At 40.6% G+C, this 114,449-nt stretch overlaps 2 protein-coding genes and 1 long non-coding RNA gene across 6 annotated transcripts; 2 read left to right on the top strand and 1 right to left on the bottom strand.

The window, feature by feature from the left end:
• The first annotated feature begins 16,390 nt into the window (after window positions 1-16,390).
• LOC133623273 (uncharacterized) lies at window positions 16,391-47,557 on the top strand. 3 transcript variants are annotated; one of them, XR_009817868.1, is made up of 12 exons: window positions 16,391-16,566; window positions 25,005-25,116; window positions 25,295-25,388; window positions 30,205-30,259; window positions 34,985-35,125; window positions 36,162-36,322; window positions 36,407-36,505; window positions 40,998-41,143; window positions 41,231-41,402; window positions 45,513-45,625; window positions 45,721-45,834; window positions 47,263-47,557. XR_009817868.1 is itself a non-coding variant. In XM_061986424.2 (12 exons), exons 1-12 carry the CDS (start codon window positions 16,455-16,457, stop codon window positions 47,314-47,316), a joined length of 1,347 nt encoding a protein of 448 aa, XP_061842408.1. In that variant the 5' UTR covers window positions 16,392-16,454; the 3' UTR covers window positions 47,317-47,557. The 3 variants fall into 3 exon arrangements, 2 of the variants coding, with proteins under 2 accessions (XP_061842408.1, XP_061842409.1); XM_061986424.2 differs by having other exon boundaries at window positions 16,392-16,566; window positions 45,747-45,834; XM_061986425.1 differs by lacking the exons at window positions 16,391-16,566; window positions 25,005-25,116 and adding an exon at window positions 28,203-28,262 and having other exon boundaries at window positions 45,747-45,834.
• A 1,077-nt stretch (window positions 47,558-48,634) lies between these two features.
• aifm3 (AIF family member 3) lies at window positions 48,635-107,587 on the bottom strand. Of its 2 annotated transcripts, none has more exons than XM_061986422.1 (20): window positions 107,445-107,587; window positions 83,067-83,229; window positions 69,920-70,133; window positions 69,243-69,352; window positions 69,050-69,159; window positions 68,938-68,982; window positions 68,774-68,870; window positions 65,241-65,353; window positions 64,963-65,049; window positions 63,260-63,351; window positions 63,061-63,191; window positions 62,861-62,976; window positions 62,707-62,778; window positions 57,105-57,168; window positions 56,949-57,025; window positions 55,218-55,335; window positions 55,027-55,125; window positions 54,862-54,937; window positions 54,616-54,720; window positions 48,635-51,053 (listed from the first exon to the last, which is right to left on the bottom strand). In XM_061986422.1, the coding sequence occupies exons 2-20, from the start codon at window positions 83,095-83,097 to the stop codon at window positions 51,011-51,013; spliced, it is 1,800 nt and encodes a 599-aa protein (XP_061842406.1). In that variant the 5' UTR covers window positions 83,098-83,229; window positions 107,445-107,587; the 3' UTR covers window positions 48,635-51,010. The 2 variants fall into 2 exon arrangements, with proteins under 2 accessions (XP_061842406.1, XP_061842407.1); XM_061986423.1 differs by having other exon boundaries at window positions 55,218-55,326.
• LOC133623274 (uncharacterized) lies at window positions 61,639-71,551 on the top strand. The gene is made up of 5 exons (XR_009817869.2): window positions 61,639-62,506; window positions 62,894-63,014; window positions 65,250-65,377; window positions 69,934-70,073; window positions 70,226-71,551. It is a non-coding gene; the product is annotated as an uncharacterized lncRNA (long non-coding RNA).
• Window positions 107,588-114,449: the final 6,862 nt, after the last annotated feature.

Raw genomic sequence — 114,449 nt, 5'->3', positions numbered from 1 at the left:
ACTGTAAAATATGCAATTGTTTTTTTCATAGTGCATTACTGTGACTAGAAGAAAAAAAAATATTTTACAGTAAAATTCTGGCGACTGAGCTGCCAGTTGTTGTTTTTTACCATAAAATATACAGTTATTTTAACAGTTGTGTGCTACAGTGCTCCTGTGAAAAAAAACAGTACCACTGTTATTTTTAATGCAAAATTCTGGCGACTGCGCTCACATTTTTTTACAGTGCGTTACTGTGACTCTAAAAACGATACCATTGTTATTTTTACAGTAAAATTCCGGTGTTTTTTTTTTTTTTTACCATAAAATCTCCAGTTGTTTTTATAGTGCGTTATCGCAAATTTAAAAATGGTGCCACTAACATTTTGATGGTAAAATTCTGGTGACTAAGCTGGCATTTTTTAAAGGCAAAATCTACACTCGTTTTTACGGTGCGTTACCGTGTATGAAGAAACGGTACGACTGTTATTTTTTCCTGAAAAATGTTGGCGAATGAGCTGACAGTTTTTATAGGAAAATCTATTGTCTTTTTTTTACAGTGTCTTAGATTAAATAGAAAAATGGTACAGTAAATAGAAAAATGGTACCAGTTTCATTGTTACATCCAGCTTGGCTTAGTTGGTAGAGCGGTCGTGCCAGCAACTTGAGGGTTCCTGGTTTGATACCCACCTTCTGCCATTATAGTCACGTCCGTTGTGTCCTTGAGCAAGACACTTCACCCTTGCTCCTGATGACCTGTGGTTAGGGACTTGCATGGCAGCTCCCACCATCAGTGTGTGAATGCGTGTGTGAATGTGGAAATAGTGTCAAAGCGCTTTGAGTTCCTTGAAGGTAGAAAAGGGCTCTGCAAGTATGTTTGTTTACCATTTAAAATTCTGGTGACTGAGCTGCCAGTTGTTGTTTTTTTTTTTACCGTAAAACCTACAGACGGTCATTTTTACAGTGTCACTGTAAATGGAAAAACAGTACCACTTCTATTTTTAAGGTAAATTCTGGTGACTGAGCTGGTAGTTTTTTTTTTACTGTAAAATTTACGGTCGTTTTTACAGTGCGTTACTGTCAATGTAAAAACAGTACCACTGTTATTTTTACAGTAAAATTCTGGCAAAGAGCTGCCAGTTTTCTGCCTTAAAATCTGTGGTTGTTGTTTTCAAAGTCCATTATTCTACATGTTAAAAAACTACTGATACTTTTACGTTAAAATTATGGCGAAAGAGTTTCCTTTTTTTAACCGTATAATCTATGCTTGTTGTTTTCACAGTGCATTACTGTAAACTAAGAAAAGGCGCGTACATACCACTGTTATTTTTTACAGTAAAATTCTGGCGACTGAGCGGACAGTATTTTACCATCAAATCTGTTTACTTTTTTTTTTTTTTTTTTTTTTTTTTTTTTACAGTGTATGAGGTTTGATCGTTTTGATTCAAATCCAAACTAAAATCATCATTACCCATGTTGTTATTTTCAGTGTTGTTGGCAAAGCATTTTGTTTGTTTTAGATTTACTTCCGTCACAGTTAGAAATGTGATGAATGAGGATTTTGTCTGCAGATAGAACCTGCCTGCAGCCGGTCAGCAGACTATAAGCAAATGAAAGAAACACTCATGGGGAAGAAAAACATAAAAAGAAGGCCTGTAGTTGTCAAATGTAAAAAGGGTATCTGCGAATGTCTCACGTTGAACTTTATAACTCCGAGAATAAAGCATCACAAGACACTGGTGGCTCAAAAGGAATTTGTGTTCCTTTGTGTATGTTTGTTTTCTCCTCAGGCTGGTACTTGCTACTATTGGATCAAGTGTCCTTAACATTATCAATAGTAGCCTCTCTTGTGGAATAGTTCCAGTAGAGTTTAAACATGCAGTGGTACGACCTCTACTTAAAAAACCAAGCCTCGACCCCTCTCTCCTCTCTAACCTCAGACCTATCTCTAATCTTCCATACATTTCCAAAATATTAGAGAAGGTTGTCTACAGTCAGTTGTTGCCCTTCTTAGAGGATAATGGTATCACTCAGCTGTTCCAGTCCGGTTTTAAAGCCCTCCACAGCACAGAGTCAGCGCTTCTAAAAGTTTTTAACGATATCATCCTGTCAACTGATTCTGGTAAATATGTTGTCCTGGTGCTTTTAGATCTGTCTGCTGCGTTCGACACCGTCGACCACGCCACCTTAATCACTCGTCTTGAGAACTGTGTGGGCATTAAGGGCGCTGCCCTCAACTGGTTCCGGTCGTACCTAACCGACAGGAGTTTTTGTGTAAAAGTAGACAGTTTTATGTCTTCCACAGCTCCTTTACCACATGGGGTCCCCCAGGGCTCAATCCTTTCCCCAATCTTATTTGCGCTTTACCTTCTCCCCCTTGGTTCTATTTTTAGGAAGTACAGTATTGCATTTCATTTTTATGCCGATGATTGCCAGATTTATTTTCCCATGGCACAAAATAACACGGTTCAACATCTTATTGACTGCCTGCACGACATCAAAGTCTGGATTTCAGCTAACTTCCTGAGCCTAAATGAAGACAAAACAGAAGTTATGTTGTTCGGTCCAAGTCGCTCTCCCTCCCCCAACGTTGACCTCGGCACTCTGACCCCGTATCTCAGCGACTGTGTCACAAACCTGGGGGTAAAGCTCGACTCAGATTTTAAATTTGAAAAACAAATCAGCAGCGTCGTTCAAAAAAGCTTTTATCAATTACGCCAAATAGCGAAAGTGAAACCGCTTCTATCAGGACATGATCTCGAGAAATCAATCCACGCCTTTATCTCGACTCGTCTTGACTACTGCAATGCCCTGTATGTAGGCATTAGCCAGGCCTCTCTCACCCGCCTGCAGCTCGTGCAGAACTCTGCTGCTCGTCTGCTAACACAGACCCGCAGACGTGAGCACATCACCCCTATATTAGCGTCCCTTCACTGGCTCCCTGTGCATTATCGAATCAATTTTAAACTCCTTTTATTTGTTTTTAAATGTCTAAACAACCTCGCGCCAACCTATCTCTCCGACCTCCTTCAGCCTTACTGCCCCACCCGATCCTTAAGATCAGCCGATCAGCTGCTACTGACGGTCCCTGACACAAGGCTGAAGCTTAGAGGTGACAGAGCTTTCGCCGTTGCTGCTCCCAAAATCTGGAACGACCTACCTCTGAGTGTTAGACACGCCTCCTCTCTTCCTGTGTTTAAATCTCTCTTAAAAACATACTTTTATTCCATGGCTTTTAACACTGAGTGATATCCATCCTGCAATGGCGCCCCATAATACACCTGCTGTGAACCTGTTTTTATGTTTTTATGTTTTTATTTATTGTATTTTATTTATTTATTTTTTATCGTGTTCTGTTTGTGTTGTGTTGTGTTTGCTCGGTACTCGTATTATCTTTTAACCTGCCCATTGTACAGCACTTTGGCTACCCCTGTGGTAAATTTTAAATGTGCTTTATAAATAAAGTTGATTTGATTTGCTTATTTTGTTTTGTTCAACACAATTCAGTTAATTTTGGTTACTATTTATTTTATTCCTAATCAGTTATACAAGGATATTACTGAATTATTAGGATTTATAAATACAATTACATTTAAAACAAACTATGAAAAATTAGGATTGCGACTCCCCACATCCAATACAATACAAGAAATGCAGCAAATATGGTATTGATCAGTATTTTCTACTGGGGCAATAAAGTTCTAGCACTATTATTATTATTTTTTTTTTTTTGTTCGACTCAGTTATACTTAGATCTTTCCTATATTGTCTTTTTTTTACTCCTTTTTTCTGTATGTAAGTATATATATATATACGGTATATATACGGTATGTGTATATGTGTGCACACAGATGTTTTTTGGATATTTAGAAAATGTTTTTAAAGCATATTCTACCATTTTCTTGTCCTAAATTGAGCATTTTCTTGCATAAAAATGGCTAAATAAACCAAAAGATATCCATACTACTGTAGTGTTGGCCACGAGATGAGGCCAAACCAATTTCGAGCTCGCTGTTCAGTATCGTGGCCACTGATTGGCCCAGCCTCATTTAGCATTGCTATATCAGTTAAGAGTGTAAAGTTGACTAAATTGTGTTATTTCATTTCGAGAGGGCTTTCATATAGTTGAAAAACATTTAAAAGGCAGTAAACTGTTTTTTATGCTCTGGCTATGAAAATATTGTATTTATTTGTTTTTAAAAAAAAAATTTTTATTGGGTTTTTACAGACATATAGTTGACAAAAGTAAACACAAATGCCCCAAATGCTGTTTTCCCCCACCACACCATTTGTTTACTTTTGTCAACTATATGTCTGTAACCCCCCCCCCCCAAAAAAAATAAATAAAAATAAAATATATATATATATATATATGAATGGAGCCTTCTGCTCCATTCAGTTTCTCAGCTGTCCACCAAGATCAGACTCTCTACCGACAAAACAGCGGGAAAAATCAGGATATTGTTTAGTATATATATATATATATTAGAGATGCGCGGATAGGCAATTATTTCATCCGCAACCGCGTCAGAAAGTCGTCAACCATCCGCCATCCACCCGATGTAACGTTTGATCTGAACTGCACCCGCCCACCATCCGCCCGTTGTTATATATCTAATATTAATAAAAATTTTTTAAAAAAGGGTGAAAACTACGCGAATTGCACCTTGTGCAGACAAGATTTTTCGATCGGACACGGAGGAATTAGCGATGTAAAAGACCACGTTGGGACAAAAAAACACAAGTCTAATGCCGTTGCTAGCGATACAAGTGGAAAACTTTCAACGTTTTTCGTCGCCCAAACAGATTCTTTGGATGTGATAAATGCCGAAGTTTTATTTATGGAGGCAATAATTGAGCATGGACTTCCAATCGCACTGGCTGATCACATGGGACAGTTAATAATGTAATGCAACCTTTAAAAATCATTACGCGGTGATCGCGATCCCAAAAATAAACTTTTCTTGCATGATAATGTCCAGAAAAATTCGCTTTATATTACTATAGAGTCCTTTTAACGAATGAGTTTGATGGTTTATCACAAACCTTAAATGAAAGAAGTCCTTTGTTCTCCTGCACCATGCATGCGCAATCCTGTCGGCTGTATTTCACAGCACGACATACTGTAAAAAGTGTTTATACTATTTATACTTTCAATTAACAAATTGAAGTCTTGTGAAAGGTTGACAGGATAACTGGCATTAACTGTCAAAATAATTTCAAACTATTGAAGTTAGCTTACAGAATAAACATGTCAATCAACCCATATGATTTTTGCTGTAATATTTTTATTTTGAAAAGTCACTGTGACTGATAGAAAAGTGATGGTTTTAGCAACATTTTAACCTGGCTGAATGCTAATAGTCATTTTGCGTCGGGGGGCGAAGCCCTGAACCCTCCACCAGGACTTTGTCCTGGACCTACCGGGGCCTGCGGCCCTTGGACCCTGGCTACTAGGTTTTTCTGATTTAAAAGTTGGCAGGTATGGTGAGGTTATAAAGCTTTTGCCTGTTAAAGAAAGGAGACTGATCCAATGCACAGACATTCGCGTGCCACGCTGTCACGACCCAGACGCACACCTGTGCGCAATCATATGGGAGCCGCGCTGAGCGCACCTCCAAGCGCGTCTCGCTGCCGGCGACGGCCAGATATGGGCCCACGCTCCAGCGCCATCCATTTTCAGGGCTAGTTGATTCGGCAGGTGGGTTGTTACACACTCCTTAGCGGGTTCCAACTTCCATGGCCACCGTCCTGCTCTCTATATCAACCAGGGTGAGCCCCACCCCTTTCGTGAGCGCACTACGCGCGGAGTGACCCCTGTTACGCGCCCCCGGCAACAGGGGTGGCGGGCAGGTAAGCTGCGCGGGCGGAGCGCGCGGAGTGACCCATGTTACGCGCCCCCGGCCACGGGGGTGGCGGGCAGGTAAGCTGCTTACCTGCTGCGCGTGACGCCGGCCGCGGCAAAAGCGGACGAGGCGGGGTGTCGGTGCGGTGGGCGCGGTAGTGACCCTGGACGTGCGTCGGGCCCTTCTCGCGGATCGCCTCAGCTACGGCTCCCGGTGGGGCCCTCTCGGGGGAAGGGGCCTCGGTCCCGGACCCCGGCGAGGCGTCCCTTCTCCGCTCCGTAAAAGTGTCCATCTCTTTTCTTTTCTTTTTCTTCTGTTGTGGCATATGCAGCAGGTGCCTGCTCGTTTTTCGTATGTGGGTAACAACATTTAACTATGTATATATATTTCCGAATTGGTTTAACTGCCACCCGCAAAAAAAAAAAAAAAAAAAAAAAAAAATTAATCCGCCCGACCCGACCCGCGAGCGGATAAAATCTTAGTTTTTTTAATTTCATCCGCCCGATCCGCGGATAATCCGCGGACTCCGCGGTTGTGTCCGCAAACCGCGCATCTCTAATATATATATATATATATATATATATATACTAGAGATGCGCGGATAGGCAATTATTTCATCCGCAACCGCATCAGAAAGTCGTCAACCATCCGCCATCCACCCGATGTAACATTTGATCAGAACCGCACCCGCCCGCCATCCCGCACCCGCCCGTTGTTATATATCTAATATAGACGATGCAAGGCATTAGTGAGGTTATAAAGCTTTTGCCTGTTAAAGAAAGGAGACTGATCCAATGCAGCACAGACATTCGCGTGCCACGCTGTCACGACCCAGACGCACACCAGTGCGCAATCATATGGGAGCCGCGCTGAGCGCACCTCCAAGCGCATCTCGCTGCCGGCGACGGCCGGGTATGGGCCCAACGCTCCAGCGCCATCCATTTTCAGGGCTAGTTGATTCGGCAGGTGGGTTGTTACACACTCCTTAGCGGGTTCCGACTTCCATGGCCACCGTCCTAGCTGCTGTCTGTATCAACCAGGGTGAGCCCCACCCCTTTCGTGAGCGCACTGCGCGCGGAGTGACCCCTGTTACGCGCCCCCGGCAACAGGGGTGGCGGGCAGGTAAGCTGCGCGGGCGGAGCGCGCGGAGTGACCCCTGTTACGAGCCCCCGGCCACGGGGGTGGCGGGCAGGTAAGCTGCTTACCTGCTGCGCGTGACGCCGGCCGCGGCGAATGCGGACGAGGCGGGGTGTCGGTGCGGTGGGCGCGGTGGTGACCCTGGACGTGCGTCGGGCCCTTCTCGCAGATCGCCTCAGCTACGGCTCCTGGTGGGGCCCTCTCGGGGGAAGGGGTCTCGGTCCCGGACCCCGGCGAGGCGTCGGGGGCCTTCTCCGCTCCGTAAAAGTGTCCATCTCTCTTTTTTTTTTTCTTCTGTTGTGGCATATGTAGCAGGTGCCTGCTCGTTTTTCGTATGTGGGTAACAACATTTAACTATGTATATATATTTCCGAATTGGTTTAACTGCCCCCCGCCTGAATCTATTTAAAATCTAATTTTTTTTTTATTTCAACCGCCCGACCCGACCCGACCCGACCCGACCCGACCCGCGGATAAAATCTAATTTTTAAAAATTTAATCCGCCCGATCCGCGGATAATCCGCGGACTCCGCGGTTGTGCCCGCAAACCGCGCATCTCTAATATATACACACTATATATAGTGTATATATATAGTGTGTGTGTGTGCTTTTCTTATATATATATATATATATATATATATATATATGTATATATATATATATTGTATGTGTGTGTGTGTGTGTGTGTGTGTGCTTTTCTTATTTTATTTTACTTGTGGTGGGGGAAAACAGCATTTGATGCATTTGTGTTTACTTTTGTCAACTATATGTCTGTAAAAACCCAATAAAAACAAATAAATAAAATAGTTTCATAGCCAGAGCATAAAAAAACAGTTTACTGCCTTTTAAATATGTTTTTCAACTATATGAAAGCCCTCTCGAAATGAAATAACACAATTTAGTCGACTTTACACTCTTAATTGATATAGAAATGCTAAATGAGGCTGGGCCAATCAGTGGCCACGATACTGAACAGTGCACTCTAAATTGGTTTGGTCTCATCTCGTGGCCAACACTACAGTAGTATCGATATTTTTTGGTTTATTTAGCCATTTTTATGCTAGAAAATGCTCAATTTAGGACAAAAAAATGGTAGAATATGCTTTAAAAACATTTTCTAAATATCCAAAAAACATCTGTGTGTGCACACATATACACATACCGTATACATACCGTGTGTATATATATATATATATATATATATATATATATATATATATATATATATGTCTTAATAAGGTTATCCAAAAAATAGTGCTCGATACCGTAGTAGAGCGCAATATATGTATGTGTGGGGAAAAAATCACAAGACTATTTCATTTCTACAGGCCTGTTTCATGAGGGGGGGTACCCTCAATCGTCAGGAGATTTTAATGGGAGCATTCGCATACCATGGTTTATATAGGGCACAGAGTGGGTGGGTACAGGCTGGCCTAGGGGCGTGGTGGTTGGCTCATGTGTTACCTAGGAGGTGTTTCCGTCTATGGCGGCATGTTGTTACAATTTCGCTGCGCTTGTTGAGGGATGACAGGTCTGGACGGTAAATAATAAACAGTTTCTCTTTCAAGCATAGGTTGCATCTTTTATTACCACTATTGTAAGGTGTGCTGGATGCAATAATTTGCCATGTTATTGAATATTCAACATTATTGTCTTTGAGGTCCCAAATGTGTTTGCTGAGTTCTGTGGTATTTCGCAGGTTTTTGTTCCTGAAAGAAGCCTTGTGATTGTTCCATCTGGTTTTGAATTCTCCCTCGGTTAATCCTACATATGTGTCGGATGTGTTAATGTCCTTGCGTATTACCTTAGATTGGTAGACAACTGATGTTTGTAAGCACCCCCCGTTGAGAGGGCAATCAGGTTTCTTTCGACAATTACATCCTTTGTTGGTTTTGGAGTCGCTCTGTCTGAGGGCCGACGGCTCATTTGCAATTGTTTTGTTGTGGTTTGAGATGATTCCATCACGCAAGACCTACTGACTCAAGCACTAGACTTCGCCTCAGACTACGACTCAATCACAGGCAACGAAAGAAACATCATCATCCACGCAAAAAACTCCATTCTCATCCACAACAGTACACCATGGCAAAAAAAGAACAATGCAACATTTGACGTCACTATGGGAAGTTTTGACGGAGCAGAAACGTGTGAACTCGTTGGGAGTTTCCTCCTCTCCCAGCTCGCTAGCCTCAATCTGAACCTTGGTATTTACCGTGATGACAGACTGGCAGTTTGTCGCGCCTCGCCAAGGAGCAGCGAGAATACCAAGAAGCGCATATGCCAAATTTTCAAAGAGAACGGCCTACGGATCACGATTGAAGCCAACAAGCAAACCGTCAACTTCCTTGACGTCACTTTCAACCTGAGAAATAACAGCTACCAACCATTCACGAAACCCAACACAACACTCCAATACGTGCACCATGACAGCAACCACCCACCCACCACCACGAAAAGAATACCTACCGGAATCAATAAAAGGCTATCGATGCTGTCATCTAGCAAAGCTGAATTTGACCAAGCAACCCCCCCGTACCAAAAAGCCCTTGATGAAAGCGGATACAATTTCACCCTCACCTATGAACCCACGCCAGGAAACCAGCCAAAAAAGAACAGAAAACGGAACGACATCATCTGGTACAACCCCCCATACAGCAAAAACGTCTCAACGAACATTGGACACAAATTCCTCAATCTGATTGACAAACACTTTCCCAAAGACAACATCTTAAGAAAAGTATTCAACAAGAACAACATTAAATTGAGCTACAGCTGCATGAACAATATACGACAAATCATCTCAAACCACAACAAAACAATTGCAAATGAGCCGTCGGCCCTCAGACAGAGCGACTCCAAAACCAACAAAGGATGTAATTGTCGAAAGAAACCTGATTGCCCTCTCAACGGGGGGTGCTTACAAACATCAGTTGTCTACCAATCTAAGGTAATACGCAGGGACATTAACACATCCGACACATATGTAGGATTAACCGAGGGAGAATTCAAAACCAGATGGAACAATCACAAGGCTTCTTTCAGGAACCAAAACCTGCGAAATACCACAGAACTCAGCAAACACATTTGGGACCTCAAAGACAATAATGTTGAATATTCAATAACATGGCAAATTCTTGCATCCAGCACACCTTACAATAGTGGTAATAAAAGATGCAACCTATGCTTGAAAGAGAAACTGTTTATTATTTACCGTCCAGACCTGTCATCCCTCAACAAGCGCAGCGAAATTGTAACAACATGCCGCCATAGACGGAAACACCTCCTAGGTAACACATGAGCCAATCACCACGCCCCTAGGCCAGCCTGTACCCACCCACTCTGTGCCCTATATAAACCATGGTATGCGAATGCTCCCATTAAAATCTCCTGACGATTGAGGGTACCCCCCCTCATGAAACAGGCCTGTAGAGATGAAATAGTCTTGTGATTTTTTTCCCACACATACATATATATATATATATATATATATATATATATATATATATATATGAGCTGCCACCTTAACGTGGTAGAGGAGTTTGCGTGTCCCAATGATCCTAGGAGCTATGTTGTCCGGGGGCTTCTATGCCCCCTGGTAGGGTCTCCCAAGGCAAACTGGTCCTAGGTGAGGGATCAGACAAAGAGCAGCTCGAAGATCTCTATGAATAACACTGACAAGGAACCCAGATTTCCCTCGCCCGGACGCGGGTCACCGGGGCCCCCCTCTGGAGCCAGGCCTGGAAGTGGGGCACGATGGCGAGCGCCTGGTGGCCGGGCCTGTCCCCATGGGGCCCGGCCGGGCACAGCCCGAAGAGGCAACGTGGGTCCCCCCTCCAATGGGCTCACCACCCATAGCAGGGGTCATAGAGGTCGGGTGCGATGTGAGCTGGGCGGAAGCCGAAGGCAGGGCACTTGGCGGTCCGATCCTCGGCTACAGAAGCTAGCTCTTGGGACGTGGAACGTCACCTCGCTGGGGGGGGAAGGAGCCTGAGCTAGTGCGCGAGGTGGAGAAGTTCCGGCTAGATATAGTCGGACTCACTTCGACGCACAGCAAGGGCTCTGGAACCAGTTCTCTCGAGAGGGGCTGGACTCTCTTCCACTCTGGCGTTGCCGGCAGTGAGAGGCGACGGGCTGGGGTGGCAATTCTTGTTTCCCCCCGGCTCAGAGCCTGTACGTTGGAGTTCAACCCGGTGGGCGAGATGGTAGCTTCCCTCCGCCTTCGGGTGGGGGAACGGGTCCTGACTGTGGTTTGCGCTTACGCGCCAAGCCGCAGCTCAGAGTACCCACCCTTTTTGGATTCACTCGAGGGAGTACTTGAGAGTGCTCCCCCGGGTGATTCCCTCGTTCTACTGGGGGACTTCAATGCTCATGTTGGCAGCGACAGTGAAACCTGGAGAGGCGTGATTGGGAAGAATGGCTGCCCGGATCTGAACCCGAGCGGTGTTTTGTTATTGGACTTTTGTGCCCGTCACAGATTGTCCATAACGAACACCATGTTCAAACATAAGGGTGTCCATATGTGCATTTGGCACCAGGACACCCTAGGCCGCAGTTCCATGATCGACTTTGTAGTTGTGTCATCGGATTTGCGGCCTCATGTTTTGGACACTCGGGTGAAGAGAGGGGCGGTGCTTTCTACCGATCACCAGCTGGTGGTGAGTTGGCTGCGATGGTGGGGGAGGATGCCGGACAGACCTGGCAGGCCCAAACGCATTGTGAGGGTTTGCTGGGAACGTCTAGCAGAGTCTCCTGTCAGAGAGAGTTTCAATTCCCACCTCCGGAAGAACTTTGAACATGTCACGAGGGAGGTGCTGGACATTGAGTCCGAATGGACCATGTTCCGCGCCTCTATTGTCGAGGCGGCTGATTGGAGCTGTGGCCGCAAGGTAGTTGGTGCTTGTCGTGGCGGAAATCCTAGAACCCGTTGGTGGACACCGGCGGTGAGGGATGCCGTCAAGCTGAAGAAGGAGTCCTATCGGGTTCTTTTGGCTCATAGGACTCCTGAGGCAGTGGACAAGTACCGACAGGCCAAGCGGTGTGCGGCTTCAGCGGTCGCAGAGGCAAAAACTCGGACATGGGAGGAGTTCGGTGAGGCCATGGAAAACGACTTCCGGACGGCTTCGAAGCAATTCTGGACCACCATCCGCCGCCTCAGGAAGGGGAAGCAGTGCACTATCAACACCGTGTATGGCAAGGATGGTGTTCTGCTGACCTCGACTGCGGATGTTGTGGATCGGTGGAGGGAATACTTCGAAGACCTCCTCAATCCCACCAACACGTCTTCCTATGAGGAAGCAGTGCCTGGGGAGTCTGTGGTGGGCTCTCCTATTTCTGGGGCTGAGGTTGCTGAGGTAGTTAAAAAGCTCCTCGGTGGCAAGGCCCCGGGGGTGGATGAGATCCGCCCGGAGTTCCTTAAGGCTCTGGATGCTGTGGGGCTGTCTTGGTTGACAAGACTCTGCAGCATCGCGTGGACATCGGGGTCGGTACCACTGGATTGGCAGACCGGGGTGGTGGTTCCTCTCTTTAAGAAGGGGAACCGGAGGGTGTGTTCTAACTATCGTGGGATCACACTCCTCAGCCTTCCCGGTAAGGTCTATTCAGGTGTACTGGAGAGGAGGCTACGCCGGATAGTCGAACCTCGGATTCAGGAGGAACAGTGTGGTTTTCGTCCTGGTCGTGGAACTGTGGACCAGCTCTATACTCTCGGCAGGGTCCTTGAGGGTGCATGGGAGTTTGCCCAACCAGTCTACATGTGTTTTGTGGACTTGGAGAAGGCATTCGACCGTGTCCCTCGGGAAGTCCTGTGGGGAGTGCTCTGGGAGTATGGGGTATCGGACTGTCTGATTGTGGCAGTCCGCTCCCTGTATGCTCAGTGCCAGAGCTTGGTCCGCATTGCCGGTAGTAAGTCGGACACGTTTCCAGTGAGGGTTGGACTCCGCCAAGGCTGCCCTTTGTCACCGATTCTGTTCATAACTTTTATGGACAGAATTTCTAGGTGCAGTCAAGGCGTTGAGGGGATCTGGTTTGCTGGCTGCAGGATTAGGTCTCTGCTTTTTGCAGATGATGTGGTCCTGATGGCTTCATCTGGCCAGGATCTTCAGCTCTCGCTGGATCGGTTCGCAGCCGAGTGTGAAGCGACTGGGATGAGAATCAGCACCTCCAAGTCCGAGTCCATGGTTCTTGCCCGGAAAAGGGTGGAGTGCCATCTGCGGGTTGGGGAGGAGATCTTGCCCCACATGGAGGAGTTCAAGTACCTCGGAGTCTTGTTCACGAGTGAGGGAAGAGTGGATCGTGAGATCGACAGGCGGATCGGTGCGGCGTCTTCAGTAATGCGGACGCTGTATCGATCCGTTGTGGTGAAGAAGGAGCTGAGCCGGAAGGCAAAGCTCTCAATTTACCGGTCGATCTACGTTCCCATCCTCACCTATGGTCATGAGCTTTGGGTTATGACCGAAAGGACAAGATCACGGGTACAAGCGGCCGAAATGAGTTTCCTCCGCCGGGTGGCGGGGCTCTCCCTTAGAGATGGGGTGAGAAGCTCTGCCATCCGGGAGGAGCTCAAAGTAAAGCCGATGCTCCTCCACATCGAGAGGAGCCAGATGAGGTGGTTCGGGCATCTGGTCAGGATGCCACCCGAACGCCTCCCTAGGGAGGTGTTTAGGGCACGACCGACCGGTAGGAGGCCACGGGGAAGACCCAGGACACGTTGGGAAGACTATGTCTCCCGGCTGGCCTGGGAACGCCTCGGGGTCCCACAGGAAGAGCTGGACGAAGTGGCTGGGGAGAGGGAAGTCTGGGCTTCCCTGCTTAGGCTGCTGCCCCCGCGACCCGACCTCGGATAAGTGGAAGAAGATGGATATATATATATATATATATATATATATATATATATATATATATATATATATATATATATATATATATATATATATATATATATATATATATATATATATATATATATATATATATATATATATATATATATATATATATAGGCAGCACGGTGGAAGAGGGGTTAGTGCGTCTGCCTCACAATACGAAGGTCCTGAGTAGTCCTGGGTTCAATACCGGGCTCGGGATCTTTCTGTGTGGGTAGCGGGGGTGTATTTTGTAGCGTCCCGGAAGAGTTAGTGGTGCAAAGGGTTCTGGGTATTTGTTCTGTTGTTTTTATGTTGTATTACGGTGCGGATGTTCTCCCAAAATGTGTTTGTCATTCTTGTTTGGTGTGTATTCACACAGTGTGGCGTATATTTCCAACAGTGTAAAAGTTGTTTATACGGGCACCCTCAGTGTAACCTGTATTGCTGTTGATTAAGTATGCCTTGCGTTCACATGTTTGTGCATACAGACGCCGCACATATTTTGTGATCGGGCAGGCACGTTGTTAGAATGGACGAAAAGCAGACGTGACGACAGCTCATAGTCGACGTTAAAGGCAGTGCCTTTAAGGCACGCCCCCAAGACTGTGGTCCGGGCGGACTACGAGATATAATGACTGATGAACATCTTCGTTCGATAATGAAGGTTGCCTCAGCTCAAAGCCTGAGCCCCGACATTAATGAACTAGCATCCAAGAAAAGATGGCAGGTATCTTGCTTGGGCACATCAGATTAGTCCTGAATTCATTGTTATTTTATTTAAAAATGTATTAGCCTGTGGAAAAAGTTAATGTTGATATTTACCTCAGAAAGCTGCAAATAGAAAAGAGGCATTCAATTTTTATTTAAATTGTATTTGATATGCCATTGATATTTTTGTATTATTATTATTATTATTTGAAACTTGATTTTGCATGTCACTATAAAGTCATATAAGCCTTGCTTGTTCAATATTCAATGCAAAACTTGTTTGGGTCCATATCAAAAAGGTTAATTTGATCAACCTTGGCCCGCGGCTTTGTTCAGTTTTACATTTTGGCCCACTCTGTATTTGAGTTTGACACCCCTGATGTAAAGGATTTGGTTCAATCATGTCACCTCTGACCACAGACAGAGTGTTAATAATTTCCGTCCAATAGCTGTTCAGGGACGGGCACAGCCTAAACATACAGTCGTGGTCAAAAGTTTACATACACTTATAAAGAACATAATGTCATGGTTGTCTTGAGTTTCCAATCATTTCTACAACTCTTGTTTTGGTGTTCCTGGGATTAAAGGCCTCAGACCTTTAATCCAAGGAACAGCAATCCTACCGTCAAGCGTGGTGGTGGTATATGCTCTGGGCCTGTTTTGCTGCCAATGGAACTGGTGCTTTACAGAGAGTAAATGGGACAATTAAAAAAGGAGGATTACCTCCAAATTCTTCAGGACAACCTAAAATTATCAGCCCGGAGGTTGGGTCTTGTGCGCAGTTGGATGTTCCAACAGGACAATGACCCCAAACACACACGTCAAAAGTGGTAAAGGAATGGCTAAATCAGGCTAGAATTAAGGTTTCAGAATGGCCTTCCCAAAGTCCTGACTTAAACGTGTGGACAATGCTGAAAAAACAAGTCCATGTCAGAAAACCAACTGAACTGCAGCAATTTTGTCAAGAGGAGTGGTCAAAAATTCAACCAGAAGCTTGCCAGAAGCTTGTGGATGGTTATCGAAAGCGCCTTATTGCAGTGAAACTTGCCAAGGGACATGTAACCAAATATTAACATTGCTGTATGTATACTTTTGACCCAGCAGATTTGGTCACATTTTCAGTAGACCCATAATAAATTCATAAAAGAACCAAACTTCATGAATGTTTTTTGTGACCAACAAGTATGTGCTCCAATCACTCTATCACAAAAAAACAAGAGTTGTAGAAATTATTGGAAACTCAAGACAGCCATGACATTATGTTCTTTATAAGTGTATGTAAACTTTTGACCACGACTGTATGTATTAAATTAGCTGGAGACAAAATATTTGATTTATAAGGAATAGTTCCTACTTTGCAATAATTAATCTATCGCGGTCATGCCCAGAACCAAAAAACAACGATGAACAAGGGACGACTGTATACACTGTATATGTGTGTATGTATGTAAGTGAATGTGCCCTTTCTCCATTTCTCTTTACTATAGAAAAACTACAAAAAAATCATTATGAATATTACAACTAATCACTATTCTGTATATTTTCTTCTTTTTTAATATATTTTGTTGTTCAGTCTACGCCCAACTTTTCATTTAGTGGTACATCTGACAATGCATGCACAATCCTACTATTGCGCACCATTGTTTCTTGTCTGTGTGCTTTGTATTTTAGGATCCTCCCCACTTTTGTAAACATGCACGTCATTGAAATAAAGTTAAACATTTTTTTTAAAACTTTACAAGCAATCATTTGAAAAAACAAAGAAACAACTTGGTGTCGAAGCCAGGATGTAATAAGTATAAGCGACTGAAGAGGGCGAACTATCCCGCCTGAAAACGTCTCTGTGTAACACTGAAAGTCTTCCCCGGATAAACTGGAAACAGTAACACGCAACAGGTGTTTCCGGTGAGCGGGTTTGGTCATGTCTGCCAGAAAGCCTCGCTCGGTGGCGAACCCTTTGGAGTCTGCCATCACTTCACCGAGTGAGAGGATACTAAAAGAATGTCACAGTTTGTATGTCGACAGCGAAAACGGTAAATAATAACGACAAAAACTAAGTCGCCTAGTGTGAGTTTTGCCATACAAGGAACTAACGGTGGTAGAGAGGACCTATAATAACTTTAGGCTCGGTTACAAATATGCCCCGCGGGTGCTTAAATGTGCTGTGTATAATCAAAATGTCTCTTAAATGTTCGTGAAAATCTGTAGTGATATGTCACTGCAGCTGTCTGTCAGTATATATGGTATTTGACATTGGACACTCACTGCTCCTCTTCAGTGACTGTCACAAGTTGTACTTAGGTGGGAATCCTAAATTGTATCACACACTTGTGTTAGTCAGGATGGAAAACGTGTCACTTTTCTGCATTAAGCAATGAAACATTATATTTTTAAGTACCAATGATTGTCACACACACACACTAAGTGTGGTGAAATTATCCTCTGCATTTGACCCATCACCCTTGATCACCCCCTGGGAGGTGAGAGGAGCAGTGAGCAGCAGCGGCGGCTGCGCTCGGGAATCATTTCGGTGATTTAACCCCCAATTCCAACCCTTGATGCTGAATGTCAAGCAGGGAGGTAATGGGTCCCATTTTTATAGTCTTTGGTATGACTTGTCCGGGGTTTGAACTCATGACCTACCGATCTCAGGGCGGACATGTGTTCTTCCCTCCAGCAACTACCCTTTGACTACATTGGGGACATTTTTGTCCTTTTTTGTTTTGGCCATCATTCTGGTTCTGTTACTCCAGTGGTGTCAAACGTAGGGCCCGAGGGCTGGATCAGGCCCGCGAACAGGTTTTATCCGGCCCGCGGGATGAGTTTGCTAAGTATAAAAATGACCCTGAAATTGTTGAATGAAAGAAACAGCTGTTATAAATGTGTCCACTGGATGTCACAATAGCAATTATTTGTATTTTTGTAGATGGAGCTACATATGTACAAAATAAACCCCATGATGTTAGTACATCAGTCGAGGAAAATGATCAAACTACATAAACCACATACTGTAATTTGATTTTGATATCATTTTTGTAATATCTTGATAGATTGAAAATTAACACTAATGAGTTGACTGATGTACATTATCACATAATTTATTCTGAAAATATAAATAACGACAAATAAAGATAGAATACTATTAACCGCAAAATGTAGGTGTAAAAAAACCCAACAACATCATGATTTGTACATTTTCAGATTGTGCTTGTTCTATTTTTAAACAAATACAATAGAATGCCTTTTATTGTCACTATACACAGGTACAATGAGATTAAAAGCAACTCCAGTATCAGTGCGACAGTCTGCAAATATGCAAAACATAGGAAGAAAAAGAAAAGTTGTGCAAAAGGAGGTGAGGTGCACAGTCCAGTCCTAAGAAAGAAAGTTCAGAATGTGTTGTTTACAGGAATAAATATTATACTATATACATTGTGGTTGGAAAGTAAAAATTGCACACAGAGAGGTGCTAAACCATAAAATCAGTGCCTATGAGAGTTCACCGTGGTTATGGCTTTAGGGAAATCCACAATCTGAATGCTCCTGTAAATGTATATAGTATAATACTTATTCCTGTAAACAACACATTCTGAACATTCGTTCTCAGGACTGGACTGTGCACCTTACCTCCTTTTGCACTATTTTTCTTTCTTTTCAGAATCAAAATAGTTTTTATTGCCATTGTTTGAGAACGGTTTCACAAACTAGGAATTTTTCTTGGTGCAATCGTGCAACATAAAACACATATAACACAGATTTGGTAATAAAAAGAGCTGTAACTGAGCTATCAGATCTTGTTATTGTTCATGTGCCTGATGGCCTGAGGGGGAAAAACTGTTCAGGTGGCGAGAGGTGTGGGTCTGGATGGACCGTAGTCTCCTGCCTAAGGGGAGAGGGGAGAATAGTTTGTGTCCAGGGTGAGAAGAGTCAGCTGTGATCCGACCCACACGCCTCCTGGTCCTGGAAGAGAACAGGTCCTGGAGGGATGGGAGCTTGCAGCCAACTACCTTCTCAGCAGCACGTACGATGCGCTGCAGTCGATGCTTATCCTGGACTGTGGCGCCGGGGAACCACACGGTGATGGAGGAGGTGAGGATGGACTCGATGCTGGCTGAGTAAAACTGCACCAGCATCTCGGTCGGCACCTTAAGTTTCCTCAGCTGCCGCAGGAAGTACATCCTCTGTTGGGCCTTCTTGATGAGGGAGCTGATGGTCGGCTCCCACTTGAGGTCCTGGGTGATGGTGGTGCCCAAGAAACAGAAGGAGTCCACAATGGAGACGGGGGTGGGAGAGTCAATCAGGGTGAGGGGGGGATGGTGGGGCTGTGATTTTCCTGAAGTCCATGATCATCTCCACGGTTTTCTGGGCGTTCAGCTCCAGGTTGTTGAGGCTGCACCAGGACGCCAGCCGGTCCACCTCTCTCCTGTAGGCGGACTCATCGCCCCCAGAGATGAGCCCGATGAGGGTAGTGTCATCCGCAAACTTGAGCAGCTTTACAGACTGGTGACTGGAGGTGCAGCAGTTTGTATACAGGGAGAAGAACCAGGGGGAAAGTACACAGCCCTGAGGAGTACTAGTGTTTGTGGTTCGACTGTCCGAGACAATCTTCCCCAGCCGCACGTGCTGTCTTCGGTCTGTAAGGAAGTCATTGATCCAACTGCAGAGGGAGTCGGGCACGCTGAGCTGGTAGAGCTTGTCTCGTAGCAGTCCAGGGAGGATGGTGTTGAAGGCAGAGCTGAAGTCCACAAACAGGATCCTAGCGTAGGTTCCTGGGGAGTCCAGATGCTCCAGGATGAAGTGGAGGGCCAGGTTCACTGCATCATCCACAGACCTGTTGGCTCTGTAGGCGAACTGCAGTGGGTCCAGGAGGGGGGCAGTGATGTCCTTGAGGTGGGACAGGACCAAGCGCTCAAAGGACTTCATGACCACAGACGTCAGCGCAACCGGCCTGTAGTCATTAAGTCCTGGGATCTGTGCTTTCTTGGGGACAGGGACAATGGTGGAGGTCTTAAAGCAGGACGGCACGCGGCATAGCTCCAGAGAGGTGTTAAATATGTCAGTGAAGACAGAAGCCAGCTGGTCCGCACTGTGTCTGAGAGGAAAGGGGGAGACACCATCCGGCCCGGGGGCCTTCCGCGTATTCAGCTTCAAGAACTGCCGGCGTACATCCTCCGCTTGGATGGAGAGGGCCTTTACAGTCTTGTGATGTTCTTGGAGTCCTGTGATGTCCTTGGAGTCCTTTAACTTCTTTAATGAAGTGCTGGCGTTGGTGGGGAGGGTGATTGTGGGGGGAGCAGAGCTTTGATGAGCTGGAGTCCGTTCATGACGACAGTAATGTGTGTTGAGGCCCTGAGCGAGAGTCCGGTCATTTAGGGCCTGGGGGGTTTTAGGCTTATAGTTCGTAAGGGTCCTTAGCCCTCTCCAAACGGCCGCAGAATCATTGGAGCGAAACTGTTCCTGTAGACGGTTAGAGTACACAGATTTAGCTTTCTCCACTTCCCTGTTGAAGTGGTAGTTCGCGTCTCTGTAGGTACTTCGGTCCCCGCTTCTCCACGCAGCCTCCTTTTTCTTGCGCAGCTGTCGGAGCTTGGGTGTGAACCAGCGCTTGTCGTTGTTATAACAAGCCCTAGTGCGCGTTGGAATGATGCGCGCCTCATCGAACTGAATGTCTGAGGTCACAGTGTCCGTACACTCGTCCAGATTGTTCGTGGCCGCTCCAATTGCCTCCCAGTTTGTCGTCTCCCAACATGCACGCAGCTCTTCCACTGACTCGGCGGTGAAACACTTAATGGTCTCATAACAGGTTTAGCCAGTTTCAGTCTCTGTCTGTATGAAGGGATTAAGTGCACCATCACGTGATCTGATAGTCCAAGAGCAGCGCGCGGGACTGCATGAAAAGCCTTGCTTATTGTAGTGTAGCAGTGATCCAAAGTGTTCTCCTCTCTGGTCGGGCATTTAATAAACTGCCTATACTTGGGTAATTCCTGGCTCAAATTTCCCTTGTTAAAGTCACCAAGCACGATAACAAGAGAGTCCGGAAAAGACCGTTCCACATGTAAGATCTGGTCTGCAAGCGTGCGCTGAGCGTCACGCACGTCCGCGCCGGGCGGTATGTAAACAGCCACCAGAATGAATGAAATGATCTCACGCGGTGAGTAAAAGGGCTTACAGTGAATGAAAATATATTCCAGAGAAGGAGAGCAGTGTTTGGATATCACTGTCACGTCTGTACACCAGCTGTTGTTGATAAAGAAGCAGACTCCACCGCCTCTTTTTTTGCTGGAGAGCGCCGCGTTTGGTCCGCGCGGAGAAGATGAAAGCCCTCCAGTTGAACCGAACTGTCCGGGACACTCGCGCTCAGCCATGTCTCCGTGAAGCACAACACACAAGATGAGGAAAAGTCCTTGTTTCTTCTCATCAGCAATGCTAGCTCGTCCATCTTGTTGGCAAGTGAGCGGACGTTGGAAAAAAAGATGCCTAGTAGAGGCAAGCGTAATCCCCGTCCGCGAAGACGGACAAGAGCGCCCGCTCGCTTCCCTCTTCGGTGCGGTCTCCCTCTTTTGATCACAGAATGGACCAAATCCGCAGCTGACGCTAAGCTGACCGGTAATAAGTCCATAGGGATGATGGATCTGATGTTCAGTAGCTCTTCGCGGGTGTAAGAGCACCCGGACACACAATTTACGCACAAAAACAAACAAAACAGAGCGCACAAGAGCACCGAGGCAGCCTTCATCGGCGCCATGATGATGCGTAACTTAACTGCCAGTTTTTCTACCGTGAAAACAAATGTATCGTTTTTCCATTTACAGTATTACACCGTTAAAAACAAGATTTTACAGTAAAAATATGGCAGCTCAGTCAACAGAATTTTAACACAAAAAAATAGTAGTTTTTTTCAATGAATTAATATGCTGTAAAGAACACCGTAAAATATATTGTCATTTTTATTAATTTGATGGGTAGTTTGCTGTAAAATCATAAGTCAAGCAGATATTTAAGTATTTATTTTTATTTAGACCAAAAATGTTTGGAAAGTATTATAATATACTGTAATATTTGTTGCAACAATGGATACTATTAAAGTTTAAAAGGCATGCTATTTCAAGCAGTACATATATTTTTTCTATCAAAATGAAAAAAATCCATTACATTTAGTGAAAAAATATTAAGTACTTTGTTGACACATCATTTCCAGGTGTTTGCGGACCAGATAAAATGATGTCGCGGGCCAGATCTGGCCCTCGGCCCTTGAGTTTGACACCTGTGGACTATAGTATATGTGCAGTACTGCATTTTTTTCCAAAAATGAATACCTGAAATTAATAAAATGCATGTTTATATTGTGTAATGGCAGCGCGATTAAAAAATGTGTATAATGGGAGTGAATGGCAACATTTATGTCAAAGAGAGCATCGGAGACACTGCAAAAAAATTGAACAGTGTATCAAAAATATACATATTTTTGTTAATCTGATGTATATTTATGCCTGATCTTTTAAAACAGCCAACCAACATTTATTATATAAAAAAAAAAAAAAAAAAATTATATATATATATATATATATATATATATATATATATATATATATATATATATATATATATATATACAGGTATATATATATATATATTTTTTAAATTACATTTACAGGGTATCCATCCATCCATCTTCTTCCGCTTATCCGAGGTCGGGTCGCGGGGGCAGCAGCCTAAGCAGGGAAGCCCAGACTTCCCTCTCCCCAGCCACTTCGTCCAGCTCTTCCCGGGGGATCCCGAGGCGTTCCCAGGCCAGCCTGGAGACATAGTCTTCCCAGCATGTCCTGGGTCTTCCCCGTGGCCTCCTACCGGTCGGACGTGCCCTAAACACCTCCCGAGGGAGGCGATCGGGTGGCATCCTGACCAGATGCCCAAACCACCTCATCTGGCTCCTCTCGATGTGGAGGAGCAGCGGCTTTACTTTGAGCTCCCCCCGGATGACAGAGCTTCTCACCCTATCTCTAAGGGAGAGCCCTGCCACCCGGCGGAGGAAACTCATTTCGGCCGCTTGTACCCGTGATCTTGTCCTTTCAGTCATAACCCAAAGCTCATGACCATAGGTGAGGATGGGAACGTAGATCGACCGGTAAATTGAGAGCTTTGCCTTCCGGCTCAGCTCCTTCTTCACCACAACGGATCGATACAGCGTCCGCATTACTGAAGATGCCGCACCGATCCGCCTGTCGATCTCACGATCCACTCTTCCCTCACTCGTGAACAAGACTCCGAGGTACTTGAACTCCTCCACTTGGGTCAGGGTCTCCGCCCCAACCCGAAGATGGCATTCCACCCTTTTCCGGGCGAGAACCATGGACTCGGACTTGGAGGTGCTGATTCTCATCCCAGTCGCTTCACACTCGGCTGCGAACCGATCCAGCGAGAGCTGAAGATCCTGGCCAGATGAAGCCATCAGGACCACATCATCTGCAAAAAGCAGAGACCTAATCCTGCAGCCACCAAACCAGATCCCCTCAACGCCTTGACTGCGCCTAGAAATTCTGTCCATAAAAGTTATGAACAGAATCGGTGACAAAGGGCAGCCTTGGCGGAGTCCAACCCTCACTGGAAACGTGTCCGACTTACTGCCGGCAATGCGGACCAAACTCTGACACTGATCATACAGGGAGCGGACCGCCAAAATCAGACAGTCCGATACCCCATACTCTCTGAGCACTCCCCACAGGAATTCCCGAGGGACACGGTCGAATGCCTTCTCCAAGTCCACAAAACACATGTAGACTGGTTGGGCAAACTCCCATGCACCCTCAAGGACCCTGCCGAGAGTATAGAGCTGGTCCACAGTTCCACGACCAGGACGAAAACCACACTGTTCCTCCTGAATCCGAGGTTCGACTATCCGGCGTAGCCTCCTCTCCAGTACACCTGAATAGACCTTACCGGGAAGGCTGAGGAGTGTGATCCCACGATAGTTAGAACACACCCTCCGGTTCCCCTTCTTAAAGAGAGGAACCACCACCCCGGTCTGCCAATCCAGAAGTACCGCCCCTGATGTCCACGCGATGCTGCAGAGTCTTGTCAACCAAGACAGCCCCACAGCATCCAGAGCCTTAAGGAACTCCGGGCGGATCTCATCCACCCCCGGGGCCTTGCCACCGAGGAGCTTTTTAACTACCTCAGCAACCTCAGCCCCAGAAATAGAAGAGCCCACCACAGATTCCCCAGGCACTGCTTCCTCATAGGAAGACGTGTTGGTGGGATTGAGGAGGTCTTCGAAGTATTCCCTCCACCGATCCACAACATCCGCAGTCGAGGTCAGCAGAACACCATCCTCACCATACACGGTGTTGATAGTGCACTGCTTCCCCTTCCTGAGGCGGCGGATGGTGGTCCAGAATCGCTTCGAAGCCGTCCGGAAGTCGTTTTCCATGGCCTAAACAATGGGTAAAACAATGAAAATGCAATATTTTTTTAATCTGGACTCAAGTTGAATAAATTTAATACATTTTTAAAATGTGTTAAATCTGCATCAAAACCTAAGTTTGTTGTTACTTGAGGTGGGAAATTTTGGGCATCTCACAATTTAATTACGAGTACGATTCAGTAGCTACAATTTTATTATAAATACAATATTCAGGAATGTTTAATATATTGCATATTAATATTATATTGTATATTTTTATTAAGTTATAAAGGTGTTATATTTAATTGTTAACTATATATATAAAGGACTCCTCCTTTGGCTACAGAATCATTCCCAGTTTTTGGATGTTAGTGCAAATAGACTAAACTTCTGAGAACTGTGGACGTCTGCTAAGTGATAAAATAAATAAACGTTCCTTCTTGGCAAGCAGATTTAATTTGATTTAATTAGATTTAATTTTCTTTGCCTTCTAAAACCACAGAATATTCCGACACGTTGCCCGTAATCGCTATAAACCTGCGGCTCAAAGACGTGTGTCATCTATCTACTCAATTATACTGTATCTATGGCTGAAAGTGTTGCTGGCCCGCTACTTCACATTCAAAATAGCTTAGCGCGCCTTGGTTAGCATGTTCTCCTCTTCTCCTGCCTCCTCTGTGTGTCCGTACTGAATCTGCATTTTAGAACCGTCTGTATTACTTTACTTAACATTTGTAAATAATCGATATTTGGACATTTGTCCATCAATTCAGCATGTCCATAGTCTAATCGTGATGCATCAGAGAATCGATCATTTGCCCCCCTAGGGTTGTTACATTATCAGAAGCAGCAAGAAATTAATTCATGTCATCATTCAAGTTTAGGGTGAATCATTGCATATACAGTACAGGGCTTAATCATATCCCAGCTCACGACTGTGAAAGTTTTTGTATATGTTAATAACATGTTCAAGATGTTCTCTCATTACCTGTTTTATCAATCAGCTTGCATTCAAAACCCCTAAGTTTTACATGACCTGTTTACTACATGTGTATGATGTGTATTATCTAGGCCTGGTAAAGATTGCCAGCAGCCTAGGAGTACGCCTTCTTCCTCCCAGAAAGAAGATTATTGTGATGATCATGGGGAACCATTCTGCAGGAAAAAGCTCCTTCATCAACTGGTACGATAATCCAGTCAAAATGTTTACATGCCGTATATTAATCTGATTTCTCCAATACAATACTTTTTTTCTTCTGTTTTTCATGAATAACATTCAATAGACTGTATAAAACATTGTGTATCTTCAAAAAATGCTACACTATCATTGAGAATATCGGATGCATTCACTCTCATTTTAGGTATGTTGAGGAGCATATCCAAAAAACTGGTGTTGCCATTGAAACGCAGGGCTTCACATTCATCACAAGTGGGCGTAAAAGAGAATCATTGACGGTAAGAAGAAGTGTATGCTACTTTCAAGTAGGAAGGAATGCTACCATGCAGTTTGGTGTTTGTGTGAAATTCGGATGTCCCTTGTGAAGGTTGATCTATTCATTATTGGCTTGTTTGCAAGCACATCTCCTTTGGCATGTTAGGGCCAACCAGTGGCCACATACAGACAGACATACACGCACACAAAATACAAGGAGTAACTAAAACAAAAAAACACAGTGAACCTTTGTTGAAACAATCTACATTTCAATTTTAAATTGTTTTTTTTCCCATAGTAAATAATAACAATAGCTCGAATTTGTTCCACTGTCAAACCATTGCCACCATAAGATGTTGATTAACTGACTGGTTAAAGTAAATTTTTAATATTCTTACCTGTACATGTGTAATAGTACATTAAACTGTCATTGGTTTCACCCTATCATGACATTTTCTTTAGTTTCTACATTATGTCATTGTTTCCTGCATTTTCCTTGTATTTTGTGTTGATTTCCGATCAAGAGCTATATTCCCTTCTGTTTTTCCTACTCTACTCTACTCTACTCTACTCTACTCCAGAGCAGGAACTCTAAACTTTTTCTATCATGGTCTACATACAGAAACATGAAAGAATACGGTCTATTAAACAAAATTGTTATCTTAGCCTTTGTGTTATAGGTAAGTAACTACGTATAATATAGTTGTTAGCGTTGTTGGTAGGGTTTGGCATCGTTTTTATTCAAACAATTCCAATACCGATTTCTCGTTCGGGTTCTTAACCATTCTCGATTCTGATGGGAACTGTACTTTTTTGGGAATTTTGCCTATCAATCACAGTCCTTATGAGAGACAAGAACACGTCTTTTTTAATGCATTCTAACTTATGAATAAATTTCCGCTAACAATGGAGTCAAAGGAAGCTCCACTATTGACCTATAGATCTGAATATTAACCAAGTATTAGCGATATTGTTTTTATAAGGGCTAACATGAAGGATCTATTTTTTAGCAGTACATTGATCACAGAGCGATAACTAGCTTATGCTGTTCTATTGACATTGTCAGCCGGTGTGCTGATACATCGCCTGTTAGCTGGTTAAAGTTAATTTTAGATTGTAAATATTGTAAATAATGCCTCTCGCTTGGATAGCAGAAAGCTGTAGCCATAAACTGAGAAGTTGGTAAACATTGACAGCATCGGAGTTGGCGAAAAAGACACGAAAAGATGATCAATTTACAACCACTTTTTTTTTTAAACCCTTCACGGGGCCTATAATTAATTCTTCATCTAAACGGGAAGATATAAACATCCCATCAGTCAGCATCCCAGTGAGAAAATATATTGTACAGTAAGTAAGTTTTATTATAGTTGTTTTCTCATGAAGTCTGCATGACTAGTAGTCAGTGTTGTTGTTGAAGGAAAAAGCAAATGTTATGCGTCTTCGAAATGAATGCGCCACCGTATACTTAAATTGACTAAAATACGTAAATATTGCGTCATTATGAATGTGCCTGTTACTACATTACATATATACTCACAGCGTGTATAGAAAATCTTAATGGAGGTGTTTGGATGTTTTTTAGAGCGCTTTATAGGCGTAATAGAGCGACTCCCATTTGTTCCATTGTTAGCTGACCTTTGCCAACGTTTATTTACGACGTAGAATGCAACCCCCCCCCCAAAAAACCTGTGTTCTTGTCTTACATAAGGATTGTGAATGATAGGCAAAATTCCAACTATTGTGCATTTCTCCTTTAAAGTACAGTGCTAACCACTGTTCTTTTTGGATGAAATGGCCTCTATATTAACTACTGTAGACAAAAATGTCCCCTTGTAAAATAATAAACTAAATAATAATATAGAAATTCATTACCTGCTAACCTAGGTAGGAAAAATATTCACATCGACTGGTCTGATTGATGGAAATAGCTCAAACTATAATTCAAAAGAGACTATAGAACAATGTTATCAAATTTATTTATATACTTACTTACTTTTTCTTTTCTTGGGGCGTTTTGGTGTTTATGTTATTGCAATATTGTGTTGAGTGTTTATTTTTTATCATTTGTTTGCTGCCTCAAATTCCTCAATGTTAGCATATTTAATAGAATGTTGTTTTACTTAACCTGATTCTGACTGGTTGGACAAGAACAAGGTCGGTGCCGTGCGTCAAAGACGAATGGGGCACTAGGTGCAGGTACTCGCTGTTCCTCTTGCCTAAACGCCGAACTAAGTTGCAGAACAGGGAGATGATCAGGGGCACCAAAACAAGCTTGCTTGTTGCGTCATCGAGCTAGCTTACTTATCGCCACCGGTGTTCGCTCTCTGAGCCACAACGGTGACGGCTTTCTACTTTGCTCCTAATCATTTTTGGATGATTACAATCCGAACACTGTTAGTTCCGAACCAGTTGTAGTTCTAGGTTATTTATTAGTTGCCAGCGAGAAGGTATACTTTTGACGTGACGGGTGTAAACAGAGATCACAACATCGAAAGTATATTACCCGAGGGGGCGTGGCTACAGAATAGAGTCTTTGCATGCATGTTATAGAATTTTACATGACATGTTCAATGATAATAATGTTAGAAAATTGTCTATTTAAAAAAAATTATTCTGCACTAAATTACATGGGACAACCAAGTGTCAAAAAGAGCCAAAAGAGGTTGGTAGATGAGAATGAATCTAAAGGTCAAATACAGTGTAGAAATGCACCCTGTTGCAGGAAATGCTGTCTTGATTTTCAAAATGTTCTTTCGGGACATGCGTGGCAGCGCTTTGTGCCGATAGAAATATTCTTATTTCTTTGTCATTTTTCCTCTTTTTTTTCCTCAAAGGGTGCTTAAATGCCTGTAGTTGGCGGCTACTTCTTTGAAGGTGGCTGCTACTTCTTTTTCGTAAGTTCTTCTTTGTTGGTGCGGGTTATTTCTTCTTTGTTGGTGATGGCTATTTAATATTTGTTGGTGGTGCTTTTTCTGCTTTGTTGGCGAAAGCTATTTTTTGTAGGTGGCAGTTATTTCTTCTTCATTGGCCGCAGCTATTTGTTCTTCGTAGTTGGTGGCTATTTTTTTCTTCGTTGGTGGCGCTTTTTGTTCTTTGTTGGCGTTTGCTATTTTTTTTGTTCACGGCGGCTATTTCTTCTTTGTTGGTGGCGGCTATATCTTCTTTGTAGGTGGCAGCTGTTTCTTTTTCGTTAGTGGCGACTAGTTCTTCTTTGTTGGTGCCAGCCATTTCTTCTTCATTGGTGGCGGTTATTTCTTCTTTGTTAGCAGCAGCTATTTCTTCTTCGTTAGTGACGGCTATTTCTTGTTTGTTGGCGGTGGTTATTTCTGCTTTGTTGGTGACGGCTATTTCTTCTTTGTTTATTGAGGCTATTTCTTCTTCGTTGGTAGTGGCTATTTGTTTAAGTAGGGCATCGAAACTCGGAATCTAAATGAAAAAAATGTTAACAGTTCAATGAGAATTGGAATGTTAGTCCTGGTTCCTATCGGTGTTCGATGCCCAAGCATAGTTATATATAATAGATCTCATTCATAATGAATTCATTTACATTTCAGAACATGTCAAGGGCCCATAAAAATAGTTGTTGGCCAAGAAAGGCCCCAGGCCTCACTTTGAACACCCCTGGCTTCGGGCGCTACTCTCCACACCTGTCTCTTAGGCAATCAGGCTCCAGATTAATGAGTTTGGTTTATAGCACCCAGACACTGGTTCATTATCTTCCGTACGTCACTGTGCAGTTAGGTTGTGTCCCTTACGTTTTTGGATTTTCTCATTCCGAGCTGGAAGTTTTATTAATCACCTGTGGTTCAAGCTGGTGCTACTGCAGTTATCACTAATAAGAGGACCTTTTACCAGCTCTTCACCTGCCGTTTCTGCATCCTGAGGTCATTTCATAAACGACAAGCCTTAACAGCTGCATTTAATGACATGCTCCTCACATTTCTTTTTTAAATTTTTACATTTGACCAGACTTTTACGTCTTCAATATAAATCCATGTATCAATCTGCCATTGCCATGGGTATCCGAGAGACACTATTGTCCAGTCTACTTTTCATCTTAAGTGAGACTTCTTTAAACTTACTTATTGCTTCTCTCCGTGATGTTCTACATCATAGGAAATTTTGGCCATAAAAGGAGACAGACGCCACAATGTTACTAGTTTAAACAGTTTGCTATCCCCATTGAGAAATACCTAATTCACACAAACAGTCTCTTTACATGGAATAGGGATGTTCTGATTAGGGTTTTATGCTGCCGATTCCAAAACTGATCATCAATGAGTGAGATGGCCGATACCGATACCAATAACATGTATTAACTGTAAATTTTTCAATGTATTTTTTGTTGAGAAGTATTGACAGTTAAACTATCAACACAATGTTTAAACTAGTTCCTTATTCTCTTCCTCTGTACGTAACATGTTCAGCCTCGTCCTCCAGTGTTAATGGTACTTGATAATGATACTTAAGATACAAAGAAATGCAGTAACACAGGTGATTATTAATAGCTTAGAGGAGCAGCTTCACACTGTGTGCGGAGATACCTAATTGCTAGCTACTTTGTCAGCCGGCGGACCAAAAATAAATAGTGTCAGCCAGAGGAGATCGGCAGTTGTGCTGGGCAATAAAATGCATTAATCGGCAACGGCGATCACATAGTTTTTCTGTAAAATCTCACAGACTAAGCAGGAACCTACATTCTCTGCAGATATTCTCCTGCTCTGATTTCAGAGAGAAAGACGAGTACATTATATTGCAAGCACTCTAAAGAGAGCAGACTTGCTGCTGAGGAAACTACTAAGTATCAATTCTCTCCTCCTCTTCCTTTTTTCACAGGGGAATGCAACACTACATCTCTACCCCCATTTTAGACCACTCCTTGAGTTCAAAGGTAAGCCTTTTACCATAAAGATAACCGCTCATTTTGGATCCCCACATTAGCACCATGCTCTGACGTGGTCCATTGTTAAAGATAATATATGTGATTACTTATTGTCACAGACACAAAAAGACAATTAATTTTACTGTGCAAAGTAAAGACTTTTATCACATTAGTTCATCAGTGCGTATGTCTTTTGTCACACAATGCTTCCTCGTAAATCGTGTATAAACCGCAATCATGCCTGAGTCATCCAATGACATCAAATGCACATCAGTACTATTTGTCCCTGACATGATTATGACGGAATCGCTCTGATTAGCATCAGTCTTCTAAGACAATTGTTATTCCTGCATCGGCAGTGGTCTTGAGGCTGGGGATGACAAGCTGCTCGTGTCTGGGTGTGTCTGCCGTGGGGAGGCAGTGGCAGGGATGCAGAGATGTCCGGGGGGTGGGGTGCGGTAGGGGGAGTCTGTGCATTGATGTATGCCTGTGCAGTGGGAATGAAGGTTCACTGGGTGCTGGCAGTATGGTGTGAGTCACAGCAGGGCGGTGGAGGCAGGAGGAGCTGCCGAGAAATGTCCGAGCCATTAGAGACAGCACAGCTCTGCTTCTGTGGACCCGGAACCTCGCCGGATCGGCTCTGGAATACAAGGATGCTTTTTTTGTGTTTTTTTTTTTACTTTAAACGTGGTGCCGCCGCTTGGAAACGCTCTATAAGAGGCATTTGTCCGCCTTGCAGAAAAACTGAAGATGACTCATCAGAAATGCTGTATAGCTCCTTACATAAAAGGCAGCTTATTATTCAGTTGTGGGATATCCTTTAAAGTCTTATCACTAGTCGTCATCTCAGGAGTTTTAATAGCAGATTTTTAAGGTTTTCTCTAAATTCTAAGAAGTGATCTTCCCTTCGTCATTACAGGATCATACGCAGGATCTACTTCGGGAAACTTAGCACCAATTGTCGAGATTCTGCTCTCTAAGGTGTTGCTGTGGGAATCAATTCAATATTTTATATTAGTGTCAACCATATTTTAGGCTTCTGGACTTACCTTGACACGAGTGTCTTATATGTCAAAGGAACAGCTTCGTGCAGAATGTAGGGAGGCAACGATTAACCAGTTTTGCTATTAACAGTTAATATAAAAGTCAGTTATTTAATCGCAAAAGCCCCACTACACTGTGTGTTTCAGTCCTCTTCACTATAAGCGGAAATTATGTTATGTTATTTTCGACACATGTACCAAACTAGACAAAGTTACACCAGCGGTGCACACGCTTATTTGCACTTATCAAGAGAGACGCTAGTATGCTACATTAGCTAAAGTCAGCAGTGTGATAACATTTCGGGTACTTAAAAAATTACAATTGAGGACAGTGGCTCACTCATTTGCAAAACATGCCGAAATAAATTACCGGCTAAAGTGTCTAATACATCCAATATGGTGCAGCATTTGTGGCATCACCACCCAGCTTTACCCGGCATAGCAAAGGTAAGACATAATAACTGAGTTAAATTATGTTAGTGGCAAGTTACTTATTGAAGAATTGATTTGGTAAAGAGTTAAATATAGAAGTGTCACTCACAACAGGTACCTCAGTGAGGTACCTCAGTGTTGAGTCAGTTCAGTGTAAACAAACAGCAACAGGTTCTCCTGTCAGTGGCTTCATCCAGTGACATTTAACGTTAGATGAATTTGTGTTGAATAAACGATAGGCATTGTAAATTAATATAGCAAGTGTAAAACACTAACACAACATAAATAGCTTGTAGGATAACCACACTATGCAATTGCATTGAATTATGTGCATTCCAGTTATTATTAACACAGTATTACATAGATTATTAAAAATGACAAAAAGGCATTAATGACAGTTGATGACAATAACACTTGAGTTTATGAGTAAACATTTTTCCACGGGATCAATAAAGTTAATCTTAGTCTTATAGCTAATACAATAATAATACTTGTTTATATTTATTATTTTGTACTGTTATTATAATGTTATTAATAGATTACTGTTGTTTCTGACAGTAATAAATAACATCAAAATGGCTAGTGTCTGGGATTTTATAATTTTTTTGTTGTGAAATTAATCTATACCTAAAATGTGTAGCTGTGGTTATTACTCCGACTATAATTGTACAGTAAAAAAATCTATAATTGTTGCATCCCTAGCAGAATACACCTCTTGGCTATGTGCTGTCTGATAGCTGCATTGATGTTGGCCTTGTTGATGTGAGAGCAACATAAGGGAATGCTAATTTTCCTTCCACATTGAGCATCTCCACTGTGTGCAGCACAAGGATGTGATTTGTGTTGCCTTCTGACACCTGCTACGCTCTGTAAAATACCCCTCAGTGTCATCATGTGTGTACGTGTGTGTGTGCGTGCGTGTGTGTGTGTCTGTGTTTGAAGAAAGAGAGTGGGTTTGTCAGTAGTGGCGTGCGGGAATGCGGCGGGTAGGTCTCAATAGTTGTCCTGTTCTGGTGGAAGTGTTGAAATCTCAAAGTGCGTTGCCTCACAGTCGTTCTTCACTGGCTAGCTTTATGTCCTAAGCTAAAGCTGCCAGTTGAAGAGCTGTTGTGTGTAACCATGACAACAGACCTCTCCACACCAGGGGATGGGGAAGGGGGGGAACTGTGACTTGGCAAATTCGTGTACAGTATGTGTTAAAATTATCACCCATGTTTCTCTATGAATTCATTACTAGAGTAGTTGTTTTGTTTTGCTTTGTCCGATTTTGTCCATACTTGTTTTTAACTAGATGGCATGCATTTAAAAATACAAAGAAGTTGTCTTATTTTTTTATGTACACTACTTTAGTTTTTCCTATCTGGCTTGTGCAAAATGTATTTCAATAATTTGATTTGAATGGAATTCTCTCCATTGCAGAGGATTTTCAACTGTAACTGGAGGAAGTGGAATGAAAGTCATTGCCATTTAGAGTAATTCCCTTTATCCAAGTACTAGAAATAATTTGTCATGTGTCAGGAAGATTTTGGCTTAATTACTTAAATTAGTTTACAAACACTAAAGTTAACCTCATGTTCCCTCCATTTTGAGTACCCATTTGTAATATTCTTTTCACTTCAAAATGAACAAGAAATGAGACAAAATGTTGGTCAATGCAATAATTCATTTAATCAAATTTATCAATTGAGAGGCTTTCAAACAAATGTCCTGAAAGGGTTTGGCAACCATTTTGAGTTCTTGGATGAAGTAAAACATTGTAGCAAATAAGTATTTTTCTACTATTTTCCACAATTTCAAAGTTATAATTCATAAAAGTAAATGATCTGATTTATAGAACATATCTTTTTTCTTCATTTGCTGTAATTAAAATGTAATGTGTACAAGTATTAATATTTCTATAAGTTAAAGTTAAAGTACCAATGATTGTCACACACACACTCGGTGTGGCGAAATTATTCTCTGCATTTGACCCATCACCCTTGATCACCCCCTGAGAGGTAAAATATATGTACCAGTCATGTATGGAATATCGGATCCGTTTCCAGTGGGGGTTGGTCTCCGCCAGGGCTGCGCTCTGTCACCTATCCTGTTTGTGATTTTCATGGACAGGATTTCTAGGCAGAGTCGTGGCCATGGCGGAGAGGGTATACGTCTCGGGGGGCTAAAGGTTGCGTCACTGCTGTTTGCAGATGATGTGGTCCTGATGGCACCTTCGTTTCGTGACCTTCAGCTCTCACTGGATCGGTTCGCAGCCGAGTGTTCAGTGGCTGGAATGAGGATCAGCATCTCCAAATCTGAGGCCATGGTTCTCAGCAGGAAACAGATGGATTGTACAGTCCAGGTAGAGGACGAGACTCTGTCCCAGGTGGAGGAGTTTAAGTATCTTGGGGTCTTGTTCACGAGTGAGGGAAAGATGGAGAAGAAAATCAGCTTTAGAATCGGAGCAGCTGGGGCAGTATTGCAGTCTCTCTGCCACACTGTTGTGACGAAACGATAGCTGAGCCAGAAGGCAAAGTTCTCGGTCTACCGAGCTATCTACATTCCTACTCTCACCTATGGTCATGAAGTGTGGGTCATGACCGAAAGAATAAGATCGCGGATACAAGCGGCCGAAATGAGTTTCCTCAGAAGGGTGGCTGGCATCTCCCTTAGAGATAGGGTGAGAAGTTCAGTCACTCGAGAGAGACTCGGAGTAGAGCCGCTGCTCCTTCGCTTGGAAAGGAGCCAGTTCGGGCATCTCGTGTGGATGCCTCACGAGCGTCTCCCTAGGTAGGTCCTCGTTGCACGTCCCACTGGGAGGAGACCCCGCGGCAGGCCAAGGACCAGATGGGGGGATTACATCTCCTCTCTGGCCTGGGAACGCTTCGGGATTCCCCAGGAGGAAGTCGCTAATGTTGCTCTGGAGAGGGAAGTCTGGGGGTCTCTGCTGGAGCTGTTGTGCCCGTGACCCGATTCCAGATAAGCGGTTGAAGATGGATGGATGTATGGAATATACTATTCTGGAATACACCAACAATATTAATTGGGACTTCCTTGAATTTTGATTTTGAATTCGAATTGCAATTCTACTTTCTGTTTGCCACCTCTATTCAAATTCATAGAATAGATTGGAATTCGAGTGACATTCTCAATTTAATTCAGAACTTGGCACACACCTGTCTCTTGTTGTTTATCTCTGAAGAATACTTCTGTTGCACGTAATTTATGTGATATTTTCCTACTTCTGCATGCCTCACAAATTGTGTATTTTATATTACAGGTGTTATGGACTATCTATCTGCTGAGATATCCACCTCCAAGCAGAAGAAGTTCAGCCTTGTGACCTTCGTGGACACACCGGGCTTAGTGGATGGGGACATGATCTACCCTTTTAATGTTAACAGCGCCATCACATGGTTCGGTAAGTCCTCTGTATAGCGGCACACAGGCACTATATACTAGGGCTGCGAATCTTTGGGTGTCCCACGATTCGATTCAATATCGATTCTTGGGTCACGATTCGATTATAAATCGATTTTTTCGATTCAACGCGATTCTCGATTCAAAAACGATATTTTTCCGATTCAAAACAATTCTCTATTCATTCAATACATAGGATTTCAGCAGAATCTACCCCAGTCTGCTGACATGCAAGCAGAGTAGTAGATTTTTGTAAAAAGCTTTTATAATTATAAAGGACAATGTTTTATCAACTAATTGCAATAATGTAAATTTGTTTTAACTATTAAATGAACCAAAAATATGACTTATTTTATCTTTGTGAAAATATTAGACACAATGTGTTGTCAAGTTTATGAGATGCGATGAATGAACAATAGTGTCACAGCCACTGTGACACTATTGTTCTTTTTTTTTTTTTTTTTTTTTTTTTTTTTTTTATAAATGTCTAATGATAATGTCAATGAGGGATTTTTAATCACTGCTATGTTGAAATTGTTACTAATATTGATACTGTTGTTGATAATATTCATTTTTGTTTCACTACTTTTGGATTGTTCTGTGTCGTGTTTGTGTTTCCTCGCAATTGCTCTGTTTATTGCTTTTCTGAGCGTTGCTGGGTCGGTTTTGGTTTTGGAATTGGATTGCATTGTTATGTACCCCGCCTTCCGCCCGATTGTAGCTGAGATAGGCTCCAGCTCCCCCCGCGACCCCAAAGGGAATAAGCGGTAGAAAATGGATGGATGTTATGTACCCCGCCTTCCGCCCGATTGTAGCTGAGATAGGCTCCAGCGCCCCCCGCGACCCCAAAGGGAATAAGCGGTAGAAAATGGATGGATGGTATTGCTCTCTATTATTTTGTTGGATTGATTAAAAAAATAAAATAAAAATAAATAAATAGGTTTTTGAAAAATGGTTAATTCAAATCGATTTTTTCCCACACCCCTACTATATACTGTATATATTTTGTAAGGTTACACTGTTTCTTTGTTGTGCAGGAGAGCAGTCAGACCTGATATTTGTGTTCTTTGACCCAATGGGTCAGGCGCTGTGCAAGCGCACGCTGAACATTGTGGAGAAGCTGAGTGAGAAGTGTGGGGACAAGCTGTTGTTCTACCTCAGCAAAGCTGACGAAGCTGGAAAGGAAACCGATCGACAAGTGCGTAAGCTGATAGCGTGTTTTAACTTTGGTCATTTAAAAAAAAAGTCAACTAATCGATCCCAAAACAATTTTTATGTGCAGAGAGTGATGATGCAGATTGTCCAGGAATTGTGCCGCCGCCCAGGTCTCAACAAATGTGGTTTTGAAATGCCAACAATATATATCCCTAACCCGCAGAAGGTAAATATTCGCTCACATTCTTTACAATGCATGTACCCAAACCAGCTACAACATTTTGACTACTTTTACAATCTAATTATCAAATACAACAGGGGTGTATTTGTTTTTTATTGGCCCTCGACATGTTCTGAAAAATATAATAATTCATTAAAGTCATATTTTATATATAACACTACCAACTATTTGCTTAGTCACATACTGTATAACACAGAAGCGTACATAAATAATGTAGATTAATTTTAGATAAAATCTACAAAATTTATTGAAATGGCCCCACACATTCTTTTATTTTTCAGTATGTGGCCCTTGGTAAAAAAAAAAAAATATTGGACAATCCTGAAATACAAGAACTCTATCGTAAATGTTACTTTGACAAATATGTTGCTCATTTAAAGGCTTAATTTAATAAAATGTAACTTGCAATTGTGTACAATTGCACTGTATCACACTGGGCGCTTTTTCTAATATTTGGTCTTTTTTTAATGTACAGTAATCGCTCCTTTATCGCTGTTAATTGGTTACACACATGACTGCGATAAATGAATTTGAAGCAAAGTAGGAATCATCAATTATAAATAAAGTATTTTCATAGCTCTAGCAACAAAAAAAAACTGTTTGCAACCTTCTAAATAAATACTCCTCCCTGAGTGCTACCTTACCGTAGTGGAGGAGTTTGCGTGTCCCACTGATCCTATGTTGTCTGGGGATTCTATGCCCCTGGGAGGGTCTTCCATGACAAACAGGTCCTAGGTGAGGTACCAGACAAAGAGCAGCTCAAAGACTTCTATGAATACAAAAAAATCGAGGACCAAGGTTTGCCTCACCCGGATGCGGGTCACTGGGGCCCCGCTCTGGCGCCAGGCCTGGAGGTGGGACTCGATGGCGAGCGCCAGGTGGCCTGGCCTGCTGCCATGAGGCCCGGCTGGGCACAGTCCGAAGAGGCAACATGGGTCCTCCCTCCAATGGGCTCACCACCCATAGGAGAGGGCATAGAAGTCGGGTGCATTGTGAGCTGAGCGGCAGTCGAAGGCAGGGCCCTTGGTGGTCCGATCCTCGGCTACAGGAGCTAGCTCTTGGGACGTCGAACGTCACCTCGTTAGGGGGGAAGGAGCCTGAGCTGGTGAGCGAGGTAGAGAAGTTCCGGCTGGATCTAGTCGGTCTCACTTCGGCGCACAGCAAGGGCTCTGGAACCAGTCCTCTCGATAGGGGCTGGACTGTCTTCCACTCTGGCGTTGCCAGCAGTGTGAGTCGATGGGCAGGGGTGGAAATGCTTGTTGCCCTGTGGCTCAGAGCCTGCACGTTTGAGTTTAACCCAGTGGACGAAAGGGTAGCTTCTCTCCGCCTCCGGGTGCGGGGACAGGTCCTTACCGTTGTTTGTGCTTACGCACCAAACAGCAGTTCAGAGTACCCGCCCTTTTGGGAGTCCTTAGAGGGAGTACTGGAGAGTGCTCCCTCTGGTGATTCCCTTGTTCTACTGGGGGACTTCAACGCTCACGTTGGCAGCGACAGGGAGACCTGGAGAGGCATGATTGGGGGAAACGGCCGCCCTGATCTGAACCAGAGTAGTGTTTTGTTATTGAACTTCCGTGCTCGTCTTGATTGTCCGTAACAAACACCATGTTCAAACATAAGTATGTCCATATTTGCACTTGGCACCAGGACACCCTAGACCGCAGTTCGATGATGCCATCAGATTTGTGGTCACTCGGGTAAAGAGAGGGGTCGAGCTTTCAACCAATCACCACCTGATGGTGAGTCGGCTTCGATGGTGTGGGAAGATGCCGGACAGACCTGGCAGGCCCAAACATATAGTGAGTGTCTGCTGGGAACGTATGGCAGAGTCTCCAGTCAGAGAGAGTTTCAATTCCCACCTCCGGGAGAACTTTGAACATGTTATGAAGGGGGCGCTGGATTTTGAGTCCGAGTGGACCATGTTCTGTGTCTCTATTGTCGAGACAGCTGATCGGAGCTGTGGCTGCAAGGTGGTAGGTGCCTGCCATGGCGGTAATCCCAGAACCCGCTGGTGGACAGAAATAGTGAAGAATGCTATTAAGCCAAAGGAGTCCTATCTGGTCCTTTTTGCTCATGGGACTCCGGAGGCAGCGGATAGGTACCGACAGGCCAAGCGGTGTTCGGCTTCAGCGGTCGCGGAGGCGAAAACTCTGACATGGGAGGAGTTCGGAGAAGCCATGGAGAACGACTTCCGAATGGTTTCGAAGCGATTCTGGACCCCCATCCGCCGCCTCAGGAGGGGGAAGCAGTGCACTGTCAACACCGGGTATGGTGTAGACGATTTGCTGCTGACGTCGACTGTGGATGTTGTGGATCGATGGAAGGAATACTTCGAAGACCTCCTCAATCCACTTGCACATCTTCCAATGAGGAAGCAGTGCCTGGGGAGTCCGCGGTGGGCCTATTTCCTATTTCTGGAGCTGAGGTTGCCGAGATAGTTAAGAAGCTCTTCGGTGGATGAGATCCGCCCGGAGTTCCTTAAGGCTCTGGATGCTGTGGGGCTGTCGTGATTGACAAGATTCTGCAGCATTGTGTGGACATCGTGGGGGCGCTGCCTCTGGATTGACAGAATGAGGTAATGGTTCCTCTATTTAAAGGGGAACCGGAGTTGTGTGGTCCAATTATCGTGAGATCACACTCCTCAGACTTCCTGGTAAGGTCTATTCAGGTGTACTGGAGAGGAGGATATGTCGGATAGTCGAACCTCAGATTCAGGAGGAGCAGTGTGGTTTTTGTTTTGGTCGTGGAACTACTCTCTGCAGGATCCGTGAGGGTGCATGGGAGTTTTCCCAACCAGTCGACAACGTGTTTAGTGGTCAAAGTTCTTCTATACAACAGGAGCACTCTAGTGTTTTTAGAAATTTGCTGCAAAAATGTTTGTTCCCAAGTTTTGAATTGAACTCGGGGGCCGGTATGGTATCATTCCTGGGCAGGATTTGGCCCATGGGCCCCCAGTTGAATAGTCCTGAATTACACCCTTTAGTCACCCTTACTCTCTTTTAATCCAATATTGTAATGCTGCCTGAGGCTTGATCTGGTTTGGTCTCATCAAGTGGCCCATACTACTTTAATATTGATATTTATAGTCCATTTAGCCACTTTTTTGCCAGTTTTTGCTTGAAAATGCTGAATTTAGGGCAAAAAGGTTGTAGGATATCCTTAAAAAAAGATAAAAATATGCGATTTGGTGAAGCCGCAATATTTCAAGCTTAGTGTGGCGAAATGTGAAACCAAAATATTAGGAACGGTCACAACAACCACTACACGGAAGATGTTATTCAATAATACTGTGATTCAATCAAAATTAAGCATGAATATATTTTTAACCCTTAGGGAAATGTTTTGTTCTTTTAGGTACATTTTTGCTCTATTTTTGGCCATAAGTTTAGTTGTGTTAGTCTGTTTAGGATTTTATTTTTTCTTAATAAGGTTTTTCATGCACAATTTTAATATTTATTTACAATTCTTTAAAATATCAACGATACACTGGGAACATTTTTTTGTCCGGTTAAGTCCTGCCAGGACGAAAAAGTTCCCAAGGAGTTAAACGTGTATAACAAACTTTTTTGATTCATATTTGTTTTGTTTTTCTGCTCAATTATTTTTTATAAACTTTAGTCCTAAATACAAATGGCAAACATCTGAGTGCAGCAAAGCCAACCCCGCATCGAAGCCGTGCACACATACAAAAGCATTCTGAGAGAAGTAATGAACAATTTTCAGTCATGTTGTTGTTATGATAGAATATACATTCAATGAAAGCCAATGCTTATCGTCCAAATTGCTACTCTTAGCTAACAACACCCAAAGCTAATGTGCGTGCATGTGTTACGCACGTATGTAGTTTCGTCATATGAATATAACGCTGAAAAAACATCGGAAAGTTAGCGGCCTTTAGGCATCTGTGTAAAAGTTGCCAAAAGCCTCTTTAACTGCTATTCAATTATGTATGCCCCTGAGGGTAAAATGCAAAATGTTTGATACAGCTCTTGTAATGGTCATCTGTGTGTATAAAATCAAATAATGAAACAATAATACAGCCGTCTTGAAAATCACATTAGTTCAATTTTTAGGACTGTGTGCACCATGTTTTTTCCAGTACTGTTGTTGTTTTTTATTAAATACCATATCCTGTTCTAGCTAGAGGTCGGAATTTAAGCATTAGATGTCCTTGAGGTCAAACATCCATTGATTAGGAATGCAATCTATTTCCTGTGTGCTGCTGATGGCCAGAAGAAGAACATTCATTTTAATGCAATAAGATGAGAGCACAGGCGGTAGTAAACCAGGTCGTTGATCATCCACTTTTGACAGTGGCCCTGAATCATACCATGCTGATTTAAAGCTGCAAAGACCCAATCGGCATCCTCTATTTGTGGTTCCATCTTGTGTCCAGACCACCTGAACTAAGTTCAGCTTCTGCCACACTAAAGTGCATGTGCCACCCACACCGAAACTGAAACTTATTTGTCTCGCTCAGCCAAGCCGCTGTGTGAACCAAATTGACGGAGTTTGTCAGACCATCGAAAAGACCATCAACCAGGCTGTGCAGAGAACTTTGGACCAGTTAGAAAAAGACTGTGATCTAATTTGCTTTACCATCAGCAGCAGACTACAACAGGACAGGTGAGGCGCCTCAACTACAACATAACACAAAGCAGGTTATATGTGAGAGTATGATATTGTATTTATTCCCTCTTGTGTAACCTGCAGGACTGATGCCTCATACAACAAAAGCGTTCGACTGCACTCGTTCGTGTGTGGTGCTATGGGAGTTGTCCTTCCTCTGCTCTTCGTTCTCAGTTTCCTTCTGAGCACCTTCCCGAAGGAGCAGCTGAGTGATCTGATGGGAGAGGGGCTGGCACACACCCTCTCTGTCTGTACAGTGAGTCTCTTAGCTCATAATCATTAGGGTCTCTTATAATTAAATAAAGCTGCAATCATTTGTATCTCCCAATATGATGCAGTCTTAAACATTTTGGGCCCAATCTACTAAAGGTTTGCGTGTACAAAAACATGTGAAAACTTAATTGCCGCAAAGCTAATCTACTAAGCTTGTGTACAGAGGGTTGTGTTTCTTAAATGAGCAAAATAGCAAACGCAATCCATTTACCGTGTCTGCCCTCATATATATGCAGAATATATGCTGATTACCTACTCAGTGGCCTTGTCGTTAGAGTATCCGCCCTGAGATCGGTAGGTTGTGAGTTCAAACCCCGGCCGAGTCATACCAAAGACTATAAAAATGGGACCCATTGCCTCCCTGCTTGGCACTCAGCATCAAGGGTTGGAATTGGGGGTTAAATCACCAAAAATGATTCCCGGGCGCGGCATCGCTGCTGCCCACTGCTCCCCTCACCTCCCAGGGGGTGAACAAGGGGATGGGTCAAATGCAGAGGACAAATTTCACCACACCTAGTGTGTGTGTGTGACTATCATTGGTACTTTAACTTAACTTTAACTTTATTATCAGAACGCCCACAATACTAGGAGACGATGCAAATATTATCATTTAGCCTTCTCAATGTGATTTATCAAGACTAAAACTGTTCTTTTGCTGTTTTGCATCTATATTTAGTACACCTCTGCAAACTGGCACAATTACACACACATGGCTGTGAGAAGTAGGAGATCAGGCTATGAAGACAGATGATTGAGACATAGAGAGAAAATCACATCTTTGTGGGTGTCTACATATTTAGACTGGTCAGAAATAAAAATACTAGACACGAGAGATAGAGAGAAAATCACATCTTTGTGGGTGTCTACATATTTGGACTGTCAGAAATAAAAATACTAGACATATCTATTCAGCAATATAATTGTATAATTTCATATCTGCTGGATAACTTAAAAGCGAACTGCACTTTTTTTTTAAATGTTGTCTATCGTTCACAATCATGGAAGACAGAATGTATTAAAAAAATACATTCGTCAACCTAACTATACTGAACAAAAATATAAACGCAAAACTTTTGTTTTTGCTCCCATTTTTCATGAGTTGAACTTTTACTACATACACAAAAGACCTATTCCTCTCAAATATTGTTCATAAATCTGTCTAAATTTGTGTTAGTGAGTATTTTTTCTTTGTCAAGATAATCCATCCCACCTCACAGGTGTGGCATATCAATATGCTGATTAAACAGCATGGTTATTGCACAGGTGTGCCTTAGGCTGCCCACAATAAAAGGCCCCTCTGAAATGTGCCGTTTTGCTTTCTTGGGGGTCAGAAAAGCAGTCAATATCTGGTGTAACCACTTTTTGCGTCACGCAGTGCAACACATCTCCTTTGCATATAGTTGTTGATTGTGGCCTGTGGAATGTTGGTTCACTCTTCAATGGCTGTGCGAAGTTGTTGGATATTTGCAGGAACTGGAACACACTGTCGTATACGCCGATCCACAGTATCCCAAATATGCTCAATGGGTGACATGTCCGGTGAGTATGCTGACCATGCTAGAACTGGGATGTTTTCAGCTTCCAGGAATTGTGTACAGATCATTGCAACATGGGGACGTGCATTGTCATGCTGCAACATGAGGTGATGATTTGGGTGAATGGCACAACAATGGGCCTGAGGATTTTGTCACAGTATCTCTGTGTATTCAAAATGCCATAAATAAAATGCACTTGCGTTCGTTGTCCATGACATACGCCTGACCATACCGTAACCCTACCCCCACCATGGGCCACTCGAATCACAACATTGACATCAGACAACCGCTCTCCCACTCGACGCCACACACGCGTTCTGTCATTTGCTCTGAACAGTGAAAGCTGGGATTCATCTGTGAAGAGAACACCTCTCCAACGCGCCAGACGTCATAAGCATTTGCCTACTCAAGTCGGTTAAGATGTCAAACAGATAGGTCGAGACCCCGATGGGGACGACGAGCATGCAGATGAGCTTCCCTGAGACGGTTCCTCACAGTTTGTGCAGAAATTATTTGGTTATGCAAACCAATCGTTGTAGCAGCTGTCCGCGTGGCTGGTCTCAGACAATTATGGAGGTGCACATGCTGGATGTGGAGCTCCTGGGCTGGTGTGGTTACACTTGGTCTGCAGTTGTGAGGCCGGTTGGATGAACTGCCAAATTGTCTGAAACACTTTTGGAGACGGTTTATGGTAGAGAAATGAACATTCAATTCACGGTCAACAGCTCTGGTGGACATTACTGCAGTCAGCCAACTGAACACTCCCTCAAAACTTGCAACATCTGTGGCATTGTGCTGTGTGATAAAACACAGTGGCCTTTTATTGTGGGCAGCCTAAGGCATGCCTGTGCAATAAACATGCTGTTTAATCAGCATCTTTTTATGCCATACCAGTGAGGTAGGATGGAGTATCTTGGCAAAGAAGAAATGCTCACTAAAACAGATTTGTGAACAATATTTGAGAGGAATAGGTATTTTGTGTATATAGTTAAAATTTTAGATCTTTGAGTTCAAGTCATGAAAAATGGAAGCAAAAACAAAAGTGTTGCGTCTACTTTTTTGTTCAGTGTAAGTAAACGTAAATAAAAGTCCACTTACAGCAGAGCCAATGGGAGGGCCTCCACTCCGCCCATAGAACCCAATAAATAACCATCCAGAAACCGCCAACAATACTCCCTTTACATTTTGTGTCTTAAATATTAACCAACTAGCGATGATGTTAATATTATCGCTAACGCAGACAAACCATAACGGCTCCGAGTGGTAAGCTGCTTCCTTGCTCGTGAAAGATTATTCTAGAACATAAATCATTCCTCTCACCTGGATAGTAGAAGGATGAGGACGTATTCCGACAAGTTGGTACACTTTGACAGCCAATTTAGACCAGGCAATGGCAAGAACAACAAGGAAAGAAGCTTGTTTCACCCCCCTTTTTTTGCGGAATTATGAGTCATTCTTAAACCGGAATATAACAAGATTCTATCAATCGACATCCTAATGACAGCAGACATCGTACAGTAAGTGATGTTTATTATGTTTGTTGGCTCTCATAAAGTCTGCATTGAGTGGTAATCAGTGATGTTGGGGAAAAAAAGCAAACGTGATGTGTTTTTTAAATTAATGCGCCTGGTATTCTTAAAATGATCAAAATATGTAAATATTAAATGTTATTATAAATGTGCCCGTTACTACATTGCATATATACTTACAGCATGTATATAAAACTTTAATATAGGTGTTTGGATGTTTTTTAGGGCTTTATCACATTTACAATTTAGAATGCATAAAACAAATAGTACAAATATGTCTTATTCTTTTACATAAAGACTGTGAGAGATAGGCAAAACATTTTTAAAGTGCAATTCCCTTTTAAAGGGCTGATTAAAACAAAGTTGATTCGTTTTGGTGTCTGCTGTCTAATTTTTTTTAAATGGTGTTTGTTTTTTCACAAAGGAAATATATTACATACCCTATATTTAACAAAAACCCTGGCAATATGTAATAGATGTAATATAAAGTCTGCATCATTCCAGATGCACCATTACAACACCCAGAGAGCACTTTCAGCTTACTGAAAAATAGGTTCTGTTGTCTAGAATCGCTGGTACATTATAGTTATGTGCTGAATGTTCAACAACACAACGAAAAAGCTTCAGGTTGGACCATATGACGCCATAAATGTGAATGGAAATGAGTGTCTCCATGGTGACAGCCGCCATACACACAAACATCTCATTTAGATAGCGAAGTCTGCACCACTTTTGCACTTATCAATTGTACACACAGTTTTAGTAGATCACCTGCAACACACCCACTAAGAGTACGCGCAATTTTATAGTTTGCACACGCTATTAAGCATGTGTTATTTGGATCTTCGATCAGGCCTTTTATTTATTTTTGCGTCAAACCTGAGCATTGTTTTTTTTTGTTTTTTTAATGAAGAATGTCTCTCACATTTTAATTATTGGCTCGTGCTGATGTATTCCATGTTGTGACTTACAGTATGTGCGCGTATAGTTGCATTAGGAACACCTTTTTCTTCTTTATCCACTTAATAGGGAATTGTGATGTACTTATGGGAGTGGATTCCAGAAGATGGGCAAGTTGTCTTTGTGATCCTTTTTGGAGCCTTTTGTTACCTCCTACTTTTCCTCTCTAAATACTTCTCTGGGTAAGTAACACAAACTATTTTATAAATACCATTCATCTAGTAATCAGAAACTGAAGGACAATGGTTTGATTATACGTACAATGCTTAATTCTAAGTGAATGCCATGATGTTCCACTTCTAGTCAAGGAAACAAGACTCTAACAAAGAAGGAGAAGAGAGTGATGACAGAGTACAGTGATTATATCCAGGATATCGTCAAAGCCAAAAAGGTTAGACAGACTCATTAACATTCTGTATATGTCCGCTTCGTAACATAGCATCTTCGATAACCACAGAAATATGATTTTTTTGTTGTTGTAATATTTACGACACTTACATCATCCAAAACTACTTAACTGGCCGTAGTCTGTGGGTTCAAATGTAGTCCTGCTCTGGCATGCAGGATTGTACAAGGAATAGTGCATGCAGGATGTGTGGCGTCAAAACCGGGACACGGTAGAAAGTCTAGGGCAGGGCACCATAACGGCTCCCAGGTTCAGTACAAAACTTGTGAAACAAACATTTTTACAGCAAATTCCTAAAAATATTAGAGTGCTCCTGTTGTGTAGAGGAACTTGGACCATTGTAACACTTTGGCAGATCCTTGCATTAACATTTAACATTGCCTAGCAAACATAAAACACTGGGGTCCAAACTTGTCATTTACTTAACTGAGGCATTCCTCAAAGCACCCCTCTAAGTCCTTTTTGGGGGCACTTTTTTGTTATGTGATATATGTAACTAAGGTGTTGCTGTAGCTTTTTTTTACTTAAGATGCAGTCAGTAGTCATTTGTGTATTTTCTTTAGTTATACTAGTGGTGTTCTTCAAGGTTCCATTTTAGGTCCTCTACTTTTCGTCAGTTGGGCTATTCAACTGGTAGCTTGAGCGTTCAGTTAAAAAACAACTTGTGAGGGACTCAGTTTGCTACCATGCCCACCGCCCCCCAACTAAGTCCTTCTTTAAAATGCTTTTGTTTTTTTCCCAAATTATATTTGAGGCAAATGTCTTTAAAAACTTAATTGCTTCTACATGCTGCAAAGTATTACCTCGGTTTTTGTACGCCCCACCTTTTATAATTATTTGGTTTTTGATGTAAATTTTCACCATAAGGTTGCCCCGGTTTTTGTATACTGCCTGGGCTATTGTATGGCCAAACATCGCAAGTAAGAAAGTAGTTTGCTTACCCACGTATCATTCGCGGAATCGAATGCCAAAACAAAGAATCATGTGCAGTCAGTTTGGTTTTTGAGTACTTAGTATGACTTCAAAATAACCCATAATGGGGCTAAAGACAGTTGCAAGTGTCAGCACTTTGATAAAGAAGGTGAGAAACATATTTGAAATCAAGAGTCTTCAATAAAAGAACATATTTATTTAGCCATTTCATTAGTCATTTGTCATTTTGCATTGTTTCCTGCGTATACATCTTTGTTTTTCATAAAATGTGTTTTAATATTTGTGGGTGTAGGAAATGGATAAGTGGATTCACATGATTTCTTATGGGAACAATTGATTGTTTTCCTACGATTCGGTTTTCGTCTGACCCTTTTGAAACGGAATGATTTTTTTTTTTTTTTAAACTAGGTACCACTGTACATATTTATCTCAAAGTGTAATTCTTGTGAATGTACCTCTCATAATTCATTTTTTCCACAGGGTAAATTGTATGAGTGGTACCTCCAGCAATGTGCTGCAGAATATGACCTTTGACCCCGGGTAAGCGTCACGCATGTATGTTAACAACGCTGGAAAAAGTGGCTGTGTAGTGTTTGGTGAAACACTGGGAAGTTTATACTTATACTGACAATCATCTACCAAATATTGCGGCCAAAGGCACTATTACCAGTTTTACTAATTAGAAAGTGCCTTTGATTTTCAATATTCTCAAGAGACTGATTATGGATTTTATAATGTGAATTTGTTGTTAAAATATTTTGTAGGCCGCTTTACTAAATTTTCACATTTTTCGATGATGTCTTTGTTATAGCATCCCCTCAAACGTCATTGCACTGATTCTCTGTGTCTTTGGAGACACAAGAATGTGATATTTTAATGGGCAAAGCTGCAATAGTAACTGGGCATTCTAGTTTTTTATTGTCATACCAGTAACACTTCTGTCCTTTTACACTGCCTTGCCACAGCATTAGGTACACGTGCTTAATTTAATGAGATCCAAAATTAAACCTACAACAAAAATTATGCCTTTACAAAGATAATGATTATAGCTTGAAATTGCACTGCATCCTGCTGAGGGCTGTATTTTGGTTATCTAATTAAATTGTGGGACTGGGAAAGAATATTACAAACATCTCTCAGTAGGCTGCATTGCAGTTATATACAACTGGAATAATACACATCATTTTAAATATATATATATACAAGGTAAATAGTCATGAAAATAAAGAAAACGCATTGAAATGAGAAGGTGTGTCCAGACTTTTGGCCTGTACTGTGTGTGTGTGTGTGTGTGTATATATATATATATATATATATATATATATATATATATATGTAGATAGATAGAAAGATAGTACTTTATTGATTCCTTCAGGAGAGTTCGCTCAGGAAAATAAAATTCTAGCAGCAGTGTACAGAATTGAGATCGAATTTAAAAGTAAAAAGTAAATAATGGGGGAATAAATGGAAACAAAATAGAAAAATATTACAATAACAATAAAAATAAAAAGCAACAATGAGAATAAAAATATAACAGTAAAATAAGAATATAACAAGAGAAACTAAGCAGTAGTGACCATGTTATGAAAAAGTATTGCACTGTTATTGTTTTGCATCCCCTGTCATCCTAGTACCTCCCTTCCCCCCAGAGAGGAGTTGTACAGTCTAATGGCGTGTGGGACAAAGGAGTTTTTTTAGTCTATTAGTCCTGCACTTGGTATGAAGCAGCATATATATGTATATGTATATGTATGTTCATACATACATATATATACTGTATATACACACACACATATATATATATATATATATATGTATATAAATATATATATATATATGTGTGTGTGTGTGTGTGTGTGTGTGTGTGTGTGTGTGTGTGTGTGTGCGTGTGCGTGTGTGTGTGTGTATATATATATATATTTCTCAATTTAATTGACTGTGGATTCATGTGCTGGGTCTCATTACATTGTGCGGATGTATCTTATTTTGTCCCCAGTGGTTAGTTTTTATCATGTAGTAGTGAAACAGCCCCGTAGTTAACGATGCAGTTTTGTTGTGAAAATCAGCAATATTGTTTTATCTTATGAGCTTATTCTATGGTAAGGTATTTATTACTGGAAAAATAAACTTTTGCTCCAAACGGACACCATTTTTTTAACTGGAACATGAGATGCGAGTCAAAAGCTGTGGCTATTTCAGTGTTTGGAAACTAGGAAAAAAATCTAAAAATAAATAAAAGAGGTACAAATATTTGAGTGGCACAGATAACACTGGTTTTAAAAAAATGATACATTAAACAATATTTTTTTACATTAAATAATATATAATAATCATTTGTATTGTGTGTGGTCTTAGTTGGGTTGGGCTGAGTTATGAAAATATTTGTAACAATATTTTTATTTTATGAAACTCATATGTATAGGAATATTTTACTGCCTCAAAATGAAAAATGTCAAACATGAACTTTGTTACGTCTGTGAAATTCATTAAATATTTTCTACCAACCTTTTCTTTCCTGTGTTTTGCTTATCAGTGATCATTAGTACAGAATAATGAAGTGTTTGGTGAAGCAGAATAATTTTATTTCAAAGTTGTAGTTAAAAAAGCCCTCCGGCTTTGTAGAAAGAACACTTGAGTATCGTTCATCACCAATGCCTCTAGTTTATACAGACAGAACCCAAGAAGTAGTAATTTGATAAAAATATATATTAAAGCAAGACATTCCTTTCTTTTTGAGAAGTACAGGGTAACCATGCAGGCTACGAACCTCAGTTCCCTGAGTTAGTAACAAAAACATCCCCATGGAGGAGACAGCTATCAGCAATTGGCATCATTAATTATGTCATCATTTTGTGTTGATGTTGAAGGCAAGCATTAATATGGAATCAAAGGAATCAAACTTGATTTGTGCAAACTACTAGCAAGACGGCCAATAAAAAGAGGTATATTTAAATGTTTAAAGGTTATTTAGTACACTTTAAAGCTGCATGTGTGTGTGTGTTTGACATACACTCATAAGCCACAACATTAGGTACACCTGCATAGAGATTCACTGCTATTTTTGCCATCTTTTATTGGACGCATGTGTACTTAATAAAGTGTCTTGTGAGCATTTCTAGGCAAAAACAAAGATGTGTCATGCAAATATAAGGCCTTTATACAAAAATATGGAGGTTAATTTGTGTCTTTATTACCAACGCTTTTTTTGACACTGAATGAACTGTATGTAACTGAATTTTATGCATCGAATTTTGTGAACTGATTTTTTTTTTTACATCCTTCTCTTCAAATATTGCATTGAGTATTCAATTGAATAAAAAATGTGAGTGTTTAAAAATAAATTTTGTAGAAATACAGTGTTTATAAAATTTCAGTGCAGAAATATTCAAAATTCATGACCCACTTCCAATAAATAAAAATTGAAGCAATCGGTCGTGTATTAGAACCAGCCAATGAGGTGTCAAATTTGCAGTCATGTGACACGGGTCTTGCGAAGGCAAAGAAGTTTATGCAGCTCTACACACTATGTGAACAACTACCTGGGCACCTCATTGGCTGGTTCTGATACGACATCGATTGCTTCAGTCTTAATTTACCGGAAGTGAGTCTTGAATTTTGAAGCAACAAATATTCCTGTACTGAATCTTTTTGCACTAAATTTTAAATTTATATAGACTGAATTTTTAAATGCTGTATTTTAACACACTGAATTTTTAAATACACATTTTGCTCACACATTTTTATTCAATGAAATTGTCAGCATAATTAGATGCACAAAAAAATGAAGTTCACACAAACGCAAAAAATTCGGTGACATAAATTCATTGTCAAAAAAAGCTTTGGTAATAAAGAGACAAATTAACCCCCATACAAGAACGCCATCATTCCACTATATAAAAAAGGATCTTCTCAAATAATATGTTTCTATTAAGTTACAGTGCATTCAGGATTAAAGCTATATACAGTATTATTAATAAAAAAGAATCAAGGCCCATCCGTGGCAACATGTAAATGGGATCTTGAAGCTGAATCCTCTATTGTCTTGAAACATGACAACCTGGGTCAAAAACATCCTGCTGACTAAGCTCTCTCACGTCAGAGAGTCAGTCAGCGACATGTTTTAGTGTCTTGAACAGTCAAAGTCCACGGACCGGGATAGCTGCCCTGTGTGTCAGCACCATTTAGTGTCCAAACGTCGAGTGCACGTCTGGTCTCTGCACATGTGAAGTCATTGGGAGCCCTTGTCAATCAACCAGGAAATGTCACCAGTCCTGCAAGAGAGACACACATTATTACCCAGGTTGTGAGACATTACTATGAACAACTATTTTAATTGTTCCCACTTGCCAAGAAGGCCCACCAATTTTTGTGAATTGGTTCCGCACATGGATTAACAAAATTCTGAGTCGAAATCCCTACTTTTAAATCGAGTAAAAAAACTTTTTAGGACCTTCTAGATATGTTTTTTTCAACATTATGAGAGCCCTCTTGACATTAAGTAACACATTTAGGTCATCTTTACACACTTTCCATTCAATATAGTAATGCTGCCTCAAGCTGAGCCAATCAGTGACCACTATACTGAACAGCGCGCTTTGACTGGTTTGGTCTTCTCTAATGGCCAATACTACTGTAGTATTGATATTCTTAGTTCATTTAGCCATGTTCATGTTTGAACATGCTTAATTTAGGACCGAAATGTTGTAGAATAGGCTTTGAAAAAAAACTGCGATTTGAAGCGCATTGTGTCGAAGGACAATCATTACAAATACAAAACATGATACAGTAGATACTGTTAATTTGGAAATATCAATTAACAGACCAAAAAAAAAAAAAAACTCAAAAGCTGAAAGATAAACTCCACGACTGTGGATTGTTTGTTCTATGTTTTTTTTTTTTTAGCCATAAACAGTAATAGCAAAACAGAAATGTGATAATGACACCTTAAGAAATCAATGTACACACCTGTCTTGGCTGCTCAGTAAGATATGGCTAAAGCTACATTAATAATGAAAGAAAAAAAGCTTATAATATACTGCAAAGCCAGCTGACGTCTTTATGTGGAGAGACACACGTCAAGTATTCCTCGCTCGGCATGATCATCACAACTTTATGGTAAATATACTGTACAGCTCATTGGTTTAAGTTTTACTATCCAGCTTTTTAACTTCTTTTTACACTTGTATGACAGTTAAGAATGCTAAAAATCACAATACATGAAGTCGACTGCGTCCAGCAAGCCTCCCTCTCTACTTCCGTACACTCTTTCATGTCCAAAGGGTAAGTCATTTTATACTTTATGGTTGTGGTTTTAATTGTTTTCCATCATGCATACAGTTACAATAGGGCACATCACATCATTCCAGTTTCTCATTACAACATGTCTGAAAATGAGTAGTAAGAAGCAGAGTTTATTTAATCCTACCAATTTCTAACACATTAGTTTGTTTTCTTCCTGTGCTCAATTTGTAACACAAACCAAAAAGTACCGCTAATAACGTTCTCATAAATAAATTGATGTTTTTTGATTCACATAATGAGATAAATAAAGTTATCTCTATTATATTTTATTTATATCTAGCTATTATAATTTTTTGAAAAAAGTAGTCAAATATGTTTATCGGGATTCTTCTTCTTCCTTGTACTTTGTAAATACTTAAAAATAGTTTCAACAGTTTCTTAAACTGTATCATATCAGTACATTGTTAAAATAATCCACCCCCCCACCCCCCAAGTTTATATTTCTAATATTTTTAAAGAAAAATTATTGTACATTCTTGATTAGCAGAAATATAATTTTAGCTGTTTGCAAATGCATCAAATCATTAAATTTCTATATTTTTGATTGAAGGGTTTGAATGCTGTCTATAACCGACATTAATACAGTGGTTATAAAGTGAACCTAAAATTGCTATTGTGCATCATAGCATAAATGTAATGTAAAGTATTGGTTGATTATTACAGTCATTTCTTCTACTTTAGGTTATCTAAATGAACCGTTATGTTTAATGTTTTCAAGTCACAATTCAAATATGATAATCAGTATATAGTTACATACAGTTCTTTTCACACCAAGCAAACTATAACCTGCTACCCAAGAATGTACAACAATTCTTCTCAACAAAAGAGGAGACATAACTATATAGGAAAATCTAATTTAAAACATTTAGCATAGCAGTATGTGGAATTAAATTATGGCATGGATTCATCAAGGAAGTCAAACAAAGTAATAATGTGATTCAGTTCAAGAAACTGTTCAAACTTCAAATGTTCACAAAATACAAAGAAGAAGAATTATGATAAACATCTTGAACATTTTTAGAAAATTCATCTCCCAGGTGAACCATAAATTACGTAACTATTTATTTATGAGAACTTGAATTACTGTGTATATATGTCTATAATTTATTTATGCATTTAATAATTTTTGTTCTTATTATATATTCATTCGTTTAGTCATGTATTTATTCACCGTTGTGTTACAAATAGAGAACAAACAAATGGGATAAAACTTATACGATACGAAAAAGGGTAGGATTAAATAAGCTCTGCTTCTTCCTACTCCTTTTTGGACATGCCGTAATGAAACAACTATAGAAATATGTGATGCATTACATTGTAATTGTAACTGCATTTTTATGAACTGAATTTTAAAACACTGTATCATTTGTCAAGTAACAAAATATTAGATGCTGAAGTGTAAAATTAGCAAAAAATCTAGCATGCTAATATTGGAATGCTAACGATTGTGCCGCAAGCCATTAAACATTTTGCTATGGACCACCAATAGCCCCTGGGCCGCACTTTGGACACCCCTGCTCCAAAATTTAAAAAATGAAATAACTGGAAATATGTGACGCATTACATTGTAATTGTTTTGTATGCATGTTCGAAATGAACTGAAACTGACAGACACTTGTGAAGCAAGTAACATAGTGTAAATCCTCTAAAACAGGGGTGCCCAAACAGTTCTACTAAGAGCCACAGACTGACTGCGAGGGCCATTTCGGTAGTTTTCACTTTCAAAACCAGTAAAATATATAGATTTAAAAAAAATAACTAGAAAATGTATATTCAGTAAAAATGTTGTGTTAATGCTGACGAGCCAAAGCCGAACTGATATGCTAACAGCACTGTGGCCAGATAGGTATCAAAAGTATATGAGCTAAAAAAAAAAAAAAGCTACCATGCTAACAGTATTATGCTAATATGCTAACAATAGCATGCTTACAGTGAGAATTAGTGAAATACCAAAATACATGACACTGAGGTGTATACCTGTTAAATTGCCTAAAAAAGCTAGCATGCTAAAATGCTAACTGTAACAGTGTTACAGTTAAAATGTATTACTCGGTGTGTACCTAAAAAATCGGTTTAAAATGCTAGCCTGCTAACGTTAGCATGCATCAAGTACCAAAATATGACTGAGGTGTATACCCACAAAATTACCTAAAAAATATTTGTTTTCTGCACTGCATTTTTATGAACTGAATTTTAAAACACTGTATCATTTGTCAAGTAACACAATATTAGATGCTGAAGTGTAATATTGGCAAAAAATCTAGCATCCTAATATTAGAATGCTAACGATAGTGCTGTAGGCCATTAAAAAATTAGCTATGGGCCACCAATAGCCCCTGGGCCGCACTTTGGACACCCCTGCTCTAAAATGTTAAAATAAGGCTCAAATAAGGCAACTTCACTACCTTAGCTGGCATTTAACTTGTCATGTGATTCAAGTCACATGCTGCAGTATTCCCCCTCCAATTGTCAAAAAAAGTACAGGACTTAATTGTAATCATGACCAGGTTTAAGTCTTGGATGGAGACTTACTCCACATCTCGTTTCTTAATCGTCTTTCCGGATCCTAAGACCTCCACCACTCGGGACACAATGGGATCATAGTTCATGCTGGCGACCGCAACCACCTCCTCTCCCCTGTAGAAGAGCCGGTCAAAGAAACAGCAATCACATGAAAATAGCCTGACATCGATTCATAAAAATACTTAATAATATATACACATGGGAACATTGCATTATTCATAACAGAGAGGCAGCATTGGCTGAAATTATACCAACCTGGTGTAAAATGCGACAAATCTCAGTTCATCCAGGTCGCCTTGGATGATGACATCATCAAATCCCTCACCATAACCTTAAAAAAAGTAATGTAACGGTGAGTTCTTTAACGTACTGTAGTAGTACATGACTTTACAGCTAGAGGGCAGTGTGCCTCCTCCATACCAGCATATCGTATGGTCTTTCCAAACATGGCCGACCAGAAGTAAGGCACCGTTTTCATCTCAGTGACTCTGCCCATCATGCTGAGAGCTGCTACTCTTCCTGCCAATAAGGTGAATGTATAAAAAAAAAAAAAAAATCAATATCACAATCGGTCCCAACAATAAATAATGAGTTATATTGAACACGCCCACCGTGCACATGGGCCATTTGCCAGTGAGGGATGTTGACCTTCTTGTTGTTGCGCGGTGGAAAAGGAAAGGTCACCACATCTCCCCCAGCAAAGATACTGTCCACATTTGTCTGCATCATCTCAGAGACAGGTGAAAGCAACAATATGGATTATATAGACCTTAATATAAGCCTTCAAAGTGGTGGTAATATGGGTGACACATCAAGCTAGCATCAATGCTAATGTTACCCTTGCTAGTTGTGTACAGTACTTTTAGAAGATTTAACATACTAAACTATTGACAATGTTTATTACTATTACAAAAACATGTTTTGTTAGTGTTTAGCTTCAACAGTAACATTTTATCAGATACAATGATGGGGTGCTAACCACTGCAGGGTAAATGCTAAAGTACCTATGACAAAACTTCACAAAGGGATATTTTTTTGCTCACTAGATGCAGCAAAATTGGTCATTGTTTTTTATAGGTTGTAATTCAAATTCCATTTGAGAGATTATGAGGGAAAAAAACAACAAAAATAATAAACGTCGCCTGTTTTGAAAAAGTGTTACATAATGTCAGTGCTATTTACTTGGCAACTGCCCCACATGAGAAACCAAGGACAGGAACAGTCGGTAGGAAGACAGGGAAACAGGCACACACTAAACAGATTACGCAATACAATGCCCTATAAAGTATATACACAGGTACCTCAATTTACGAGCTTAATTGGTTCTGCAACACAGCACTTATCTCAAAACACTTGTATTTAAATCATCGTCTCCAATTGAAATGAATTGAAATCAATTTAAATGTATGTCATGTACTGTATGTTTTTATAGATGAAAGCAGAAACATTTTATTGGTTATTTACATTTTTGTTAAATGAAATGAAAATAATTTTATTTCAAATATACCGGTAGTTATTGCTCTTCAACACTGAAGAAGAAAATCACTTTATTTTTTTATTTTAACTTATACCTTTTAGAAATAAAAACACACTTTTAGATAAACATTATATAAAAAACAATACAATAGAATGTACTACTAAAAACTACAGTAGTTTTATGAAGTAATGTAAATACAGCAGAGAGGATCAGCAGCTTCTCCATATTTTCATGGATAAATATTTGCGGCGTTACACTCATCCTGCTTCAGTATGGTGCAGACTAGCAGTGATATGCTCAAATTGCCTTCCACATTTATGTCCATGTCTAGCTATAAGAAAATGCTAGCGGGTAAGACCAGATGTTTTGGTCAGACTTCACAGTGTTCACTGTGACATTTGTGATGTTAAGAAATTGTGGGGATGCTTGCGATTCAAATTTTTGCTTGCAACTCAAAGCATAACTATTAGCCAAGCGACAGCTAGCTCTTATTTCAAAACACTCCCATGTTGGGGCACTCTTAAGTTGAGGTACCATTGTACAGTATGTAACTGATACCAGCTAGCTTAACTGTGCTATAGTACGTTGAGTAAACTTCAGTACCGAACACCTTAAGAACTGCGGTGAACAGTAGATTTGACAGCCTAATTATTAGCGCTGCTCAACTCTTAGTCACTGAGGAAGTGTGGCGATTAAATCAGTAGGTCACAATGAACTGTTCTTGTCAAATAGCTGTACATATATCACTTAGCATGCCAGCAATTTACTGCTGTTGGTTTGTATTGTCTTCAAAGTACATTGTATTGTACACCTGTAGCTAGAGGATGAGCAGGAACCCATAAAGCAGGCTTGTGTAGAAAAATACCTTGTTTACAGTGATGAAGCCCTTTGAGTCCATGTGAACGCCGCTCTGTTTCAAGAAACTTGTTGCAGGAACACATCCTGCAGGACAGATTGCGGCCGTTTTCTTCAAATACCGCACTTGAAAGAATGTGCTTTGTGTTTTAATGTTGGACATCACCTGCTCCAACTACGCACACATCTGCTCGCAGGACTTTGCCACTCTTCAGTACCACCTCCTTTAGCTGTTGGAACACCACATACACAACATTTACAGTCGTGCTCATAAGTTTACATACCCTGGGAGAATGTATGATTTCTTGGCAATTCTTCAGAGAATATGAATGATAACACAAAAACCTTTCTTCCAGTCATGCTTAATGATTGTGTGACCATTGCATCTTTCATCCAGTACTGCACAGATGTTTCTGGATTCTGAGTCATGGGGAAGGCAAAAGAATTGCCAAAGGATCTGCGAGAAAAGGTAATTGAACTGCCTAAAACAGGAAAGGGGTATAAAAAGATATCCAAGGAATTGAGAATGCCAATCACCAGTGATCAAACGCTGATTAAGAAGTGGAAAATGAGGGATTCAGGTCGACCAGCAAAGATTTCAGCCACAACTGCCAGGAAATTTGTTCGAGATGCAAAGAAAAATCCACAAATAACTTTGGCTGAAATACAGGACTCTCTGAAAAATTGTGGTGTGGCTGTTTCAAGATGCACAATAAGGAGGCACTTGAAGAAAAATGGGCTGCATGATCGAGTCGCCAGAAGAAAGGCATTTCTGCACAAATGTTACAAAGTATCCCTCTTACATTACGGCAAACAGCACAGAGACAAGCCTCAAAACTTTTGGAACAAAGTAATTTGGAGTGATGGCTTTCTTCAGGCGACTCGAACATGCAGCCCATTTTTCTTCAAGTGCCTCCTTATTGTGCATCTTGAAACAGCCACACCACAATTTTTCAGAGAGTCCTGTATTTCAGCCGAAGTTATTTGTGGATTTTTCTTTGCATCTCGAACAAATTTCCTGGCAGTTGTGGCTGAAATCTTTGCTGGTCTACCTGAATCCCTCATTTTACACTTCTTAATCAGCGTTTGAACACTGCTGATTGGCATTCTCAATTCCTTGGATATCTTTTTATACCCCTTTCCTGTTTTATGCAGTTCAATTACCTTTTCTCGCAGATCCTTTGACAATTCTTTTGCCTTCCCCATGACTCAGAATCCAGAAACATCTGTGCAGCACTGGATGAAAGATGCAATGGTCTGTCAGAAGCCCAGAAACTCACTGACCTTTTATACACACACATTAATTACAAACAAACATATTACAGTTGAGGATTGTAATCTTGATTAGCCATTCAAACCTGTTTGTGTCAACATTTGTGCACATTATCAGATCAAAGTCACTGGGGTATGTAAACTTTTGATCAGGGTCATTTGAGTACTTTTTTTTGTCATTTTGATTTAAAAAGACTAAACAGTTGTTCGCCAATAAATAGCTTCACACAACCATTAAGCATGAGTGGAAGAAAGGTTTTTGTGTTATCATTCATATTCTCTGAAGAATGGCCAAGAAATCATACATTCTCCCAGGGTATGTAAACTTATGAGCACAACTGTAAGTTTAGATTCTCATTGAAAAATATGAAAACATATTCAGCCCCCATTTGTTAACAAAAAGAAAACCTTCCTAAAAATTGCTTTAAGTCACAGCAATGGCACAACACTTAAAACCTTCATCATATTAGTCTTGCCTTAAGGCACAGCAATGGCACAGGACTTAAAGTTAAAGTCCCAACAATAGTCACACACACACTAGGTGTGGTGAAATTATCCTCTGCATTTGACCCATCCCCATGTTCACCCCCTGGGAGGTGAGGGGAGCAGTGAGCAGCAGCGGTGGCCGCGCTCGGGAATCATTTTGGTGATTTAACCCCCAATTCCAACCCTTGATGGTGAGTGCCAAGCAGGGAGGCTATGGGCCCCATTTTTATAGTCTTTGGTATGACTAAAACCTTCATCATATTAGTCTGTGGAATAAAATGATGAAATGGATTCAGCAAAGAGGTCAAACAATGTACTAGGGCTGTATAGTGCCACGAATGAATTAAAAAAGATACTATACTGCCTTTGAAAAATACCGATATTTATTTTTTTGGTGACATTGTATGAGCCGAGGCGCATGTCGCGAGTCAACACACGCACACGGCACTTACAAGCGTAAACGGTGTGGAGACAGAAGAGGGGTGTATTTTAGCTTAAAAACTAACAATAAGGGTGGCGCTATAAACACTGAAGCGCCTCTGCTTTAAAACATAGCTAGCTAGCGGCTAACATCCGTCAACAGTGTTTTAGCAACTTCTAAAACATTAATCTTCGCCTCTGTGGTGACAAATAAACTACAGTTCTTACAAGTATCATCCCTGCAGGGTAAGAAATAGCTAAACATGCTTCACTACACACCATAGGAGGGTACAATGGTAAACCGCTAACAGCAAGCTAGCTAGCGCTCCTGAATGTAAACAAACGGGATGATATATACAGATATCGACTGTAACGCTACCAAGTACAAGAGCTGTATATAGTTGATACTACAATGGTTACATGGATGTGTTTTACTATCACAAAATCTTTTGTCTTTTTTATTGTTTATAAACTCAAGAAATACATCCCTGGACACAGGAGAATTTTAATTATGACCAATGTATGACCCTGTAACTACTTGGTATTGGATCGACACCCAAATTTGTAGTATCACCTAAAAATCTATGTAAAGTATCCAAACAACAGGGGAATAAGTGCTCATTACATTTTAACAGTAAATAGAACATGTTAAAACAAAAAGTAACCAGATATTAACAGTAAATGAACAAGTAGATTAGTAATCCTTCCATCCGTCCATTTTATACCCTCATAATTTTGACAAAATAATACTGAAATAATACTAATAATAATCGGAAATGACACAATATAATACTGCAGACTTCAGCAGTCAAATTATCAATCAATCAGTCGATCAACGTTTCCTTATATGCCCTGTTTGCGTACTACTACTACTTATACTAAAAGAAAACATTTCTACTATGTTCACTATGTTATTTAATGCCAAAATAGTTATTTGATTACAATAAGAAACGTACGTTTAATGTATCATAAGATTTTCTGTTAAAATAAAGCCAGTTATGACATTTTTTGTGATCCCCATTATTATTTTTTTAAATGTATCAAAGTATCAAAATACATTTTGGTACAGGTGCCAAAATATTGGTATTGGGACAACACTAGTGGAACAAGCGGTAGAAAATGGATGGATGGATGGATGGATGGATAGCCCCAAGTCATATTTGTCAGGCTGGCCAACAGGTAAAATTGTCTACATTCTGTTTTTAAAGTTGTAAGTTATTTTTAGTTATTACTTTTAAATCTGAAATCTGTAACTGCAAATTATATAACCATAATACATTATTAGTTATGTAATTGTGTTGAAATATCATACAATTGTCACTTAATTTGGTTATTATCACATACCATCGTTTACCAACAAACTGATGGAAAAACTGTTTTGGAATCACAAGTCAAGGTGACAGGCAGATATTTCCAATTTCAATATGAGAAAACATCTGTTTTTCCAATTTTTTTTGTTTGTTTCTGCTGACTTGTGATTTTAATTTTAGTTATATGAAATGAAAATAAAATCAAACCGATTTTTTAGATCTAGTTATTGCTCTTCAACACTTAATTTTTTGTGTTTTAAAATGGAATTCAAATAAACCAGGGATATTCAACTAATTTGTTTTGGGGGCCACATTTCCATAAAGCTAAGGACCGGAGGTTGAACTGAACTCAGGGACCACCAGTTGACTATCCCAAATGATGAAAAAGAGAGGACCTAAAAGGGAACCTTGAGGAACACCACTAGTAAAGAAGTTAAATAAATGACTACTGAGTGCATCTGAAGTAAAAAAGCTAGAGCAAAACCTCTGTTACATAAAACACATTGCGAAAAAAATGTGTACCTGCCAAAAACGAGAGGGTTTAAAGAACATGTATGTTTTCTTTCTTTTTTTTTTGCATTCGAATAGTAAATAAATGCAAGTAAAAATCTGCTTACAATGGAGCCTATGGTAGTCGCTCTATTTTGCCTTTAAAGCGATTAAAAAAAACATCCAAACATCTCCATCAATGTTTTATATATATGTCTTAACAGGCATATTCATGATAACGTGTAATATTTACGTACTTTGCTCATTTTAGGCATACGGCGGCACATTAATTTAAAAAAAACGGATCACGACTTTCGCCTTGTCCTTGGACAACATCACTGAATATTACTCACTGCAGATTTCATGGGAGCCAACCAACATATTAAAACATCACTTACTCTGTACAAAGTCTGCTGTCACTACGATGCCAACTGTTAGGATGCTAATATAGTCCCGTTTAGATTAATAATGATTTATAATCCTTGCGAAGAAAAAAGGGGGCTGGAACCAAGTGTTTCTTTAGGTCTTTTTCGCCATTCCAGGGTTTAAATTGGATGTCAAATTTGACCAACTTCTGGGATTATGACCTCATCCTTCTACTTAACAGGTGAGAAGCATTATTTTTGACCTAGAATAAACTTTCACAAGCTCCGAGTCAAGGAAACAGCTCACCAGCTGGTGATGTCAATATAGCAGCAAAATAGTTTGTTGGCATTAGCGCTTATAATAACAATATTGCTAATAATTGGTTAATATTCAGGTCACGGAATGTAAATGGAGTATTCCTGGCATTATTTTGGATGGTTATTTATTGGGTTTTATGAGCGTAATAAAGCGGTAGAAAATGGATGGATGGATGAGCGGAATACAGAACTTCTTATTGACTCCATTGTAAGCGGATTTTTAGTTATGTTTATTTACGAGTTTGAATGCATCAAAATAAGAAAACCGTGTTCTTGTGTCTCATAAAGATTGTGAATTATAGGCAAAATTCCCCCAAAAATCCAGTTCCCCTTTACAGAGGTGCCTTGAGGAACACCTCAGTTATGTACGTCACAAGTTTGGACCTCAGTGTTCTATATCAGTTAGCAAGGTTAAAATGTCAATGCATGGATCTGCCAATGTGTTAACAGTGGTCCAAGTTCCTCTATACAACAAGAGCACTCTCGTATTTTTCGCAATTTGCTGCAAAAATGTTTGTTTCACAAGTTTTGAACTGAACCTGGGACTGGAATGATGTCATTTCTGGGCTGGATTTGGCCCCCGGGCCGCCAGTTGAATAGCCCTGAAATAAACCATGTTTTTCAATTCCCCAACAAAAATATCAATTACCAAAACATACGTTCACCCTACTTTCTGTACTTGTACTACTTGAAGGGTTAATTTGTTTGCGAGATTGTACAAAAAATATGCAACAGATTTTTTTGTACACATGTAATGTGATTAACATATTTTCTTATCATTCTTCTGTTACAGTCCACTTGCATTGGAGCCAAATGGTGCAGTACTTGGCCAGATCCAGCAGATAGAGCGGCACCTGCATTGGTGGAATATCCCGTTACATTATGTAATTTTTTTAATCATCGAACAGGTAACCAGATATGTTTAGGATTTGGTAGAGATTTGCCTTCAGCTCAGTGTTGTTCTAATCATAATCATGAAATGAAAATATTTTGTGCGATCTTTCTACCAAACAAACTGTCATGTATGATGGAGATAAAAAAAAACTGTATGAGAGTCTGGTTGCTGACTAAGCGTCATGTGATGCTGGGTCTCTCACTTTGTGAATACCTGTCCATGATGGCCAATCATCTCTGACACCTCATTCAGCATGTAGAACTTCACTCTGTTAACTTCAAAGAGCTGCAGAATTGATATAGACAACACAAAGAATATGATTGCCTCGTTTGCATTTCAACAAGCAGGGTATTTACAGCATCCATACCTTCATTATGGCTTTCCCTACTTTCTCCCCTAGAGCTTTTTTAAACGGGACTGTCTCGACCCCAATGATGGAGACGGAGTGGGCCTTGTCCGTCAGAGCTGCAGCCACCTCCATACCTGCCAACAGTCTCAATCAACACTTAAAATGTTCAGACGTAAGTTTGAAAATGACAAGTTGCTTTGACTAATCTGTTTTCTTACCAACAAAAGAAGTTCCTACAATCACAGCGTTTTTGTTGTTGGCCAGCCTGGCTATGCTGTTAGCGTCCTCAGGTGTCCGAACATGAAACACATTCCTGACATCTTTGCCATTGTAGTTCAGAGCTTTGGGCCTTTTAAACAAAGACTTTAAGTTATTTTGCAAGCAGAAACAAAGTTTGAAGTAGTAATTTCGACTGACTTGTTTCCTGTGGCGATGAAGAGTTTTCTGTATTCCATCCTCAGTCCGTCCTCAAAGGTCACACAGCGCATCTTCACATCTAATGCCACCACCTAGGACGATATTATATATTAGTCAGTTTTAATGATAACAAATTTTTTAAATCGCTAACATTTTGGTTTATTTGCTGTTTCTACAAAGTTACTTGCACTTTTGACTTGTACAATCAGAGTTGCTGCCCCCCCATTGATGTAAAGCACATAAGTCATTTTGCACTTAAAATTTATGGAAATTATACCATTGGAGATTAAACATTTTGGATTTCAGTAAGTAATTGATAGGTTCCAGCCCCCCGCGATCCCGAAAGGGACAAGTGGTAGAAAATGCATGGATGTAATTTCTTTATCATCATCATATTCATGATTATTTGTTGTAATAGTTATTATTTAATTTATGCCACTAAGTTTGTTATGGGCATTTTCCTTAACTGGCTGACTGGAAGAAATCACATAGTACTAGTGCCTCATAATTAGCTTGTTGCTGTCCATGTAGACCTACAGTAGGTTTACGTTATACCAAATACTAGAGATGTATGATATTGGCTTTCTTTACTTACCGATATCAAATATGCCGATACTGGTTACAGTAGCACTACATTTACGATACCGATATATGGAGCAATGGTCACATGTCATATAATGAATGGACACATTATACCTCCTTTACCGCATTTCTCAAATGAACACTGCAAGATCAAATACAAAAATAAAAAAGTAACATATTTATTTTCAACATTTTATCAAAACAAAAAAGGTTTTGAAAGAGATCCTTGCCAATTGTCAACTTAAATAACATACATATATTCCTGCTACCAACAAGTAAGACAGTTTTGTCTTTAGAGTAAATTCACAAATAAAAATCTATGAAAAAAGGCTGTATAACTACAGTAAAACATTTGGAGAACTGCACATTTCTATGTGGCACAAACCTCAAAGTATGAAACTCTGGACTAATGCAATCAATGAAACTATAAACTGGGTTTAGCTCTGTATTTTGTGTTTCAGTACCACTTATTATTTTGCTGCATAAACACTGCGTGTGACTCGAAGTGATGCATTTGAAAATACAGCTTCACCACTTTAGTCATAATTTTTGCACTTCAGAAACTTCCCAATGACTTTAGCTCAAGACTTATTTTTGATATTGTCATTACTGCCACAAGTGGTGAAAAAGTGCATTACAACTCAATACAGGCCACAGCTGAGAAACCAATAGTTTTTGGTAGTTCCCTAGGGGGCGCTCACAGCCCAACAATAGGCCCTAAGGTTAAAAAACACTGCCTTATTGCACGATGTTATCAAAAATACCTAAAAATCTGCTCGTCACCTTGACTTATGATTTCAAAGCCAGGTATCCATCATTTTGTAATTAAAAGTATAACAATTAAATTCATTTAAATAATTGTATGAATATATCATAAGACGATTATACATTTATATTCATATATATTCACGGTTACAAGCGGCCCTCTGAGGGGCAGCCATAACTGCAATGTGGCACTCAATGAAAATGAGTTTGACACCTCTACCTTATCAGATATCACTACTGACAGAGAAAACGATATCAATATGATCCAGTATCACCATTTTATACCAATTCCCCAGGGGCGTTTATGTTGGACATTCCTATCATATATGGTTCTTTGTGAGGTCACTACCTCTTACCTCCTTTTCTGTGAGCAGTTCTATGTCATGGTCCTGCAGAAAGTCCATGGAACGTAACCTCAGCTGTTCCGCTGTGCTATCTAGGGACTGAGGGGTAGTACATTAGTGCTGAATGCATCCATAAAATGAAACAAGATTGTCATCACTCCCACAGGTTTGAGGACCAACATAAAAACCACCTGGGACGTTATTACGGCCTACGTGTTTAGAGTATATTGTGTGATGGTGTAAGTTTTTACCATCTCATATACCACTCTGATTGGGCTCTGTGTACAAACCTTACTCAGTTTAGGCCTGTCATAAGGAGGATGTCTGTCCATGGTGCACATGACGATGCGGTCCGTGAAGCCCTCTTGCCTCAGCGTCTCCGCACACACCAGACCTGCTGGACCTGCACACATCAACCATCACTCAGGTACATTCTTTTCAACCATGATTCTTCTTGACAGAATGAACGAGTAGGTGAGCGGCACAAAACTAGCAAGATGTCGTCATATTTCGTGAAAATTCAGTTCAGGATTAACTTTTTTTTTCTTTTTCTTTGGCTTTCTGTGGCCAGAGAAGTAAAGAGTATACTCTGTATCTGGAAGTAAAGAGACAAACACCGGAAGAGAAGATTTATATTACCATTATTTTTAAAGGGAAATTTTGTTTTTAAAAACGAAAAAATGACGGGTTGATAATAGTGTCCCCGAACTGTATTTCAGAACTGATATGTGTGTGTATTTTGTTTTGTGATTGATTTATGATAATACAAAGTAAAAATCCAGCACATCATAATGCAGTCTCTCATCAGTCAATTGGTTGGAAATTTAATTTCAGTCGTCCTTCGCCACATCGCGCTTCAACGCTTCAAATATTGCGGCTTCACCAAATTGCGGATTTTTTATCTGTTTTAACGCATGTTTTACATGATGTTGGCCTACATTAAGCATTTTCATGCATAAATGTGGCTAAATGGACTAAAAATATCTATACTACAGTAGTATTAGCCACTAGAAGAGACCAAACCAACCTTTTGGCAGGCAGCATTACTGTATTGGATTAAAATGTGTTATTTCTACTATACGGGACTCTAAGAACGTTGAAAAATATATTTATAAATGTTGAAAATAGATAGATAAACTAGAATAAAATAGATAAACTTTATAAATATATTTTGCTGCTCTAGTTATGAAAATATTACATTTATGATTAATTATTCTTACTTCGCGGAAATTAATTTGTCCCGGTCAATTCTGGAACCAGTAAATGGTAAATGGGTTGTACTTGTATAGCACTTTTCTAACTTTTTTTTTTTAAGGAACACAAAGCGCTTTGACACTATTTCCACATTCACCCATTCACACACACACATTCACACATTAACACACCAGTAAATAGCCATAAACGAGGGACGACTATGCATTGGAGACTCCATTTACGAACCACAGACTGAATAAAAATATGCTTTGGTGTATGAACCTTGTCTCTGTGTACAAAAATGTTATCCACCTATCCACAGCCATTGTGGGGGGGCTGATTGATCTCAGGTTCCTATTCAGTCAGTGCTGCTGTTAGCTACTGTGATAATTTGTGTGTCTTATAAATGTTTTTTAGCCTTTTTAGCCATTTGTCTAGTTTTGTTCGTTTAATATGAGTCCAAAGAAAGCAATGGACAAACTAAAGTACATTTGAAAAATATTCGCAGCGCTTCACTTTTTTCACATTTTGTTATGTTACAGTCTTATTCCCAAATGGAATACATGTATTTTTGTCCTCAAAATTCTACATACAACACCCCATAATGACAATTGCTAATTTATTATAAAATTTAAATCAAATACAAATCACATGTCCACATGTATTCACAGCCTTTGCTCAATACTTTTTTGATGCACCTTTGGCAGCAATTACAGTTTCAAGTCTTTTTGAATACAATGCCACAAGTTTGGCACACCTATCTTTGGGCAGTTTCTCCCATTCCTCTTTGCCCATTCCTCTTTGCAGCACCTCTCAAGCTCCATCAGGTTGGATGGGAAGCTTTGGTTTTCATTCAGGATGTTTCTGAACATTGCTGCATTCATCTTAGTCTAGCCAGGGAGGTGACCAAGAACCAGATGGTCACTTTGTCACAGCTACAGCATTCCTTTGAGGAGAGAGGAGAACCTTACAGAAGGACAACCATCTCTGCAGTAATCCAACAATCAGGCCTGTATGGTATAGTGGCCAGACAAAAGCAATTTCCTCGTTAAAGGTTTGCCAAAATGCACCTGAATTACTCTCAGACCATGAGAAACAAAATTGTCTGGTCTGATGAGACAAAAATTTTAAAAGTTGCTGGAACGGCCACTCTACCAAACGAGCCACGCTGATTGGTAGAGTATATAGACAGGTGTGCCAAGCTTGTGGCCAATGTTCCCTCTTATTTTTAATGTTTGTGAGCAAACGCACAAACTCCCTGAGCATTCAGTGGAGCACATGTGAGCAACATCAGACGTGCACACTGTGGCCACACCAGTGTCACATCTGTCACCTGTCCCAAACCTGACTAAATAACAATTTAAATGTTTTATTAAAATAATTTTCTGACATTTGTGATTTTGCCCTCTTACAATGATAATGACAAAAAAACATGTTTTTCAGGACCTATGTGCTAGTATTGTATGTCTGGCTGCGGGTCCTGCCTTTAAAAGAAATGTTACCCCTTTCAGAGATTACATTTAGTTCCTGTAACTTTCTGTCTGTAAAATACATTTTTTATTAGCATTTATGAAATTTAGTGACAATATTTCATGAATAATATCCTCAGATTAACATTCTTAATAAATGGCAGTAAAATAAGCACACATCTGATTGAGGAATCAGAGTGTTACAACCTGGCATTTACACATTTTGTGGCGTTGGGGTTGTTCGACTTTTTGTGTGGCCATAAACGCAGCACTGGCTAAGTGCCATGAGTGCGTGTGTTGGTGCAGGTGAGAGAGCGAGGCTTCTGTTGAAATGACGGATGGTAACGTTGGTTTAAGCCTGGTTTGTATGGCAGAAAATTACCAGTTTTTATAGATAAAAGTTTTTTTTACTCATGTTTTTGGTGTGGTTACAAACAGTTTTGCTCAATAAAGTGATTGATGGAATTCCTGTCCGTAAAGTGTTTCGACAGACGATAATTGATTGTTTTATTCATTGGGGCCACTCTTGTTGTCACCTGTCACTCACAGAGTTTCATTGCAAAATCATGCATAATAAACTGTAATGTGTTTATTTTGTTTAAAGTTCAGATGGGATTTTTGATTTTCTGCGCGGCATTAATTTGCTGTGCGCAGAGGACGTGTGAGCAGTGCGCAATTGCGCAGGCGCGCACCTTAGAGGGAACGTTGCTTGTGGCATTGTATTCAAAAAGACTTGAGGCTGTAATTGCTGCCAAAGGTGAATCAAAAAAAGTACTGAGCAAAGGCTGTGAATTCTTATGTACATGTGATTTTTTTTTATTTTATTTTTTTTATTAAATTTGCTAAGTAAAAATTTAGCAAAAAACATTTTCACATTGTCATCATGGGGTGTGGTTATTCCATTTTGGAATAAGGCTGTAACCTAAAGTGAAGTGCTGTGAATACATTACGGGTGCACTCCATGTGTGGTTTGAAACATTCAGGAAGTATCCACAGCGTTGTCTACACTGCGTTACCTGCCCTCTGCCTCCATTCAGCAGAATGCAAACAAGATTAACTGAAATGGTAAAGAGGATTTATTTTTTATTCTTAATAATTGTGTGACCTGGCTGTTAAAGTTAAGGAGTTTTTTTTTATGTGTGTAGCCACAAGATACTGACCTGATCCAATAATTAGAACATGAGTGAAGCATGTGTTCGAGTTAATGACTGCTGAACATCGGGCCATGGCCTTTGACCTTTTCTGTGACTGAAGAGCCTGTAAAAGATATAAAGCTTGTGTTTATTTACCTGCAATATTTCTTGCTCTTAAAAAAAAGTGTCACCTGCTTGTTTGCCCGGATGATGACCTTGTCCTTTTCAACTCTGACCTGGAGCAAACAGACATGAGCTTTGCGTACACAACTGTTCAGTTAAATGTGTTAAGAGACAGATCACCTGGAAGGTGGGCAGGCAGTCCAGACCGGGGAAGTCCTCTATATCGCCTGTTGCAATGTTAAAACATGCGCCGTGCCAGGGACAACGCACGTGTCCCTTTGACAGCACACCTTTCACGACAAAACACCTCCTTTACATTTTCAATGACAATTATTTTAAAAAAGGAATGTACAATTTGCTTTTATATACTTACCTTTGACCAGAGGTGCGCCGTAGTGTGGACACTTGTGGCCCAATGCTGAAAACTCGCCGTGTTCTTTAATCAACAAGGCTCTGCCGCTTCCCAAGTCAACTTCTCGCATCCTTGAAAAGATTAATTTAATTCAGTTCCATTTTAGTGCACTGCCGTTATCACTTCTGATGTATTTTCACATAGTCTGGTTCTGTTCAAGGCTCAAGATGTTGTTGTATACTGATTTGTTGGGTCTTTAGCTTGTGTTCACAACTTGCAGCAAATGAACCCAGTGATTAATTTATTGAAAATGAGTGAACACGCCAAATGATCTATTCGTAAGAGGCTTTGGGACCTTTAAATTGAAGTGGATCAGAGAGATTAGTGTGTCCTCTTCTTTTAATTCAAAATCTTTTCCTGTTTGTACCTTTTATTCACCCAATTTAAGACAAGAGGTGGGTAGTAATGCACTACATTTACGCCGTTACATTTATATATGTAACTTTGTGGATAAATTGTACTTGTCTGAGTAGTTTTAATACAACATACTTTTTACTTTTACTTGAGTATTTTTGTGAACTTTATTTGGCTTCATTAAAGATTTTTTTAAATTATCAAAGGTGACCTAGTACCTAATTTCTGATACTAAATTCTCATATATACACATTGGTGTTGAAAACAAGGTTTCATATGCTTACTGTCCATTTTCCAGATCTTTGACATGGCAGACGGAGGCCTCCACGTAGTCTCGTGATTTGTGGTACGCTTGGAGAGGGGTGGAGTCGTCGTCCGAGCTGTGCCCCAGGGCCCCATTTGGCCTGCAGTCCGCAAAGGGACTCGCCTTGCCATTAGGTGACAGGCCGTCCACCTCTTTTTCCTTTTCCATCAGAGATAGTTCCACTTTGACTTCAACTGCACAACACAGACATTATCCTCTTAGAAAATACTGTTCTTGACATTTCACAGTGCATTGTCCTATCTGTTGTGTCTGCTCTCATTTAAAGGAACAGATCTCAGCTACAAGAGGCCGCCCAAACTCAAATTGAGGACAAATCAAGTGTGACAACTCCACAAGTGGAACAAATGAAAGAAGGGAGAAGGTGTCTGGACTAATTTAAAGGGCAAACCTGCCCTCTTTCTTGTCTTTTTTTTTCTTTTTGTTGGCTATCATCATGAATTCATTCATGCTCAGTCTTAAAGCTCATAAACAGTCTTCTAAGCAGCAAAACATTTAACATGGGAATATTTTGGTGCTGTCAAACAATTTCAATTTGTAATCAGATTAATTACAATGAATCACAATTAGACATATCATTCATTTTCATATATATTAATGGTCATTTTGCATGCGCAAAGAGACTCAAGAAAGAGGGTAAAATACAGTGGAACCTCGATTTACAAACTTAATTGGTTCTTGAACAGGGTTCGTAAATTGAAAAGTTCATATAGCGATACACAATGCTCCATAAGAAACAATGCAAATATGAATAATGGGTTCCAGCCTCAACAGAAGTCCATATTTAAGTGGTTTGTACACTTTGAACACATAAAGTGCTATTCAGGACTGTATATCAAAGAAACATAACAAGGGGGTGATGGATCAACTTTCGATTTAGTAACAGGCCAAAATGACAACACTGACAAGCTACTGTATTTTGTATGAGCTGCACTGCCAACACGCGCACACACACAGGGTGCTCTCACAAACAATCAGAAATCACAAAAGTACGTAACTTCAACAACCATATAGCTACAATAATGAACATTTACAAAACTAAAATCCACTGACATTAAAGGAGAACATTATCACCAGACCTATGTAAGCATCAATATATACTTTGATGTTGCAGAAAAAAGACCATATATTTTTTTAACCGATTTCCGAACTCTAAATGGGTGAATTTTGGCGAATTAAACGCCTTTCTAATATTCGCTCTCGGAGCATCGGGAAGCAATCCGCCATTTTCTCAAACACCGAGTCAAATCAGCTCTGTTATTTTCCGTTTTTTCGACTGTTTTCCGTACCTTGGAGACATCATGCCTCGTCGGTGTGTTGTCGGAGGGTGTAACAACACGAACAGGGACGGATTCAAGTTGCACCAGTGGCCCAAAGATGCGAAAGTGGCAAGAAATTGGACGTTTGTTCCGCACACTTTACCGGCGAAAGCTATGCTACGACAGAGATGGCAAGAATGTGTGGATATCCTGCGACACTCAAAGCAGATGCATTTCCAACGATAAAGTCAAAGAAATCTGCCACCAGACCCCCATTGAATCTGCCGGAGTGTGTGAGCAATTCAGGGACAAAGGACCTCGGTAGCACGGCAAGCAATGGCGGCAGTTTGTTCCCGCAGACGAGCGAGCTAAACCCCCTGGATGTCTTGGCTCACACCGTCCCTTTTGCCACCGAAGATGATCAAGAGAAGAATATCGACCCTAGCTTCCCTGGCCTGCTGACATCAACTCCAAAACTGGACAGATCAGCTTTCAGGAAAAGAGCGCGGATGAGGGTATGTCTACAGAATATATTAATTGATGAAAATTGGGCTGTCTGCACTCTCAAAGTGCATGTTGTTGCCAAATGTATTTCATATGCTGTAAACTTAGTTCATAGTTGTTAGTTTCCTTTAATGCCAAACAAACACATACCAATCGTTGGTTAGAAGGCGATCGCCGAATTCGTCCTCGCTTTCTCCCGTGTCGCTGGCTGTCGTGTCGTTTTTGTCGGTTTCGCTTGCATACGGTTCAAACCGATATGGCTCAATAGCTTCAGTTTCTTCTTCAATTTCGTTTTCGCTAACTGCCTCCACACTACAACCATCCGTTTCAATACATTCGTAATCTGTTGAATCGCTTAAGCCGCTGAAATCCAAGTCTGAATCCGAGCTAATGTCGCTATAGCTTGCTGTTCTTTCTGCCATGTTTGTTTGTGTTGGCTTCACTATGTGACGTCACAGGAAAATGGACGGGTGTTTATAACGATGGTTAAAATCAGGCACTTTGAAGCTTTTTTTAGGGATATTGCGTGATGGGTAAAATTTTGAAAAAAACTTCGAAAAATATAATAAGCCACTGGGAACTGATTTTTAATGGTTTTAACCATTCTGAAATTGTGATAATGTTCCCCTTTAATGTTGGCAAAGGAGAAGCTGAAGAGAAAAGAGCAGACAAAGGGGGAGAATGGAGGGGTTGGCAGGTGTGTGTGTGTATGCTTTTGGAAGAGGCGCTGCTGATTGAGAGGTAGTCTTCTCTAACGCTGTGAAATAAGTCTGCTTTGGCGTATTTTCCAGAAAAGGCCGTTTTTATCACGATTAAAACTTGCTGTGTTACGAAGCCTGCTTCGTCAATTCTTCCATACTTAAGAGCGCCATTAATGAACTCCTCGCAAATAGTCTTTCTTTTTAAACTCCACAGCCATTTCTTCCTTCTTTCCACGCTGGTCTGTTATCTTTTGGGGACTCTTATTGAGTTAGGAAAATAGACAAAACTTGTCAAAAAGCGAAAAAAACACAGAAAAGGTACACACTCTTAAGTGACTAGTTGTAGTGGACTGTACTGCGCTTTTCAAAAAATGCTGCACCTTGCTGCACAAAATGGCTGCAAGCGGGACACGAAAAGTATGAATGAATCATTTGTACACAGAGACTTGGTTTGTACAAATAGGCATATTTGGCTCGATTTAAAAATTTGTAAATTGAAAAGTTCGCAAATAGAGGGATTTGTAAATCAATGTTTTACTGTATATGCACTTTGCGTCTTGCAAAATATTAAGTTTTTACATACAATTTCAAATTCATAATGACTTAAGGCTTACCATAGCTCAGGGTCATTATATTTTCTGGTTAAGACCCCTGGGGCCTCATGTACAAAGTTTGCGTATGCACAAAAACCTGTTGTACAGCCTGTTTCACTGCAAAGGTACGAGATGTATCTAAACTGACGTTGCGGCGAAAGAAGGGGACAGTGTTAGCGATTATCTTTTCGAAAGCTGGTCTTTTTTTGCGATGTACATCCATTTTCTTCTTTACTTTGTTCCTGATGCCCGACCTTTTTTTTAAATTTATTTTTAGCCTATATCTGGCTGCATGGCTACTTTAAATATGATTTGCATATTTATAAGGGAACGTGGTCTGGGCGTGCCATGCCAAGCAGACGTCTGCGGTCGATTCCAAGTAGATTGTGATGTAACAAAGGAATATGCTTGGATTTTTGCGTGCGAACACTTTCATACATCTGAAGTTTTACTGACGTACGCCATTTCCTGGATTTGATCGTACGTCCATATTTCGTAGGAAAGCCACGCAACTCTCTGAACATGAGGCCCTTGTTCTACAGAATGTACATCGTACTTTTCATGACTGTTCAGTCATGTTTTCTTTGTACTCATATTTCCGATGAAGAGATCACATTGACCGCATCCTGTCACTACCAGATCAACTGCACATTTGTGACAGTAAAACTACTTGGAAAAACTGCCTGAAGTGCATTGCCAGAGACGTTTAGGGATTTTGAGGAATTATTCGCAGCCGATGCGTTAATGGCATTACATGTTTTAATAACATTAATAATAACAGATGAATCCGTATTAATACATTAATTTTTGACAGCCCTAAAATATTTATATATTTAAATTAAATCTATTTCAATTTGAATTGTATTATCTAAATGTCATTATAATGATAATATAGTACAATTTAGCAAACTAAATATGAACTAGGGTTGTCTTGATACCAATATTTTAGTACCGGTACCAAAATGTATTTCGATACTTTTCAATACTTTTCTAAATAAAGGGGACCACAAAATGGCATTATAGGCCATTTAGGGTACATTTAGGTACATTAATTATCTGTTTGGTATTGCAATCGAAGAACAATTTTTTCCTTAAATAAAATAGTGAACATACAAGACAACTTGTCTTTTAGTAGTAAGTGAACAAACAAAGGCTCCTAATTTGTCTGCTGACATATGCAGTAACATATTGTGTCATTTTCCATTCTATTATTTTATCAAAATGATAAAGAACAAGCTGTAAAAAATGTATTATTAATCAACTTGTTCATTTACTGTTAATATCTGGTTATTTTCCGTTTCAACATGTTCTATCTACACTTCTGCTAAAATGTAATAATCACTCATTCTTCTGTTGTTTGATACTTTACATTAGTTTTGGATGATACCTCAAATTTAGGTATCGATCCGATACCAAGTCGTTACAGGATCATACATTGGTCATAATTTAAGTTCTCATGTGTCCAGGGACATATTTCCTGTGTTTATGAATGTAAATTTAAAAAAAATATATATTTTGTGACGATAAAAAATATCGATGTAATCACAGTAGTATCGACTAGATACGCTCTTGTACTTGGTATCATTACAGTGGATGTTAGGTGTAGCTCCACCCATGGCGTTTGTTTACATTGTGACGGTGTGGAGTGAAACATGTTTAGCTATTCCTCGTCCTGCAGGGATGATACTTGTAAGAAACTTACTTTATTTGTCGCTATGGAGGCAAGGATTAGTGATTTAGAAGTAGCTAAAACACTGCCGATTGCGGATGGACATTAGCCGCTAACTCGCTGGCCATGTTTTAAAGCACCTCTTCCTGAGGGTGTTTCAGTGTTATAGCTTCATCTTTATCGTTAGTTTTTAAGCCAAAATGCGTCTGTTCTCCCTTTTACTGTCTACACACTGTGTCTGCTTGCAAGTACTCCGTGATTGTGCGCTGCCGAACATGCTCCTTTGCTCGTAAAACCAGCAATGTCATGACGTGACGACGACGCGCCGTCATGCCTGGAAAAAAAAAAAAAAAAGGCGAACCGGTACTTTTCAAACAGTATAGTACCGTTTTTGATTCATTAGTACTGCGATACTATAGTAGTACCGGTATACCGTACAAGCCTAATATGAACGATGTGATTTCTTCCTTAATGCAAAGATTGAGGACAATATCCACACATAATTCAATTAAAAATGTGATCACATTTTCTAACAATGAAACAGTGCCGTGAACATTTTAATTTAGACCCTATATTAAATTAGATGATTTTATTGTCATTGCACACATAATACAATGAAACTTGGTTTAGAGTTCCACTTCACTTTCTAGCAGCTTGAGGAGATTTTAAAATAAATACTATATATGTAGAATTAAAGTTGACCCAAGATATGTTAAAAAATAGGGATGTGTTAAGAAAGTATAGTACAGGTACAAAAATATACATAGAAAATATACATAGGAAGTTAGCATTAAACATATATTTGGGATCTTGGTAACTGGTGGTTTTGCTGACATGTATTGCACTTTGATGCCATATATTGCGCTGTTTGAGTTTTCATTACTGCATATGAAACTATGGGCGCAACTCCAGCAGGCTCTATCTGTTTGGATTTGAAAATGTGCTGATTGTCCAGGTCTTACACACAGTAATCTGGCTGGAATGTTGTCCCACTGAGTAAGTCTTAATTAAAAGTAATGGAAAATCATAACAGCGTGGGCAATGGCTGGGGAAATGAAAGTAAATGATTTTTAGAGTTGAAGAGACTCCTGACACTGCGGCAGTTAGTCTGCTTAAAAGAAACATCAGTTTTTGTGTCAGTTAGTTGGGAGGTCAGACAGAACGAGTGCTTTTGTGCTGTCTTGTTTATACAGATAATTAATCCCTTTTTTCCACTTCACCACCAACATGGGATGCATTCGCCATGTTTCATGAAAATGCAGCATCAACTATCATGTTTTCATCAACTATCAAAATGTTCAGCTAGTTCATGACACAAAATTCCCAGTTTTCCCAGAATTCCTCGTTTTCCGAGGTTTTTTCTCCAATAAAAATGATTGGACAATTTTGCAACCTGCACAATTCCTCCATTTCTTAACCGAGTCACACCATTCCACTATCAACACACTCCACTCATCCTGGACAAACCAACAATGTTACCGGTTCCAAAAATTCCCTGTTTGTTTGGAATTTCCGCATTTAAAATTGCAATATGTCCACCCTTTTTTCTTTCGACGACTTCCCGCATTTTTCAGCCAATTTAAACCGTTCCACCATCAAAGCTAATGTCAGTGACATGCCAGCATGCTAACGTTAGCAATGTGACTTTATTGGTTAATTTTGCAGCCGTACACCTCATAGTCATATAACTTCGTAATTGAAACATGCTGAATGTTAGCATTTTAGCTAGTTTTGCTGCTACGCGCCTTGAAGTTTTATATTTAGTAAATCATCGCTATTTAGCCGGCGCGCTGCCCGTTAGCATTTCAGTTTGGGTTCAGTGTTTCAGCATTCACATGCAATTTCTGCAGAAATGGCATATTACAGTTAGGCATTAAAGCCTATCGCTTAAAAAAAAAAAAATATATATATATATATATATATATACAATATTTATATGTATATATATATATGTATATTTGATATATATAATATATATATGTATATACTATATAATATATATAATTATGTACTGTATATATATATGTACATATTGTAGCGTTGGATGGGTTTGACAAACGTCTTTGCTGTAAAAAGTCAAGAATTGCTGACGCAATGTGCGATCATTTGTACTTTTAATGATCACGTCAATTTCAAATACACACCCACACAAGTGAACGCAAAGCATACTTAGTCAACAGCCACACCTATCACACTGAGGGTGGCCCTATAAAACAACATCAACATTCACAAACATGCACCACACTGTGAATCCACACCAAACAAGAACGACAAACACATTTCTGGAGAACATCCGCACCGCAACACAACATAAACACAACAGAACCAATACCCACAATCCCTTGCAACACCAACTCTTCCGGGACGCTACAATATGTACAAAGGCTGTAACTGCCGAAAGAAACCTGATTGCCCTCTCAACGGGGGGTGCTTACAAACATCAGTTGTCTACCAATCTAAGGTAACACGCAAGGACATTAACACATCCGACACATATGTAGGATTAACCGAGGGAGAATTCAAAACCAGATGGAACAATCACAAGGCTTCTTTCAGGAACCAAAACCTGCGGAATACCACAGAACTCAGCAAACACATTTGGGACCTCAAAGACAATAATGTTGAATATTCAATAACATGGCAAATTCTTGCATCCAGCACACTTTACAATAGTGGTAATAAAAGATGCAACCTATGCTTGAAAGAGAAACTGTTTATTATTTACCGTCCAGACCTGTCATCCCTCAACAAGCGCAGCGAAATTGTAACAGCATGCCGCCACAGACGGAAACACCTCCTAGGTAACACATGAGCCAATCACCACGAACCTACGCCAGCCTGTACCCACCCACTCTGTGCCCTATATAAACCATGGTATGTGAATGCTCCCATTAAAATCTCCTGATGATTGAGGGAACCCCCTCATGAAACAGGCCTGTAGAGATGAAATAGTCTTGTGATTTTTTTCCCCACACATACATATATGTACATATATATGTATATTTAATATATATATACTATATAGTATATATATATATATATGTACTGTATATATATATATGTATATTTAATATATATATATATACGGTGAAACAGGGGTTAGTGCATGTGCCTCACAATACGAAGGTCCGGAGTTCAATCCCGGGTTCTCCCCGTGACTGCGTGGGTTCCCTCCGGGTACTCCGGCTTCCTCCCACCTCCAAAGACATGCACCTGGGGATAGGTTGATTGGCAACACTAAATTAGCCCTAGTGTGTGAATGTGAGTGTGAATGTTGTCTGTCTATCTGTGTTAGCCCTGTGATGAGGTCTTGACTTGTCCAGGTTGTACCCCGCCTTTCGCCCGTGTGCAGCTGAGATAGGCTACAGCATCCCCCGTGACCCCAAAAGGGACAAGCGGTAGAAAATGGATGGATGGATGGATATATAGATATATATATATATATATATATACGACATATATGTGTGTGTATATACATATGTGTATATATATATATATATATATATATATATATATATATATATATATATATATATATATACCGGTATATATATATGTGTGTGTGTATCTATACATACAGGTATATATACTGTATATATACATATGTGTGTATATATATGCATATATACTCACATATGTATATATATATGTGTGTATATATGTATATACTGTACATATGCATGTTATTTATACAGTATACATTGTTTATATATATATATATATATATATATATATATATATATATATATATATATATATTATTTATACAAACGTTTGTAATATAAACAATAGCTAAACACCAGTGTCCTATTTTAATATGCATGTTTCAGTATACGTGTAGTAATCCTCTTGCGTAAGATGCCGCAATAGCATTAAAATTCCTCCCCCGTACAACACTATATAGAGCAAGCAGAGTGGGCTGGACATAAACCCAAACACATAACCCAGTGTGAAGATGAGTCAAAATGGAAATAAATGGCTTCCGAAGTGACTACCAGCGGATAGAGTCACTACCCCTGGAACATATAGTCTTCATTTATAAGATAGATATACACGTTCACATACCCATTTCTGTGCTGTTATCTGACTTGACTAAGTAGAAAAAGAGTTATGTGACAGTACACAGTGTCACGCCAAATAACTAAATCCATTATTTATCTAAAAATGTCAAAAGCTCTGCATACTATCGCTTGTCTCAGCACCAAAGGACAAGTTATAAAAGAAAAAAAACATTGTCAGCTAAAATGTTAGTCCACACATGGGAACGATCAGGATTTAATGCGGCCTGTGTTTAGTGTTCTGCTTAATATAAAGAACAAAAAAACCAAACAAAAGCTAAACCAATGCAACGATTGTGATGATTAAAGTTTGTCCATTCTCTTACAGCAGCGGTCTCAAACTTAGCTGGCCCATATTTTCTGACCTTCTCCTTAACTTTAGAGTTTAGTGTACTGTGGCCCGTGCACCCTTAGGTGGCTAATAGTTAAATATGTTGTATTGAATCCTACAAGATACTAAACACAATAAAAATGCAGACACAAAAATGACAACTGCACAACAAACACACATTGAGCAACACAAAGAGCAACTTCCTGTAAGCAAGCAGGGAACTCAATGCTGTCAAAATAAGCAATTTTAAATGAAATGTTACATTTAAAATGCCTACCATAGCTGAGCGTCACAATAGCTGGAGGTAGAAGTAGTGAACAAATACATTCCCAAGGTTAAAACATGATTTGGAAGTAAACACTTTGTGAGGCCCAGCCTTACCATGACTCTATCTTCAGTGGCCCCTGGGTAAATTGAGTTTGGACCCCTGTCTTACAGTTTCAACCTACTCTACATCAATGTATCAAAATTTTAGTGTTGGTATGATGCAGTCCAGTTCTTCACCACTGCAAACTACAACCTCAATTAAAACATGTTTTAAGTTAAAACCTCCCTGATGGTTATATCCATCCATCCATCTTCTTCCGCTTATCCGAGGTCGGGTCGCGGGGGCAACAGCCTAAGCAGGGAAGCCCAGACTTCCCTCTCCCCAGCCACTTCGTCCAGCTCCTCCCGAGGGATCCCGAGGCGTTCCCAGGCCAGCCGGGAGACATAGTCTTCCCAACGTGTCCTGGGTCTTCCCCGTGGCCTCCTACCGGTCGGACGTGCCCTAAACACCCCCCGAGGGAGGCGATCGGGTGGCATCCTGACCAGATGCCCGAACCACCTCATCTGGCTCCTCTCGATGTGGAGGAGCAGCAGCTTTACTTTGAGCTCCCCCCGGATGACAGAGCTTCTCACCCTATCTCTAAGGGAGAGCCCTGCCACCCGGCGGAGGAAACTCATTTCGTCCGCTTGTACCCGTGATCTTGTCCTTTCGGTCATAACCCAAAGCTCATGACCATAGGTGAGGATGGGAACGTAGATCGACCGGTAAATTGAGAGCTTTGCTTTCCGGCTCAGCTACTTCTTCACCACAACGGATCGATACAGCGTCCGCATTACTGAAGATGCCGCACCGATCCGCCTGTCGATCTCACGATCCACTCTTCCCTCACTCGTGAACAAGACTCCGAGGTACTTGAACTCCTCCACTTGGGGCAGGGTCTCCTCCCCAACCCGGAGATGGCACTCCACCCTTTTCCGAGCGAGAACCATGGACTCGGACTTGGAGGTGCTGATTCTCATCCCAGTCGCTTCACACTCGGCTGCGAACCGATCCAGCGAGAGCTGAAGATCCTGGCCAGATGAAGCCATCAGGACCACATCATCTGCAAAAAGCAGAGACCTAATCCTGCAGCCACCAAACCGGATCCCCTCAACGCCTTGACTGCGCCTAGAAATTCTGTCCATAAAAGTTATGAACAGAATCGGTGACAAAGGGCAGCCTTGGCGGAGTCCAACCCTCACTGGAAACGTGTCCGACTTACTGCCGGCAATGCGGACCAAGCTCTGACACTGATCATACAGGGAGCAGACCGCCAAAATCAGACAGTCCGATACCCCATACTCTCTGAGCACTCCCCACAGGACTTCCCGAGGGACACGGTCGAATGCCTTCTCCAAGTCCACAAAGCACATGTAGACTGGTTGGTCAAACTTCCATGCACCCTCAAGGACCCTGCCGAGAGTATAGAGCTGGTCCACAGTTCCACGACCAGGACGAAAACCACACTGTTCCTCCTGAATCCGAGGTTCGACTATCCGGCGTAGCCTCCTCTCCAGTACACCTGAATAGGCCTTACCGGGAAGGCTGAGGAGTGTGATCCCACGATAGTTAGAACACACCCTCCGGTTCCCCTTCTTAAAGAGAGGAACCACCACCCCGGTCTGCCAATCCAGAGGTACCGCCCCCTATGTCCACGCGATGCTGCAGAGTCTTGTCAACCAAGACAGCCCCACAGCATCCAGAGCCTTAAGGAACTCCGGGCGGATCTCATCCACCCTTGGAGCTTTTTAACTACCTCAGCAACTTCAGCCCCAGAAATAGAAGAGCCCACCACAGATTCCCCAGGCACTGCTTCCTCATAGGAAGACATGTTGGTGGGATTGAGGAGGTCTTCGAAGTATTCTCCCCACCAATCCACAACATCCGCAGTCGAGGTCAGCAGAACCCCATCCTCACCATACACGGTGTTGATAGTGCACTGCTTTCCCCTCCTGAGGCGGCGGATGGTGGTCCAGAATCGCTTCGAAGCCGTCCGGAAGTCGTTTTCCATGGCTTCCCCGAACTCCTCCCATGTCCGAGTTTTTGCCTCAGCAACCGCTGAAGCCGCACACCGCTTGGCCTGTCGGTACCTGTCCGCTGCCTCAGGAGTCCTATGAGCCAAAAGAACCCGATAGGACTCCTTCTTCAGCTTGACGGCATCCCTCACCGCCGGTGTCCACCAACGGGTTCTAGGATTACCGCCACGACAAGCACCAACTACCTTGCGGCCACAGCTCCATTCAGCTGCCTCGACAATAGAGGCGCGGAACATGGTCCACTCGGACTCAATGTCCAGCACCTCCCTCATGACATGTTCAAAGTTCTTCCGGAGGTGGGAATTGAAACTCTCTCTGACAGGAGACTCTGCCAGACGTTCCCAGCAAACCCTCACAATGCGTTTGGGCCTGCCAGGTCTGTCCGGCATCCTCCCCCACCATCGCAGCCAACTCACCACCAGGTGGTGATCGGTTGAAAGCTTCGCCCCTGTCTTCACCCGAGTGTCCAAAACATGAGGCCGCAAATCCGATGACACAACTACAAAGTCGATCATGGAACTGCGGCCTAGGGTGTCCTGGTGCCAAGTGCACATATGGACACCCTTATGTTTGAACATGGTGTTCATTATGGACAATCTGTGACGGGCACAAAAGTCCAATAACAAAACACCACTCGGGTTCAGATCCGGGCGGCCATTCTTCCCAATCACACCTCTCCAGGTTTCACTGTCGCTGCCAACATGAGCATTGAAGTCCCCCAGTAGAACGAGGGAATCACCCGGGGGAGCACTCTCAAGTACTCCCTCGAGCGAATCCAAAAAGGGTGGGTACTCTGAGCTGCCGTTTGGCGCGTAAGCGCAAACCACAGTCAGGACCCGTCCCCCCATCCGAAGGCGGAGGGAAGCTACCCTCTCGTCCACCGGGTTGAACTCCAACGTGCAGGCTCTGAGCCGGGGGGCAACAAGAATTGCCACCCCAGCCCGCCGCCTCTCATTGCCGGCAACGCCAGAGTGGAAGAGAGTCCAGCCCCTCTCGAGAGAACTGGTTCCAGAGCTCTTGCTGTGCGTCGAAGTGTGTCCGACTATATCTAGCCGGAACTTCTAGACCTCGCGCACTAGCTCAGGCTCCTTCCCCCCCAGCGAGGTGACGTTTCACGTCCCAAGAGCTAGCTTCTGTAGCCGAGGATCGGACCGCCAAGTGCCCTGCCTTCGGCTTCCGCCCAGCTCACACTGCACCCGACCTCTATGGCCCCTGCTATGGGTGGTGAGCCCATTAGAGGGGGGACCCACGTTGCCTCTTCGGGCCCCATGGGGACAGGCCCAGCCACCAGGCGCTCGCCATCGTGCCCCGCCTCCGGGCCTGGCTCCAGGGGGGGGCCCCGGTGACCCGCGTCCGGGCGAGGGAAATCTGGGTCCTTTATTTTTATTCTTCATGGAGGTCTTCGAGATGCTCTTTGTCGGATCCCTCACCTAGGACCAGTTTGTCTTGGGAGACCCTACCAGGGGGCATAAAGCCCCCGGACAACATAGCTCCTAGGATCATTGGGACACGCAAACTCCTCTACCACGTTAAGGTGGCAGCTCAGAGAGGAGCTGATGGTTATAATGTTTACTTATTTATTACTTCGTAAAGACGCTTTGTGTTTTGTATCCATTTAAATTGTGCAGCTCTGCGAAAGAGAGTTTGTCACCTGGTTTGGGTTTGGAGAAGCATCCTCCCATGGTGGGCCTGGGATGGAAGTACAACGAGGAAGAGGCCTCTAACTCCTCGGGTGTAGTAACGTCACAGAAGTGGAGGTATGTGACCCTGCAGGTCTACGCTGGACATCGTACACATCAATTCTTCCTCATAGCCTGCATGGATACACGAGAGCATCACACCAACAACACGCGACATCTTTGCATATTCTCACATGCTACCTTGTACAGTAAAGACAATAAGCACATTGTTTACCATTAATATACAGTACATTAGATTTTACTGCACATGCACTTTTCCTCGAAGAATGTCATTTTAAATGTATACATTTTTTCCAAAAGATAAATGACCAACATTTTACACAATTATCAACACAGGCTTGATGCTTTTATTGCATGCGAAAATCCAAGTGTCCTGTAATATACATTGTAGTTGTCTACTGTACAACCATACAGACAATACTATTTTGTTTACAATGTTTCGAAGACTTGACACACCAGCACCTCTGTAAGTTTTATCTTTTATAAGATATTTTTGTTATACCATTTTACAAGTTGTACCACATTTCCCACACTAATTTCAACAACAATTTAGTGTCAGTGTGTTTTTAAACTAATGAGACAGCCTGTCATAATAGACAGACAAATGACATTGTCTTTCAAATCAAAACTGGTTGAAGTTTATTAACTAACCCATTAAGAAAATGAACAGAGGTTCAAAGATCGAATTTATTTAGAGGGTTATTCATTAGAATATTGTTGTAGTCATGTGTTTTTGTAAATGCCACTGTCATCTGCTGCCAGTTTACGTATAGCTTAAATTAATTTGCTGTCGTTTTATAGTCCTTGTAACTGTAAAATGAATTATTTATGCTATACTGTATAGTGAATCTCTGCATATCTTTGGGTGAGCATTTGCGATCCAGCAAATTAACAGATTGCTGTTAAAATATCTAGAATAATAGGCAGTCTTTTTTCCAAAGAAAATACAACTCTTACCTATAGCTGGTAATCATTTCTAAATATGCATTATTAAGAATCATGAAATGTACAGTGTACATTAATGAGATATTTTTTGTGATCAATCACACGTGTTAACTTTGACAATCTTGAATAAAAAAAATTAAAAAAAAAAAGTTTTAGGTTCATTTTTGAAAATTTTTAATCGATTTAGAATCGAGATGAATAAAAATGGCGATCTGAATGTGAATACATTTTTATGTGCACCCTTAGCTCAAAAATAAACTGCACTAATAATTTGTGTTTAAGTATGATTGAAATGTTTTTTGTGATTAATCACATATTAGCTTCGACAATCTTAATTTAAAAAAATAAAATAAAATTTGTAATGGATTTTTGAACATTTTTAATCGAGATGAATAAAAATCGCGATCCAAATGTGAATGGATATCTTTGTGCACCCTAGCTCAAAATAAACTGCGCTAATAATCTGCGTTTATACAGGAAAAATTAGATATTTTTTTGTGATTAATCACGTGTTAACTTTGACAATCTTAAATTAAAAAAAAACCCAAAAAAACAAATATTTTATGGATTTTTGAACATTTTTAATCGATTTAGAATCGAGATGAATAAAAATCGCAATCCCAATGTGAATCGATTTTTTTGTGCACCCTTAGCTCAAAATAAACTGCGCTAATAATCTGCATTTATACATGAATAATGAGATATTTTATGTGATTAATGTCATGTTAACTTTGACAATATTAATGAAAATAAAAATTGCATTGTAACTATGTGACACCAGTCTAAGCTGGCAGCGCCCTGAGTGTGTTGATACAGCTATCATCTATAGTGGAGGTTTTCAACAGCAAGTCCACGTCCCCCTAAGGCAGTTTTTCTCAAATAGTGGAGTAGGCCCCTCTGGGGGGGGGGCACAGTGCAATGCCAGAGGGGTCGCGTGTGACCTCGGAAACATGCTTTTTTTTGCCATACAAAAGTATGATGAAGCTTCACTGTAACCACGGTGACAAGGAAAGTCCGGCGTGTTGTTTCCATTAATGTTAATAAGTTTAAATGTTATGCAGAGGTATAGTTATAAAAATGTTATGGACAAATTATACTATTTATAGTTATGGTGGAGAGTGGGGGGGTGCGAAATATGATCTTCTTCCTAGGGCGGCCGTAACAGAAAATGTTTGAGAAGCACTGCCCTAAGGCATGGGTATTCAACAAAATTGAGTTACACTGCTGTTTTACAGGCCTTCTGCAAAAAAGCTAGTCAAAGATCATCTCTAGTGCTCATCTCAAAAGTGTTTTGAGAAGCTGCAGAAAAATGTTGAGTCTCTAACAAGGTTTTTTTAACTGAACTCGTGGGCCAAACGATGAAAAAGAGAGGACAAAATAATGGAACCTTGAGGAACACCATTAGTGCAACTGAAGAAGTTGAACAAATGACTACTGACTGCATCTGAGGCAAACAAGCTACAGGAACACCTAAGTTACATAAATTACATTATAAACAAATCAAACTGCCAAAAAGGAGAGGACATAAAGGGATGCTTTGAGGAACGCCTCAGTTATTTAAATCACAAGTTTGGACTCCAGTGTGCTATGTTCGCTAGCAAGGTTCAAATGTCAGTGCAAGGATCTGACAATGTGTTTACAAGGGTCCAAGTTCCTTTATACAACAGGAGCAGTCTGGTGTTTTTAGACATTTACTGCAAAAATGTTTGTCTCTCAAGTTTTGAACTGAACTCCGGGGCCGGTATGGTGTCATTGCCAGGCAGGATTTGGACCCTGTTCTAGGAAGTACTGCAGGGGGTCGTAATTTTTTTTATATTGACCTTGAAATTTTCCACAAATGTAAATGCACATCAACATTGATCCAACACACTGTAGTGAACAGATAAGTGGAGGATACATGGATACAAATGGTCTTTCAGTCAGCAATGCGCACATTTAATGACGCACAGGAGTTCTTTCAAGAAGGGCACCGGTTTATTCACCTGTCAGTCCAACAAGGAGGACTTGCCCCTAACACTGCTATGCCAATTACTAGGCTTTGTCAGGATCCCTATGATTGGCCGACAGCCTATTCTTAGCTCGCAGCTAGTTTTCGTTTAAGTGTTTGGATCAGAAAAAATTATAATTTTGTAACACGACCCTCCACCTCAGAAAAAGCAGTTTAACAAGGTACCCTTAGGACAGTTTCATTTGATTTAATCTAACTTTTTGGGATCCCTGCATAGAAAACGATGAATACCCCTGGTCTCCAGTCAACTTTGTTACAATATGGCCTCAAAACATGCAGCTCAGTGAAGATAAGTTAATAGATGGTCTTAAATCATAACTGGAATTACATCAGGCAAGGAGTGAGGATTATGGTGTGAAGCCACGTACCATCGCTAGTCGCTTTTGGGCAGACCTGGGCTTTCGGCGGCCCGCGGGCCACATCCGGCCCTTTGTGCGTCCCTGTCCGGCCCGCGTGAGGCCACTCATAAATTACAAAATAAATTCAAAAAAGTATCTATGTCGAGTACAATACAACGGTGCTGCTTTTGTTTTGAAAAGCGTTATTTGTATTACTTCCGTGTGGACGTATGCGCGTGCGTGATTATGAGTGAATGTGAACAGCGACAATCACAAATTACAAAATAAATTTAAGAAAAACATCTATGTCGTGCGTGCAATACAACTGTGCTGCTTTTATTTTGAAAAGTGTTATTTATGGGCGTATGTCCGTGTGTAACCTGTGAGTGAAGGTGCACAGCGACAAGTGATGCCCGGTTATCCCCGAGACGCTAAAAAGAGAAAAATTGATGACGAATGCCATGTTTTCAACAAGACATGGACTGCCAAGTATTTCTTTACAGAAATTAAAGGTAAAGCCGTGGGCTTAATTTGTGGTACACAGGTTGCTGTGTTTAAAGAATATAATTTTAATCGCCACTACACGACAAAGCACGAGGAAAAATACCGGAATCTGTCTGATGAAGCACACGCAAGGGAGGCTGATGCGTTGATGGTAAAACTGCAAACTCAACAAGGACTTTTTGCCAAATTTCACACCCCCAGAGATGCAGCCATCAGGACAAGTTTCGTAATTTCTCACAAAATCGCTAGAAAAAGTAAGGCGTTTTCTGACAGAGAGTTTATTAAGGAATGCTTATTGGACTCTGTTGCGCTGATATGCCCGGAGAAGAGGGGCACATTTGAGAACGTGTCACTCTCCCGACGCACTGTAACGAGGCGGGTTGAGACAATCGCTGGAAACTTGGAGCTTCAGCTGAAGAACAAAACGGCCAACTTTGACAATTATTCGCTGGCTTTGGATGAGAGCTGCGATGTACGTAACACCGCCCAGCTGCTCATCTTCTTACGTGGGATAACTGCAGACTTTCAAATCACGGAGGAGCTGGCAGCCATGCAGTCAATTAAAGAGACAACCACAGGTTGTTTGGACATGTTAGGACTGAAATGGGACAAGCTGGCAGGTGTGACAACAGATGGTTGTCCAAATCTGACGGGGAAAAATGTCGGACTTTTAAAGAGGATGCAGGATAAAGTGACAGAAATTGACATTGTTGCATTGTATTATACATCAGGAAGGGTTGTGTAAGACAGTGTTAAAAATAAAACCATCAAAAGCAATCTGCTTTTGTATAAAGTTAAGTTAGGTTAAATTAAATTATTATTATTATTATTATTATTTATCTTACGGTATATCAAAAATAATTTGAGCAAAATTTAATTGAAATATTGTCGGTGTGGCCTTCCAGCAGTGCTCAGGTTGCTCATGCGGCCCCCGGTAAAAATGAATTGCCCACACCTGCTTTAGGGGGAGATGGAGGCAGCTCCACAACACACGGGATCGGGGATGTTGCGCCAGCCTGATGACCAGGCTAAAGTGTAGAACGGACTGGGATTCTGGAGCTGAATCTAATCTAATGACTACAACCTTCACTTTTAGTCACTTGGGGGCCAAAAGCAAACGAGGCCCTCCACATACCACATACAAAAAAAAAACAGGTAAATTATTGTGTGAACCTACAATGTGAGCTGCTTATTAAAGCTTGGTGAGTATCATTGATCCCAACGATTTTACTGTAATTGATAGAAAGTTAGGATACTTACTTTTAGTAAAGTGTAAGCGCATTAGAACCGGATGTGTGATGATAGGATTATTGTGAAGGCTGAAACTATGTGACTGGTGGGAAAAAGAGAGCTCTTGACGGTGGCCGTGTTTGATCGAGACCAGACTGTTGGCTTTAAAAATTGGTTTTGAATGTCCTACAGTACCTCCCAAACTTGTACCGGTACTTCATCTCGCCAGACTCTCGGTTACAATACTTTACCATTTAGAACACTTTAATACTCACACATCTTTGATGAAAAGCATCACTGTCCACTTGCATCCTGCACTGACAGCAGATCTTGCTGTGTTGATCACATACATTCTGTGTCACTGAGAAAAAAGTTGACATCTTGGGTAGTTTTAATAAAAACTGTTTGCTTTCTCCACTCAACTTGGGGAACTGGTTTGTTTGGATCTGTCTTGCGGAATCAAGTCAGTAGCATAGAATAGTCGATTGCATGAGAAGGGAAGGGGAGCTGTCAAAAACAATCATGATTGATTAAACATTTGAAGACAAAAAATAAATAATTGTTTTAAAATAGTAAAAAACTTTAATAAAACTTTAACTCTTTATTTTTCTCAAGGCCCTACGCAACTGCCTGTGTTTGCCTAATGGTAATTCTGCCTGTGTTTTATTGCAAATGTTGTTCCCAAATCAAGCTATTCGGAAGGTTTGGAAAGGGATAAATGAGATTTGTATGTATGTGTGTGTGTGTGTGTGTATTTTTATGGTCTCCGATCGTAATCCTCTCAATGGCAAGGATCTGCTGTAATACTGGGAAAATGTGAGCATGTCCAGTTTTTTTAATCTATATACTAATACTTCTTCATCTTCTTCTTTGTCTTATCTACGTCTTCTTTTTTCTTCTTTTTCTTTTTTCTCTTTGTCGTTTTCTTCGTCTTCTTCTTCTTTGCCTTTGTATTCTTCTTCGTCTTTTTCTTCTTCTTCTTCTCCGCCTTCTTTTTCTTCTTTTTGGTCTTCTTTTTCATCGTCGTCTTCTACTTTTTTGTCTTCTTCTTCTTTGTCTTTTTCTTCTTGTTATTCTTGTTCTTCTTTTTCTTCTTTTTCTTTTTCTTCTTTGTCTTCTTGTTCTTCTTTATCTTCTTGTCCTGCTTTTTATTGTTCTTGTTCTTTATTGTCTTTTTCTTCTTCTTTGTCTTCTTGCTCCTCTTCTTCTGGTTTTTCTTCTTGTTTTGCTTCTTGTTCTTTGTCTTCTTTTTTTCCTTATTGTTCCTCTTCTTCTTTTATGTTCCTCTTGTTTTTCTTATTGTTCTTTTTGTTCTTCTTTGTCTTTTTCTTCTTGTTATTCTTGTTCTTCTTTTTTTTTTTCTTCTTTTTCCTCTTTTTCTTCTTTGTCTTCTTGTTCTTCTTTATCTTCTTGTCCTTCTTTTTATTGTTCTTGTTTTTCTTTGTCTTTTTCTTCTTCTTTGTCTTCTTGCTCCTCTTCTTCTGATTTTTCTTCTTGTTTTGCTTCTTGTTCTTCGTCTTCTTTTTTTTCTTATTGTTCCTCTTCTTCTTTTATGTTCCTCTTGTTTTTCTTATTGTTCTTTGTGTTCTTCTTCTTGTTCTTCTTTTACTTATACTTGTTCTTCTTGCTGTTCTTCTTCTACTTCTTTTTGTTCTTCTTCTTGTTCTTCCCATTGTTCTTCTTCTACTTCCACTTCTTGTTTTTCTTGTAGATTTTGTTTTTCTTCTTATTTTACTTCGACATCTTGTTCTTCTTGTTCTTTTTCTTCTTGTTTGGTAGTAGAAGTAATAGAAGTAGAAGTAGCCGTAGTAGTATTTTGTAAGTTTCTTTAAAATGAATTTAACAACCATAATATAGTAGAACAGTGGCATGCCATAGTTTTTTCCCCCAATCTTGCGTCATACAATCAGTCATCATTTAGTGCTTTCGTGTCATCTGTCAATATTACCTCGACAATTGTTTTGCTTTATCTTTGTGCCATGTTTGTGCTTGTAATAAGGAAGCAAACGTGCTAATTGGGAACATTTTGTCACGAATGGATACCTTTGTTAATGCATATTGCATAAGGAAACAGTTAAATATTAACAGCACTTCGATACCTATTAACTCCCTCGTCACACAGCACATTTAAGGGAAGCGAGGGGCCCCTTGTTTTGTTGCCACATCAGGCTCACATCTCTAGCAGCTCTGGTATTTGAGCCTCACATACATACAGTTGCTCCCCACAGAGCTCAGGCCGCTATGAATGTGAGCAGGTCGTGTCGCACAACACGCAGCAATCAGCCAGCAAGTTATCCTTGTGAAGTAAAAAAAACGAAAGAGCTACTTGCTATTCCGGGCACATATAATGTTCTTGAACTTCAGGGAGGAAGGAAAAAAGTGTCCCTTGCTGAATAGATGTGTGCTTTTTAAAGTTCCAAATGAGAAGTGGAAAGATCCCCACTGTGACTGGCCTCTTTGCAGCAGGAGATAAACTTCGCAAAGACTTTTTTCCACATGACAACTGTCCCGTGAACAAACTTTATGTTTTGTTGCACTAAACTGAGCTGTTTGTTCTTACTAATTACTTAATAGCTATACTCAGACATCAAAATTAAATGCATAATTATTGACCTTTCTTGTAGATAGTACCTTTTAAGGATGCAATTTCTTGTGAACGAGCCAAAAACAATCTTAGCTGGGCAGGTATTGACCAAGCTTTGTCGATAGAAATGATGATTTGAATAGGTAACATTTTGGTTATTGAATCATTATATGAAGGCGATGAGGTGGCGACTTGTCCAGGGTGTACACCGCCTTCCGCCCGATTGTAGCTGAGATAGGCTCCAGCGCCCCCCGCGACCCCAAAGGGAATAAGCGGTAGAAAATGGATGGATGGATGAAGGCATATTGGGGAAAATAGTTACATACAGTTGTGGTCAAAAGTTTACATACACTTGTGAAGGACATAATGTCATGGCTGTCTTGAGTTTCCAATAATTTCTACAACTCTTATTATTTTGTGATAAAGTGATTGGAGCACATACTTGTTGGTCACAAAAAACATTCATTAAGTTTGGTTATTTTATGAATTTATTATGGGTCTACTGAAAATGTGACCAAATCTGCTGGGTCAAAAGTATACATACAGCAATGTTAATATTTGGTTTCATGTCCCTTGGCAAGTTTCACTGCAATACGGCGCTTTTGGTAGCCATCCACAAACTTCTGGTTGAATTTTTGACCACTCCTCTTGACAAAATTGGTGCAGTTCAGGTAAATTTGTTGGTTTTCTGACATGGACTTGTTTCTTCAGCATTGTCCACACGTTTAAGTCAGGGCTTTGGGAAGGCCATTCTAAAACCTTCATTCTAGCCTGATTTAGCCATTCCTTTACCACTTTTGACATGTGTTTGGGGTCATTGTCCTGTTGGAACACCCAACTGCGCCCAAGACCCAACCTCCGGGCTGATGATTTTAGGTTGTCCTAAAGAATTTGGAGGTAATCCTCCTTTTTCATTGTCCCATTTACTCTCTGTAAAGCACCAGTTCCATTGGCAGCGAATCAGGCTAGAATGAAGGTTTTAGAATGGCCTTCCCAAAGTCCTGACTTAAACGTGTGGGCAATGCTGAAGAAACAAGTTCATGTCAGAAAACCAACAAATTCGGCTGAACTGCACCAATTTTATCAACAGGAGTGGTCAAAAATTCAACCAGAAGCTTGCCAGAAGCTTGTGGATGGCTACCAAAAGCGCCTTATTGCAGTGAAACTTGCCAAGGGACATGTAACCAAATATTAACATTGCTGTATGTATACTTTTGACCCAGCAGATTTGGTCACATTTTCAGTAGACCCATAATAAAATCATAAAAGAACCAAACTTCATGAATGTTTTTTTGTGACAAACAAGTATTCGCTCCAATCACTCTATCACAAAAAAATAAGAGTTGTAGAAATTATTGGAAACTCAAGACAGCCATGACATTATGTTCTTTACAAGTGTATGTCAACTTTTGACCACGACTGTATACCCTGCCTTCCGCCCGAATGCAGCTGAGATAGGCTCCAGCACCCCCCGTGACCCCGAAAGGGACAAGCGGTAGAAAATAGATGGATGGATGTATATCTGGAAAGCCTTCATTAAGGGCTTTTGTATTAGGGATGGGTATTGTTTACAATTTAACCGATACTAGTACCAATTCTGTACTTAAAAAACGGTGCCGGTGCCCAAATCGGTACTTTAAGAATGGACAAGGGGTTCACACGAGTCAGCTGGAAAGCATGACACATGCAGTCACGGCTTCCCAATGCCACGACTCATCAAAGCATGTGTAAGGTAGTTGTGACTGTCAGAATTTTCCACCACAAGGCGGTGATATTGGTGTCAATATCGTTGTCTAGTCATGATCAGTTCCCGACCTTAAAGCCTCATATCAGTCTGGAAGGAGAGAGCTGATCATTTAAAGTTCAGCAATGACAGTTTGACTGTTGATGTCGAGGGGCATTTTTTTCTGCCAGGCTCCGCCCAACCACAAATGGGTATGATTAGTACTGACCCATCTGAATCTAGAACATGTCATCATCATCATCATCTGAACCAATTCTTATCCATATCTGAATTTGTGGAGCCGAGTTACAAATGTTAAAATTTAGTGGCGAACAATCGGATCATATTTTGGCGCCGTGCCATGCCCACATGTTATGGCGTAGGCAAAATTCCTTCGCAATTTATTATCGTCCATCTGTCTTGTATCTGTCATTTTACCATGGTTCATTTGTTCAAAGTTAAAGTACGACCCCTGTTTTTGGCCTAAAAATGGCCGGCGGATACCAAGATGACCAATTTCCTGTTTGTTTTCAAATATGGGTTTTTGAGAATTTTACATGCATCTTGTCATGATAGACGTCTCTAGAGATTTTCGTGACAATATGTAAAACTGTTGGCAGAAGCTATTTTTTTTAATACTTTTCAAGGGGGCTCAATTTTGACATTTTTGTGTTTGGGACCCCAAAAATATTACCTTTTTCGCCAGTGCTTTCAAAAATGTGTGTGTTTTCGTATATAATGTGATCAAAGTAGGAGAGTAATGATAAAATAAGCAATTCCAATAGAGCCTTCGCAGCTTTTGCTGATCGGGTCCTAAAGATTACCAAGTAATACATTAAGTAAAATGTGATAAAATACGACTTACTTGAGTTGTAATGTTTGATGCTCCTAATTTTGGGTGTTCCTGAATGCAACCTCGCTTGCTGGAACTGTCATTGGTGCATACTGAGGAAGTGATGTGTTGTTGTGGCCATAGACATCATATCATGTACATAGACGGCGCATAGACCGCTACTGCCTATTGGAGCTGACGAGATATGGGACCGCCATCTTGAAAGGGGCAACATCTCATCTGCTGACAGGCGTAATAAAGTGTCAGCGTATTTAATCCATCATAACTTTCTAAATACTAAACTGATTTCCAGCTTAGTTTATAACTACCTGGCAACAATTTCATTGGCGCCCATAAATACAGTACAATAATATTCAATTCACAAAATACAACCAATAGTTATGTTTACTCTTATTTGTGAAAAGTAATCCGCCGTGATCTGTTTTCCACGGTCCGCCGATTTGAGCAAGAATATGCAGAACAATGACTTGGCATCGTGTTTTTTGTTGTTGTTGATGACTGACAAATTTCCTGCACCGCAGCAGCAAATGCGGCGTCTACAAATATGGTGCCTATGGTTGTGGGTACAGGCTAGTCTAGCACCGCGGTGCTAACAGTGTTATGAGGGCTGCCGTTGGCGTGTTAAGTCAGCAATAAAGTCTAAAAAGAGCATCAGAATCAGAATCAGAAATACTTTTTAATCCCGAGGGGAAATTAAAATTTTCAGCACAATCCCATTCAAGAGCAGACAAACATTACAGAGAGACTGAACAGGATCGCTGACGGGTCTGCCAAAAAATATAATATATATATATTATTATATATATATATATTATTAATATTATTATACTCCGGCTTCCTCCCACCTCCAAAGACATGCACCTGGGGATAGGTTGATTGGCAACACCAAATTGGCCCTAGTGTGTGAATGTGAGTGTGAATGTTGTCCGTCTATCTGTGTTGGCCCTGTGATGAGGTGGCGACTTGTCCAGGGTGTACACCGCCTTCCTCCCGATTGTAGCTGAGATAGGCTCCAGCAACCCCCCCCCCCCCCCCCCCCCGACCCCAAAAGGGAATAAGTGGTAGAAAATGGATGGATGGATGGATAATATTATTATTAAAAAATCAGACTTTGTGCTTCTGTCAGGACGCGACATTATTTACTAGACAATACTTGTACAATATGTCTTTTTTTGCAAATTGATTTTGACTTGTTACTACGGAACTTTGATCTTAAGATCAAGTCAAGATGAGCGACTATGGATTCATGTTATCCACGTGTGGAGATGATTTGAAAAAAATGCATACAAATTTAGTTTTGACATCTTACAGTACCGTATATAGACTGTATAATATGACACTGTTATATAATTAATGTAGTCATTGTATTTATTTGGGTCATACAAAACAAGTTTTTTGTCCACTGTGTGCATTAGGGTTGTACGGTATACCGGTACTAGTATAGTATCGCGGTACTAATGAATAAAAAACGGTACTTAAAAAAAAAAAAAAATTATTTTTATTTTTTTTAATTAATTTATTAATCAATCAACAAAACAATACACCACAACAATGCAATCCAATTCCAAAACCAAACCCATCCCAGCAACATTAAGAACAACAATAAACAGAGCAATTGAGAGCAATTGAGGACACACAAATCCAAATGTAGTGAAACAAAAATGAACATAAACGACAACAGCATCAATATTAGTAACAATTTCAAGATAGCAGTGACTAGAAAAACCCTCATTGATATCATCATTAAAAACATTAATAAAAAATAATACAAAAATTAGAAATGAACAATAGTGTGTCACAGTGGCTTACAATTGCATCACATCCCATAAGCCCGACAACACACCGCGTCCAACATTTTCCACAAAGATATAATAAGTCATATTTTGGTTCATTTATTAGTTGAAACAAATTTAAATAATGGATCCCATATTCCAATACATGACTCATAAAAAAAATAAAATAAAAACAAAAAAACGGTACTATACTCTGTTTGAAAAGTATAGGTTCGCCATATATTTTCTTTACCGGCATGACGGCGCGTCGTCACGTCGTGACATTGCTGGTTTTACGAGCAGAGGAGCATGTTCGGCAGCGCACAATCACAGAGTACTTACAAGCAGACACAGTGTGTCGACAGAAAACGGAGAACGGACGCATTTTGGTCTAAAAACTGACGATAAAGATGAAGTTATAACACTGAAACGCCCTCAGGAAGATGTGCTTTAAAACATGGCCAGCTAGTTAGCGGCTAACGTCCATCCGCAATCGGCAGAGTTTTAGCTTCTTCTAAATCACTAATCCTCGCCTCCCTGGCGACAAATAAAGTACGTTTCTTACAAGTATCATCCCTGCAGGATGAGAAATAGCTAAACATGCTTCACTACACACCGTAGGAGGATACCATAGCTCACCAGCGTCACAATGTAAACAAATTCAATGGGTGGATCTACACCTAACATCCACTGTAATGACACCAAGTACAAGAGCGTATCTAGTCGATACTACTATGATCACATCAATATTTTTTAGCGTGACAAAATCTTTTTTCTTTTAAAAAAAAATTCATATTATATTCATATACTCAGGAAATATGTCCTTGAACACATGAGAACTTAAATTATGACCAATGTATGATCCTGTAACTACTTGGTATCGGATCGATACCTGAGTTTGTGGTATCATCCAAAACTAATGTAAAGTATCCAAACAACAGAAGAATAAGTGTTTATTAGATTTTAACAGAAGTGTAGATAGAACATGTTAAAACAGAAAATAACCAGATATTAACAGTAAATGAACAAGTAGATTAATAATATTTTTTTTACAGCTTGTCCTTTATAATTTTGACATAATAATAGAATAGAAAATTACACAATTTGTTACTGCATACGTCAGCAGACTAATTAGGAGCCTTTGTTTGTTTACTTACTACTAAAAGACAAGTTGTCTAGTATGTTCACTATTTTATATAAGGACAAAATTGTTCTTCGATTGCAATACCAAACAGATGTTTAATGTACCCTAAGATTTTTTGTTAAAATTAAGCCAATAATGCCATTTTTTGTGGTCCCCTTGATTTACAAAAGTGTTGGTACCAAAAATATATCGAGACAACCCTAGTGTGCATAATGGATTACATAGCTGTACATCTCTCTCTCTGACCTTTTATGTGAGGTATGACTCCATGTAGTTTGGCACGGACATTTGTCAGTTAAATCACCTTAAAAAACAAATCATATACTGTAAATCTATTAACTGTATATTCACCGAGTTTGGAGACGACTAGGAATGGGGCATCATTACCGATACCATTGTATAATTAGTGTTCTGTCGAGCCATTAATTGCCCAGGATTTGCGCATCACCTGCTACTGCGCATGCGTGTGAGTGTAGAATAGGGAAAGAGATGTTATGAAGAGCAAAATGTTAATTGTTATTAAACAAACAACAAACCCATCATTCAGCTTACCTTCCAAAAACTCTTAATTTCAGGTGTTATAGTATATGACATTATGTTAAAATGTTATGTTTTATTAATACTAAAGTATTATAGGGATGTCCCGATCCAATATTAATGTTGGCTATTGCTCCGATAGCAGCAAAAAAAAACAAGTATCGGCTGATACTGACTTCTTAAATCTCTGTACAAGCAGTCTTGCAGCAAGTTTACTGTACGTGTGCAAAGCTCGACAGCCAGTAAACATATACATGTCCTTCAATAAGCATGCAAGATTTATCTCTTCTTATATTTTAGTCAAATCATTTACAAAAGGTAAAGATGGCTATAGGCTACAAGGAGATAGCAGTTACGCAACAATTAAGCACACAATAGCACACAAGCTAGACATACTGTACATAATAAGTGTCCTTCATTGAACAACATTGCAGTCTGAAACAGCACATTTGTCAATATAAACACATATCAAATAGTTCTAGGCAGGAGCACGTTAGAAAGTATCCAGTAACAAACGTGTCCGCATCATTCAACTGACTGCACCATGATTTTGACCTAATTAATTATTGTGCACACTATGTGTCGTTACCCCCCACCCCCCCCCCAAAAAATACCACTCCACTTCAATTTAAAGACAGCATGAGTCCATTCCAGACGGTAATAATAACTAGGTCAGCGTTCTCTGTTTGACTAATTTCACATTTTCTAACTATCCACACTACAAAATAATACAAGTCTGTATGATTCCTGCTGATATCATATCGGATTAATATCGGTATCGACCAATACTCAGGCACCAATATCAGTATTATACTAGAAGTTAAAAAGTTATATTAGGATGTTTGTACTGTATAGCGCAAGTCTTTTGAAACCAGGTTACGGTATCTATTACTAGTAACGACTGGATAAAAATTACAAAAATGAATATTGACATGAACGTGTAAAAACAGGACCCGTATTGTGCATATTTTTATTTGCATACAGTCAGGGTCAAAAGTTTACATACACTTGTGAAGGACATAATGTCATGGCTGTCTTGAGTTTCCAATAATTTCTACAACTCTTATTTTTTTGTGATAGACTGATTGGAGCACATACTTGTTGGTCACAAAAAACATCCATGAAGTTTGGTTCTTTGATGAATTTATTATGTGTCTACTGAAAATGTGACCAAATCTGCTGGGTCAAAAGTACATCACATGGATAAAGATAAGAAGAAAGTTCTGTGGTCAGATGAAACAAAAATTGAGCTGTTTGGCCACAATACCCAGCAATATGTTTGGAGGAGAAAAGGTGAGGCCTTTAATCCCAGGAACACCATGCCTACCGTCAAGCGTGGTGGTGGTAGTATTATGCTCTGGGCCTGTTTTGCTGCCAATTCAACTGGCGCTTTACAGAAAGTAAATGGGACAATGAAAAAGGAGGATTACCTCCAAATTATTCAGGACAATCTGAAATCATCAGCCAGGAGGTTGGGTCTTGGGCGCAGTTGGATGTTCCAACAGGACAATGACCCCAAACACACGTCAAAAGTGGTAAAGGAATGGCTAAATCAGGCTAGAATTAAGGTTTTAGAATGGCCTTCCCAAAGTCCTGATTTAAACGTGTGGACAATGCTGAAGAAACAATTCCATGTCAGAAAACCAACAAATTTAGCTAAACCGCAACAATTTTGTCATGAGGAGTGGTCAAAAATGTTGTGGATGGCTACCAAAAAGCGCCTTATTGCAGTGAAACTTGCCAAGGGACATGTAACTAAATATTAACATTGCTGTATGTATACTTTTGACCCAGCAGATTTGCTCACATTTTCAGTAGACCCATAATAAATTCATAAAAGAACCAAACTTCATGAATGTTTTTTGTGACCAACAAGTATGTGCTCCAATCACTCTATCACAAAAAAATAAGAGTTGTAGAAATAATTGGAAACTCAAGACAGCCATGACATTATGTTCTTTACAAGTGTATGTCAACTTTTGACCACGACTGTATGTGCATTGTTTATTTAGTTAATAGTGTTTTAGTGTTGAGAGGAGTGTGCAGTGTGTACAATAAACCAGCTCTGGAAGGACACCAAAACAACACATTTAGGAATGAGCTTCCTTCACTTATTTTAGTAATTACACGTTTTTATAGAAACAACAAATTGACTTAAAAAATTTTTTTTTAAAAAGGTGCCACGCTGGTGTTCCAGAGAAGTTATTTTGCTCCAAACTAAAGTAGGTTAAGCAGATTTGGTCGCCACAACATATGACGCAGATGCCAGTCGCTTGCTGCAGTGCTAATAATCCAGCCTGCAAACAAGCTGTCACTTTCACTCATTTCTCTTCTAATGTAAGAACGCTCACAGGAATGTCGGGGGAGAATTAGCAAATGCAGCTGGCTCCGTTGGTCCACCGACCGACCGACCGATCCATAACCTGACTGAGACCAAGAAAAGCAGGAATGTTGAGCACCAACACCCACATCCACTACAGGTCCACAATCTTATACTTTAACTTATAGACATCTACACGCCAAAAAACATTAGTTTTGTTCAAACAAAATTCTATGCAGGGAAGTAGAAGCTGTTCAAATGACAGACACTTTAATTAAACACTTGTCTGCAATGGTGGCCCTCAAGTTAGCGATTAGTCCCCTCTGATCTTCGCCTGATAAAAGACAACAGCTCATTGCAATCTAACCACACACTTGATTGCTGACCACGCCCCCTTTCCCTCGCTTTGCTCCTTTTGGCTTATAGAATTCAAGATAAGCCTTCGCCTGTTGAGTAAAAGCTGTCAGAGGTCACCTGCTTTGTTTACCTGCAGCTTACAACGATTTCAATGGAAAATAAATGACAATTTAAAGAAATTGCACCCCTGCATAAAGATTCAAAATTGGGAGAAAATGGTTTTTGTTTAGGTTACCGAATCCGGTACTTTTTTGGCACCAAACAAATCCCGTTGGTCCACCTGGGTTGTGTGTGACGTCACATCCGGCTGTTGACTCAGCTCTTCGCACTTTGGCAATTGGCCATCACTCAGGCAGCACTGAGAGCAAACTCAGCCAAACTACCGCTAGATAATGTTGCAATTTTCAATGGCAACAATTAGAGATGTCCGATAATGGCTTTTTTGCCAATATCCGATATTGTCCAACTCTTAATTACCAATTCCGATATCAACCGATACCGATATATACAGTCGTGGAATTAACACATTATTATGCCTAATTTTGTTGTGATGCCCCGCTGGATGCATTAAACAATGTAACAAGGTTTTCCAAAATAAATCAACTCAAGTTTTGGAAAAAAAATGCCAACAAGGCACTGCCATTTTTATTATTGAAGTCACAAAGTACTTTTTTTTTTTTTGACATGCCTCAAAACAGCAGCTTAGAATTTGGGACATGCTCTCCCTGAGAGCATGAGGAGGTTGAGGTGGGCGGGGTTGGGGGGCAGGGTTGAGGGGTTGAGGTGTAGCGGGGGTGTATATTGTAGCGTCCCGGAAGAGTTAGTGCTGCAAGGGGTTCTGGGTATTTGTTCTGTTGTGTTTATGTTGTGCTACGATGCGGATGTTCTCCCGAAATGTGTTTGTCATTCTTGTTTGGTGTGGGTTCACAGTGTGGCGCATATTTGTAACAGTGTTAACGTTGTTTATACGGCCACCCTCAGTGTGACCTGTGTGGCTGTTGATCAATTATGACTTGCATTCACTTGTGTGTGAAAAGCCGTAGATATTATGTGACTGGGCCGGCACGCAAAGGCAGTGCCTTTAAGGTTTATTGGCGCTCTCTACTTCTCCCTACGTCCGTGTACACAGCGGCGTTTTAAGAAGTCATGAATTTTACTTTTTGAAACTGATACCGATAAATTTGAAACCGATACCGACCATTTCCGATATTACATTTTAAAGCATCTATCGGCCGATAATATCGGCAGTCCGATATTATCGCACATCTCTAGCAACAAAGCAATTGACTCAAAAAAAACGCTCCAACGTAAGTTAAGTGAGGCTCCACTTTTCCAAAAATGTGCTAGTTTGATGCTAATATACATTGGCTTTGCTATTGGCATGCTACTGATTAGCATTAGCAATTTTACATGGCGATTTCAACACCATCAAATTTGTTCATGAAAACTACAACTAAAATGCACGTTACAATCAAACAGCTGGCACATATTTGTAACAGTGTTAAAGTTGTTTATACGGCCACCCTCAGTGTGACCTGTGTGGCTGTTGATCAAGTATGCATTGCATTCACTTGTGTGTGTGAAAAGTCGTAGATATTATGTGACTGGGCCGGCACACAAAGGCAGTGCCTTTAAGGTTAATTGGCGCTCTGTACTTCTCCCTTCGTCCGTGTACACAGCGGTGTTTTAATAAGTCATGAATTTTACTTTTTGAAACCGATACCGATAATTGTGAAACCGATACCGATAATTTCCGATATTACATTTTAAAGCATTTATCGGCCGACAATATCGGCAGTCTGATATAATCGCACATCTCTAGCAACAAAGCAATTGACTCAAAAAAAACGCTCCAACGTAAGTTAAGTAAGGCTCCACTTTTCCAAAAATGTGCTAGTTTGATGCTAATATACATTGGCTTTGCTATTGACATGCTACTGATTAGCATTAGCGATTTTACATGGCGATTTCAACACCATCAAATTTGTTCATAAAAACTACAACTAAAATGCACGTTACATTCAAACAGCTGGTGCATAATAAGTACAATACTTACACTATTAACACTTTGTGGGGCACAACAGACAACAAAAGACTAAATCGACCAACACAATACTGCTATCTAACGTCTTGGATTTGCAACTGTAATTGAAACGGGGACGGCGTGGCGCTGTTGGGAGAGTGGCCGTGCCAGCAAACTCAGGGTTCCTGGTTCAATCCCCACCTTCTACCAACCTCTTTACGTCCGTTGTGTCCTTGAGCAAGACACTTCATCCTTGCTCCTGATGGGTCGTGGTTAGGGCCTTGCATGGCAGCTCCCGCCATCAGTGTGTGAATGTGTGTGTGAATGGGTGAATGTGGAAATACTGTCAAAGCACTTTGAGTACCTTGAAGGTAGAAAAGCGCTATACAAGTATAACCCAAACTTAATGTTATATCTGCAAATGAGACTTAAACATGTGATAATGAAACAAGATATAACAGGACAGCAGTTATCATAATCAACTCATTGGAAAATGTTGCAATGGAAATTTAGATTTATTAACACACACAAAAGTACCGAAAATTGATACCTTTTAGGAACCGGTATCAATTCCCAGGAACCGGGAATTTGAATAGTATCGGTTTAAATGTGAACGGTACCCATCCTATTTTTGTCATATACTCGTCATACATGCTGGTGGACCACCCTGGACACAAGCCAATGTTCTGTTAGCACTAGCATAACTTTACTCACAGAGTTGTGTGCAGGGTTTGTACAAACTGTCCAATATTTGACGTAACCAACTGAGAATTAGTCAGATTTTTTTGCTTTGGTTTTATTGTTGCCTGTAGGTGGCTAGCTGGCACAGCTAAAGTATGTCCAGCAACAGTGGGGAGGCGCTTCTGAGTTTGACCCTGGTCTCCATGGCAGCAAATAAACTATATTTTTGACAAGGAGTATTACTTTTAAATAGTAATTCATTACAGTTACACATCACTTTACCAAAAAAGTTATTAAATTACTAACATAATTACTGTTTAATAAATGTAATTAATTACTGTGGAAAGTAATTTATGCGTTACTTAAAAAGAAAAAAATCTAATATCAGGCGTATGCAGTATAGACGTTTCATGAGAGCAGTGTGTGTGAGTGCGTATGTTTGTGTGAGTGTGTGTGCCTTAAGGTCTAATAAAGTCTAATAAACAAGCTTTGTTCTCCTCCAACAACGCCTCCTTGTTGTTGGGTACAACTGTTTGGCCAACAAAAATAAAGACGAGGCACACCTCTCGCATCGAATACACAATCTTCACAGCCTTCGTTCAATTCGATGAGATGACAAAACATTTTAGCTAGTATTGATGTTATTTGAACACTGATACAGTTTGCAGTTAAATAAAGGAGGAGTGATCATCCCAGTAAACAAACTAAAGACTTTATAAACAAGTTGTGACAACGTTCCCGACACATCGTCTGCTGCATGTTTTCTCACCTCATTAACTCTCAGTCACAGCAGCTAAAGGACGCTGTATTGACAACATGCAAGCAACATCAAATAGTTTTCTCCTTCGCTGTATACTTTTAGTGTGGGGACAAGTGCGTCTGTCTCCAATATTGTCCACACCTGTCTCCATCTAAACAGAGCAGTGCGCTCTCATACGCACGGCGGGAAGCGAGGGAAAATGACGTTAAACCAAGCGCTTGGCTCCGTTTACTCCGAGGGGAAATCTCCGGAGCAAAGTCCGTGTAGCTTGTCCGCCATGATTATCAAGCCAAACGACACTAGTGCGCACGCGCCTGACTTTGTGTTGTCGAAAATGCATTAATAAATGACGGTTTTTCGGTAAATAAAAAATTAGATGGTATTACTAACTGTCGGGAATTTTATCGCGAATGATCATTATACCGTTTACTGTTACAGCCCTAGTCCATTAACAAGTAAAAAGTCAAGGGCGGTCACGGCATGTTCTTGCCGTCGATGTCGCACAATTTTTTAGAGCACAACGGCAAGTGCCGCAGTTACATTCGAGCTCCGCGTGTGTGATAGTGTGTGTACTTTGCCGACATGTTGTTTGCTGTGTGATGTTGCCTCTTCCTATAAACATCAAGTTTCTTTTAGTGTGGTGCTGGTTGTTACTTTCATTAGTAAATAGTTAATTCCTGTATTGAACTTGCTGTGCTTCTGACGCTGTATTGTTGACACACAATCGCATCAAAAGTAGCGTGCCACGTTACATTAAAGGCATCGGTAACGGCATTGTAACGTACGTAAAACTAATTAATTGTTACTAGTACGGTGTTATTATTTAACGCTGTTTTTCCTAACGTAACATGCGACACACCGAGAATGAGAAAGCAGAAGCGATGTTAACAGAACAATAGAACAATGGCAAAATAAGTGCTTTGTACACTTTAACGAAAGTGTAGCTGGAACGGCATTACAGAGAATAAGCAGCTATGGACAGAAAATGAGCAAACAGATGAATAAGAGTCTGTACTGTAGAGAGAATAATATCAATCAATCAATCAAAGTTTATTTATATAGCCCTAAATCATAAGTGTCTCAAAGGGCTGCACAAGCCACAACGATCCCACATCAGGGCAAGAAAAAAACTCAACCCAATGGGATAAACAACTAAACGTAGCATCTACACTGTGAGTGCACATGTCGAAATGACCCAATACTGTGTGTTATTGTGTACGTCAGCAGCCAAAGGAGGAGCTTTTGTACCCTATAAAATAAAGAAAATATACTGTGATATATACCGTTTTTGCAAAATATATATGTGGAGGGGGTGTGGCCTGCGGACCTGCAGCAAAGCGGGGTGTGCCAGGACCGGCTTCGAGATCAGCGACAGGTGATTAGATAAGCAGGCCCAGTTGGGCCATCTACGCACCTGTCGCTGATCTCAAAGCCGGTCCTGGCACACCCCGCTTTGCTGCAAGTCCGCAGGCCACGCCCCTTTCCACAATATATCACAAAGTGTTTTTTAGGCCATATCGCCCGTCCCCACTTTGCATGTCAGACAGGCTACATAGACTTTTTAACCCCGCCAATATACAATACATACAACATATTGTAAGTAACATTAACACAATACTGTGTGCCTTCTTTCTGCGCCATTCATTGTTAGGCAGAACGAACAAAATAACATAATCTTTTTTTTTTTATTAGTCGTCCAAATATTAGTCATCAGAAAATGAGTCGTTAGTGGCAGAATCAGTGTGTATTTAAAGACATCGATCATTAGGGGTGCACAAAAAATCCATTCACATCCTAATCCCGATTCTTTTTCCTTCCAATTTTTAAATCGATTCATAGTTTTTAAAAATCTATTAACCAAAACATTTTTTTTTTCTTTATAACAATTAATTTTTAAAAAGACGATTTGAGGCCATTTTCATGCAACCGGAAGGAGCTTTTCTAAAATGTAACCTGTTTTGAAAAAGCTTTATTATAGTTATTCTACCAATTATAACACACTGCGAGAATCGGTTTTAATAAAGAATCATGTTGAATCAAGAATCGATTCTGAATCGAATCATCATCCCAGGAATTGAAATAGGACCGAATCAGTAAGTACCCAAAGATTCACACCTGTACAGATCAAGTTTGTTGGCATTTTGCAAGCGCATTAACTTTATATTAGGGCTGTCAAAGTTAAGGCATGCAATTATTAAACAAAAAAATCACATTAATCATGTATACATGCAGATTAATCACGTAATTAATTTTGTCTGCACAAGCTTTAACGGCACATGCAGATGGTTATCTGAAAGGTGGTGCGGGTTGTTATACGCTCCGTGATCAGTCAGTGCAAAGGTGAGGTAGAATTTCCAACAGGTGTGCTCACTGGCAAATTTTACTATGGATAAAAATGTTACCAATTTTGAGTAAATACTGTAAATGACATGCATGCCAGTAAAACACTTACATTTTAATTAAATTCATAAGTATCAATAATCAGATTTTTTTTAAATATTTGACAGCAGTTATATATAATAACTATATTTTAACATATCGTCATGTGTAAATTAGTTCATAAAAGTGATTAAAACATTAAATAATTGGCAATTCAAATAGTTTATCCATCCATTTTCTACCGCTTGTCCCGATAAATTTGTATCGCATTTCTTTAACTCAGTGCTTCCCAATTATTCACGCCCCTCCCCCACTCTATAATTTGTCAATAAAATTGTTATAAGTACACCTCTGCATAACATTGTATCCTTATCAACATTAAAGAAAACCAAAAAGAAATATAGATCAACTTACAACAACAAATAACTTATTAACATTGTTTTTAGTCTGCAGCTGAAAAGATTTAAAGCGCACCATTTTGCCTGAAAAAAAAATTAAAATGTAATCCTCATATAAACATAAAACATTTTTTGATTTTGAACTATGTGATACTAAAAACAATTAAATTAAAATAATATCAATAAATGATAGTACATTCAAATTGATCAGTAAGTAACAATAACACAAGAGCACAATATATATACCGTATTTTTCGGACTATAAGTCGCAGTTTTTTTTCATAATTTGGCCGGGGATGCGACTTATACTCAGGAGCGACTTATGTGTGAAATTATTAACACATTACCGTAAAATATCAAATAATATTATTTAGCTCATTCACGTAAGAGACTAGACGTATAAGATTTCATGGGATTTAGCGATTAGGAGTGACAGATTGTTTGGTAAACGTATAGCATGTTCTATATGTTATAGTTATTTGAATGACTCTTACATAATATGTTACGTTAACATACCAGGCACGTTCTCAGTTGGTTATTTATCCGTCTTATAACGTACACTTATTCAGCCTGTTGTTCATTATTCTTTATTTATTTTAAATTGCCTTTTAAATTTCTATTCTTGATGTTGGGTTTTATCAAATAAATTTCCCCCAAAAATGCAACTTATACTCCAGTGCGACTTATATATGTTTTTTTCCTTCTTTATTATGCATTTTCAGCAGGTGCGACTTATACTCCGGTGCGACTTATACTCCGAAAAATACGGTAAACATCTTTATTTTTTATCGAAATGAAGAAGACAGGATTATTGGCCACAATGAGCACGTTTTCCATTGCACAGCTTTTGAAACGAAGTTTGAAGCATGATACTGATAAAGCATGTTCCCCGCGCCCCTCCATGTCCCACTGTATTTGAGAAGGACAATTGCACAAAACCAATTGCCGCATTTTTCGGAGTATAAGTCGCACCGGAGTATAAGTCGCACCTGCCGAAAATGCATAATAAAGAAAGGAAAAAACATATATAAGTCGCATTGGAGTATAAGTCGCATTTTTTGGGGAAATTTATTTGGTAAAACCCAACACCAAGAATAGACATTTGAAAGGCAATTTAAAATAAATAAAGAATAGTGAACAACAGGCTGAATAAGTGTACGTTATATGAGGCATAAATAACCAACTGAGAACGTGCCTGGTATGTTAACGTAACATATTATGGTAAGAGTCATTCAAATAACTATAACATATAGAACATGCTATACGTTTACCAAACAATCTGTCACTCCTAATCGCTAAATCCCATGAAATTTCACACATAAGTCGCTCCTGAGTATAAGTCGCACCCCCGGCCAAACTATGAAAAAAACTGCGACTTATAGTCCGAAAAATACGGTAATTACACTTCATAAGTGAAAGGGGGAGCATTTTAGGAAAAATAAGTCATTAGTAATGAATGGATCTTTGTAAAATACCACAATAAATATATATTTGGAACTATGAATGGTTAAAGTAGTAGTAGTAGTGCACATAACAAATAGTCAATGTTTTCCTCATTTGTAAAGTTGTCAAAATTGACCTTTGAGGGATAAACGACCTCAGATTTCCATGCAAGCCTTTTTTTTTAAAGTGCTATTGTCACATCTTCTACACACTTAAGCAGCTGTCAGAAGTTGGTAAAGTTTCGAAGATTACGTCACTCTCTCACCCAGCATTTCTAACAGTTAAACATGCAATGAGAATATAATAATAATCAGAATAATAAGAGCTTACCAAAAAGAGCCGTGGTCATGAAGCAGATGCAGGGAGAAGTCCAATGCACAACATTTTAACATATTGGCACAACTATCTTCTTCTCCACTAGAGTATCCCTCGTCCGTGTGTCCGTCCTGATGCAGCACAGGCTGTGGAGTGTGTGTGTGTGTGTGTGTGTGTGTGTGTGTGTGTGTGTGTGTGTGTGTGTGTGTGTGTGTGAGGCCCCCCCGCCCCACTCCAGCAGCAGCGGCAGACTGAGCCCACCGGTCGTGGGAGTTGCTCTCCTTCGCTGGCTGAGCCTGCAAATGCAGCACAAAGGACCTTTGCCAGTTTCTTAGCTGTATGCAGTATTGATGGAGTTGCTGAGGGGATGCTAACACAGCATGTATTCTCACCCTTCCCTCCTCTCTGCACCTCCCTCCGCTCCCAAACACACACACACACACACACACACACACACACACACACACACACACACACACACACACACACACACACACGCACACACACACATTCGCTTTTCAGTGCAGGTCTTTTCAGCCTCGCCCTTAGATGTTAACGACTTGAGTTGCCAGTTAATCCTGATCAAAGATCTCCTTGCTGCACTGCCCGGCCCGACCGCATGTTCTCCAGGCAAGTGTTATTGTTACTCACGGTTTCAGCCAGATTTGTATCAATGTGTAATATTACCAGCAGCGAGCATAGGAACTTCAAGTCTACATCAAACGGCTTGGGTGGTGTGGTTACTTCTACTTGGAGTGTGTGCAAAATGTAAAAAATGTGCAAAAATAAATCAAACACATGAGTTACACCAAGTTTAGAATTGTTGGTCTAAACCATGGGTCCCCAAACTACGGCCCGCGGGATCCGGCCCCCCAGCATCCAAAATCCGGCCCACGGGAAGTCCCAAGAATTTTTTTTTTTTTTTTAAATCTTTCCTTTCTAATCCATTTTCTACCGCTTGTTACTCTCAGTGTCTCCTAGCCGCTCAGGCAAAAATTTATTTTCCCATCGATAACGTGACAATGTTAAATGTTGATGAACATCAACGTTAATTGATGTTAAATGACAATCAATCAATCAATCAATCTTTATTTATATAGCCCTAAATCACAAGTGTCTCAAAGGGCTGCACAAGCCACAACGACATCCTCGGTACAGAGCCCACATAAGGGCAAGGAAAAACTCACCCCAGTGGGACGTCGATGTGAATGACTATGAGAAACCTTGGAGAGGACCTCATATGTGGGTAACCCCCCCCCCTCTAGGGGAGACCGAAAGCAATGGATGTCGAGTGGGTCTGACATAATATTGTGAGAGTCCAGTCCATAGTGGATCCAACATAATAGTAAGAGTCCAGTCCATAGTGGGGCCAGCAGGACACCATCCCGAGCGGAGACGGGTCAGCAGCGCAGAGATGTTCCCAGCCGATGCACAGGCGAGCGGTCCACCCCGGGTCCCGACTCTGGACAGCCAGCACTTCATCCATGGCCACCGGACCTGTGGCCCCCCCCCTCAAGGAAAAGGGGAGCAGAGGAGAAAAGAAAAGAAACGGCAGATCAACTGGTCTAACAGGGGGGCTATTTAAAGGCTAGAGTATACAAATGAGTTTTAAGATGGGACTTAAATGCTTCTACTGAGGTAGCATCTCTAATTGTTACCGGGAGGGCATTCCATAGTACTGGAGCCCGAATAGAAAACGCTCTATAGCCCGCAGACTTTTTTTGGGCTCTGGGAATCACTAATAAGCCGGAGTTCTTTGAACGCAAATTTCTTGCCGGGACATATGGTACAATGCAATCGACAAGATAGGACGGAGCTAGACCGTGTAGTATTTTATACGCAAGTAGTAAAACCTTAAAGTCACATCTTAAGTGCACAGGAAGCCAGTGCAGGTGAGCCAGTATAGGCGTAATATGATCACACTTTCTTGTTCTTGTCAAAAGTCTAGCAGCCGCATTTTGTACCAATTGTAGTCTTTTAATGCTAGACATAGGGAGACCCGAAAATAATACGTTACAGTAGTCGAGACGAGACGTAACGAACGCATGAATAATGATCTCAGCGTCGCTAGTGGATAAAATAGAACGAATTTTAGCGATATTACGCAGATGAAAGACGGCCGTTTTAGTAACACTCTTAATGTGTGACTCAAAGGAGAGAGTTGGGTCAAAACAGATTAACTCGCTGGAATATAAAGACAATATATATATATATATATATATATACAGCCCGGCCCCCGGCCAAATTTTTTTAACCCAATGCGGACCCCGAGTCAAAAAGTTTGGGGACCCTTGGTCTAAACTTTGCTCACTACAACCCTACACCTGACCCTGCCCGCCAGTAGTGCTACTTTGGTTACACAATGAAATAAAAAACACACAAAAAATATTCTATACAGCAGCTTAATGCCAATATCCGTACAGTGGAACCTCGATTTACAAACTTAATTGGTTCTTGAACATGGTTCATAAATGGGAAAGTTTGTATAGTGAAGCAGAGTTCCCCGTAAGAAACAATGTAAACATTGGTTCTAGCCCTGACAAAAGTCCCCCTATTTTAGTGTAAGAATGCACACTTTGGAGACACTATCATGTGTGTACGGTGAAACCTCAATTTACAAACTTAATTGGTTTTTGAACATGGTTCACAAATGGAAACATTTGCATAGTGAAGCAGAGTTCCCCGTAAGAAACAATGTAAACATTGGTTCTAGCCCTGACAAAAGTCCCCCTATTTTAGTGTAAGAATGCACACTTTGAAGACACTATCATGTGTGTACAGTGGAACCTCGATTTACAAACTTAATTGGTTATTGAACACGGTTCATAAATGGGAAAGTTTGTATAGTGAAGCAGAGTTCCCCGTCAGAAACAATGTAAACATTGGTTCTAGCCCTGACAAAAGTCCCCCTATTTTAGTATAAGAATGCACACTTTGAAGACACTATCATGTGTGTGCAGTGGAACCTTGATTTACAAACTTAATTGGTTATTGAACACGGTTCATAAATGGGAAAGTTTGTATAGTGAAGCAGAGTTCCCCGTCAGAAACACTGTAAACATTGGTTCTAGCCCTGACAAAAGTCCCCCTATTTTAGTATAAGAATGCACACTTTGAAGACACTATCATGTGTGTACAGTGGAACCTCGATTTACAAACTCAATTAGTTCTTGAACACGGTTCATAAATGGAAAAGTTTGTATAGTGAAGCATAGTTCTCCGTAAGAAACAATGTAAACATGGTTCTAGCCCCGACAAAAGTCCCTATTGTAGTAGAATAATGCACACTTTGGAGACACTATCATGTGTGTACAGTGGAACCTCGATTTACAAACTTAATTGGTTCTTGAACATGGTCCATAAATGGAAATGTTTGTATAGTGAAGCAGAGTTCCCGTAAGAAACGATGTAAACATTGGTTCTAGCCCTGACAAAAGTACCGGTACCTATTTTAGTGTAAGAATGCACACTTTGAAGACACTATAATGTGTGTACAGTGGAACCTCGATTTACAAACTTAATTGGTTCTTGAAAATGGTTCATAAATGGAAAAGTTTGTATAGTGAAGAAAAGTTCCGGCGTGGCGCAGTGGAAGAGTGGCCGTGCGCAACCCGAGGGTCCCTGGTTCAATCCCCACCTAGTACCAACCTCGTCATGTCCGTTGTGTCCTGAGCAAGACACTTCACCCTTGCTCCTGATGGGTGCTGGTTAGCGCCTTGCATGGCAGCTCCCTCCATTAGTGTGTGAATGTGTGTGTGAATGGGTAAATGTGGAAGTAGTGTCAAAGCGCTTTGAGTACCTTGGAGGTAGAAAAGCGCTATACAAGTACAACCCATTTATCATTATTATTTATAAATGATGTGAACATTGGTTCTACCCTGACAAAAGTCCCTATTTTAGTAGAAGAATGCACACTTTGAAGACACTATAATGTGTGTGCAGTGGAACCTTGATTTACAAACGTAATTGGTTCTTGAACATGGTTCATAAATGGGAAAGTTTGTATAGTGAAGCACAGTTCCCCATAAGAAACAATGTAAACATGGTTCTACCCCTGACAAAAGTCCTTATTTTAGTAGAAGAATGCACACTTTGGAGACACTATCATGTGTGTACAGTGGAACCTCGATTTACAAACTTAATTGGCTCTTGAACATGGTTCATAAATGGAAACGTTTGTATAGTGAAGCGGAGTTCCCTGTAAGAAATAATGTAAACATTGGTTCTAGCCCTGACAAAAGTCCCCATTTTAGTGTAAGAATGCACACTTTGAAGACACTATCATGTGTGTACAGTGGAACCTCCATTTACAAACTAAATTAGTTCTTGAACACGGTTCATAAATGGAAAAGTTTGTATAGTGAAGCAGATTTCTCCGTAAGAAACAATGTAAACATTGGTTCTAGCCCTGACTAAAGTCCCTATTTTAGTAGAAGAATGCACACTTTGAAGACACTATCATGTGTGTACAGCAGCAGTGGAACCTTGATTTACAAACTTAATTGGTTCTTGAATATGGTTCATAAATGGAAAAGTTTGTATAGTGAAGAAAAGTTCCCCATAAGAAACAATGTAAACATTGGTTCTACCCCTGACAAAAGTCCCTATTTAAGTAGAAGAATGCACACTTTGAAGACACTATAACGTGTGTACAGTGGAACCTCGGTTTACAAACTTAATTGGTTCTGGAACTTGGTTCATAAATGGAAAAGTTTGTATAGTGAAGAAAAGTTCCCCATAAGAAACAATGTAAACATTGGTTTTACCCAGACAAAAGTCCTTATTTTAGTAGAAGAATGCACACATTGAAGACACTATCATGTGTGTACAGCGGAACCTCGATTTACAAACGTAATTGGTTCTTGACCATCGTTCATAAATGGAAAAGTTTGTATAGCGAAGCAGAGTTCCCCATAAGAAACAATGTAAACATTAGTTCTACTCAGACAAAAGTCCATATTTTAGTAGAAGAATGCACACTTTGAAGACACTATCATGTGTGTACAGTGGAACCTCGATTCTTGAACATGGTTCACGAATGGGAACGTTTGTATAGTGAAGCAGAGTTCCCTGTAAGAAATTATGTAAACATTGGTTCTACCCTTGACAAAAATCTCTATAGACACTATCATGTGTGTAAAGCAGCAATGGAACCTTGATATACAAACTTAATTGGTTCTTGAACACGGTTCATAAATGGGAAAGTTTGTATAGTGAAGAAAAGTTCCCCGTAAGAAACGATGTAAACATTGGTTCTAGTCCTGACAAAAGTCCCTATTTTAGTAGAAGAATGCACACTTTGAAGACACTATCATGTGTGTACAGTGGAAGCTCCATTCACCAACGCCTCTATTTACATCGTGTTTGGTTTACATCGCACCCGTGCGCGGGCCACGCCTTGGCGTACCAACGCTTCATTCATTCATTTTGTGTGCTGCCGGAAGCCGTATGGGGGGGCTGCAATTTTGATGACATCACTTCCTCTACACGCCATCTCAAAGAGCTTCGAGGCGAGTGGCACTTCTGACGAGTTTGTTTCCACAATTGTCGTACCTTGCGCCGGTCAGAGCTCTGTCGCACCAATGTTTCCAGTGAATGCGAAACGGCCTTGGACCGGCTTCACCACGAGTGGGCGCCACCTTCTGCCGTCTGGCAATCCCCAACGTTTATTTTGTCCTTCCAGAGAAGCATAAGCAAATAAAGTCGGTCCTGCCTTGATAAATTATTTTATGCACACTTCTCTTTACCAGCTGATATTTGTAACATGATCCCATATCCCCATTTAGCTGCCCGGGTTATGCCTGTACATTATTCTCTCATTTGGGACCTCCAGAGTAAGCATGTCCTCATCCATTTGTGTCAACAAGATGAAATTAAGTCTGGGAACCATTGACAAGTTGACTTCATGTCCGTCGCCGCCCATTACGACCTTTCAAAGGGTAAAATAGGATCCGTCTTGAAGACGGAGTATTTTATTTTGAAAGTAACCCGGATACCTTATTTCGTGTTTGTACATAAGTTGAATTGAACGGATTTGTTGTAGCATCCGGCAAAAATTGAAGCTCTGTGTATATTTAGCGCTGGAATGCGGTATGGCAATGGCATGTCGGTGACGTTCCGCGGGCAGTGGAAACGGGCACATTGACTTGAATAAAATCGGAAAGAGTCCGCCAACGCACGTATATCAGTCCACGGCCGTTCCGCATTCAGTGGAAATTCAGAGTTAGAGATCACTTTGTGTGATCAGGAATGCTTTAAATGTGTCCAAACTCTCGCAGCCTTGCTGTACAGCTTCGGGTTGCTGGACAACCACTGAGCTAGCATTATAGCTACGTAGTTAGCCTCTGACTTTCAGCATCTTCACTTTGGGGATTTTATCAGCAAAGGGGGTTTTGTTCCGTGTGGAGGGGGGCGTGTGAATGGGGTGTGTATGGACCGACCTCTAAGCATAGCTGGCAGGTGATTGGATTACCCAGCTGGGGCTGTTCATCCAATCGCCTGCCATGCTTGTCAGCAGCAGCCGGGCCGACACACGAGGATGGAGTTGGAGTTTGAGCCAGACGATTCACACACACCCGAGACCACGCCAAGAGAGAGAGACAGGACTGAAAAGTTGCCGTGCAGACTGCTGACCTGGCGCATCCATCCATCCATCCATTTGCTACCGCTTATTCCCTTTGGGGTCGCGGGGGGCGCTGGAGCCTATCTCAGCTACAATCGGGCGGAAGGCGGGGTACACCCTGGACAAGTCGCCACCTCATCGCAGTGTATTTCCCCAATAAAAACATTGTTACACCAGACTAGCCGGCTATCGTGGAGATTTGTCCGCATCAGGTGAACCCACGGGAGAAAGACTTCCACATTCCGCTTCAAATCTTTTAAGTGTGATGAGACCGAAAAGGATGCCAGAACGGACCTTTATTACAGTGAAGGAGAAGACACTCCCGGGACACAAGCCGGGGAAGGATCGCCTCACACTGCTCGTTTGTGACTACGTGAAGCTACTGCTCGTTTATCAAT

This window comes from Nerophis lumbriciformis, linkage group LG12, assembly GCF_033978685.3.
Source record: "Nerophis lumbriciformis linkage group LG12, RoL_Nlum_v2.1, whole genome shotgun sequence".
NCBI lineage: Eukaryota > Metazoa > Chordata > Actinopteri > Syngnathiformes > Syngnathidae > Nerophis > Nerophis lumbriciformis.
Note: the sequence above shows the minus strand (reverse complement) of the source record. Positions and strands in the feature narration are given on the sequence as shown.

Bases quoted from the DNA above. Each gene is read 5' to 3' on its own strand.
- LOC133623273 (XM_061986424.2), top strand. From the start codon at position 16,455: ATGTCTGCCAGAAAGCCTCGCTCGGTGGCGAACCCTTTGGAGTCTGCC. The intron at 30,260-34,984 runs GTAAGCCTTTTA...TTTATATTACAG, and splicing joins ACCACTCCTTGAGTTCAAAG to GTGTTATGGACTATCTATCT. The intron at 45,626-45,746 runs GTAAGTAACACA...TTCCACTTCTAG, and splicing joins CTCTCTAAATACTTCTCTGG to TCAAGGAAACAAGACTCTAA.
- aifm3 (XM_061986422.1), bottom strand. From the start codon at position 83,097: ATGGGAGGATGCTTCTCCAAACCCAAACCAG. The intron at 57,169-62,706 runs GTATTCACAAAG...GTGTTCCAACAG, and splicing joins TGATTGGCCATCATGGACAG to CTAAAGGAGGTGGTACTGAA. The intron at 54,721-54,861 runs GTTGGTATAATT...GCTCTTCTACAG, and splicing joins TTTGTCGCATTTTACACCAG to GGGAGAGGAGGTGGTTGCGG.